Source organism: Neopelma chrysocephalum, unplaced genomic scaffold (genome assembly GCF_003984885.1).
Source record: "Neopelma chrysocephalum unplaced genomic scaffold, ASM398488v2 Primary Assembly neopelma1_22, whole genome shotgun sequence".
NCBI lineage: Eukaryota > Metazoa > Chordata > Aves > Passeriformes > Pipridae > Neopelma > Neopelma chrysocephalum.
Genome location: NW_020897689.1, coordinates 585,277 through 729,455, shown reverse-complemented (window position 1 = coordinate 729,455; position 144,179 = coordinate 585,277). Strand labels below are relative to the sequence as shown.

Sequence of the window (144,179 nt, the reverse complement as noted above, 5' to 3'; positions counted from 1 at the left end):
CTATGGTACACTTCCCTAAGATGCTGGGGCAGTTCTCCACCTTCACACTGATTCATATGTAAGGTCACTATATACTTTTACCCAGGGATCACTGCATGTTTTAATCTTATTTCTTCTTTCTGCTGAAAGCCACATTTTCAACCCCTATGCAATGTGACCTTTTGTTTACATGTAGTTTCCGATGTTTCAGATGGTTTGGGTTTTTTAAATCTTCACATCAGTGTACCAGTTTCTGAAACTTATTATTGTATTCTATGGTGCATTGAGACACCTTGAAGTCTCCAACTATTTATCTACATGCACTCTTCTCCACTGCACCTGCCTTTCAGCACAGGTGACTCCCACTGAAATCTTGAACTGTCCATGAGATCAAATTGGTATTTCATGCTTAGTAACCATGAAATGCATTGCATTCTTGTTTTTCTTAAAATCTCAGTTTTAATTTCTCATTGCAGCTGTGCAAATTTCAGATGAAGTAATCAAGGATTTTTTGGCACTAACCTTGAGATGAAAGAAGTGTATTTCCAAACACTAAAAATTACAAGTTACTGATAGGTTTCAATAGACTATGGATCTACTCCTATATCACTTCAGTTAATGAGATTTTTACTTCTGGCTATGACTGGGAGTCCATATGGCTTTCATTAATTGCAAGGCTAGAAGCATTAAAAATTCAGAACAATAACTTCCATTAAATAATACACCTGAAGTGGACAAAGGTTTACCAACACTAATTGCGCAGCAATTATATATATATATATATATATATATGTATAATATCACTGGGACCCCTGGTGGCCTAGTGGTTAGGATGCGGCACTCTCACTGCTGTGACCCAGGTTCGATTCCCAGTCCCCCAGGCAGATGGAGCTCGTTAGCCCTGTGAGGCCATCCATCTATGAGAAGGTCACTCTAAACAAACCTACGTCCTGAGGACCTCACTGCCATTGTCCAAGCTTGCTTGGCCCCGGCAGATGAACCTTAGGATTACAGGGTGGGCTCAGTTCAGCGCATGCTGTGTCTCACCTAAAAAAATCCATTGCGCAGGCTGGAAAGGTAAAAGACCTTTCCCAAAATCTTAGTTCGCAAAGACTGGGCATTATATATTTATATATAATATCACTTGAAGATAGAGGTCTGACATACTTAATCTGCTCATAATTAAGGAAATAGATTTACTCGTGCTGCCAGAAATTGAAAAGAGCTATAGTCTTATGGAATTTATGGACTTATATCTTCCTGACTTTTATTCTGAATTCTGTAAAGAACAACAAAAAGTAATTTCAAATGCACCATATAAAAATACAGCATTAAAGTATTCTGCTATGCATCTTAAAATGACAGAACGAAACAAAATTACCACAAAATTAGTTAAGCAAAACTAAAATAGCAGCCCAGACATCTCTGTGGTCTTAATTCTGGAAACTACTTCAGCATGTCCTTTAGCCCATCCACACTAAGCACAGCACTTTAGCACACAACCAGCTACAGGTCATTGCCAAGTATTTCAGTAACAAAAATGGATATCAGGGCTGAGATTGGACATAATTGAACAACAAAAAAGATCAGCAGCTACTCACTCTGCTCAAGACTTTGGGACTACCAACCCAAACCATTCTCTCCTTTTCATTTAGTCAGTGCTAAAAAAACCCTCTGCAAGTCTTTAAGGCATCTTACTGACTTGTCAGGTCTCTTACCAACTTCTAAGACTGAGAACCACACTGTATAAACTGATTTTTAAATCTCTAAACAAATTAAAATAATTAAACAACTTTTTAAAAGTAAAACTTCTTAAAATTTTTGTTTTATTCCTATATTTACATGAGGACTCGTGTCATGAAAATTCAAGACTTTATTCTGCAATTATCTGGCAACTTTTCATTGCCAGTTCTACTTTCATGTATGGCCTGATCTGCTCATAAGTATTGCCTTTGTCCAGTTTTGTTATATTCCCAAACAGACCTTTCCCTTGTTTTTTCATTCCCCATCTGGACTGTAACATGTTCCTTCCCAGTTCTTTTACCCTATGAGGCAAACACACCTATGTCTTCAAATTTCTTCTCATAAAAGCAATCCTTCCTTTCCCCCAACAACCATTATTCCAGTTGGAATTCATCTGTCTTAATATAGGGGATCAGAACTGCAAATCCCTCTCTGTATGCTCATATTATATCTTTGGGCTGAGACATGAGGCTCAGGTGACATATCTTCCACCTTCTCTGATGCATCCCTTGGATGTCTCAGACATATCCTGAAACTGATGAGAATACCTTTGTCCCTCTACTCCTCTCTCATTTCCTGCCATTGAGCTTATCAGAGAAGTTCTTTCCAGTTGCCCCTCTAAGTGATTGCACTTGCACATTTTGCTAATAAATTACAGTTCTTTTCTACTATTTCAGTCCTCTAGGTAGCACATCTTCCTGCATTATGCTTCGATCCTCTCCATATTGACAAAACCTCCAATTTTGTCTCATTACCACACTGCCACTTTTTATGCCCTTGTCATTACTAAAGCTATTAAGGAAAGGCATGAGCAGATGAACTAGTTACCAAAGGGAAAACCAGAACACATCATTTACCGTGCAGCAACTGTCCATGTGCATCCTCCTGCCTTCAGTGAAAGAGAGGAGCTGTCTCCTATTTAACAGGGGCTACTGAGGAGCAAGTCTGTTGAGAGAAATAGCTACTGTGCTTTGGCTGTAAACTCACACTCTTGCCCATGATAGTCATGAAAATTGATTTGGCATCCTTATTCAGTCCCTAATGATCCCCTCAAGACTTCAGAGTACCTCCTTCCAGGCTGATGATTCCCTTTAAGCACAAGCCAATGCATGGTTATCTTGCCCTCATTCAGCTCTTTACCTGTTTTGCAAGTTCCCTGCTAATCCCCATTCTCTCTAGAGCAATTAGCAAATTCCAGTGGAGTACTACATTAGGTGCCCTACTGAAGTCCAAGCAGATTTGACCTACCTTACTTCCTAGTTAAGTCAACCAGCTATTTTACTGAATAATATCAAGTTAGTTCTGGAAACAAAAGGTGCATTTTGGATCAATTAGCTTCATATACTTTCTTCCCAAATTTATTCCAAATTATATGCACTGTTCAGGTAAAACTAATGAACACGTAATTGCCCAGATCACTTTTTCTCCTTTCTTAATATAGGTTTACACTTCCTATTCTTCATGCATGCTCTCCACCTTTTAAAACAATTTATAAAAGTAAGAGCTATCAAATTATTTTTGTTTCATGGGACATTGATGATTAAGTGCATGTTTCCTCCTGATACTTAATGAAACTAAACTTCTCAGACTTTGATTCTATCTCAGATGTGGAGATTTCAGATTATCTTCTTTTCCCTTGGATACCTTGATTAATTCTTATTGAATCTTGAAACTTGAAATATTAGTTATTATTGAATAATGATTCAATAATTACTTATTACTGAATCTTTATTCAATATCTTTGCCCTTGGCAAAAACTTTAAAAAAAAAAAATCATTTTGCTTTTGATTCACAGCTAAATCTTAACCTCTACCCCTGCACAGAAGTATGGCTTCTTCTATTGCTCTTTTGTTAGCTTTACTGCCAATAACTTCCTGCTATTTCATAGAATAGAATTCTATATCATAGAATCATAGAATATTTGGTTTGAAAGGACCTCAAGAATCGGCTGGTCCAAACTTTCTTGGCAAACGCATAGCCTAGACCACATAGCCCAGCACCATGTCCATCTGAATATCAAAGTGTCCAGTTTTGGGGAACCCACCACTTCCCTGGGGAGATTATTCCAATGGTTGATTGTTCTCGTTCTGAAATATTTTCCTCTTGTGTCTATCCAGAATCTCTGCAGGAGTAGAATCATGGAAACATAGAATGGTCTGGGTTGGAAGGAGCCTCAAATCTTGTTCCAACTCCCCTGCCATGGGCAGGGACATCTTTCACTAGACCAGGTTGCTCAGAGCCCCATCTAACCTGATCTTGAACACTTCCAGTGATGGGGTATTCACAGCTTCTCTGGGCAACCTGTGCCAGTGCCTCACCACCTTCACATTAAAGAATTTTTTCCTAATATCTGATCTAAACCTACTCTTTTTCAGTTTCAAGCCATTCTCCCTTATCCTCTCACTACATGCCTTTGAAAAAAGTCCCTCCACAGATTTCTTGTAGCCCCCTTCAGGTACTGGAAGGCTGCTGTAAGGTCTCCACAGAGACTTCTCTTCTCCAGGCTGAACAACCCCAACTCTCTCAGTCTGTCTTGTTTTGAGCCTCTTTTGCTGTCAATGTATGTGGACCTGATATACTTTCTACACTCCTCTCCCTCAAATTTTTAGAAAGGTTTTGTAGTTTTGATTTTAAAATATCCCAGAGCTCATTCATATTCAAGACACCTATTCAAAAACCTTTAAATCCAGGTGAATCCACTAATTGGGTTCTTAAATGTCTTGAACAGTAAATAAACCTTACTTAAGAACCTATTTTTATTTAGATTTCATTCAATTTAAAAAGAAATCACTGCTGATCAGGATAGAATATTATTGTCTGAGAGCATAATTTTTGTAATGTTCTCATTACTCACACCAATTCATAACTTCTTGTTGGTCCAGTGATTATGTGGCATTAGGGCAGCTACCATGTCCAGAAAGAGCTGCCCCAGGCAAACCACCCATGTTAGTCCAGCTCCTTCAGCTGTGGCTGAAGTCTCCTTTAATAGCACAGCCCTAAGGTTACTGGCAACACTCCCTCTACTCAATAAGATCCATTCTGAATCTAAGTGTGCTGATTACCACCTTTACTATTGTTCCACATGAAAAATTCAGTGTTTTTTAACATTCCCAAAGACATATTTATTCCAAATGTGCTATTTTGTGTGCTCTATTCTTTCTGAACAGATTATCACATTGTTAGCATCTAGAGCCTTGCCCTACCATTATTTTTTATTTTATTTTTTAATTTTCCTTGAGCAATTTTCCATCCACTCTTATGGATTGCCACACTCCAAGCCCAGGTTTACTCTAACCATGTTTCAGGTCAAAAGTTTCAGGGTCAGGTTTCACATTTTCAGGTGAATCAACAGCGTGCCCTGGCAGCCAGGAGGGCCAACCCTGTCCTGGGGTACATCATGCACAGCATTTCCAGCTGGTCGAAGGAGGTGAATGTCTTATCTTGAGTATCATGTGCAGTTTTGGGCACCATGATATAAAAAGGACACTAAGGTATCAGAGAGCATCCAAAGGAAAGCCACGAGGATGGTGAGGGGTCTGGAAGGGAAGCTGTATGAGGAGCGACTGAGGTCACTTGTTCTGTGCAGCCTGGAGAAGAGGAGACTGAGGGGAAATCTCATTTTAGTCTTCAATGTCCTCATGAAGGGAAGTGGAGGGGCAGGTACTAATTTCTTCACTCTCGTGACCAGTGACAGGATTCAAGGAAACAGCAGGAAGCTGAGTCAGGGGAGGTTTAGGTTGGGTATCAGGGACAGGATATTCACCCAGAGGGTGATTGAGCACCGGAACAGGCTCCCCAGGGGAGTGGTCACAGCACCAAGCCTGATAGAGTTCCAGAAGCATTTGGACAATGCTCTGAGGCACACGGTGTGACTCTTGGGGTTTCCTGCACAGGGGCAGGAGTTGGACTTCATAATCCTGATGGGTCCCTTCCAAATTAGGATGTTCTGTGATTCTATGATTCTAGCTGCCATCTATCTCGGTATTGTCAGCTTTCACAATCTGTATCAGGAAAATGTATTTCTCAAGGTCTCTACCTAGCTACCTACATTTACCATCAAACACTTATTTATCATAAAAGGCACATTTTCTAGTAAAACAGAAAATACCTTATAGCCCCCCAGCTACTTAATCTGCATAAATACTCTTCTTCTTCTTCTTAGTGTCCATTCTTCTAAAATCTGCTATTTCTTTATCTATGCATTCAAGAGACCTATATGCATAAGAAGAGTTTTTATTTTTGAATTGTAGAAATGGCAGGAAGCTGTTGGGATTGATCCATCAGCAAAACAGTTTTCTTGTGTAACCATTCATCAAAATATTTGCTGAATGACTTTTGTTTTTCAATAAATGACTGCAACACAATTTATTGTAAAACGTCTCCACATTTGTTATCAATTTCCATAGTCTGAAAAACAAATTCCTATGATCATAAGCTCTTGCTCCAAAGATGGAATTTGTTTTCCTCAGATGATTTTTTTGTCATTATTATTGCCAGCAAAATAAATACACTAAAGAACAGCTGAATATAAGAAATGAATTTTTAGTTACAAAATTAAAAATACTGAAAATATTTTCAAAAGCATTTTCTCAGATCTGATATTTTTATATTTATCTCTTTTGATTCACCCAACATCAAGAATGCACTGACATTCGGAAACAGTAATGAGAAAAACATACAGCAGTAGCTAAAAGAACCCAATATCTACTCTGTTCAAGAGGAACAGTATTTTGAAGAAAGAGGCTGGAGTTAAAAACTATACTATGTTTATTTCCTCTAAATGAATTAGACACATTTATAATAAAATCATTTAATTTTTTATCTGTTAAATTAATTTAGTTAAATTAATTATAAAACAATTATCTGAGGTTTTTATGTCATGCAGGAAGTGTCATTTATATGCCGGTTGTATTCAAAGAGAGAAAAGGTTGCCCTCTTAATTTATTTTAATGCATGCAACAATGAAACACCATTTAATTGAAACAAAAGACAAGGGGATGAAAAGAATTTTTTTTCTTTTTTTTTCCCACAGAAAAATCCAAAGCATTTGCATGCAAGGCCTTGAAACATTTCCACATTATAAATTATATATTTATATGTAAATGGACTTCTGGCTTCTGTTCAGAATATTTGGCAAATTGAATGCTAGATTCTGCTGTCTTTATCTCCATTCAGTTGTGAACTATTCCCTGAATATTCCTATAGATTTCTAAAGCTTTGCATACCTTAAGTTACCATATGCAAGCTACATGCGAAGGGTTTTATAACAAAATGGGTTCATCTGTGAGCTTTCTATTCCCCATTTGAAAAATAGTGTCTCATACCTGCAAGCCTAATGCAGTTGATTGAATCTTTAGATCAAAAAGTTTTGGACTCCTCTTCCCATCTTAGAAAAATTTTCTCCATTGGCATCTCCTTCCTTCCATGTTGACATGAATTCATGATAGCGCAAAATCAGTGGCTTTGAGGAAGGAATGGTAAAGAGGACTAAAAGAAAAATCCTAATGTACTTACAACAGTCCAGGGATTAACAAGGGATACCCTAACCACTGAGGAAAATCATGGTCCCTCACACAAAAGGGGACACAACTCCAGGAGGGAAGCAAACCACTTACGAGTAGCCAACAAGATCTTTGTTTTGCTCAGGAATCCCAGAACTGAACCCAAGAAATCTTTTCTGAAAAAACTAGTTCATACCTTCATAACTTCAAGGTCAATGAATCTTTTCCTGGTAAAATTATTTTGTCAGTGAATTCCTAAGCAGTTCCTAATTATGAGACTTATTTCATAACCATCAGTAATGATTATACTGCTGGAACGACAACAGGTTTAAATGACTCAATTCTGACTCCACAAAATGACTCATCAAGTTAAAGGTGATTCACTAATAGAAGCTATAACTTCAATACCAAGGAAGTGTAGGAAGACATATACCAGAAAACACTTTACCATGCTCCTTAAAAAAGGCAAAGGAATGTACTACTGAATCTTTTATTGTTAGTGGAAAAGAAGTCTTTGAGGAAATGACAACAATGTGGGAATACGAACAATAATGAATCTGGCCACCATTTTGGAGAACTTAACTTTCCTAAATATTTCCTACTACAAATAATTAATAAAATGCTTATTTTGTTAATCACTGATGTATATTTTCCTTTCATTACTTCTCATAAAATAATTCCTTTAGGTCAATCTCTTTTGTGGTTGTTTGAACAAAAACAAGAGAAAATGAAGGATTTACCTTTGTTTAGAAAACCTCAAATCTGCACCCGAAGATCTCAAGTGTCAAAGAAAAAGCATTTCAAATAAATGTTTGAACACAAATACTCTACCCAGAGGCATTTTTAAGGAAAATGATTCAGTGGTTTTCTCTTTGGAAATACCACTGCAACACATTTTACGTACTGTAGTCAGACACCTCACTCTGCCGCTCTTATCTGGGCTGGATTCTCTATCACCACATTTGCCTCCACCACGCTACAGATAAAAAAGCAAGAATACATTGTGGGATAGCATAGAAATACCCAAGCAAGATTAATGTAGGACTAAATGAAGCTTTTCAGCATATTATAATGTACGGAATAGTCACACAGTTTTTCTGGAGCCTGGGCCACTTTGGATAATTCTGGCTACCTCTACGGTGCATTGTGAGAGTCCATGTGAGCACCAAGTCCATAAGAGCAAGAACAGCATTGTAGATACCAAGATATCATTTCCAGCTGACAGTTTCTGATATATGTCAAAAGTTGAAAGTCTCCATTCCAAAGAAAAGGAATCTCCAGTAAAATTCTTGTTTCACAATTTATTGGTATAGATACAAAAATCTGACACTAAATGACAGAGCTGATAGTGCAGCAATGACATAAAAACCAGGAAAATGTCAGTTTGGTGTCACATAAAACTATTAAAACAATATTTCACAAATACAAGTCTGGTAAAAAGTCTGTTGTTTTCCATATATAGATTTCAGAGCACTACTTTATAAAAAGCTTTTTTCCAAAAGGCTACAATACTAGCATTCTTGGTTGGAGTCCCATAATATAATTTTACGGCAGAACTTAAGACAGAAGTAGCTCTGCTTGTCAAATATTCCAAGGGAAAGGTAGAAAGTCCTGCTGATGACTTAAGATAAAAAATAAATTCTGATTTTAAACTAACACTTTCTATTTTTGATCAGGTATTTACATAAAAACTGAGTCTTGTGTCATTTGAAAAAAAAAGCCTTTGTCTTGTTGTACAGAACAGGAGGTGGGCTGTATCATGAAGCTCAGACACAGTAAATCTGGAGGCATATTTTAGTAGTGGGCTACCCATGAGCTCAGAGACACAGGTGATCTTCAATCTGGAGTCCCTCCTGGAGTGTTAGTAAATAACTAACTGCTCCACCTAGGCAGGTGCTGTTACAAGGCAGATTATAATTACATCTGCGCTGTGGTTGCAACAAGAAAAACACAGTGCCTTGAAACCTTAAAATTAGAATGACTTCAGGTTCAAGCAACTTTCTTTAAAATATGTACTACAGCAAAACTAGAAAGCCCAATAAAATAAAGTATCACTGTCACCTAGTATAATTAAAACGAGTGACCCAAAAGATTTACTGGTTAACTGTTCCTGGATGGGAATGCATCTGATCTGTAGCCAGCACTGCTACAAATACTGTTACTTTCTCTGGAGTCCAAAATAAATATCTCTGTTGCATTTTGGGGGGTTGCAACCTCCTGCAGGGCAGTAGGTCGCTGCCCTCTTCAGTGTGACACTAAACAGAAAAGGTGAAATACTGTCAGTGAGAGTTTTGCTATTGACTTCAGCTAAGCCAGGACTTTAATTCAAGTGTTTCACCTGCTCTTAAATTTTAGTAACACTTATCTATCCTAAGAAATTTAAATGGCAAAACAACAACTGACATGCATGTAAATCTAGAAGCTTGTAATCTGGGGTGAAGGAAGATGAGGTCTCAAAAACTGGTTCCACATTTGCTGAGATATTCTCAGCCTGCTATGGGAATCTCCAACACGTTAGTGCTTGATCCTACCTCTCCCCAGTGTGCAACATCTCTTCACATTTCAGCAGGAGAATTTGGTAACAGGCAAAAAGAAATGAGTGAACTTGGCCTTTTTCTGCTATCCCTCATAAATCACTTTTGTTTGCATAAGGCCCAAGGCAAAGTCTATTGAAATCAGTATAACCCTTTTTCCTTTGGATCAAGTCCATTATCTGTGTTTCTCCTGCTTCTTTTTCTTTTGGCTAAAATGTCACATCTCACTTAAGTTTGACAAGGGTGGCCAACGGAAAAGATGGAGCCAGCAACAGGAGTGTCATGAGAATACATGAATGAGATATTCATAGAAAGATTCATTTTTAAAGCAGAATAGCAGAGCAAAGACACATCAGTTGCTCTTGCACATTGGTAATTTACACATTTTACACATTATTACTTTCCTGTTCTACAGAAAAAATGTAGTTACTATAGCAACTGGTTTGTCATATGATCAGAATTCTATTTTTAATATCACTCAAAGATATATACTAAATTGCATAATATACAGATTGCTTATGGGGGCTGAAAATATATATATTAACATTTTACAGCTTTTAAGGGACAATTCTTTCTAATATCTTTTACTATCTGCATTTTTTTATTAGGCTATATATCTAAAGACTCACAAAGAGTGATGGAGTAAAACTGTCATAATAGCTCCTGTTGAAACCATGTAGTTTTCTCCTTTGTGATTCAAGAGACCAAAGGTTCAGACCTATGAGGTTCAGAGCTCTTGAGAGAATTCCAGGCCACCATGAAGGTCCAGCCAGATGTTTCCAAAAGCTTTGGCTGCGGAGTATCTTTATCACCAGCTATTACCTTCTTTTTCTCCCTTTTTGTACCATGCTTCCGAGTAAGCTTATTTTTTTGGATGACTTATGTTGAATGAATCAAGAAGACATCTTAAAGCATCAGTTTCTTTTCTCAGTCTAACATAGAAATTGTTTCTGTAAAGATATAGTCCATCTGCAACAGAGACAAACAAGCCATTTCCCAGTATTATAGCACCCCTGAAGTCCCATGCATAAGACAGCTGATATGACAACTTTCTCCTCGCTGTAAAACAGAATTTTATCAAATCATCAAATCATATTAGCAAATAATGAATTTTCAGTTCAGTGATCAAAATGAGCAAAGGAAAAGGGGATGTTCAGGGGAAAAATAATTTTAGAATGGAGGTGGGAGTGGGTTGCGCAGTTTTTCTCCTTGTCTCATTGACTTTATCACTCACAGATTTTTGGTGGTCTGGGTATGGAAAGGACTCTTACTGAATTTGAAACTCCCATTCTGGGACCAGAGGACTCATATAATCATTTGCTGCAGCAACCAGGGAATATACTCACAGCAGAGCTTCTCAAGTTTTACCAGCTTACACTTTGTTTTGGAGGCCAATGCAAAGCATATCTATTGCTCTATTGAGCCTTGAATTGCTTAAGATTGTAACTGGTTAGGGAGCGGGAGAGCTCCCAATTCAAATTATTTCAACCTTTTTACTCCCTGTGGAGACCTAACATGCTGTCAAGCCCCTCAAACTTCAGCTGTCGGAAAACTTAGATGGTTTCTATTCCAATATATAGTTTTAACCTTACAGCTCCCTTAACAGCGAACTCCATCTATACCATGCCCTATAGTCTTCAGCAAAGTTGTCCGCATTGCAATGCTGAACTCTCAAAGGTAACCTTGAAGTATAACTGAGGTTCTTTCATGTCATGAGAAGCTTATAGGAATCAATCTGCATGTCACTGACTTATGGATAGCAGAGAGAGGCAACAGATGCAGAGCTGCCAGAAGTCAGGAAGGAGGACTTGTGGTACTGCTCTGGCATGTCTGAGGTCAGAGAATCAGGTCAGTTCTCAACATCCTGCAGGAAAAAACTGCATCTGTCTCTCAGCATGTTCGTGTCATCCATGGAGCCTTCAGTACGACATAGATGTTGCAACAGACATTCGCTCACTGGTTTGTTGCTGGTTTGGATGGTGTGGCTAAAATTATTCTCATGTTGGTCCAAACTTGAGTACCAAAGGAAAATATCTCTTTCCTGCTGCAGCAAGTCCACCACAAGATATGCAACTTCCAGGATGCCCACCAGTAGTTTTCACATGAAAAAACAGTACTTCCCATGCAAAAAACCTGAATGAAATTATCCCCTTGCCTGACTAAAAAGGGTCCAAAAGCCAGCAAGCCAAAAAGTTTGGGATCACAAGGAGTTTTTCAGTTAAAAAAGCTTTATCCTATTCAGTGGCTAAATGGCTTGGACAAGTGCAAAAGGCCTTACAATAGATAGCGGCTCTGATATATTAGCATGAGGAATTTGTACGTAATTATTTGTGCAGGAGGAGAGAATCATGAAGAATGCCTTATATAAATCCCAGTAAATAAATCAAAACTGCTATTGCATAAAGATCTCTTTTCATTGCTATGCTATTATCATTGTACACAACAGAAAGCTTCATTATCTGTTTACATCAACACTCTCACAGGCCAGAATGCTTCTTGCTTTCTGTTGCCATTATGTTGTATTATGTGTGGCAATGTCATACCAATCCAGGATAATACGAGTACTGAAGGGCAACAGTGTAATATTTTCTGGTTTTTGTTTTTGAATGAGACAGAACACAGCTACCCACTCTATGCAAGCTACCCACAAATACTAAAAATTTAGCACAATGAGTAGCAATTGGCAAATCAACAGTACTTACTGCAAGCGTTTTTCTCCCTTGCATTTTAAAGGTTTAAAATCACTAAAGGGTACCACTGCAGCATCATAAAGGAATGAGCAACACACATAGCAGTGCAGTTCACAAGTTTGGTGCATGTCACCGTCCACTGATACACATTTGATCTAACTGAATATATGCATGAGACGTCGGGGCAACCATGTTGTATCTGAACTGGGTAAGGTCTTGGATTAATAGTCTAAAGGTTGAGGATACCCTAGGATATGTGTATCTGGCAACCACCACAGCAGTACTATTTGTAATTGATGTTGGTGAGAATAACTAATCAATATGTGTAGGTAGAGTGAAATGACAATTTTAGTCACCTGAGACAATGAGTTCAGAGTTCCTTCTCTGAAACATGCACTGATTACCACACCATGACCTTAGGTGAATAATGTGATTAGACAATCAAGCATAGGAAAACATAGACAGTATCATCAGCCAAAGTACCAAACTTTCCTCCTTCTGGATTTAGCTTGTGCCCTAAAATCTCTTTGATACTCTGGAGATCATGGAATCTGCCAGAGCTCAGCCTGTCGATATATTGGGGTGTTCACCACAGATTGTCCATTGCTAGTGGTTTGTTTTTGTGCCTTCTATCTAAAAATGTTATACAAGTCAGTTCACACTGGCAGGATACACTCTGTGGTAGAACAGTCTGCATTTTTACTGCTTTCTTTTTTCCTTCTTTACAAGAGACTTTTTTTTCCTTTGCTGAGCTACTTTGCATTGGATGGGGACTAGATGACAACCATTTTGCAACCTAGGACCTACAGATGCTATGCACAGAAACTAGACATCTAAAAAGATTTATATATGCTTTTATAAGCACCAATAAATGTGGTCTTACCTGCCAATGAACAGAGAAAACAATAATATATCATTAGAGTTTGGATTAAACATTGTTACGGCTTATGTAGCTACTGACCTGATGGTCAGATGTTTGGGAAAAGGCAAGAAACATACTTGGGCAAACACATATTGACTGACACAGCTTTCTAATGCAAAATACAGAAATATGCAAATCCCCTCAGGAATCTAACTTACATGGATGCCAAAGCTTTACTGACCTCTGTGTGTAGGAACGGATGAGGATGAGCTAAAAAGAAACACCCTTAGAGGCAGGGGAGGCAAATTCTGTTAGTGACAGAATTAGGATTGCAGTGAGGCTCAGTGAAAAAGCCCATATGGAGCAAAGGGTGTTATCTGGGACAGGCTTAAAGATACAAATAAAAGAAGACAAACTAAACCCCCTAAAAAATCTGGAGTCATTTGATCTTCCTGTGTCCATGAAACAAAATTTTGATATTTTCTTGTAAACAGAATTACATATAACATACTTGACTAATACAATTTTTTTTTTCTTAACTGTCATGATCTGTAAAATGTTCAAATTGTTGGATAGTTTCTTGGATTAAAAATGGAAATACATTTTATAAATATAGTTGAGTCACAAGATTATTTCACAACCATTTAAAAAGTGCTCATTTTTATAGTGCAGATGAAGCCAGAGTTAATTAACACTAGTCACTGGAGACAGCAGTAACTCACCTAATTTTTTTTTTTTTTTTGCTTGTGCTAAATGGATTGCAATTACTCCCCCAGTAATATTGTGATAACAAAGTTTAATACGGAGAAAAACTATTAACAGCATCAACAATGCATCATGGAGGAGTAGTGATTAAAGGAAAAATCGAGTAATGTTTTTTTCAGATCTGGAAAGAAAAGACTTTTCCTAATAAAGAAATGTACTTCCAATGTGCTTTTCTAAACCCAGAAAGACTGCAAAGATTCAAAACAAGGAAACTTAAATAAACTTTAAATACTCTTATAACTACATACATCTGTACTATTTTGTACACATTTTGTCGAACCAAAAAGAGACGTTGTTATGAACGCTTGGCTGCCACAAGCCAGTTATCCCTGTGGTAACTTTTCTGACACCTCCTGCTTAAAACCCAAAAAACCAGAAGGATCATGAGGCCCTGCTTTCATGGTCTGTATTCGTACTGAAAATCAAGATCAAGTGAGCTTTTGCCCTTCTTCTCCGCAGGAGGATTCCGTCCTCCCCGAGCTCGCTTTAGGACGCCTGCATTATGCTTCAACAGGTGTACCCCCCCAGTCAAACTCCCCACCTGCCCCTGTTCCTGGAGCGGGTCGCGCCCGGCGCACGCTGGGCGCTTGGTGCCAGAAGCGAGAGCCCCCCTCAGGGCTCACCCCTCCACCTCACCAGGTAAGTGAAAAAACGATCAGAGTAGTGGTATTTCACCGATGGCCGGGACATCAGTAGGTTGATTGCCCCACACCACCAAGCATGCGCCCGGCCTCCCACTTATTCTACACAGCGCCAGACGAGAGTCAAGCTCAGCAGGGTCTTCTTTCCCAGCTGATTCCGCCAAGCCCGTTCCCTTGGCTGCGGTTTTGCGGGAGAGTAGGTAGGGACAGTGGGAATCTCATTCATCCGTTCATGCACATCACTATCTAGATGACGAGACATTTGGCTACCTACATATTTTATATGTATATTTACGATAGGAAATGCAATATTAGAACAACTAAAGGTCTTTTCTAGCTATAAGGAGGCCATAGCTTCAGGGAGCTGACTAAAACCTAATTATTGTCCCTGCAGGTATGAGGGTTTTTTTCGTTGCTTTGTTTTTTAATTCTTGTATTTCATCTTAATACAGTTTGCTAGCAGTGCTCAAAAATAACCTAGTTCCATCCCATCAAGTCATAATAATACTGTAAAAGAATCAGATATCTGACACTGCTGATGGGATCCCAATACTCATGGGAATGGCTAAATCTATTTAGCAACAACAGCATGGTATAGACACTGCAAGTACAAGGCTGTATTAATCCCTTGGTTTCATTATTGTCCTTAGAAAACTGGAAATAATGCCACCACTGCCCTCTGTATCAAGTTGGAAAATGAAACTAGACTTGCAGTTCACTCATCATTAAATTTTAATATGTCATGAAAAGATAGATTGCTCTATTTAGCTCAACATGCAGTACAAGTGTCTTAAAAACCCCACTGTAGGTAAAAGCTGAAGTCTACAGGATACAAAATGCTTTAGATTTGTAACTATTTGCATTATATGACATTTTGTTTTAAAAAGGACTATGTTAGAGAGGAATGCTGTAAAAACCAAGAGATGCTGCCAGCAATTAGGCAGTTGGGTGGCCTAGAAACCTTCTCCATTAGACTTTTGTTTCCTTGCCAGTTCTGCATGTTCTCTCCTGAAAGATTGTTTTGTTTTTGTTTACATAGCTCTGGTAGCAGAATGAATAAATCTTTTTTTCCCTACATTTGCCAGCTTTTACTGATACAATATTGGCTTCTCCATTTAGGGGCTTTGGATGGGCATTTCTGAACATTTGGTTTGACCAGAAATCAATTTTCATGTCACTAAAGGAAAATATCTTTATAGTGTTGAAAGTATTTTGAACTATGAGTCAGGTAAAATTGATGATGAAGTTTACATGAAGTGGTTTAGAAAAAGAAATCTAGATGGAAACCTTAGTTAAGATGAATTGGGACCAGTAAGGCACCTGCTAACAGGAAACTCCCTATGGAAACAAAAAAAAAAAGGTTCCCCAAAAAATCCCCAACTTTCCATCTCCCTCCTTCCTTCTGCCACTACCTTTTCACTGTAGGTTTTATGCCTGTTCTGCAGAGATATTTTTAATCTCCCCATTCAAACCATTCCTTTGGGGCTCTCAGGTTGAGCAAGGCAACAAGGAAATAGGAGGTCTCAGAGGAGAAGCAATTTCATTTGCTGCCTGAAATATTGCAAATTTCATTTGCAAGCCTGCATGAAGAGCTTAGGCAACTGCCTGAGATATTTGTGATAACTTCTGATCAAACTATCCAAGTATGTGGTCCTCACGAAGGCAACAGTTCAAAATGCAACAGTTTATCTTGCTTCTTGGAATAACAGAGATTAAAATTGTAGATTTTTGACCTATGGAGCATTTTTTCACTTCCCATTGTCTGAAATGAAAGGAAAACAAAAAGGAAATAAGATTGGGATTTATTTCTAATTTTCAGAATAATTATTTTTGTTTGGGTGGTATCTAATCAGAGTGTGTTTCAGAGCAAGGGGAAAAAGTTTCAAAAACTTATGAATTCTAAACAAATATTTTATAAATACATTTATTTGTCTCTCAGTCAATAGCTACTAAAGCAAACTGTCAAAAGAAATAGTTATTAAAGAGATATGAACATAGCAGAGAAAATATAAATTTAAACAATCATAAGTAAAAGTCATATAGCCAATTTCACTTCAAGATCCTCAAAAGATATTAAAGATTAAAAAACTTAAGACTTCAGTTACAGTATGTTCTTACACTGAATATTCAGAAAATTTAAAATAAAGGTTTTACTGTCTAGAATAATATGCACAATGTAAGAGCAATGCCATGTTGCTACAGAAATCTTAACTCTTTCATCACCAGAGCTTGTAATTTAACCTATTCTGCTAAAGAATGTTTTCATACTCACCTGAAGAAATTACCAGAATTAACAGAAGAATCAGAATAGTTTTGTGACATTAGATTTTGCATTTCATATAATTTCTCATAGATACTGTCCCCTATTTAACATTTTGAGACATTTTCAGCTCCTGTACTGAAATGCTCTGAGTTTCATTCTCTGCCTAGCTGTGAAAATTTCTGCAAGTTTGAGAACAGATGAAAATAAACTATTCCACAGTTTTAAAGTTGAATCAATGATATTTTGTAGCAGATTAAAATTAAATACTCTAAAGATATTCCTTACTTTGCCACAAACAACCTACATGACTATATTCAAGCCACTGAGTCTATTTTTCTGTGTTCCTATAGATAGCAAAAGATACTTCTATACTTGCCAACTGCCATGCTTTGTGCATATACTTAACTATCATCTCACAGTTCTTCCGAAATCTATGAAAACCCGGAAAGACACTGAATGTGAAAATGTTAACTATCCATCTCCTTTTGCATCCATTCTCAAAATGCACACAACCTATCTCCAAAAAACTTTAGGTTTGAAACAGGATAAGCTCTGGGCACTAGTTTTAGAGGAGCCTGTAAGTGGACCATAAACTTTATGGCATATAAGAAGCAGAAGTCTTCAGATACCAGGCAGGCACTTGCTTAGTTTAAGGTCAAGATTATTTTTTAATTTTCGAATGTAATTCTTCACACTGCTGTCTTTACTTCAAAGACACATAAGTACAACTCCTGCACTCAGCAGAACCAATGCTTCCCTCCCACTGCAGCCAGTCATCCATCCATCCATCCATCCATCCATCCATCTATCCATCCATTCCCTACCAGCAGGGCCCAACTTGTGCCACAAACGATGTGCTCTGTTTCTAAGCAGTTCATCACCTGGACAAACAATGCTGCTGTTTGTTTTGACAGCTAAAAAAAAAAAATCACCATATCACTGACATGCCACTGAGGATGTCAGAAGCCAGGCCATTTTACTGTGCTGAAGTGCTTTTCCTTTTATTGCCAGGTCTATAATGAGATTATTGAAATGATTTAAAAATAGTCAAGCTGCAGCTATAGATACTTGTTGAAAGTAAATAATAAAAGCATTTTATCAGAATTGCTGTCATTTTCCTGTTGAGGGATACATCTGTTTCATAAGTACATTTTTATGTGTGCCTGCCTTATGTGAACCTGCTCTAATTTAGTTACACTGATAGGTACAGTTGTAGCTTTCTTTCTAACAATATCAACAGATGAATAGGGCAGTCATTTTCAGACAGCAATTTGCCACAGCTACAGTCAAAGTGGATTGGATTGAGATTGCAACCTAGTAAGAAAAAGGTTTTTTTATTATTATTGTTGCAGTTACTTTGTTGTTAGGATGGCGCTTTTCTGTTTTTCTTTTTTCTTTTTTATTTTTTTAAGCAGGCTACTGGTTCACTATGCATTAATTTGAGATAAAAATTCATTGCAAAGAAATCCAAATGTGGGTCAAAAGCATTCTTATGAGAAACCCAATGGTAAAGTATGGCCTATAAGTAGGAAAAGGTACAAAGAACATCACCTTTCTGTGTCTAGAAATTCAAATCCTGATCACAGAACGCAGCTGTCTGGCATACATACAAACAGTAAGGGACATTCATAGAAGATGACAGCTAAGGAGAACTGCAAAGCAAGTGAATGAAACATTGCATTTCTGAGGAGAGGGATCTGTGCCGGCACTTGGAGATGCAGGGAAAGCGCATGCAATTTTGAAAAGTGCTTTTGTAGTCAAATTCAAACCTCAAAGCTATCAACTAGATAAATCTAGATGCTGTTGTTCAAATTAGCAATCCCACAAACCCTGCCCAAGCACCTAAAGGCACCACCCCAGAACATCTGTCCACCTTTGCTGCCAAGAATTAACCTGACCACTTCCAGCCAGTTTTAACTGACAAGCAATGGTCTCAAACATATCAATTTCCACCTATAAGTCAGTAATCTGACAGGTGAAGGAGACTTGAACCAACATCTCCTACCTAAAGAAAAGTTGGGGTTCAAGATCATAGGTTCCCCTTTCTGCTTGACTTCCTGGCTAGCTAACCAAAACACTGCCACTGTCCTGGGCATTGATGGCCTGGAGCTGTCAGGATCTTCTACCTCCACTTTCTAGATCCTTTAGGCACTGAACTTGTGGCGCTGCAAACACATAAATACTCTCCTGTGCATGTGCTATAGGTTCTCAGACCTCTCCCTTCCAGGGTATAAGTAGGGAAATGCCTTATGGCTTGAACACTCACAAGGAAAGCCCTGTCGAGCTTTTTACCCAGTGCTTTCCGCATGGTAAGCTTTCCTGGGAGGAAGACATTTCTCACAAATCTTCAACACACATTATTCCATCATGCAACATTGCATCAGACACCTACATCCACCTTGCATCTATTTGTAATGGCTAATAAGTCAAGGCAATGAGTAATAATGAATAGATCCAGGAGACCATATGCATTTCCTCTTCAGAGAAGTCATGGTTACAGTGATACCCCTGTCCCACCACCCCTCCTGTGTGATAAGAAGCAGAAAGAGAAAGATGGCCATAAACAAAATGATTTTATTGTTAAATAAATAATGACCTCTTCCTGGGTCCAGAGGCTCTAAAGGCTAAATATACTGAAAATTAAAATGAACCAATAGACAGTAAGATGAGACAAACACTGAATTAACAGTTTTTCAGCATACAAATTTCCACTGCTATGAGTTTACCGATGTCAAAGTGTTTAACTTATGTTACTTCTTTTTAATTTTCTAGATGCCTGTTCTCAGCTGGCAAAATTCATGCAATGGGGAAGTCCGTCAAAGCCCTCTTTCCTTTAATTTGCAAGGAATGTGGAACAAGAGCCCAGTCAGCCTCCAGAGACAGTGGGTTCTGAACAATATTGCAACTTGGCAATAATGAAATCCTTTCATCCTTTTTTAATGTTTGCACCTGACAGCTAAATTCAGAAACTCTCAATTACTGGAACCTGGAAATATGAAAGTGTGCTTCAATATCGATTGCCACCACCTCTCCAAGAATATCTATTGGAAGAAACACAGGCAAAGTCTGCCTGTCTCCTCCTCTGCTCCTAAGAGATAGAAGGCACTGAAACTTTACAGGATGAGGGAAATTGCAGCATTGCAAAGCCAGGTTGGACTGTTTCAGAAGTGCTTTTTTAACAACTTTTTTTTCTTCAATTCCCTTGGTTTTCCTTAGAAAAATACTACTTTCCCTCACATATATCTCCATCCTCTTCTCCTTTTAAACAATTGCACAAGGAGAAGATTAAGCAATCAACCCTGAGGGAACACCTAAATCAAAGGTTACTTTCAGGGGTATTTTCCTTAAATTTATTTCCAAAAAAAATATACAATGGAAACAAGTTATCTCTTCCACAACAGAGAGGAAGGGAGAGCTGTGGCTGTATGAGCTCAGCCACCTGGCATGATGCAGGCTCCAGAGGGAACGCCCCCCACAAACCTTACTGCAGAGATCAAGGAAGAAATCAGATCCTCCCTGCTCCCGGGAGTCCTGCCTCTGCTTGGATTTGTAGGAGCTGGCAGGAGCATCGATGTGAGCTTCCACAGAGCCAGAACTTCTCCCCAGGATATGAGATCCAGCACAGCACTGTTAAGCACATCCTGATAATCTGCCACTTCTCATGAAAAAGAAAGAATTGGAGGTGGTTTTCCCCTTCTCCTCTGCAGAGAGGGAAGCTCCTCACACTGTTTGTAATACATCCAAACATATTCTTCAAACAAAATGTTTCCCTCGTGAAGCAGCTCAGCCAAAAACCTGGAGGAAACCTTGGTACAACTTTCCCTCTGAGATGACAGCCCTTACTGGTAAAAATAGGAGAGCATAATTCTGTGACTGGGTAAGACATTGACATCAGCGATGTGGGATGTCTGAGTAAGAAAGGAAAAAACTGTTGAAAGGCTATTGTTTCTAAAATAAAATCTGATCTCTTCACTTGTTGGCCTTTCTAAAGGACTGAAGATGCACTCAGAATTGTTCTGTATTCACAAGTGTAGATAGATAGATAGTTGATTTATGCAAATATACTATGTATGTTAGACATTAAAAACCTAACTAATTGTGGAAGTTTGTTTATTTTACCCAGAAAAAGTAGATCAAGATCCTTGAGGGCAGGGACTTTTTCTTCTCAGTCATCCAAAGATCAGCACAAGGAATCCTGGATGATACCAGAGATTCCTGAGCAGCACAGTTGCATAAAAGGTAGCTTACCCTTCTTGTCCCACTGCACTATTTCCTATCACTTGTGTTGGTAAAAATACATTTATCTTTTTCTTCCTAGTTACTTCTCAAAGCCTTGCTGCTCTTGCATTAAAAAAATAAAATTCACTAAACCAACAAAGATAATTTGCAGAGCTTTAGAAACCCAACTTCATTGGGCTCTCTGCTTACGGTTGTCATACAGACAGCTGCTTGTGGTCTTTTTTAACTGAAGTGGTCACACTGAAATGAAGACAAACCTAGAAGCTTTCTATCCCTCTTCTCAGTCAGCTGGCCTGTGAGCAGCAGAACTAGCAAAGCTGCTTGTCCTAAACATGACTTCCCAGCAACCCACACTTACACTCACATCCATCATAGATCTTCCCACAATACCTTCAGTTCCTCCTTCGAGTTATTCCCTCACTTATTACTGGGTCTCATACCCATCAGATTGACAAATCAGTAGTAGCTTTTGTGGAGGCTTTTTGTGAAACAGGAATAGAGCAGTTTGTTGAGGAATGTACATCTGTTCCTTTGTTGGTCCAGCTACACACCGCACAGCTGCTGGGCTCATGCTCCAGACACACTCTCAGCTGAGGTATTAATTTTGGCTATCCTCTTCTATCTCCTTAGTAAATTTTCATTGATTTGGTAGACTTCTATCTTTGAAGTCAGTTTTGATAGAAAGTAGTAAATGCGCTCAAAAAAGGGAGATAAGTGGACTAAGATTTCATGATTGCTTAAATCTTTTCACATAAAGCTAAAAATCCCTACTCTCAAAGAATATCTTTTAAAAGACATTTTATCCACCAAATTTTCCATGCAAGTGGTTAATGTGCCACAAGGAGCAAAAAATCTGGAAAAAGATGTTTTCAGACTACTTTTCTTGGGTCCAGCATCTATTTTTTTCATTTCCCCATTAAACAAAAGAGCCAGTCATATGTAGGTTAATAAAGTGAACACAAGGGAGATGTACCTCCAAATTGGAGCCAGACGGTGAATAACATAGCAGGAATGTACTTAAACCTCAGTACCAGCTCGTGACAAGGTCTGCTCTCTGTCTCAGTCCTTGGATTTTGGAAAAAACCTTCAGGAGCTATGAGAAAAACTTTCAACCTGACAAATACTCCTTGGCTGCAAAAGGCTTGTGTTTTAATTCAGCACAGATGTGACTTTTAATGAAAGCATTATGGCTTTGCAGCTGCATGGATGATACAAACCTTTTTAAAGGAATAAATGACTCAAAATGCTTTATTTTCACTGCACCATTATGCTTGACCTTTGCTGGCATACAATCCTAAAACCAGCTACAATACTGTTTATGGTTACCTGTCTCTTATCCAGTCTAGTCTTAGGAGAAATGGGGCAGCCTGACTCCTGCTAGATGAGAAAAGAGAACAGCCCATGCCTCCCGAGTGGGACTTAGCACTTTGCAGGATTAGATGCCTGGTGAGTATAGACACCAATGATAAACAAAAAGGAAAAAAAATAAATGCACCAGCCAGTGAGCAGCAAAGAAGCACTGGGTCACATTAACACAGAGTCACTAGATAACGCTGAAAACTAGGTCAATGTGAGGTACACCGGGAACTTTTTCTACAGCAGTCATTCTCCAGAAATTAAGCTGGATCTAAGGGCTGGCTATTTGGCTCACGTTCAGACACCTGCTTCACACAGGCACAGAGGTAAATTGTAAACATAATTTCTTCCCTTTGTTTCATGTCTTAATTCTGCTGGGCAAGAGACAAGACAGACACCTGTGTAATAAGCTTTTTTTTTTTCTATTTAGTCAGGTAGCATCTTCTTCATCTCACCTAGCTTCTGTCTGATTAGAGTCCACTAGTTTCCCTCCACACAGCATCATCTCTGGGGGTAATTAACCACAAGTACCTTAGGATGGGATAAATCAGCTCCTAGAGAGAGCCTGTCTCTTTCCACACAGAGAAGCTCAGACTAGACAGTTTTCAGATAGCCATTAAGGTGCAGCAAATCCCACTCTTATTATATACAACCCCTGTGAGTAATTAAAAAAATAATATCGAAGATCAAGCATATCTTTTCCATCTCACAGAACAACTACTGCTGTTCTAAACACACAACTTTAGGTTATTTTAGTTAAGGCTTTTCAGTCCATCTTCTTTCTCGCTATTGTTTCTACATACACACAATTCTCCTGATTTATTTCAGATTTGTTTCCCTATAGGAAAGAAGAAATCAGCCCCCTGTGGTCAACATTTTCTTTCACCCAAAATGCCCTACACTGACACTGCACTTGTCTGGCCCCAATTCAGCAGAGCACTTATCCATTTATTTAAAGATTGCTGAATCAAGGCCAGAGGTACCATCCTGTGCTCAGCAGTGAACTAATAAGCCAAATATTGTGCAGTCAAGTTCAACATGCTGATAAATTCATATTTATCAACGTGGATTCCTGGAAGTCTCCACATTTCTACAAAAATTTAGACTTTTACTGATTATACCCTTTGTACCAGAGGTGTAATATGTTGCATCTTCTTATTTACTCAGGAAAGTTTTAAAAAATATTTACCAATGTTCATGTAAATCATTGGTACAACAGCCTCCAATAATTGACCCATAAAATGTATATAATATGCAGAGCATGTAGAAATAAAGGAAGTATTGTAAGAGACAAGAAAAGGAAATAAGAGAACCCTGGACAACTGATGAGAAAGCCCTAAACAATTCTGTTTAAAGGGAGAAAGTTTAAAGTTTTTATTCTTTAGTAAATCATCCTGAATGAATTTCATCATTCTAGATTCAAATGTAGGTTGTTGACACTTTAATTACGAAGAAACCATTCCTGAACTATACAATACGAACAGAGATGCCATAAGTTTAAGTAAAATGCTATTACCACCTCATTTTGCAACATTCAGAGTCTCAGTCAAATTAAACAGCATTTCTTGACAAGAGATGAAATGAATATTACAAAAGTGAAATTGTATGCATGTATTCAGGAACGTTTTAATCATTTTATGCTTTATATACATATATATGCATGTGTGTGTGTGTGTATATGTATATATCAAGAATGGCATGTTGGCAACTTGCACTTTAATGAGTATATCTTTTTCCCCACAGTAACATACCCTCTTATGTTCTTGGAAATGAGAAACATTCACTACAGCAGTATAACGAAGCAATGTTCATTAAAACAGGGTATGCAGGTAACAGACTTCTATTACCACAGTACAGCACCACTTAACTAAAATACAGAGAACTCTATGCATTCATGTAATTTTATTGCTTGTACCCTCCTGCTCCCCATTTATTATTGAGTTACAACATCTATAATGCATTTGAACAACTTTGCTCCACAATAAAGCACAATCAATCCTCACAGTACAACATTTACCTCACCCCTCGTCTTTTTTTTTTCAGCTTCCCTTCCCTTTTCTAGACACAAATCATGTTTACAAGCTCTGACTGATTAGTTGTCAGGTTGCTCCCCTTTTTAAATTTAACACAAAAAAAGTTGAGCTCAATTTGTTTTTCTTTAATAAATACATGCCTCTGAATAATGCAGGGTGAGCAGTTACTTCAGGTATTGCATAGTACAAAATACTCTAGCTCAACTGATAACACTTTCAGCCTGTAAATCAGGTTCTAAATTTGCATGACAAGCATAGTGCATATGACATTTAAGCTAATGACTTGCTTTACAAATTTATGGACCCTCCTCGTTCCTATAATGCTGCAAAACCAGGAAACTTTCGTGCCAAAGTATTCTGATTCCAAAACATTGCAAACTCTGTGTTTTGCATTTACTGGGATCTGTGTTCCTCTGATATACGGTAAATTTTCCAGTGGTAAAAGGGCACTGCAGAAGGTATGAAACATAAAAAGAAACAGACTGTAAGAAGCCCTTTTCAACACTAGACAGAAGTGAATTGGAGCACTTTGCTCTTTTATATAAATATATACATATATTTAAAAAAAAACCCAACTTAAAACCAAATCTTTCCTTAGGGAAGAGGGCAGGCTTTTGTAGAACTTCTTTTCTTATAAGCTGTCCTAAACTCAATTTTGCTGAGGGAGAGAAGCAAGATGATAGTTGCTAAACAGAAGCAAAAGCACATCAACAAACCAAGTGTCCCACATTACCTCACTCCTCCATTTTCACCCTCAGGGTAGAAAAACATGCAAATTCAAAAAAAAAAAAGTCTGGTTACACTGTAGGTAAATATGCCGATATTTTTGTCCCACTGGCATTAAGGCAATTTAGGTTTTCACTAAGTTGCTTAGTTCCTTACTGTACCTCCTTTTTCCAGCTCTATTAAAATAGAGAATATGCATAAGTGTATTAATTCAAATTGCACAGTAGTATACACAGACTGACCTGATTTATAAGAACAGTCTTCAGTAAGTACTTAACACCTTGAATCTCCAGCTCAGCTGCACACAAATGACTTATATTGGACTCAATTCTCACCTCAGCTTGCTCAAATACAAAATTCCCTGTTGTTCAGGAGGCTGGTGGCTAATCAAATGCCAACCAATTAATGAAAAATAAGAGGCAAGATACCAGCTACCCTGAAAACCACCAGCCAGCACAACAGGAGACAAAGCTGAGTGAAACTATGATTTCAGAATGCTATTATTAATTTGCAATTGAAAAAGGAAAATCAGTCTTGTGGTTAAGAACGTGCAATAGGACTTGGGAACAGATACATGACCTGCTTTTTGGTTATATTGAAGTTTCCCTAAATAACTTTGTGCTGACCAATTTATCTTCCCTGTCATTTTCCCATATATGACATAATGATGCTTACACCTGTTTCTCTATCTCTCTGTAGTTTCCTCACCTTCATCCACAGAAACACTGGAACAGGAGTTTCTTTCTCCTAAATAACTGTTACATTTTTTTTCCTTTTCATAAAAGATGCTGCAAAAGGTTTAGAGTAAAGAAATCTGAAATGCAAAATTTTAAAATAATATTTTATTTTTTTTTTTAATCTGTTAGTATTGCTAAAGAAAAACACTATCTAAGGACTTGGTGAAACTGCATCTATCTGATATTCATAAAGCACAAATGTTATGCAGATTAAGATATTACCTATATATTTCAACACTATTCAACCTTACCATATCACAACCCTAAGCTTTAGTCTGTAGAAATGCTATTTTTCAACAATATTGAACTGCATAAAACCTTCTGCAAAATAAATAGAATCAGCTATGAATTAAACATGATTCAGTCTTACATAGGTTCTGCATATATAATTTTACTATAAAATTAATAGTATTTTTTATTTTCCTGTTAAACAATATAGTCAGCATTTTTCTTTAAGCAGGACTGTCTTTTGGTGATTTTCTAGGGCTTATATTATGCAAAACATCAAAATACAGGGCCCACTTCATGAATATATACACTTTTTTTTTCCAGCAACTTCAGCAATTATAAAATTTGCCCAGTTTTTTTTACTCTACACTGAAATACATTAATTGAATGGACAATATGCATGCGTGTTAGACCACAAGGGATTCACTAGATAAAAGCAGTTTTATCATATCAGTAGGCCATACCAACTGGCCTACTAAAAGACTGTTATTTCACATAAACATATTCGATCAAGGCTACATTTAATATTATTATTTAAGAAAAAAATGCAGAAATGCCTGAGTGCACACAGAAAAAAATACAAATTAAAAAATTTTTAAATATAGTTTTCCTTTATTTTACCAATATGTACAGCATGGTATATCTCAACACACTGAACACATTAATATATATGTGTGTTAATAGATAAATAACAAGAACACACTTGCTCATAATGCATTACAGATGGTTCTCTGCTAATTATTTACATATTGCTATATGGAGGCTATGATGCTTACTGCTTTGATGATACTTTGAGTTACTGTTTTGATGACTCTGAATAACTTTGAAGCACTTCAAGGTGATGCTGTGTTTCACTTACAAGTCCTCTCTTGTTCTTATATATGTGCTTAGTATACAAATTGGAAGATTTCTATTTACAGGCCAGACACCAAGTGAACAATAATCAGTATCAGATAATCTAAAGAATATAGTAGCCTATGCTTCTTATTCATTGCTCATATACTTGACCAGTCAGCAATTCAAAATTTAAGAATGATTTCTCTGCTTGTAATGTTTGTGTTGCTTTCTTAAGTCTAATAACTATGTGAATAACTATGTTCAACAACTATTCAAAGTGTTTCAGGAATAAATCTCACACCAACCCTTTAATCTACACTATTGTACTGGAATGACTTAAAAAAAAAATTAGTTGAAGTATCATCCTCTGTAGATCAGTTTTCTTCAGCCAAAGTTTTATTTTTCATAACAAAAGATACTTCAGAAGAGAAAACTATACTATTTAATGTAATTAAAAAGAGCAATGCTATATTAATCAGTAATAATATAAATAACTGATTTCATCATTCAAAGTAATTTTCCAAGCATGTATATTTTTAATGTACTGTTTCTATTGTTTAGATATAACTGTACACTCAATTTATATTTACATACTCTTTTCTGATCTTCCTGAAAGAAGAATTATATAAATCAGAAGGGCAAAGCACTTCAGAAATGGTCTAGGAGGAGTGGAAGAGAAGACTTTTTGTACTTTAAAGGTGGAAGAAGCCTTCTGCAAAACTTTAAATTACTTTGTTCCTCCGAGTCAGTTTAATCCCTTGGAAAGAATATCTTCTGGAGTGACCTCCTTGAACTTTTCTGACCAATGCAATAAAACACTGAAAGACCTAGAGACTGGAAAAGAGAGTTTTGAAACTAAAAGAGTGTTCCTCAGGGCTATAAGTTACACCAACAGAGTGAGAATGAATCTCAGCGGGAAGGGAAGATCCTGTATCCCTACCATTAATTATCTACTTCGTAATCTACTCCCATTAGAATTGTAATACTTTTCAAATGCAACTCTCTCATGCCTCCAGCAATGCACATTGTTCCCTGTCTGACAAAACCCTTCTTGTTTGGGAATCACAAGCTATGTAAACTGCATAAAGAAAAGAATTGGATCTTTGTTGTGTTTATGCTACACATTTCCCTTCTGTGTTTTATACAAATGATTTGCCCATTGAACTCCACAATGTTCCAATAGCTTAACTTAAGAAATACTGATCTACATGTCTAAATGCTGCTTTATTCTGTGCACAGCTTTACCCACTCCTGTTCTTCCCTGTTATTTAAAAATAAAGAGAAACAATTTTATTCTTGGGTACAACTGAGGACACCAAAACCTTGCTCAGAATAATACACAAGAATAATTTAGACTACAGACAAATACAGTGCATAAGTTTAAAAGGAGAAAACTGTGTTTAATCCTACAGATCATACAATCTGCCTCCACCTCATACTAGGAGCGTTGTCCACTGGTACAACATGAGCTGCAGACCACACTCCTGCACAAGACTATTGAAGGCACCACAGTCATACTTCCTGCTTTACTGCCTGACCATCCCATGCCACAGTCTGCCTGAAGCCAGACACAGGTTCTTGGCACAGGAACTAAATGCTGGGGCCCCTAGTTGTAGAAGACCTCCCTGGTCTTGCCAGCGTTGCTCTGGCCCTGTTACTGCACTTGTAACAGAGCATTTCTTCCAGCCATGGTCCTGGACCTCGAAAAATACGGAAAGAAAGTTTTCAGAGAAAGCAATAAGACGTGAAATGCATACCTGCAATTTCACAACAATGTCAAATTTAGTTTTACGCCTCTATTCTACATGGCCATATATAATGTGCACAAATTTTAGAGGCTTTCATAATTTTTTGCTCATGTTTTTTGCCTTTTCCCCAGGGTGCAAAATTACTAGAGCACTCAGAATCCCTCAGTTGGCTTTGCTGAATACCACTTTTGCTAAAGCTTCACTCCTGAGTATATCAAGTATAATTCAGCAATGGCTCAGCTGCTAATGAAATGTAAGCAAGAACACTAAAAAAGAACAAGGCCTATGGTCCTAGACTTTATGAAAGGATTTGTGGGAATTGGGGAACAATTACCATTCACTAAGACACTTGCTTTGCCAGCTGCAAACATATATTCTATCTCCATGAAGACCCTAATCCACAAAGGTGAAATAGTCTTTCAGGGAAGGCCAATGTTTTGAGGGATTCATTGTCACAAAGGCAAGCAAGATAATAAAGAATTATTAAATCTTTTAGTAACAGACACACTGGTTTGAATCAGGAATGTTTCTAAATTATTTTGTAGCTACTCAATATCCTTTTTCTTCTTTGACTTGAATTTTTTTTCAAAAAAATACTTGGGTCAGATTTTATCTCTAGGGTTCACTGTTTAATTTGCTAATACTTTTAAAACACAGAAGAAAAGTGGCAATAATTATTTTATATTAAGCAAGAGCAGAAGACTAATGAAGTGGAATCACGGTGTTAAAGTTCTTCATTTACAGAACACTCTTTTATCCCAAACATCTGCATCTTTCCCCAGGCTGAGGGAGCATTTTAACTTAGAATGTTAGAGGCTCTAGTGCATTCAGATCACCTACAGCCAACTGATTCTGGGTGCCAATTAATGTTATTACCACCTAATCAAATGCTACTTAATGCAAACTGTGGGCTATACCCTTCGCTTTGTATACACCCTGAGATTCACAGTTGAAGAAAAGAAACCATTTGCAAAGGGCAGTTTACAGAAACCAAATATTACACTAGTTTCCAAGCCAGGCAGAGATTTCAAAAGAATTGTGTGCATTTCAAGAGAGAGATTTTATTATCATTACTTTCAGTGTATTATATGCCAAGGTCATATTGAGAAGACTATCACAGGTTTAGAGACTTCAAAAGCATAAATTTGAGTGGGACTCACTCCCTGTTGTGCTGGAATATTCCCAAAATTGGAGTTGGGGGAAAGGTGGACTACATGATCTCCAGAGACACCTTCTAACCTCAGCTGTTCTGTGATTCTCTAATAATTAGCATTGCAGGTGGTGGGCATGCAACAATGATATGCAACCAGTTCTGGTACACGGCCTTGTGCCTTCTCACAGCCACATGAGTGGTAGCTCATATACCAAATCCAATGTATCTTCCTTTTCATCTTTCTGAGAAAACACCTTAATCAGCAGCTTGTAATCTAAGGTTATGTTATCTGAGTTTCTTCCATCTTCTCTGTAAGTGTTACTACAATATTAGTGGTGAGTGAACCGACACAGCGAGCTTGGGCTTCCCATATTCAGGACTGTGTTCTCAGACCAAATTAATGCAAATGTTATGACAAAACTTACCAACAGCCGTAATGCCATTTTCTTTGTCCTGCCAGAGGAAGGACATAACCAGCATAAAAACATGAAGTCTAAACCATGTAGTGCATTTTTTTGCTAATTTAACAGAAATGTTCACATACTCATTCTTCATCCAGATCACATCTGGACTTAACAGACCAGACACTATACTGTGCAGCCACCACCTTCCTGCAAAGGGGAGCAAGTGCTTTTCACATTCCCAGCAGAGATTATCCTATCAATATCCTTTGATCGGGATTTTACAGTTCAGAGCAAACAGTATGCTTCTCTACCTCTGATGCAATATCAGAAAATCTTGCACACAAAAGTACCTGAATGCAGATTGAATTTTTCCAATACCTTCCTGGGATACCATTAAATTTGGATGGGAGCTGAGCTGTGGTAGCTGGGCCTGTATAATACGTTGGGTTAGTTGTAATCTTGTCACAGAATATGTGATCACTATCTGATACATTATTTGAAATCCTGCCAAAACATAATTGAGAAGTAAGTTATCTCACAAATTATTTCTGAAGAATTTCTTTTCTATTATAATTAAAAGCCCACTTTATATACACTAGGCATCTTATTTCCTTAATTATTTCCAAACAGATCCTGAATGGTTTATGCATTCATCCCTAAGCACATCATCCTGTTATTCCCCACTGGAATATAACATATGCTGAATATTAATTATCTGACTATCTAAATGACAAATATTCTTTTCCAATATCTGTTTGCTGACCAAACTTTTAATTATCAATTGAGTATGGCTAGGGAAGTTGCCTATTACAGGAAGAAAAGAGCAATGTCATACTGGCAGGTATGCTCTACATGTTGTATGCTATGTGAAGGCAGAGACACTTTGGACAGTACATCTATCAGTAGCTGATTTACACTTAACATCATTGCCAAGTATTCTCTAGCTGGAAGGGCAATGTCCACCAGTAGACAACGCTGGGTCTCCAGGCCTTGCAGAATCCTATCTCCAAGCTCTGTTGGATTAAATTTCATCATGTCCAGACGTTAACTGCTGACACCATCTTGATTTTTGTAGTCCTCTTTGCTTGCCTTTGAGAGCCACTTTGAGAAATTTATCTTAGAGTTGGTCACAACTGAGTTTTAATGCCTACTGCTTCTATTCTTCTCTTTAGCATTATTTTCTAGTGAAATAAAACACAACCATATGCATTTAAACAAAATCATCATAATTCTCTTCTGACCAAGTGCCAAAAAGCTTTAAAATTAATGGCATCGAATCCCTTAACAACACCTTTGTACAAACTTGAATATGGCAAAGAGACACTTTGAGTTTTCTGTTTGAACTATTTGGACTTTATTACCTCATCACACATGATAACAATCCTAATAAAACATGAAAAAATTTTACTATATAGTGTCTTTCATTTTCAACAAATCAAATTATTTTTGGTAAAGCTTCATGCATCTATCAGGAATCCTACGATATACTTCAAATTGCACACAGGAATTAGAGTTTTAACCAAGAGAAAGGCACTAAAATCAGGGATTCTTGTGTGCTCATATCTAATTCTCAATCTAACTGCATGAGGTCAGTGCCTTCATTCTAATCTTCAAAGAAGATAACAGGTAAAGTCATCGCCATATAAATAATTGCTTTCAACTCAGAAACCACCGAGGTAGCTGCAATTCCATGTGCTCAAGCTCACTGTAAATGATCAGAACTATAATGAAGGCTTTTGAAATTTGGAGGGAAAATATTTGAAGAGGAGGAAGCTGTGAAACTAACTCCTAGAAAAACGCAAAGTGTAATTATTTCGGAATTTTGAATTCAAGGCCCTTTTGATTTGAACATGCTTTTGCTGCAATGTTGCCCAATAATTTAAGAGGTTTAAGTGTAAAAAATTTGTACCAGAAAAACACAACCAGACAGCCAGACAGAAAAATGTGAAAAAGAGAGGTTTTATCTGGCAAGTTTTTTAACAATTAATAACTTAGTAATGCAAACTGCAGAGCAAAGTTTCAAGCTTTCTGAAGTTTTGGGTTTTGGTTATGGGGTCTTTTTTTGTTTTGTTTTGTTTGTTATTGAGTTTCTTTTAAGGCTCTAGTTGTAGCCTATTAAGGAAATATGGTCTTGCAATTACAGATGAAATTCTAACTCTCACTTCTTAAAAAGAGCACAACCAGTTCTTTTTGAAGTGAAGACAAGTGCATTTAAAAGAAAAAAGTCATATTTTGATGTAAGAAAATGTTGGCTACAGAGTTTCTTAAGAGAATGCTCAAAAGCAATCAAAAGTTGCTTGGGAGTTGGATTTATTTGAATGAGCTTCCAGGAACATTTATGACATAAATGACCAGTGGCCACAGGTGGATATCCCTGCTGGGTAACACTTGGCTGCTCCTAAATAAAACAGAAGAGAGCAAACAAACAGAAGAGACGAAAGAAAGGAAGATATTTATGTCAGGGTACACTTAATGGACACCTGCACTTCACAGGCCTGGGTAACTATTTACCACCTTCTTCCCTCCAGATAAATATCTACTAAGAAATTAGTCCTCTTTCTGTATCACTGGCAAATTAAATTAAATCCTTGAAGAGTGCTTGGAGGCAAACTATGCATAGGTTAATTTTCCTTTTTCGTATGCCAGGAAAATAATCATCATGGGAACACCTAATTAAAAAGGACTCAACCCTTTTTGCACGGTCATGCTTGTTGCTTCATAACAAAACGACTATTGATCTGGACACAAAGAATGCAGTTAAACAGAGCTTCCAGCTTTAGCGGTCCAATCACCTGGGATCAGAGTACCCTATAAGGTATCCATCAGAAAATCTCCTGTGTAACCTTCAAACAAGCCACAGTGAGAGAAATCACGAGGTATTATTACATATGGCAGAAAGGTCCCAACATCCTTTTCATCACTGCCAGTTTAAGAACTCGACCCACTTGTCCAGATCTGCCTTCCTTCCTCATTTGTGATGATGATTTATGCATGGGGGTACTGGGCCTGTGCAAGACATTTATAAGCCCAAACAAGTTACCCAAGATGGCTAGTAGCCTGAATGCAAGCTATATTTTAGCCCACGTGTCACAGCTAACAGGAAAAACAGCTAACAAACACCTCACACCAAAGAGCGCTCACAAGCTCATTTCTCAAACAGCGTAGAAGGGGAGCAAAATAAACAGTACATTCTAGATAATGCTTAAAAAAATCTTGATCAGAACATGGGAAACAACAACTCTTCATTGCATACTGTAAGCAAACTAGTGACAGATCAGCAACATGAGGCCATAAGTTCCTCCAGAGTTGTCCAGAGCAGAAGCTGAAATTCTTGCATGTCCAGCATGCTATTGTTCAGGCTGGAATCTGTCCCCGGGAGAGTGCGGCATCCTGCCCATCAAATGCATCTGTAAATCACCAGTGTCTTGTGGTATGACACCCATGAATGCTAATACAGGACAACCTGTTTTTCAAAGATCTCAAGGACTGTCAGGAATTTGGAACAGCTGAAAAATTAATTTTAAAGGCAGGTAGAAATCATCTTAATGAAATTTACTTAGTGTCTAATCCAAATTAGCCATTTGAGCATATCGAGGAGTTTTGTCCCACTCACTTTGAAGTCCTGGGAATCCATTTCCTCTGGAGAGGACTATTCATGTTCAGGGAGCATTAATGGAAATTGTCTGTAATAGCCATGGAGGGTCAGATGGTTTAGACTTGGTTTAGATTAAGACATCTAGGTACCCAAGTATGCACGTCTTAATCTCAGACTGAATACAGCCCTGAACTTCTAGCCTAGCTTAGGAAAATTTGTCTTCATGGATTCAGGAAAAGCTACACCTGGAATAATCTTCCCCAAGATCTGCAACCAAGCAGAAGTCTGAGCAGGAATTTTTTAGCTCCTGACTAATCTAAATGGGTCATTTTCAGACTTTCAGCCTTTATGAGCAAAGAGCAACTCACAGTACTACCACAGAACAGCTCTTCCTCAGGTGTTAATCCCCTATTACTTTTTGATTTTCCTTTAAAATATCCCAGATGAAATAATTTCATTTTGGAAATATTAGTGCTCTTTCCTTCATTCCTTCTATTCGTTTCAGTCTCCTCTTTACTTTCTGCTACACCATAAATGATAGTGGTTTTCCTTCATCTTCTCTCTCTTCTTTTTTCATCCCCTCAAATGACTCTTTTTCTAAGTGGTTATACAATCTTCTGCTGCACTGACCTGGATCTGAAGAAAACATACCTTTATTTTAAATGCTAAACAAGGAGAAAAAGGATGAAAATTCAATTGGCAAAAGATTCTTCACCCAGATTCTATATTCTATCTACTGAACATGCAGGTTTTGCATTCACAAATTTTGGATATGCAGTCAGAGAAAAATACTTAGAGAAAATAGCAGTACTGGTATTATTGCATTAGTGTCAAAACAAACGTTCCATGCTCTGATGGCAAGAAAGTCAGTCCATCGCCAAGGGTCAATTGCTTTTGCTAAAGGTGGCTTAGTTGTCATTAAAACAAATACACTGTTGTGACAAAAGCATCATAGGAATTATGGTCTGTGCCCGTTACAAAAGGAGCCTTGACATCCTACAACAAAACTGGACCTTTGGTACAAAAGGCCAAAAGCTTCAAATACTCTGTGTATGACAGAAGAGAACAGGAGAGGTCAAAGTGCACCTCCTGGTGTCTTATGTCCTCATAATAGCTGCTAGTGAAAAAATGGATTATCCTAGGAAATTGACCATATACCACAAAGGCAGAAAAAGGGCTCTCAATGTTCTTTGCCAACCTGTCAAGGGAAATCCTGACCTCAAGTCCTCAGTGTTTGAGCGGCCACGTACCCAAACTGCTTCACAGTCAACTTAGGACACCCCCTGTGCCCTGCCCAACATCCTGACTCTGAGTGCGGCCAAACTCCAGTGCTACAAGGAAGTACATTACAGAATGTGGGATTCTGTCTCATTTGGGAAGTGTGGATTTTCAGATTCCTTCAAGCATATTGCAAGATGTTTATCTAACAGTGTGCTGATACCAAAAAGATACCTGCTACACTGTAGTCTTCATAAACAAAATTATATATTACCTCATACTGAAAATAAGACAGTAATTCAATACAGAAATTTACAGACAACACACAACACTTGAATTAATTTTAAAGGTTGCACTTACAGTCCCCCTTGGGTGAAACCTTTTCTAACACATCAGGGAGATTTAAGCAAACAAAGTCTATGTTTTTGCATAGAGTGTTTTATGTTCAATACTTCAATATTTATGTGTGGCATTATTTACCCTACACAAAAATATAGGCTTTGTGTGTTTCATTTATTCAAAACTTCAGAATTGCTAATACCCATGGGTATATTACACCCACAGGTTTATTCCTCTGACAATGCTTACCTCAGGAAAATGAAATTTTTACATTTTAAATTAAAGCTAGCTCTAATTTGCAATTGTAATGTACTGTAAGAGATTATTATACAGTATGTGTGCCAAAGGAGCTGCCTTATGCTGGTAAGGTACACTACAGTACAGGCTGCTGTGAATGAATGTGACACATGAGAATGGCAGAAAAGATACATCAAGTAACTGAGGTTTCTAACTATAACAACTCCACACTGCTAAAGTAATTTCAGAATTAGTTTGATAATCTGCTAGAACACACCAATCTCTCTAGCCTGGCAAGGAAACATCACTCACACACTACTCACCTGCAAAACAAACAATGTCTTTTTAACTATGCAGAAAAAGTGATGTCCCCAGGGTATCTCCCTTTTTGAATTGCCTTGGCATTAACTCTTCTACTGTAGAACATTTTATCAAGGAATCTTTCTGGATATATTGCATAAACAGAAAATCCGCAGTGCTCCAGTTACAAATACTCCTCTTCCTACTGAGCCTAGACCTATGCTAGGTACTGATGTCAATGATCCCTATTCCAAGAAGCCACTCTGAAACATGGCTTCCTCCCTCATCTCTCTGTGGTGCTAGCTTGCTAAACTACCATTGTTTAATTCCACTCTCACTCCATCCTGGTCCATCACTATCCTCCTATTTCTTCAGAGCTAGAAGCAAGAAACTAGGTATAGCTTGGCTATACCACCTCCTGTACCCACTTTTATACTTCAAGTGGTAATACCTTCACTCAGGATGATGCTGTACTATCTTAGTTGATATGTCTTCAGAGTGTTACTATTTCTCAAGGTGTCGTTTGTTGTCCTAATAAAACAGGAACAACAGAGTTCAAGCTCCTTGACAGCTTTGGGTGTCCTGCAGAAAGAGACTGCCCATCCCTCATAAATAAGCACAAGGATTCATAGGATTTGTGGTCCGAAGCAGACCAGATGCTCCCATAGAGCACTTCCAGAGGTCAGAGGCAGAGGTGCCAAGGGTGCTCTTACACTGATTATGTGCATCAGTTGGTCATATACTAGAAGAGCGTCTTAAAAAGGCATGTATGAAAACAGACTCCTTTGCCATCGGGTATTGTTTGCTGCCAGTGACTACAGCATGCTAGTTACTCTCCCTGATGTAGTCTATTGAGTATTTCCTGCTTAAAACCAATAAGCTGTGAGGGTGTTATTTGTTTCCCCACCTTCCACTTTTTCTAATTTTCACTGCAAACACAGCTTATTTACACTCTGTCTCTTTTAAAAATCAAGTGTCAACCAAGTGCTAAACTGCTGCTATTTGCCAATGTTTCATTAACACCTTATTAACTTCCAACAGCTGAAGGTGACTGGACCCTCACCTCTGTTTATTTCCTCAAAGTAACAGTTAACTGAAGCATCAGGATAGAGGCACCCCTCTAAATATGACTGAAAACAAATATGCATGCAGAATATAATCAGGCACAACTTCAGATCTGCTAACAGACACGTCTAGTTAATTTTATGCACAGTCACATACTATCAAGTTTGGAGCTCAGATTCTTATTAGAGATGATAATAAAGATCTCTGTGTGCTTTTCCACCTTGTCCATATCAGAAACTGGCTAAAACAGAAATACAAACCTTGTAAAAATTATGCCACCTATAGTTTGCTATTTCAGTTTAAATACCAGGTATAAAGGTGTGATCCTCTTGTCATTTAAATCAGCACAGCTTCATTGATTCCTATGAAAACTGTAGTGGTTTACACAGCTGAGCCTCCAGCTTGTGTATATGCATTCTATATTGAATCTCAGTACATGTAGATAGATCTGTAAAAGAAGAAAGAACAAAACAAACAAACAACAACAACAAAAAAGGCAAAACTTAAGAAATGGGACTCCCAGAGCAGGGAGACAGGAAACATCCTCCTTCAGAGGCATCCCTGAGGAATTAAAACCTTCCTTTAGTCTTCCCCTATTCCCCTGCTCTAATCTCCCTCTCCCCCAACCCCCTTCTGTGTTCTCATCTAATTTGAAAGGAAAGGGACAGGACAGCCCAGAAATATGTTTGCTAAATCTCTCTCTTTCACTGTTTTTCATTTTATGAAAAAATATTTTCTGCTGTTTTTTGTCCCACCCTTTCAGACAATCACCAGGAAAAAGGAACCAATGTGGTGGAAAGCAATATACAGGTATTTTTGTTCCTCTGCCCAAATAAGTCGAGTCTTTTGAGCTTTACTGATGCTGGAGGAGCTGGAGATGTTCTGGTTGTTCTCAGGTTTATACTTCTATTTTTGAATGGTATTTTGGTTTCTACAACTCCATCACACATGTATTAACACTGGGAGCTTGGCTATCAGAGTGCTAGTTATCACTTTTCAGTGTCCAAACAGGAAGAAAACAGACATTTCCAACAAGTTAAAAAGGGGGAGGTCTCTTCTATCATAATAAGCATTCAAGAACTTGAACTAATCTTTTCTGACTTTGGTAATCATTCTGATATCAACAATAAAATTTTCATGCATATAATGGAAAAAAAAATAAAACACCACGAAACCAAAACACTTTCTAAAATACCTGCTTAAAAAGCCAGCAAATCACAAAGATGCTAAAGTGGAAAGAGTAAATGGAAAGGAATTGAGAGGTATTTGGCCAGAAGTCTAAAGTGTAGAAGTACAAAGAATCATATGTGTGATTAATAACATATGAATAAAGTAAATGGGATGCTGGTATCAGTAACAAAAGTAATGTACTCTGTCTTTGCAAGGCTGGAACCTTGAATTATACTTCTCATCTCAAAATATTGTGTTAAATGAGGACATTTTAAAAATATTTCCAAACTCACAACTTGGGAATTCATGTAGTTTATCTGATTTTTTTTGCATCTACGCAGAAACACTCCCAGGTTTTACTAGTTTTGGTATAGGTTAGTGGATAAATTTTAATCTTTTATTCTCTACTGTTTTATTCTTTTATTCTACAGCGTTCACCCTGTTTATGCTTATTGTTACACACAGACTTGTGCTCAAGGATTTAAAAAAGTCTGCAGGGCAGTATATTTTACTTGAGGACTGAAATGAATGCTTTGCTCTCAGATCTCTGCAAGTACATTGGACCAAATTTTGGTCTCATTATTACCAATATAAATCTGGAATAGTTCCACTACTCTCTGTAATGTTACTCCCAATACATGCTGATTTAACTGAGTTCACAAGCTGGTCCATTGACCTAAGTGGTGTCAGTGGGAATGTACTGTGAAGAAAATTTGATCTACTAAATTCAAATCCTCGAGGTGTTGTTCTAGCAGCCAAGTTGTTTAGAAAGAAAACACTGAACTTGAATGTTGACCCTCCATCCCAGCTGGATCTCCATATAAACTGTGCTCCTGCTGTAGCCTTTTAAATAGATCAGCAATTTACATTTTAAATAGATCAGCAATTCAAACTAGTGAAATTTCAGAATGTAGGTACTGTGGCATGGGGAGAATTTAGCACTACCTGAAATTTCATCAGTGTTCAACAGTGTAATTCTCTCTATATTTTCTGAGAGCTGGGCTGTAAGGATTCAGCTACTGCATGTCTGCACCCAGGGACGGCAGAGGTGGCTGTTACATAAAGGATGAGCAAAGACGGACGTAGTGTCCCAGATTGTCACCAGACCTTGATTGGCCATAGCAGGTGGGCTCAGGCACAAATTTTGCTAGGGAGAAACCTGACGAAGAAACACCTCAGACAACTGTGGGAGACACAATCAAGTTCTGGTCCTGTGTGATTTGTTCATGCAGATATGTCCCACAAGTATTCAGAGTGTGAGGAACAGAGTATATGGAACAGGCATGCAACAAGACAATGGCTCTGTGCTCCAATTTGTGCTCCTTTAAATGCCAGAATGTTTCTAAGAACAGAAGGTGTTTGTTTCTGGGAGCTCTGGGGTCTAAAATGGATGTGGGTGCCTCAGGGTTAAGCTACAGCCACCTGTAGGTTTTTAAATCATATTCTTGAATTTTAGCACCAAAGTAGGTGGTCCAAATCTCACCAAAGATAAATTACTGGCAGTGAGAGCAAGGCATGAACACAGGAAAATGTGAATGGAAAGGCCAGTGTAAAACTGTATGACTATGTGGTGTTTTCTCCTGAAGGCCCCAGCCCACATCAGTCTGTGTCATACAGTGGCTCATCAGGTGCTGCCAGACAGGGCTCTGCCCTTCTGCTTTCCCACTGAGCCACACACATGGCAACAGTCACTTGTCCATGAGGGCCCAACCTATGCTATGTACAACAAGCCTCTGGGATTATCTATGAGGTAGAAGGAGACAGTTCTTCAGAATCAGTGGTGGGAAAACACACAACTGACACAGAGTGAGATTTCAATAAGATGTTTTGTTTGTCTGCTGCTTTTTGCAGTGCTTCCTCATTTATTTGTCTCTCCCTTCACATATTTAACCATTGCTGCTGGGCACTGAAAGGACTTCAAGCTACATTATTTCCACCTTTGACCTTCAGCACTGATCTTAATCTGAATGCACCAGATGATTTTTGGGTGATAAGATGCTGCTGCAGTTCTTAAGCCCAGATCATTTTCCCCTTAAAGACATGGTGAAGCCTCTGTACTTATGCTCATCTACATCCCTTGCTTCACGTGCACAAAGAGCCTTTAATTGCTGCCACCAGTTAAAGGCATGTAATGCAGGCATGCAACCCTCATCCCTGCCATGCTAGGTTTGTCTGTCCTTGGCTGAAGGAATACCACTGCATTTTATCTGCCTGCCTCATGCCCCGACACACAGTAGAGCAGTCACACACCTCAGCATCTGCCCTAAAAAGCATCTGCACCAATCACAACACAATCGTTCTTAATCTGTCCAGCTCTGTTATTTGTTCATCTCACACCAGGAGGAAGAATAGGGGGCAGTTGCTCAGGAAAAACAGGAACAACTGTGGGAGATCCTCTCAGGAGCAGCTCTCTCAACGAGGACATTTGCCTCATTGACAGCCCCACGCAGCCTGTCGGCTTGGCTGCTGCTCTCCGCAAGAGAAACGGCAGCATTTCAGGCTGTTAAGGGTGTGATTGATGGGTGTTGTCAGTCCCTACCTGTCAGCTCATTGCACTGACAGGAGTGAGATCACCCCAGGGGAGACAGCCTTTCACAATGCAGCCCACCCATCCTGTTCAGTGAGACTCTGATGTCCTGCCACAGCACTCCTGGCAGGTGGTAATCTACTTGGTGGGACTGGGGAAGGACAAGCAAAGAGCTGGGAGCTCAGTTTTTGCTAGTAATGGCAGCAACATCTCTCTCAGAAGTACCTGGAGATGGTGGAGCAGGGCTGTGAGAGCAGCTGAGGCAGGCTGGCTGCTGCAGAGTGCTGGTTCAGCCTGGGGTTAGGATAGATCCTGCTGCTGCAGCTGCAGCTGCGGGGATGTCAGTGAGAGAAACTTGTGGGATGCTGGCACGACTCCATGGCTTTGCATGTGCAACATTAAACACGTGCAGAGGGTTTGCAGTATGTGCTCCCAAGCCCAAGGGATGACAGAAGTGATATAGCCATTTACCCCTGCCTGGATGAATCCCCCACAGATGTGCATGGCAGTGCTGGCACACGTAGGTGTGAATTCCTCACCCCGCAGGGGCAAGGCTCAATGTCATCTGACTGTTCTCTGGTTTTGCATCAACCTACATAGGTCTGGTCAGAATAACAATTCACCCTAGGAACTAGGGATGTTTTTATGTTTTGTGTTTGCTAGCAGGAGGTTTAAGGCTGTTCTTCCACACTGCAGTTTAAAGAGGATCTTTTCATCCACAAGAACACATAAAACCTCAGATCACTCACATCATGTCAACAGCAACAACGTAATAGCAAGAAAATCCAGCTGCCTTTCAGCAGTCCATTCCCTTTCTGGCTGTCCCCTTCTCTTCTCCACCTTCTGCCCCCCAAAACCAGCAGTGGTTAATCTTCGTGCAGCTTGACCTGCCTCTCCCTGCACCTGGCTCAAGTCAGCACTGGGGCTCTTGGGCCAGGAAACCCCAGCAGTGCCATGCAAAGCCCAATGAAGTCAGTGAAAAAACTCCCACTGGCTTCAGGGGAGGCTGCATCAAGCCCAGGCTGAAGTATAGCCATCTTTTCTTCAAAACTTTTATTTAACAGTTCAGAGGCCAGCACTGTCCACGGATTAATACTTTTGGGGACTTGCTACGGTGCCTGCAAGGCGAGTGCTGATGTCATGGGTGGATCATTCCTTTCAGATGATGCCTCAGATTAGAGTGCATCTCACAGCTTCCCTTTCCCCTCCAAATCAAAGGCAGTGGCTGTAGCTGCACAGATCAGCAAGTCTATTTAGTTTCTGTGGGCCAACAGTCACCAGCTGTAGAGGCTGCTGTGCTTTTTGCTAGATGGAAGCTTTTGATTCCAATAGACAACGTGTACAAATATTTCCCATATCAAAAATGTTCCATATTTTCCTAAGTTAATTAAATGCTGATTTTCTAATGAGGTGGCAACAATGGCAACAACCTGTTATCAGCATGCTAGCTAGTGCCTGTAACCAACTGGTGAACACAGAACCCTTGTGCTGTTATTAAACTGCATTTCTATATTAATTAATTACTTTTGCAGCTGTATTATTCTGAAGCTGGACACAAATGTGGATAGTAATTAAATGAAAAAAAACATTTACATCATTTGGATATTGCAGAGTTGCTTTGTGGTATTTATTATTTCACGGGGTTGTTATAGAAACCTGTCATGCTTTTTCATGTCCACTGCATGCTAGTTTAGCAAGAAATGGTGGAAGGAAAATTCAAGATAAAAATGCTGTTTGTTGTGGTTTAACCCCAGCCAGCAACCAAGCTCTATGCAGCCACTTGCTGACTCCCCTCCACCAGTGTGGGAGGAGAGAATTGGAAGGGTAAAAGCCAGAAAACTCATGGGTTGAGATAAAGACAGTTTAAGAGGGAAAGCAAAAGCCACATATGTAAGCAAAGCAAAGCAAAGCAAAGAATTTATTCACTTCTTCCCATGGTGTTTCATGGGAAGAAAAAAGCCATCCCAGGAGAGCAGGGCCCCATCACATGTAACAGTTACTTGGGAAGACAAACAGCATCACTCCAAATGTCCCCTGCTTCCTCCTTCTTCTTCCCACTTTATATACTGAGCATGATGTTATATGGTCTGGAATATCCCTTTGGTCAGTTGGGATCACCTGTCCTGGCTGTGTCTCCTCCCAACCTCCCATGCACCCCTAACTTCCTTGTCAGCGTGGCAGTGTGAAAAGCAGAAAGGGCCCTACCTCTGTATCAGCTCTGCTCAGCAATAATAAAAACATTTCTATTATCAACCCTGTGTTCAGCACAAATCCAAAACATGGCCCCATACTAGCCACTGTGAAGAAAATTACCCCAGCCAAAACCAGCATGCTGTTCAACATACATCAAGGACAAGGTAAGGTTTAAAAGTTTCCTGAGTTGCGCAATAAGAATGAAAAAGCCACTTGGAGTTCAGATGGAAGGGTGGCTGTACATCTGTCATGGCTTTGTACTCAGAAAAGAACTTACGTGCTTAACCCCTGGCAGAGGTGGAATTTATGTGCTTACATCCAGAACAGAGATTCTGCTGTCTGCTTCAGGAGGCTTCCAAACTCTGAGTTCAGCTGCCAGTACAAAAGGTTCCCAGATAACTTGAATTCTGGTTATCCCCAAGAGCTCTTCAGTCTTAAAAAAGGTCAAGTTGCCCAACATCCAGTTCAGGCACCAGATTAGCTGGGACACAAAAATATGTTCCTCTGTTTATCTTCCCCTAGGGCTGCTTTGAGTGCTTTGAAAATTCCTACCAAACAGCTCTGAAATTGGATTTTTCATAAAACACAATAGCAGCTATTGATTTCTTTTGAAATATGGCTACTGCAGTCCTCCCCTTGTCTAAGTTACTGCAGTATTTGAATGGGATATGAGAGATACAGCTCAATGCCTCACTCTGCCCAGTCAGAGCTCATTCCTCCTTTGATATACGCTAGTCAGGAGAGTTCGTCTCCTTGGAAGTCACTGTGAGATTTCCTCATCTCTTCTCACAGAAAAGGAATAGTAATTTCCATGAGGACTGTGATTTAGAGATGTGACAACTACTCCACCTTTGACAGAGATGGCACCTACTACCACCAAGAGAGCATTCAGATGGTGGGGAAAGGAACAAGTCTTCTTGATGGCACTGAAATTGAAAAGCCTGTTAAAAAGCCATTCCAAAGTGGGGAAGGGCATGGGATTTCAGACAGGCTCCTGACTTCTACATCTCCAAATCCTGTGATCAAGCATGCTCTACCCTCTGGCACTTCCATGTGCTGTTCATGGATCCTGGGCACCCAATTAAGGATCAGGGACTGAGAAACTGCATACACCAGCAGTACAGTGTTGTGATAGGTAAAATCTTCATTGGTCTTGAGTCCTCTTAAATCCTGGGATTTGTATTTGGGAACCTCCAAATATTTTTCTGCCAATGGCCAGTACGTTTCAAAGGTACAAAGGACAGATTTTTCTCCTCTGTTGGAGAACAGACTATGTTTATAATGACAGATTTTATTAGGAATTAATTGTATGCACTATGTTTAGATAATCAGGTAATACGTTTCCATGTAGAACATTTTACACAAGTTATGATATGAATCTCATCCCAATGAGCAACAGGTGAGATGCACCTGTAAACCATTTCTCTGAGTGCTTCACACAGTCAGTGTAATGATGTCCTACAAAGGAATAATAAAGTCTGACAGGAAAATGAAGACATAAATGTGAAATTCATATTCAAATCTGTGTAAAACAACTTGTTTACTGTATTCAGACAAATACCTCTGAACTGTTTTCATTCCATTTATTACCACTGCAGTTAGGCAAAAAATACAAAGCTGATAGTAAACTATGAATTCATTCACATTAAGCAATAGGTAGACAAACACCTCTGCTGTTTTCCTGTGTGCTTCTTTCTACTCCTAATGTGGATAAATAAATTCTTAGTATTCACTCCTAGTAGTTGATGACAATGTTCATAATAATAATGATGATAATAGTAAAATAATTTACATTTAAATAGAGTGTTTCCCTGAAATAATTCTACAGACTTTGCCAAAATGATGCAGTGGAACCACTTTATCCAGCTACTGAAATGCAGCCACCTCTATAATGAATCACAACATCTGCTTAAACATGGGTAATGTCAATCCTGTATAATAGATTAGATCAGGAGAAGAAATAAGTACTATAACTAAGTAATAATAAAAAGAAAATTATTTGAGGTCAGGTTTGTAGGAAAACCACGGCTCAAATCCCTTTACTTTGAAGAAAAGTCCTACAGGGTGTTTTTAGTTATTAGGTTTTGGAGTTTTGCTTAATTCTAATGGCAAAATCTTAAGCTGTTCAGCAATCTCAACACCAAACTGGAGGATGGAAAAACCTGAGTGTGACAAACCAGCACTGCAGCTGTGAAACATTGCCTGAGTAGGTTTCAGGACAAAGACTGTTGGCACCATGCAGTGAGTGAAGTGATCCACTTTTTAAGACGCTATTTTCATCCCAATGTATTGCTTTCATCTTAATGAATTTGGTATTATTCAGCATAGTAGATTCAATTAAAATTACTTAAAAGTATTTAAATTATTAATGATTCAATAATTAGAAATAAGTATTTTAATCCATGACTGAATAATGTATACTATTCAATTTATTTTTTTGAAAAAATGGCCTAGGTTTATTTTTTTCCCTATATTTGCAATTCAGCACTATTCAGAAGTTGCAATTTTGTCATACTAGTTTGCTGCAGAATATAGTGAGTGCAAAACATCTTATTTAATGCAGCCCAAGAAAACACACACATGTGGGAGACAAGAAGTGATACAGTCCCCTAAAGCTCTGCTAAAATCTCAGTGGTGTTTAGAGATACAGTGGTGTGAAAAACACTGGCAAAAAACCAAATCACAAGTTATAAACAAAAAGGATATAATTATGCCAAACTTACAACATTTACACCACTAGTGATAGGACAAGAGGCAATGGCTTTAAATTGAAAAAGGGTAGGTTTTGATATTAGGAAGAAACTCTTTAGTGAGAGGGTGCTGAGGCAACTGGAACAGGTTGCCCAGAGAAGTTGTGGATGCCCCATCCCTGGAAGTGTCCAAGGCCAGGTTGGATGGGGCTTGGAGCAACCTGGGCTAGTGGAAGGTGTCCCTGCCCATGGCAGAGGGTGTTGGAACTAGATGATCTTTAAGGTCCCTTCCAACCCAAACCATTCTATGATTAGGTGAATGTGACCACAAAGTCCTGCTCAATGCATTCATGCATAATCATGTATATTCACCCTCCATACACCCTCCATGGGCTGGCCTGGGAGCAGCTGGAGACAGCTGGAGACAGCCCTTCAGAGATCATAGGCCCACATACCTGAGCACACCCACAAGTAAATTTAATATTGCCATGACACGAAGTGGGTCAGTGTGTTACCAGACAGGTTGTTGCAAGTCACCTGTGGTCCCATTGTGGACAGGGAGCAGACATCCCAGAGGGCAGCAGTCCTGCGGTGGCATATTCACACATCTGCAACTCCAGACTGCCTTCTGCTCTCCAGAGACTTCTGGAGTGGACAGTTGTTCACTGTACATTCAGGATCAGCTGAACCTAAACCAAACTAACCTCTAAATTCCTTTCATTTCTGACTGGAGTTGGATTTAGACACCAGTCTCCTGACAACTTAATGTATATAGGCTCTGTGTCCCCTGTGGCTTCTGCTCATGTGCACTTCTGGCTTGATTTTGCCTCTAGGGTATTGCTGGCTCAGGTCTACTGCAGAGAGAAGCCCTGTCAGTACTAGAACTGCTCGGAAGGCTGATGCAGCAGCTGGGAGCACATCAGCTGCACTGGCCTGTGGGGACTCCAGACTCCCAGAGCAGACAATACCACAGGGAGAAGTGCGTCATGAGGGCATAACCATGAACAGACTCCAAAACAAGCTGCCCTGCCAGAGACACTGAACCCACCTCTATCAGCAAGGGTGATCTGTGCCAGCCACACTGAATCAAGCCACTATTTGCGTGGGCTTTTTTTCCTTTAATGCAGCTGCCATATATCCAAAAAACAAGTCATTAGGAACATAACAGTATTAGTCAAATCAACTTTGTTCTTCAGAGGGATGAAATCCAGTGATACAATTCACAAATAGTGGGTGTTGGTGGTTGGGAGTATTACGCAGTTTTTCAAACTCTTTTCTCCTGTGTGGGCCTCTTGCAGAGGCCTCCTGCATAATTACTGTGAAGGGTCACAAAAGGTTTGTTTTTCCCAAGCTCCCAAGCTGAGTGAGCTGGCCAAAGGCTTGGGATTTGGGTAGAGAGGCAGTGCTGCTCCTCTGGGCCATGGCGCTGCTGTTAATTCGAGGTCTGGAAGGAGGGACTGCTCTGTTTGCTGGTTGCTGTCCTCATTTCAATGCCATCTATTCAGCCTTCCACATCACAGATTATTCGTCCACTGGGCATAGATGGCCCAAAGCTTTTTTCACTGTGCTTTCCAAAGAGGAACAACAGTGTCTTTCCCAGAGTACTTTATCCCAGTTCCACCTCCAAGGACGGCTGTGATGTCTGCCTCTAAATAATTAAGACTACCATAAAGTAAGGGTTTTATAGAATATCCTCTTTTTCCTCCTCATTAGCCTGCCAACTTCATCTCTCAGCCCATGCTAAGGTCAAGGAACACCTTGTGAGAGGAGCAACCTAATACAAAATCTCTCACATATGTGACAGTGTCTGTATTCCTCGAGACTTCTGAGACAAAGGAGAACTTGACAGAGCGTGAATATGTTGCTGGTGGATCTGGTTTTGATATTTGGCTGTGAGGCATGTAATAGTGGGGTATCTATATAAGCCATAAATTAATGAACTGAGAGCTTTATTTCTGCAGCTCTCTAAACTGGGGCAGTTAGGTAGCCTGGTGTTTTGTAATCCTGTTTTACTTAAAGTATTCCTGTTGGCTGGGTGGAAACATGTGTTACCCTATTACTAGCACAGGATGAAAGGAGACATCATTAGTGTACATGACTCCTTCCTCAGACCCCACCAGAGCTAGGGCCTCTGTACGTCCTCTGGAACAGAATTAACATATTTCTTATTGAAATGAGGGTTTTTGTTTTGTATTTTTTTCTCTCATATCCAGCTGCATCAATTTCCTCATTACAAGAATTAAACTGCTTATTTATCTATAATGTGCCTGGGCTTTTGTGAAGCTTTACAAATGAACCTTTGCTGTTAGGCTAAGGAAGGTTTATTTTAGCACTGGTAGTTCCTATAATCCTGAGTTATTAATAAATTGAACAACTTTTCAGGGGTAAGAATCAAGATCATGAGAAGTCTGTCTCATGCTAAGGATGATGAAAAGACTGCATTGGGGTCCTCTCATAAGTTTTCTTGGGTTTGTGCCATTGGAGGAGGGAGCCCATAAGAAGCAGCACCTGGCAGAACATCTGCATCAAGTCCCTGCTGACATCCTGAGATCCATCTGCCCAGACTCACTCCTCCCTTCGTACAGAGCTTGACATATCTGGTACCCCACTGCCAGACAACCTCAGCAAATACTTCTGTCTCCAAGGGAGGCTGTGTCAGCTTTTCAGTGTCTTCAACTTGTGTTATCTCATTGCTAACCTGATGGAAGAGTACACAGACTCTTTTCAAACTGCTTACGGCTCTCTGGAAGGAATTTGCCAAAGAGCCTTGATCTGAGCCAGCTGGAAGGCCTGATCTAGGTGCAAAGATCAAATCCAGCCTTCTCCAGACCAATGACCCTGAAGTTTTAATTCTTTGCAAAGGACAGGAAAACTAAGACAGTAACTGAGATAAATGTTGATGAGTGGATGGGACAGATCTGTTCCTTAAGGCTTTGCAAGGAAGCAGCAAGGCAGTGCTGAAGGCCCCCAGGCCAGCTCCATAGTTAGCTGCTAGGCTGAAAGTCAGTTATAATTTCTTTCTGTTATTCTACATCACTTTGAGTTATACATTATTGTACATACCCTCTGGTAGACCCTTTCAAAGGAACTGAATAACAAAGATACTTTAATTTTCTTGTTTAAGTTCTGGGAAATACAAGATCATTTTGAGTTGGCAATGATGATCCCCAAACTAGTGATGGAATAGCGGGAATAATAGATTTGTGGAAATTGTTCTAGAGATCTGTACTGTAAGAAATGGTGGATCAATGAAAACTTCCTTTCTATATCTGTATTATCTTTTATACTGAGCATGTTTTATGTCTGTGCCCAGCCTCTCTGCTGCAGGAATGATTTTTGTTTCCAAATGCCCTGGCTCATGGGGAACATTTTTTCTTTCTTCTATCTGTGAAGACATATAAAATAGAACTTATCTTCTTCTGTAGATAAGAATTAATTTAGTAAGAGACATCTCTTCTGTGTATAGGAGCATACTACAGTGTAGAAGAAACACTTGCTAATGTGGGTTTGAGGGTGCTACAGTCACAAGCAAAGTAGATTGTCTCAGATGTGTTGCCTCTCCATCACTCCACAACACTGACACAGCCCAGTCACAAAGGCGTGTACATGACAGGTTGAATAATGCATGTGAACAGTCTCCTGAGCATTTATTTCACTCCTTGCATTTGTCCTTCAGGCATTTCCCACTCTATCATGATATCAACTTGAAAATTTCCTAATACAGAAGGTAGAACTCGTAGACAAGGAAAAATTTCAAAATTATTGCTCTTTTTGAAGTCATACATCTCATATTTCTGTGGAGAATTTACCAAATTTTAGCATCACAGTCTTTGGAAAAAGTCATATGTATTATGAGAATTCCTATTTTGAGGCACCCCTTAACCAAGGGGATGTAATTATCATTCTGTAACATTTCAGATGAGAAGCTGCATTTGACCAAACTGTACCACCCACAAACAAAGGCCACTTTCTATTAATTAAAAGCAGCTGATGACCAGTTTATGAGAAAATAAAAAATTCAGACATATTCTCATGTCACACAATCATGATTATACCTTGTCTTATTTTAATGTGAACTCACAAACGTTCATGTGAACAGGCTTGCTCTTCAACATAAAAATCTATATACTGCACTGGGAAAATGCCCCCCACATACATTGCCTAATTTAAATTACTTTGTGGCTTTGGTAATGATCTGAAGAAGCTGCTCTACTCTCTTCTCCGTTTAGCGGTAGAGATGGAGTGGAACAAAGATAAAGTACTGCCTGAGAAAAGTAGCTCAAGAAAGGCTATGATTAATGAACAGAAAAACACAAATATGGTCACCTGCTTTTTAAGAATGAACAGTCACAAGCTCTTTAGGGCAGCAAACCCCCATGAAACTATTGTTAAAACAGTTCTGCTTTAAGCAGACAAGCATAGCACCTTAGCTCATCTTTTAAATGAGAAGGAAGTAAGTCATGAAAAGAGAAGTAGGCAAAAACCTGACTTTCACCATGCTTAATGCTCTGAAGGTTCCTCAGGCAGGAAACACTAAATAAAGCTGCCCTGAATTCAGAATTTGCTGCTCTTGCCAAACCAGAGCAAGTCTTACTATATTATACAGTAATAGCTACTTGAGGCCTCTTCAGTTTCAGCCATGCAAAAGCAGGGGAGACAGCAGGTCATTCCACAGTGCCTCCTTTGCAAAAGGATAATGCAGTAGGTATGATACTACCACAAGAAGTAGGTATGAGTGTGGCATTCTTTGACTGGAAAGGAGTCCCACAGACAATAAGGGAAACAACTATCCAGAAACGAGTTTCAAAAGGATAACAAAAGACAATTTTTCTGGCACCTCCCTGAGAACCTAATAAATAAAAGTAAAAAGGCTGAACACCTCAGCTTCTATTTATTTGTTGTAACAAATCAGGCACCAGTGATGGTAGGAGGCTCACCCTGTAGGTTAAGCTCTGCTCTGTTCTTTTTGTAGCCTCTCCAAAGCAATCCAGGGTTGCAGTCCTACTCTAAACACCAGCAGCTCCCCACGGAGCAGGAGTGATGCTTTAGGAGTGCAGAATCAGCAAAAGGGCACCCCTGCCATTTCCCTCCATGTCCCTTTTCTTTGCTGATAGTATGACAGGAGAAGGAGGTGCCCCTAGAGAAATGCACACATTCTCAGTATTAGTACATTTATATTTAACTCTGTAACAGACACACAAAGCTACTCTAACTTGGCATAATGTGACTTTTTTATAATGAAGGCAGCAGCAATTAACCTGACATGCGTAAATCCCCCAAATCCTGTTTATTTCTTACTTAAGTAAATGAACCATTGATCCAAGGAGAAGCTGCTTTGCTCTAGACACCTTTATCTCCTCCTTGCCCTTTTAACGTCCCATGAAAAATAAGTAGTTGTGGTAGGTCTGATTTGATATAAGAATTAGCTCTTGAGTAACATGGTGAGTTGTGAGGTGGTTGTCTCCTGCAAGAATTGGCCGTTTTATTTTCTCCCACTCTTGTTTCTGGAGGAACTGCGATAGGAGAATGACACCAGTTTGTCACCAAACTCCGAACTCCATACTCACCTCCTGCGGCTGCGCTCTTTTAAATTCCTACAATCTCTTTGTGAAATGGCAAAGTCCTGAAGATCTGTATGTTGCTCAGTTTTTCCATGATTCAGCAAAATGAAGCTCTTAGTAGTTCACATTTATAATCTACCTGAACACACACTTGCTAGGGAGAATTTGGGCAAAGTATGAACTATGGTCCAGGGTAGTCAGCATTTATCTGCTGTTTTTAGTTATCAAGCATAAGACAACATAATCAAGCCTATTGATTGATAGTCAGGTATTTATTTGTTGTTTTAACATGCAAAACCAATATAACAGTTATGAAAGTTAGAAAAAATACAGCACTGAAAAAAATTGTTCATTCAGAATGAGAATTGTACTTGAACTATCCTCCACAATCATCAGTTAGTTAATTTGTCCCAATATTTATAGTTCATCATTACAACTGCCAAAACTGGCAACCGCCAGGATTGTTTTCTCAATTAAGGACAGTAAACAGATTGTCCCATTTTTTTTAATGAAAAAATCTAAAATGTAATACTTCACAGTTTAACATGTTTATTCATTTAAACGAGCTAAAAAATAGTGGTGTGACATCTGCTTGAGAGACACTGGTACCTAACATTTTGGCTGTCTCCCCACCAATTTGATTGTGATTAAGGGGGAATAAAAGGATGAGTAGAGGATTCTGTCAATTAAATGAATTGATGAACTACAAGGAAAATATTTTTTTCACTCTTGGGAAAGTGTAGAAATACACCTACAAAAATGCATTACAGAAAACTAAGAGGATGATGGGGAAAAGTACTGCAAAATATCTCCATCGGCTCTTTCAGGGAAAAACAGTGTAAGACAATCTTTGCCAGTTTATTCATCTCATGGCTTTATTTCCCAAAGTACAGGCATAATCCACTGTAAAATCTTTTAAGGAGCAGTTCCAACATCACATTTCTGGTGTCTTACTGCTGTGCCATATTGTTACTTTCTTAGTCATAAGCACTACTAATTATTATGCTACTGTAAGTAAAACTTGAAATGCAATCAAGATCCGTAGTATCCTGTTTGTTGGCACCCTAACTTGCCTATTATGCATTTCAAGTACAGTCTTTTACAGAGAACTGTCCTAAATGCATTTGGCCTTCACCAACTGGGTCAGTTGTGCCTTACAGGCACAATCCCACATCACTTATCACTCTACTGGGAGCTGCTAGCAACATTTTCCTTCTTGAAAGGGCAGCATTCAAAACCTGGCTCTAACTCAGCAGATAAGGCTCTTCCTTGGTAGTAATTTTCATGGAAATCGTATGAGCAGTTTTGTAGAGCTTTCACTTTGTTTTTCTTTAGGACAGTTTAGTAGCACTGTCTAAAAACTGTTTTCAAAAACAGCCTTTAGGTCATCTACTCCAGAGGACACCTAAGCAAACAGATGAGTCTGCTCATGTTGTGGCTATCTGCAGTTACGTGTTCTGGCATAATCTCACAGTCTACAGTGTTGTCCCTGCTACAGCTGGTTGATGCATGGATGGAGCTATGACTGATCCTGAATAACATGATGTCTATATGATACGCAACAGTGAACTTTAACTTAAGCGTTTTTCAAGAAAAGTTCAAATGTATCTCTAGAGTCTACTAGGGAAATGCTTAACATGCCTCCTAAGCTTCCAGTAAAATATATTTATAGACTCTAGGTAGTAGAGCAAGAGCCTTTCCTTGGCAATGTTCACTATACTGAGGGTTCTTCACTGAGATGGTCTACATGCTGCTTCTGCTTTTGTAGGATCAAAGAGAAAAGGAAAACCACCAAGGAAAGATTTACTGAGCAAAATCACAGCTGGAAGACTGTTGTGCCTTCCTAGCCAGAGATTCTTCCAGACAGGACATCTGCTCCCACCCACAGCACAAGGACTCAGTATAGGCATCTCCTCCACAACCTCTGCTGGAAAGAAATTCAGTTTATTCCACAAGCAGAGGACAACAACACTACTGATGTCTACCCTTCCCCTAGAGGTGAATATTCTTGAGAAAACCTGCCCCATTAAGCCAAGTTTGCCATGTAAAGAATTTGATCAGCAATCTTTCTCTGAAACAAGCGTATAAAAGTATTACTTTTATAATAAAGTCAATTTGTCTTAAGGGATAGAACTACATGGATAAACCATGCCTGGAGAAAGAGCCTTGCTCTATTGGTATTGGATAGTATGCCAAAGGAAGCTCTCTTCACTGTCTTTTAAGTATTCATAGGCCACATTCAGTTTTAATACGAGCTTATTGGCTAGAACTGCCTAAAATAATCCAGATATTCTAAAACTGATATCACTGCTCACTTTTGAACATTGTGCTGTTTCGATCATTTTAATGTCCTTTCAAATGTATATATATAATTCAGTGTGTTCAACATTAATAAGAGAACCAAAATAGTAAAAAAATCCTTTATTAATAAAATAGACACTGAGCAACTCATACAAAGATAGATGATCCAAACCCCAAGAGGCATGTTTCAATCTCAGATATAATTAAGAGCAAATTAAACCACATGTCCCAGTAGAAATTATTGTACTGATAAGGAAAAAAGTGTATTTGCTGCAATATTTACCATGTATTTCTACACACACTGAACAGAAGTCTATCCAGTTTACCTAAGCAAAAAGAAATGTTCCTGTTACATGAGAACAAACTTCCAGTACATGAAGGGAGCCTACAAGAAAGATGGAGAGGGACTTTTTACAAGAGCATGTAGTGACAGTATAAGAGCGAATCAATTCAAACTAAAAGAGAGGAGGTTTAGATTAGACATTAGGAAAAAGTTCTTTATTCTGAGGGTGGTGAGACACTGGAACAGGTTGGCCAGAGAAGCTGTGGATACCCCATCCCTGGAAATGTTCAAGGACAGGCTGGATGGGGCATTGAGCAACCTGGTCTAGTGAAAGGTGTCCCTGCCCATGGCAGTGGGGTTGGAACTAGATAAACTTCAAGGTCCCTTCCAAGCCAAACCATTCTATGATTCTATGATCCATTCTACAGGTCTATAATCTTTCACATAAATGAAAATGCCTAATCTAAACAAAACAAACACACTGCAAACTATGGCACTTATGGGCAATACGGACTCATAAGCCGCACATCAGGGAACTCGCTAGAATTACAATATATATATGCTTTAGTTTTTGTCTGATTCATAATTATGGGAAAGGTAATCTTCCTGTTCTAGGAACTTCATGTTCATAAATTTGACAGTAAGAATTGCTCGCTTGTTATCATAACCGATTCAGAGAGCAGGTTACAAGACAACCTGTGTGAAGGAAGTAACTACACATCTTTCTCAGGCCATGCATCACCCAGAGAGCTCTATGCAGACATTAAGAAAGCAATCCTTCCAGCATCTTATAGAACAAGAAAATTGCTAATGCAAAGTAACAGGAAAGGTGTGCAGCTTCTGTGACATATGGTGGGGCACTGGTGAAGTGAAAGGCATGTCACATCCGAGCAAACAGCTTGTGATATGCTTTTCCCTCCACTGAAAGTTAAGCCATGTGTCAGATAATGTTTCACCATAAATTCAACATGTTGCTATGCGTGTGGTCATGTGTGTAAGTAGTAGTAGACTATAAGTCATACGCATGCATACATGTTAGAATTTTGTGTCTGTAAGAGTCATAATTAGAAAAAGAGAAATATTTGCACATACATGGTTCTCTTTTGTATTCTTCTCGGAAGACTGTTGTACTCAATTTTTAGAGGAGTTGTTTTGCATTGCATAAAGTGAATAAGGAGTATGACAGATAAGAAGTGAATCCTTAGAGACTCATAATGTATATGCTCACAGTTACTGTATGGTTTAAAAATTAACTGTACTGATCTAAGTTTCTTAAGTGGTGATAATGGGACTGTGTCAATTTAAAAGAAATATATTTTCCATTATAATATTTGCTGTGATTTGTATCCCTTTGTCTTCAAAATCACTACAAGAAATCTTAGTCAGGCATCTCAGGAACAAGACAGTAAATACCTCAGTTGCAATTAAACCTAACATTTAGCCCTGAAATTTGTATCAAAGGTAAAGTGAAGCTAGTTCGCTAATAAAACTTAAAAATTATGAAAACTTTTCAGGAAGTCAGTCTGCCTAACTTCCTTGCCACATTCAGCACCAACGGCTCTACACTTTTCTTGATATCAAACTGAATCTGAACCAGACAAAGACTGACCACACGTTTAAAGGATTCAAAGCTGAACCTTTACATCCACAAGCTTAGTTATATACCAAACTCGAAGCTGAACAGGATAAAGCCAAAATTCTAAAGCTCCCTGCAGCTGCTCTGACATACCAACTCCTTCAAGCGACCTGTGGCTATCAAAAGGATCAGAAATGTTATCTACAGTGCATAATTTGAAAGGTACTTTGCAAGAACTGAAGCATGTCATGGAGCCAAGATTTACCCAATTATTAGTACACCTGGAAAAAAAAGTGCTTTCTTTTTACTTACAACTTCTCACATTAGTTTGATGATTAAAATGATTGTATAGCTGGAAAGGAACGTTTTTTTACAACATTTCCCTAACAGGTAGAGCAAGTTGATACCACAACCATCAGGAAGAGTATAATTAAAATACAATTTTGACTTTATATTAATAATAGACCAATATACTAATTAAAACCAACATCAACTGAACTTTCTATTTACACTAATTCAGACAGCACAGGAGATAAAGAACTGTGTTTCAGAAGCATATGTGAATGTTAGAGCTTCTGTCATCCAGGTGCCATTTCTAACAGAACACATGTGTGCTGAACAGTTGGCAAAAAAATGAAAAAGATTACTGCAGATATATGGGCACACAGAATCTGGGATGACATAAAATTAAGTCCATATAGAAGGTGACAGACTGCTTCTAAAAGGATTTTTTTCCCTTACAATTTCTTCCATCTTCATGTGCGCGCGTGTGCACACATGCCCAAGAAAGATTAAAAGGGAGGATGAGGGTGTTTTGATATATTTTAAATAAAAGACTTTTTATTTGGTATTTCTGCTTTCTTTTGAAAAAGGAAACTAATTTGGTTATTAGGAAGCTTTGATTCCTAAGTTTGGTCAAGGCAGACACTCCTGTGAAGTAGCATCAATATCCATGATAATAATAGCACCTGTCTTTTGACATCAAAGTTCTCTGCCTGAGACAAAAATAATGTAAACAATAAATTTCATGTATTGTACTGTTGCTCCTGGCCTTGGTGTTAATCAAATACACTTGGTCAGGCATAAGTGTTCTTACTTTGGAGATCTGGAATGTAGAAGTGACTGACGGATTGCAAAACTTTCTTACGAATTTGGACTGCAAGAAATGGCATCATTTACGGTCTCACAGTGAAGGGACTGTGTGTTCCTATGCAGTCTTGTTGAAGCTGAAGAAATCTTGATGATAGATTCATTGCATCTGCTAGTTTTCATCTGGATCCAGATCAAGGTCAACTTCGTTGGAAATGTTAAGATAAAAGAAAGCGTAGAAAGCCAACAAAAATACCAGTATAGCTGCAAGGACAAGGGCAACTTCCTGTAGAAATAAAAGAAAAACAAAAACAAAATCTGTTAGAAATAATATCTGATTTTCAGAGTAATCAGGAATAAATATTATTTCCCTTCTATAATGCACATTAAAATAATATCAGACATATATAACTGCATAAAGCATTGATGCTTTAATGATTTCTTTTTTGTGATTATCATTTCAAATATTATAAAATCCACTCACTTAATAAAGATTTTGGTGAGTCTGATATACTGCCAGAAAGGATATTTGGCTTAAAAATCTTTAGTCTGACCTAGAAATAGGAGCTTTATATCCTTTTATTATGCTATTCCTTCTTTTTTAAAAGACAGAATTCACAAACCACAGTTTTGAACACAAATTTAAGTTATGAATTTACACTGTGAATTTTGATGTTTTCTAGCAATATGTTACTGCTTTTTGCCAACAAATTTGTAATTTTTTAATGAAGCAAACACAGTATGGTGGAAGTCAATGAAAATTGCTACCTCTACCTCCCAACCTCCTGGCATGCATTACAATATGGAGCTACAAAATCCTTCAGAATTGGAACTTTTCTTCCTTCCTCTCTGCAATAAGGCAAAAAGCACAACAATTTGCACTTGCACTTGCCTCTCTTCCCATAAAATATTGCAACTTGCTGCATCTTCCTTAATTAACATAAAAGAGTCTTCCAAAGTATACATGATTTATAGCAGCTTTCAGAAGCAGAAAAATGTTTTTGTACTACACGTCATACTCATTATGTGACTGCCTATCATCTTTAAGGCTGGACTCTGTTAAGCTCCAACTTTAAGTCTCATAATAAATCATAGTATGATCATCTCCTTTATACAATACTTCTTTCAAAGTCACACTATTTCACATTTTTAAGATATATTTTTCTGTAAGGCACAGCACACTTTACACTAGTTCAGATTTTCCTTATCATCATGATGTATTTTTAAAATCATGCACTGAGATTCTCCAAAGGAACATGTTAGTTTGTACCTCCAAACCCCATTTTCCCTTTACAGAAAGAAGTAACAACCTCCGCTCCAAATCTCTGCTTCATGTTAAGGTATAAAACAACTACATCAGAACAATTCTGCTCTACACTCCAAAGGAGAGCAGAAAGACAGTTCAGGGACTTCATAACAACAAATGTAAATTGGTACTGAAGACGCCACATGAAACCTACTCTGCACCAGTGGGACTGAAAGGAGATGCCTATACCTCACCCAGACAATAAGACACTGTTTACCATGCAAGGACAGAATCTGACCCTCTGGTGTAAGATTCACTGTGTCCTCTAGGAGAGGCCAGGTGAATTCTTCCCAAAAATGCCCATTTCTCCCCTTAGACTAGAAAGAGAGTGTAGATAGTACCTCTAGTGTGCACTGTAGGATGAATCCTGTCCACTATCTCTATGTTGGTGGTGGCTTTGTGACCAGCTTTGTTTGTCCACTGCCATGAAGGAGTTAAAACTGTGCATTTCATTTTTTAAAGTCTAGTCATAATCTGGCATTCTTCTATAGAACAGCATTTCATTTGCATTTACATGAATGCATTTATATAGTTTATCAGAATGTTGGATCAATAATTCAACACATGCCACCTAATAAATTTTGAAATACTACTGCCTAGTTGGCGTATGTTCTATAGGAGCATATTTCTTGTTCTATAGAAACCTTTGCCTTACATTTTATATGGATGATTAATTGAGATGTACTTTAAATTTATTTTACCTCATTAAAATTGCTTCTGGAAATTTGCTGAGACTGTTGGCTACAGATTTCAACTACATTTTCCTATTAGAATTGTATCATCCTCTGAACTTCATTCTCCTGATTTCATACGATTTGATTAAAAAAAAAAAAGAGAAAGTACATCTAATTCACTAATATATTAAAGGAAAGTGATTTTTGCTTTGTTGCAATTGCAACACGTCAGTATCTCACAAAAGGGCATGGCAGCATCAGACAGGTTTCATTTATTTCCTTGTACCCACAGCTGTGCTCCCAGACCCATCTGGCCACACAGCTACTAATCTTAAGAGGATGTAATAAACAAGTGACATACAACTGCAAGCTCCATCTGCTCGGGAGAGTGGACAACAAAACCGCACAATGCAGGCACCGTTCGCACTTGACACAGAGAGCAAATTCGTTCCAGTATTAAAAAGTTTTTTCCCTTGTTTGGATGCTACGCTTGCCATGCTTTCTGCTTTACAATAGGTTCACCGTTCCCCTCCCTTCTCCCCAGTCTCCCTAATGAAATGCTGTGGTAGCAGCAGCAAGATTTTGAGGAATCTCGGCATTAAAGATTTGTTTCAAAGGAAGTGGAATTGGGAAAATCATGAGTTTTATGCTCAGGCTGCCCAGTAACTGCTTGATGGGAGCAGTTCTTTAATTCCTCTGCCTAAGTTTTACAATGAATAACACTGCAATAACAATACTACTTTCCTTACACAGCCATTAGGAACTGGGTGGCTGGATAAGTATTTATTATCCCTGGAAATAAAAAGCCTTATTGAAACTGCAGGTTTCAGAATTATGCAAGAATGTTAATTTTGAGTCACTGAAAAAGGTAGAGTAACAAAAATCTCAAATAAATGGCCTAACAAAGTATACCTGGCTCTCAGCTAGGGACACGTAGTCTCTTAGGAATTGCATCCAGTTTATGAACTTTTATAAACATAAATTTTGCAAGGTAAATAGCAAATGCGAGGCTACACTACTATACTGTACTTGCAACAACAGTATATCTTGTCATTTTAATTTGTTTTATACTTATCAGACTTTCCTATTTGTATTTTAAGTCATGCATAGAAATGAAATGTTAAAATACTTCCCACTTGGCATATATAGCTCCCTTTCTCTTGTACTTTATGGATCATCCCCATCATCCCTCTGCAAAATCCATTTACTCAGAGGATTTCACCATGAATAATTAAAGAATATAGAAAAAGTCGTATAGAAATAAACTTAAAATGATCACACGTCTTTTTCTCCTTTTTTTTCTTTTATATCATGGTACAAACGACTAGGAAACAACATCCCTACTCTCAAATCTCAAAATACAGTCAAAGAAGCCTTTAAAAAGGAACAGAATTTTCTATTATATTCTCTTATATTTAGAATAATGTCTGAAGAACCATACTGATTTCAGCTTGGTTAAGTTTTTCAGAAACTTTTCATACAGGAAACACATGCCATTACAGCATAATGCAGATTTAATTCTCCTTTCATTTTTTGTCAGTTTTATGTCTCTTATGCCAAAATACTTGGATAACATCCTCAAATTCACCCTGATGGAACAAGTGGCAGAGCTGGGATCTAAACAAGATTAATCAGGAGATGGGGTGAGGAAAAAATGTTGGCTACAATAATATACATGGTTACGTATATATGGTTACAGCATATAACTATATACGAATCTGGACACCATGGCAGCATCATACCCTACACATACAGAGAAATATCATACTTTCAGGAAATTTTAGGGTGTTTTTACATATTTTTTATTGTCCTCCAGAGAGAATCATACCTTTTTTTACCTGAAAGCAGCTTAAAACTAGGTGAAAGAGTACCACAAATTGCTTTATTTGAAATGCTAAACTATCCCTGTCTCTTTCTGAAAAGGGATGAAAAAAAAAACCATGCTGACCAAGGATACCTGTAGAAATAAAATAAACATTTATGGACTTGACAATCAATCTTTTTATCTCATATAATTTTTAACTGAAGACTTTATCTGGACACTCACTGTGACCATTTTTTAGAGTTTCGACACAATCATATTTAAATATGGATGCTTATTTCCTTAATGCAGCACATTCTACAGCTAACAGAAGGTAAGAAAAATAATTTATTAACTTTTATCTGCACTTCTTATAATTTTTTACTGTAAAAATTTGAGATAGAAGAAAGATTGTTATTGTCTCAAATAATGAGAACGAAGTACTCTTACAGTGTCATCTAAAAGGCTTGGCCATTCACCCACAAAGCAACAGGATTTGTTTTAATATAGCTAAATGCAAAATAATATATACAGGTATCAAAGATGTAGATAGTGCTTACAAAGTGGAGTACTCTGCCTTAAAAAACTATGACTCTTAAAAAGGTCTTTGGATCTCAGATGTAACTACTCCCTCAGTGTGATCTCTGGATGTACAAAGGCAGAGGGATTTCCAGTAGGGAGATGATTGGTATTTATTTTATCAGAGAAGAATGAGAGGCAGTTTGGTTACAGCATATAACTATATACACCTGTATTTAAGTAAGGCCCTTCAATAGAGTGAGGTCCTTTTATCCTGTTTACAAGAACCTCTCAAGGTCCATCTGCAGTTAGATAAGCTCAGTTTTGAAATAATATGCCATTTCCTAGGGGCAAGAATGATTGAACATTCCAGTTACCTCTTGGGAAAATATGGACTTCCATAGCTATTAGTCTTTTATCATCAGATCTCTCTCAAAAAAGTACATTTTTATTTAGCAATTGGAAAGAATACTTCAACTTGGGCTTGTGTGAAAAGTAGGTCCTGACCACCAACCTTGGAGTTGGTGAACACAGCCCTCCTGGCTGCTCCTCTCTTTCAGGGCCCTGGGAAGACTGGGATTACTTACATGGTCAGTGCTATATTCTGAACCCCTGAAGTATCAGATTTTTAAAAGTAATGACACCTCCTGCTTAGCTACTCAGACTTTTCCATTTGAAGTGTTATGTAGACTAGACATAAGTAGAGACATAAGTAGGCTTGAGAAAGATGGACTACTGCTTCTGGAGGGTACAGAAAATCCTCCTGAGCTCTTGCCTGGGTGTATCTTGTTCTCATGCTCAAACCACTGTGATTACTGCATTTATAGCTCAGGCCAGGGTCTGATTTTGTTCTCTTTTTACATGTTGCTTCCCTTCCTTTTCATTTCAAGGCCAGGAATCAAAGCCTGACTACCGGGGTCGCTGGGAATACCACACTATATTCATGGGTGGCACATTAAGATTCTCTGCACTTTGTGAGGCACACAAGCTGGTTTGAAAACCCAGTATTTTGGCCATTATAAAGTGCTTGGACTTGTAGAAAGTATTTGGATGAAATTTTATGATATGTAACATACGGAAGTTCAGATCAAATGATCTAATAGTCTCTTGTGGCCTTAATTTTTGCAAATTTAAGAAACTGTATCTTGAGAAATGTAGTTCACTAATTTAGCAGATTATGAACAGCATGAAATCAGAGAACATCCTTTGCCAAAATACACTAGGAATGTCTTGTTATCTGTTCATACGTAACTTGTTCCAGATGAGAGAAACTCTTCATAGTGAGGTAGCTAAACAATAGATTAAGTAGATATGCAAAAAGATGACAGACAGTAAGCTCTCACTTTGTTTAGGAAACAGTTTTTCCTTAGCTCAATCAATGTACTGTGTTGCTACATTGTACCGCGTTGCTACTCCATTCTCTATGGAGTGGTATTCTTCAGCCAATCATGTCTTTGCAAGTACTTTGCAAATACTACTATTCAGATTTGTGTCTACCTTTCAACAAGACAGAAAACTTCATCATCTGTCCCATGGACCACTGACCTGTTCTTGCAGCCTGTGAAAAAAATCTCTTCCCAAGAAGTCCCGTTACTTTTGGCCTCTGCATACCAAACTTGAGCTATGTGGGGGCCAAGCTTCCATATTCCTCAAACTATTTTCTGCTTGTCACCCTCCTGCCGGCAGCTCTTTCTCGTCCACTGAGAGCAGAGTTAGCACCCATGGTATGAAGCCCTTCCTGCTCTATCTGGTAAGGATGAGCAGCTGGGTTCCCACCAGCACAAGCCCCTCATGGGGGAACACAGACAAAGTTCAGAGGCTCCCTTTTTGGTACTGCTACAAAGAATTTTGTCTTATCCAAACACATACAGTATACTGCTTTCTCTTGGAGTTGTTTCTCAAGACAAGGGTCCTACTTTTCCAAGAGACACAATATATTTTGGCACTGTCTACGTTAGTGTCACATATACAAACAGAGCCAGTACAACAGCTCTGCTACAATATTTAATCTGTAAACATGTTTAAAGAGCAAATATTACACACCAAGTACTAGCATGGTCACCCTGCTCGAACTAACTTTTGATAAGTTATTACTGCTCAGCTGCTTCTCTGACATTATCAACACAGATAAAATCTCTCATTGGGGAAATTAAAAAGTACTAAATGCCAGTGACTGAAAGAAACTTTGTTACTTCAAACCTTACATTAAAATGACAAGGCAATCAAAGTTTGACAAGAAAAGCTAATTAGTATGCCAGCGATGAAATGTAAAGGATCTCCAGGGGATTGGTTCTGAAAAGTTTTATGTCATTTATGGGGCCTTTTTTTAGCTAATGTTGTCAGCTCTCATGGTGAAAAACACAACAGTTGAATTTCATTATTTTCATAGAAATTAAGGACTAAAATACCTTCACTATTTTCTAGGAGTCTTTTTTCTCCCCTAAGTATTACAGCATGTTTTAGTTTACAGCCAGGCATATAAGTTCTTCAGGACACTACAACAAAAATACTCTAGAGTTATCAATGACACTAAAAATCCTACGGTTTTATGCGGCTGTATGGTGCTTATTGTGTTAGGTATTTATTCGTACATTTCTAATTAAAGTGTCTACTTATTATACTACACTGTAGTTACATCTCTCTTTTTTCCCCTCAACACAGACTGAAGTTAATCAACTGTCACAGCACAGAATTGGGGCTTACATAATAAAAAAGGACTAAAATCCCAGCCTGTGGAAGGTGAAATCATGTTGCTTATCACCATCACTCATCACTAGGCACAAGGAGGAGACCTTAGAGACAGAGGAGTGGAAATGGGTTTCTTCTCAGGGTGGCGGGGAAATCCCCTCCTGACCTATCTCACCTCTCCAGGTGCCCTTCAGCAACAGGTATAAGGCTTTGGAATCTGAAGACCAGGGAAATGAGAATGTCAATGAAAGTCCATTCAAGTTGGAGGGATCACCTAGGGCAGGGCAACCTACCCCCAACATCACAAGCTCCCCAGTTAAGAAAAAAAGAAGGGTGGTAATCATTGGTGATTTCCTTCTGATAGGAATGGAGGGCACAACATGCCAACTGGACCCAAACTTACGGAGGTGTGTTGCTTCCATGGGGCGTGGGTAAGGGATATCACCAAGAAACTTCCCAGCTTGGTATGGCCCACTGACTATTGCTTGTGCTTTTCCAGGTGGGTACTGATGAAGTCCCAACAAGACTACAGAAAATCAAGAGGGACCTCAGGGCCTTGGGCAACTGGTCAAGGGATCTGGAACACAAGTTGTGTTCTCTTCTGTCCTGCCAGTTGCAGGGAATGATGGGGCAAAATCCAAGAAAATCATGCAGGTAAATACCTGGCTTTGAGACTGGTGTTATCAGCAGAATTTTGGGGGTTTTGCTTGTGGGTTTGTTTATATGACACTGAGCCTACCGGCAGCAAACATGGTCCACCTGTCTCAAAGGGGAGAAAAGGATCTTAGCTCAGGAGTTAGCAGGGCTTGTTCCAGAAGGATTTATACAAAATTTGAAGGAGGATGGGGACATCAGCAGGCTCAACAGAGATAAGGTATGGGAAAGGGAGATCTATAGTGACCACCCAAGTAGCAGAAGGAGGCTTAAGAGGGGAGACCTTCAGCAAGTACAAGCAGTCAAAGACATAACCACAAGACAGGACTATTTGACACAATCAAATACTTCCATAAAGTGTCTGTACGCTAATGCACGCAGTAGGGGGAACAAACAGGAGCAACTAGAGATCTGTGTGCAGGCACAGGGCTTTGACCTCATTGCGATTATGCAGACATGGTGGGACAGCTCCCATGACTGGAATGTTGTCATGATGGGCTACATGCTCTTCAGGGAAGACAGACCTGGAAAGTGCCCTGGTGGAGTGGCCCTCTGTGTGAGACAACATTTGGAATATATTGAGTTCTGCCTTGGAGTGGATGATGAGCAAGTAGAGAGTTTATGGGTTACGATTAAAGGGCAGACTAAGTAAGGGTGACACAGTTGTGCATATTTGCTACAGGCTGCCTGATCAGGAGGAGGAAATGGATGAGACCTTCTATAGGGAGCTTGAAACAGCCTCAAAATCACAAGAACTGGTTCTTGTGGGAGACTTTCACTACCCTGACATTTGCTGGAGAAGCAACACAGTGAAGCACGAACGGTCCAAGAGATTCCTGGAAAGCACTGATGTCAACTTCCTGTCACAGGTGGTGGAGGTTCCCGCAAGGAATGGTGTGTTCCTCAACCTCACACTAAGAAACGGAGAAGACCTTGTTGGATGCAACCTTGGCTGCAGTGATGATGGGATTGTGGAGTTCAGTATCAGGCAAGGAAGAAGCAGGGCAGCAAGTAAGATTGTAACCATGGATTTCAGGAGAGCTAACTTCAGCCCTTTTAGGGATCTTCCTGGAAGAATCCTATGTGAACAGGCCCTGCAGGGAAGAGGGTTCCAAGAGAGAGGCTGATATTTAAGGAGCACTTCCTCCAGGCTTAAGAATGATGCATCCCAATGAGCGAAGAATGAGGCAAAGGGGGTAAGAGACCTGTGAGAGAATGAATAAACAACTCCTGTCATTACTCAAGCATAAGCAGCAAACACACAGGAAGCAGGGTCAGGCCACTTGGAATGGCTATAGAGAGGTTGTCAAAGTAAGTAGAAATGAGACAAGGAAGGGCAAGGCCCACCTGGAATTAAATCTGGACAAGGATGTCAAGGGCAACAAGAAGGGTTTCTTCAAATAGGAAAAGAAAGGATAATGAGGGCCCGTTACTAAGTGGAGGGGGGACCCTGGTAAAAGAGGATGCAGAGAAGGCAGAGTACTGAGTATCATCTTTGCATTGGTCTTCACTGACAAGACCTGCCCTCAGGAATCTCTGACCCAGGAAACCAGGTTAAAGGAATATTGGAAGCAAGACTTTCCCTTGGTCAAGGAGGTTTGGGTTAGAGAACACCTAGGAAAAACTGACATCCACAAGTCCATGGGACCTGAGGGGATGCATCCATGAGTGCTCAGAGAGCTGGTGGACACCACAGTGAGGCAGCTCATGATCATCTTTGAAAGGTCGTGGAGATCAGGAGAGGGGCCTGAGGACTGGAAGAAAGAAAATGTCATCCCAGTTTTCAAAATGGGCAAGAAGGAGGTCCCAGGGAACTACTAGCCTGCCAGCCTTCCATGAACCCCTAAAAAGGTGATGAAGCACCTCATTCTGGAGGCCATCTTTATCCACAGAACTGAGAAGAAGATGATCAGAAGCAGTCAGCATGGATTCCCCACAGGGAAATCGTGCTTGAACAACATGATTGCCTTCTATAAGGAAACAACTACCCGGATGGATGAAGGGAGAGCAGTGGATATTGTCTACCTCTTCGGCAAGGCTTTTGACACTGTCTCTCACAACACCCTCACAGGCAAACTCAGGAAGTGTGAACTGGGTGAGTGGACAATGAAGTGGATTGAGAACTGGATGAATAGCAGATCCGAGAGGGTTGTAAACAGGGTCCAATTGGAGGCCTGTCACTAGTGGTGTCCTAATGACTTAGATGAAGGGGCAGATCCTTCCTCAACAACTTCACTGGTGACACAAAGCTGGAAGGAGTGTCCAATACCCCAGAGTGCTGTGCAGCCCTTCAGAAGGACCTTGAGAGGTTGGAGAGATGGGTAGAGAAGAACCATCTGAAATTCAACAAAAGCAAATGAGGAGTCCTGTACCCCATAATCACAACATCCTATGACCTGGACGGCATGTGTGCGCCTTGATGGCAAAACTCATTCTTACCTAAAAGTTATCTGGTATTCTGCAAAAACACTCTTCTATAAAATAAACTGCTCTTAATATCTTTACTCACTAATACTTGATTCTTGATTACATATATTACTACATATATGCTTTCCTATTCTCTCTCATTTTTAAGGAAGAATTACTTCAGGAAAGAAGGAAACGAAACATGTTTTGAAAGATCAAGGTTCATATTCTTCTCACTTGTGAAAGACACACAAAATACTTGTACATTTTACAAGAACTAGGCTGTACACTAAGTCTCCAAGTAGAACATCACTTTTAAAAGGTCACATCACTGAAAATAAAATGAAAAGTAAAATTTAATAAGAAAGCAAGGAAAAGGAACTCAAAAGGTTAATAATCTATCTTTTAAACAAAAAAGGCAATCTACTTTTTCTCATTAAAACCTGACACACAGCACTAACTGAGGAGATTATGTTGTGAAAACATACTGCATCGCATGGTAATGCTTGATCGAGATCAGCAATCAGGAGCAAAAAGAAAGCACTGTTTCGTGATTATAATAGCAAATTCTGGAAGACAACCAAATACATCATCTGGTAGCTCAGCAGCTGTTACAGCTTGGTAGTAATACCTTGGCATTTGCTATAAGCTATAACTTGAAAAAATTGATTTCTCATCTGCCAGAAACAAGAAAATGTTCTCCTTTTAACATTTCTGAAGTTTCTTTCACTAGAATGCCGAGTTAATTGATCCACTTTTTTTTATTTTACTCAGGTTTTACCCTTGCTGCCAAGCTAATTGTGTATCAATTAGATTAAAAAAAATAAGTTTGAAGGAAAAATACTGAGGGTAACATAAATAAACAATGTGTGTTCAGATAAATCCCGTTTTCATGACACACTGGGTAGTAGACAGCAGAAAATATTTCTAATTGTCCTCCTTGGTCATACTCACAGCCATGATCAGTCACTCATTATTATACTTCCTATCTCCCTGAAAATAGGGCATTTTCAAAATAAGGTTTAGTACCTTTCCATATGTTTTGCAGTTAGTTAAGCCTTCTTTGTCCAAGTCAGAGGCAGTACACAAGGATGCAGGACTGAGACAATAATGCTGAGAATTGATAATACCTAACAAACCCAGTTTTAAATTACTACTAGGTATAGGATAGGAAAAGAAAGAAGGAAGATGCTTATTGCAATTTGTCTAGCTATACGAAATTGTTAAATAACTTGTCCTGTGTTTAGACAGGCTCCTCAGAAAGATCAATTTTCTAAGCACACAATACCTTATTTACCTTAAAGTAAGTATGCATCATAACAAGGACATGGACGCCTTAAAATCTTTCAGCATTTCAACTATTCAAGTTATTTTAGGGTTAAGTAAAAGCAATTCATCATAAATATTTTAGATTCTAGCATTTTACTTAGTTTTTGAAGTGTCATAAACAATATCTCTCAGAAATCAATATTCGCACAGTACATCTATGGGGAAAAGAAACAACATATACACAAAGGTGGTTTAAGCTATCAAAGAGATCTCTACCTTTACGCCTAGTGCAGTTTTCTTGGCCTCTGCTTTTAATCTTGTGGCTCTTAACATAGGCCTGGTTTTCTTATAATCTTGTTTTCCTAGAGTAGAGAAGCATATTTAATGAAAACAATGCAAAAAGAATATAAAGAATGTGAGCATTTATTTCAGTTAAAAAGTCAGATGCAACATTTTGAAAACATCCTACAGTCCATCATTTTAAACAGAAGCTCCTCTGTAACACAGGGACTTGATCCATAGAACAATGATCCTTAAAACAGACAATGACAGCAACAAGCAAGAGCCGACAAATCAGCATAGAACCTATTACTCCAGTGACATCAAAATACATATATGGATAGATACCCACTACTACAATGTTTATTAAGTTGTTCAGTAAGAATCAGACAGCAAAGAAGTAGATTAAAGGTGGATGATGTTTTTCCCTCTGATTTAAATAAAACCAAAAATTTTTATTAGAATTTTTGTTGGTTAGTCATCTCTAATGCATACATAAATGTGCAATACAGGCCATTCTCGTGAATGTAAACGTTTCATTATTCTGAACTGGAACACTATTTGCAGGTATCAGAACTCACAGATATGCAGGTCAGTCCAAGTAAGTGCAGACCATTGCTCAACATCATCTGCTTGTAGAAACATGTTATACAGAAACTTCTAGATGTACTTTTTAGAAGTTAGAGGGACTATCTCTTGCAGCCAGAGTGCAGCCAAGTGCTTGATTACCGTGAGTCCATATGAACTGAGTTCAGAGGAGGTCATGCAAGTATTTAGAAATGGTATAAATCATTTATCTCAACTTAATAATGAAGCATAAAACACTTGATAACTCTCAGGGATATTTCTGCTGTTTGAAAGGACTGTTACGATGTATTATTAACTGTAGCTTCTTTAAGTTAACAGAAGCCAAGGTACAGATACAGTCAGAAAAGGAGGAGAAGGAAAAGAGGAATCCGTGAAGAAACTGCTCAGAGGGGTAGAGCTTCAGTACAATCACTTTGGCTTTTCAAAAGAGTCCTTTCCGTTTTTTGCCTCCTAATGTATACATGCCTTTTTGTCCTTTTTGTCCTTTTTGCCTATTTCCAAAGCTGAGCTACAACGCTTAAAGCAGAATGTCTTGCCATTTTTAAATCACTAATTTTACCTATCTGTACATTAGCTTTCATTACTGTTACAGTCAAATAACCTTTCCTCTAAAACTGTGTCTTATTTGCCCAACGAGATGTGATCTTACATTCATAACCAATAATGCAATCTTCTTATTTTATGGTTATCTTCAAAGCTGGGGTTTTATAGAGCAGTGATGAAATTCTGAAACATGAATTGGAAAGGAAAGGTCTTCTCCAGTGATATACTGGATTCATGGAAACAGACTTCTGCCTTTGTCTACTCTTCCTATCACTCTGCTCATACTCAACACAGGGATCCTCTCTGTAGGATATTGCGGATGCTGAACTTGCATTACAAATTTGCTTGCATTGTATAATCTCTCCTCAACCCTAGGGATTATATATGGTAAAGGTCTCCATATTATCCTTTGTCCAGGTATTATTCATAAAAGACTTGAAATAACTTAAAAATACTCAATGACAAAAGGAAAAATAACTGAAACCATGTGTATCAGGAAAAAAAAAAGCAGAATATCTCCAGGAACTTTCTTAGAGGACATAGTGAAGAAAAGATGACAGAATGATGATTTATGTCTGATGCTCCAACATATTCATCCAGTCAATGCATCTCATTAGCAGGACAGGACAGCATTATTCTTCAGAATATATATGATATCTGATAATAGGATGCATTAGAAGTACAGTACTTTTTTTGAACAGTTAGGGAAAGAATTGCAGAAACCACAATAATGCCTAAGTCATGAGATGAAGCGAGCTAGAGACAGCACTTTCTTCTCCTTGAAGTCCTGCAGTCATGCTTCTGCTATGAAATAGTTAAAGACCTGTCAGAATTTCCATTGTAAATGGCAGGAGTTTATAACTCATAAAAATACACTCCACGCTGAAATTTGGCATAGATATACCCAAGCCTTGAATTTTTTTGTTTGTTTGTTAGGAGACAACTTTTGTAAGTGGTGCAGCTGTTCTTACTTACTTGTGAACAAACCATAGAAATTTATCAATCTGAGATGTTTGAAGCATGAAAAATATATTCATTTAGAAGTATATAACTGACAAGCGCTAAGTTCAATCTCGGCTCTCATCATTCAGGTTTGCTCCCAGCTTGGGTAAATGAACTAGGACAGTCAGAGGTTTCCCTTCCAGTGACGCGATGGTATCAGATAATGAAAATTAGAAAGCTTTGTAAGGTCCATTAGCCATGGGAAACAAGTCAGCTAGTGAAACCCATTTCCTCTTCCTACCATTGCCTATTCTACCTCCTCTTCTCCAAGGCTCAAGTCTGAAGGTGACAAAAGCAGGAGTAAATATTTGCACAGGAGACCCAGTCTGTGAGCTACACCTATTGGCAGCACTACATCTATTCATTGAAAAGGGAAAGCTTATTGGTGCTCTTTCCCTTGGTTTCAGGCACCCTGCTACTGTTTATTCCAGTATCATGGCTACAACTAAAACTGAATTCTACTTATCTAGAGAATACTTCCAGACTTATATTAAGTCTGATATGACCAACTAACCCCCCTATACAACAAATAGGCTATTTTAATGCTGGTAGTTCTCCAAATCCAAGCACCTGCCATTAATTTACCACTCTCACTGCTAAATGTGATAGCCAAAAGGAAAAAAAAAACAACCAAAAACTATGGTAAGGAAAATGGTTTGAGTCCACCAAGTGCAAAAGTTTAAAAAGGGCATCTGTGGACTTCTTTGTAATGAAAACCAGATTCATCAACTGTACAAAAAGACTCCTAAACATGTGAACTTTCTGAAGCCTTGGGAAAGACATCTGCACTACAGGACTATAAAGAACTATGAAATGCAAAGCCCCTGCCATGTGAATACTGATCATTACCACCTGGAAAATAAGCAGAAATAAATAATAGAGGCTCCCTACAGCCTCCCCTCTTTTGGATTTGCAAATTCAACCAGTTGGAATACTTATATTCACACTCTCAATGTTTTCTACTTTTATCTCATTTATCCTGCAAGCTTTCTTGTACATTTATCTGTCAGAGTCATCAAGCTTAAGCTATTTCTTCTTCCCAGGAAGTGATTGTCAAGGCCAGTTAAGACGGACTCATCAGACAAAGCCCCATTTGTCTGCTTTACCCAATGCCTATCTGAGACACTGAGTTTTCCTGAGGGAACATATGAAGACAAGAAGAAGCCAAAAGATAGAATTGGAAAATTTCCAGACAAAATCTTACTTTTTTATTACTTAAGCACAGTTCTTTCCTCTTCTACTTTTCATTGTTATTGTCATCTTTCAAACTCAAAAGCCAGCTTTCCTTTTTTTTTTACTATCTCAATTTCTTTCCTTTTTTTTTTTTTTTCAAATGTGCCACTTTCTTCTTTTTCCAAGTCCATCACTTCCTTTCCATTTTTAAGGTCAAAGAAATAGTCCATGATAGGGCAATTTTTCTTACTGACTACAGATATTATCACTCTGCTCATCTTGCCTCCTGCCAGGTACTCTCAAGACTAGATGCAAAGATCATCCACCTTTCCATTCAGTGTTTGAAGTACCCTTTGCGCTTTGGAGGTTCTCCAGAGCTTGCCTTGCACCTCGCCCCTCCCTTCCATTTTTCCTGCACAGTTTTTTCTGCTCCTTTGGTGGTAAAGTGACCTCAATAGCACTTGAGCTGAGTTGTGCCCTGTTTAGAGATCCCGCTTGGAAAACTTCCCACAGGTAGAAATGAAGACTATTCTACTAGCTGTAGGATTAGAAAAGGGTGAAGATAAGGCTGAAAACAGAGTTTTTTAGCTACTAAACACAGCTATATTGTGAAACATGCTAAAGGATGTCTCCTTCACAGTGAATATTAGGGATTCATACAATATGCACCATGAGTTTGTTTGCTTCTCTTCACGTAACTAGGAATAATAATCTATGGATTTCACAAGAATTTTTTTATTTAACTCTGCTTACAAGGGAAATTGAGATCCCATATATACCTTCTATTCAATAATTTTAATACATATTAGAGATGACCTGATCTTGTATATTGAGTATTCTTTTTTCAGTAAACTTCCAGTGATGCAATGATAAATGCAAAACTTAAAGTAAATACTATGTATGAGCTAGACAAGTTCATTAAGTTCTGGGTTAATTTTTTTTCAGTCTACAGAAATACTGTGACACTGCCAGGTAGTATGCATTACACTGTACTTTGCATATATACTGAGCTCCGTTATACATGTAACTGAGAATACAGCATGTTGAGAACAACATTTGAGAAAACTGACTACATTTAAGATTGTATTTAACGATGCTGCTGTTTAAGATACAACTTGAACAAATTTATAGAATAACTTCACAAGAAAAAACATTATATTTCCAACCCTTCTAGATATTTCTAGAAGGGTTTCTTTCATTCTAACAATAGCTCATTACTGGAATTGAATAACAGACTGAAGACTGCCTCTCTGCTTTTCAATTCATCGGGCTTAAGCAGGAACAGGACTGCTTCTTTGGCCTTTGTTGATGCTGCTGTCCAAGCTTATTATCATATGAATATCTAGTTATTGTTTTATAAATGTTCACATTTTGGGAGCTCCCTGCTTTCTTTTCTCTCAGCAGACTTCACAATATCCACCTTCATTATCATCATGTGGCAGCATTGCTCTTTGCCTGCATTTGCTACTTTAAAAATTAATGCAGTGCTATTTTCTGAATACTGTACTGCATAAGCTGCTTATGAGTACATTATGCTATCAAGCAAGCACATGCAGAAAAGCTTCCTAAACTGTTATTCTTTCAGTGAAAATACAGCTGGTTCTGCTTCAAAGACACTTCTTTTCACCTGCAAATGGACTTGCTCCTACACTTATTCCTCAATTCATTGTCTTTTATTTGTGTCTGCAAATCTGTAATTGCCTTTAATTAGAAAAAAGTAAATTCAGTGCTTTAATCTTGCAAATACATTCAATCATAATTCTGTCTGGGATGAATACCAAGTTCTATTCACTGACTGATCTTTATAACAAAGGTATATAAATTTATTGTCCATTTATATAGACCACACCAATTAAGCCACAATGGAAAACCAAATAGATAAGAGTCAAAATATTTGAAATGAGAAATGTGCAATCTAAATTTAATTACTCAGACAAATAATTTGAAAATGAGTTATTTACAGCATGCCAAAAAACCTGACAGATAGTAAAATTTGCTAATCAACATTACAGATTTAAAATTCCTTTCAACACTTTCACTATAATTTATAAGAACCAACAAACTGCTGTCCTCAGTCTTTCTGTGCTGGTATTACAGTCATAATCAAAACATTAGTAAGACATTTTCCATAGAGCAGTAATCCATTTAATATGTTAAAGTATTGTTTAAGGTGTAATAAAACTACAACTACTGGGTAAATTTTAGTTACCAATAGTAGTTTAACTAAAGTACATTAATGAAACGGATGCTGAAACCCATACTAAAATGTATACACAGTTAATCAGAAATTAGAGGCAGACTGTGGCAAGCTTTACTGTCAAACTGGAAGTGTGAAATCACATACCTGGTTGAACTGAAATCAATGTGTTTATCATGATTATTGATATGAATTAGTGAAGGTTCCAAGAACCCTAAGCAAAACCCCACAGAACATAGCTCAGCTATGACGTGGTTGTTCCCAAGCCAGTTACCTATGTCCGTACTACAGAGCCACTGTGGTGAAGACATACCAGAATTAGCACACTGCTTCTTCAGAACCGTTCCTGTGTACCAGCTGTGCTCCCGCTTTAAGCTACAGTCTTTGGGGGTCATATGGTACATCCCTCTGCTCAGAACAGAGCCAACTTCTAAACTGGATTCAACCTGAAAGTCAGCTCAAGTTACTATGGGGGCTAGTCTAGCTGAGCTTATCTAGTTGAGTTTTGAGTATTTCCAAATGTGGACATTCCACAACCTCTCTGAGCAACTTTTTCCAACACTTGACCATTCTTCCGGTAAAAATATTTTCCATCTACCTAGTGGGATTTCCATGTTCTAACTTGCCTCTTGTCCTACCACTGTACCTCTCTGAGAAAAGTCAAGGCTTCACCCTGTCAGTAGCCCCCTATTAAGTATTTGCAACAGCAGTAACATCTCAGCTGAGCCTCCTCTAAAAGCTGAAAAGACAGCTCTCTCAGTCTCTCCTTGTACATCCTGTGCTCCAGATAGACATCTCAGCCATTCACTGGACTCACTCTAGTATGATCATATCCTCCATCTAGTTTTCTTGAAGATGAGCATGGCATTTGCCTTTTTCAAATCATTGAGGAACCACTTCCCTGGAACCAGCTAAATGACTGACAACTGAGGGAGAATTTAGCCATAAAATCCCCTTGCCTGAAATACCTTAATGTAACTATTGTGCATCAATGGAACTCAGTAGGGTCTGTAAACAGCAAGTCAATGGACTAAAAATTCACATTTGTTCTATCAACAATTTCGTAACTTTACAGTAGTTTGTTTTTTAGTAGGAGGGAATACAAGCATTTTTTTTCCTATGTGCCCTGGGACTCTTCAAAACTGAGCTCATACATAGTAGTAGAACTTTTAAGTGCCTTTCTAAATGCCAGCAAGTTAGGTGTCTGGCATGGGAAAAGAAGTGTTTTTGAAGTGCCTTGTAATGTCATCCAGATCCATAAAAGTACCTAGGCACCTAGCTCCTAAGGTGCATGTGTAAGTATATGATTCTATGATCTTTGAGACTTTAAACCAGTCACTATATATTCACTGAGTAACAGAACTTCAATCCAGTGAAGCTCTGTGAAACTCTACTCACACACAACACATCTTAAACATGCCTGCCTCTTTCATAACACTCTAAAACTGGAAATAACTATTTATTTAGATGTTGAGCAACCTCAGAAAAACAAAACTCCAGAGGAATTTCAGGCCTAACTTCATTAAAAATCAGTCAGAAAATCATACATCGGTAACAGTTTTATAACCTACGTCTGAGAATCAGCAGTACTGCCCTAGCTTACATCTATAGAAACAAGACCAAGCTCTCAAGAATTTATTATTGTTTTTTTGTGCTATTAGTGTCACACAGATGCATTCAATGAACTTTCTTTTCCTGAGAAGCAGAAGTGAGATTTTCTTATTTTTAATTGCTGTGATTCCAAAGGGAGTTTTTGGGTCTTAGGTTAACAGAAAGATTTTGATCTGTCTTATATCTACAGAAGAGTATGTCTGTACTCAGAAAAGGCATGAAAACCCCCCACAGCCTCTCTATTTTATTCAGGTTTAATGGCAGCTCAAATCACTGACCATTTTTCAATCTTGAGAGACAGAACAGCTTGACACTAATAATACATTTGCAAAGGACACATCATCATTTAACACAACATTAAGTGCTCAGGGACAACTTTTTACCGTAGACACAATGTGCTCTGAGCTCAGGGTTGACATTTAATGCTACAAAGATAATCCAACCAGTCATTCATGAGGGGTAAATTAATTTTCAAGCAACTATATTTCAGCTTTAAGCCAACAAGAAGGATGCATTAAAATAAGTTCATTTTATGCTGCATGCAAGATTTAAAAAACCACAGAATATAATGCATTCTTAATACACCAAAATATACCCATTTAATTATTGCTATATTTCCCTCATTTCAAACCAGTAGTCTGGTAATGTTTGTTAAATATAACATTCTAACTGTAAACAGAAAATCCCTCAGAATTTGCTATGAGTTGCCATGAAAAGCAGCATTTCATTAAAAAATATGTTTTATATTTAAAATTTGTATAAAGACATACACTGTAACCAGTAATTCAGAACATATTTAAAAGTAGTACCTTTTCTGATACTTCTTTTAAGGAGTATTTTAAAAATCGATATAAGCATTTAAGTAAAGTAATTCAGGAAACTGGTTATCAATTATGTACAGAACAAAAAATAACATCAGTACTTTAAATAAACTAATTATTCAGGTAATTTAATTGTTTTCAATACCTGTATAATATACTCAACTGCAAGACTATAATAAAAGATCTGAAGAAGAGTACTAAAATATTGATGCTTACTAGGTACAATTTGATAGGCAGTCCTTTCTCATGCCCTTCAGTGCTAAAGTATCTGTTGCAATCTTATGCTCAAGCCCAACAGGTGCATGCCTACAGCCATTAAAAAGTACTGGCTCCATGCCAAAGGAGTAGATTCCACACACATGATGGCAGTTCAAGTAACCTTTCCAACAATCTCCATAACATTTCCCACTCAAACAAACAACTACAAAAACAATAAATATCTTTCTTAAAAATAAATTAATACAAATAATTTGAAACAGATCACTGGGTGGGTGTTTCACTTCTTTCTTCTCCACCTACATAATATAGACATACATTGAAGTGCACACATAGTTTTGAGCACATTTTTATTACTTTGCTATGGAACAACTACTAGCAGTTACATTTTCATCTAAGCAAGCATATTTTAGTAATAATTCTGAAAATGAGAAAAGAAAACAAAAAAATACTACTGCTTAGGAAAGACTATTTACAAGAGCATGTAGTGACAGGACAAGGGGGAATGGCTTCAAAATGAAAGTGAGTATGTTTAGATTACATATTATAAAAAAATTCTTTAGTGTGAGGGTGGTGAGGCAGTGGAACAGGTGGTCCAGAGAAGCTGTGGATGCCCCATCCCTGGAAGTGTTTAAGGCCGAGTTGGATGGAGCTCTGAGTAACCTGGCCTGGTGAGAGGTGTCCCTGCCTATGGCAGGGGTTTGGAACTAGGTGATCTTGAGGGTCCCTTCCAACCCAAACCATCCTATGATTCCAAGAAGTACCCACCATCATTGCAATTAAAAGCCATATTTTGATCAAACATTTGATTAGATAATTTTTGGACAATAGAAACTATCATACTATTTCATTCATGATAAGAGGTGTGAAAAAGGCAGCATAAGGTGTGGTAAGAGGGACATATAGCACACAAAGAATCTTTCTGCCTCTCTGAGACAGGCTGCACCCAGCTGCAATTTGCCTTACAGTGATTTTATTAACCGTTGGCTGCAAAAAAGTGCAAATAGACCTTATTGGTATCTTTTATGTACATACTTTTCTTATGCATTCAATCACAGTCTGCCTGTGACTCTACTCACTGTTACAAACCCTTTCTACAAGATTATTGCCTAAGCATTTCTTACCCATATTCAGTTTCTAAGTCGAGTATTTATACCAAAGTTAAGAATTTTGTCCTTTTTCTGTTGGACTATATTTTATTTTTCCAAGCCATTTCACTGATTTCTCAAATTTAGTTAGAATTTTAATTTTAAACTCATCTCTTTACTGTCTCTCATATTGGTATAATTTTTCATTATCCCAGTGGCAATAATAATATTGGGCCCAGGATAGGCCACTGTGGATGCACTAGTAACTATTGAGAACAGCTTTCATACCACTTTGGTACCAATCTTGCAGTAGCTTCATATTCATGCATCTCTAGTTTGTTTACCAGAATATATCATCAGAAAGCCTTGACAAGGTCAAGTTGTATGGCACCTCTTCCTCTTCCTCATTAATGGAAAGTTTGCTACTCTGTCAGAGAAGAAATAGAACTGATTTAACAAACCACATTGGCTGTTTTTGACCTCCTTTTTGTACTGTAGGTGCTTACAAGACACTGCCCCTGTCCTGAAGAGCTTACTGTGAAGGATGAGGAAGGTGTGTTCAATAATTTATGAATATTATATGTCCCATCTGTTTGCTTGTTATTGTGATGTTGGCTTTATAAATACCAGAGGTTAGCTCCAGTGCTTAGGCAGGAGGGTAGGAAAATACTAGTAATAGTTCTCCACCAAGCGCACTTAAAGACAATAAAGGAAAATACAGAGACTGATGACCAGGTCATCCCATTGAATTTCCCATAATGAAGCATATCCATGTAACAGATGTTCCACAAACCATCTTTGTTCTTCTTATCTCTGCAACTACATAAACAGAAATTTCTGTCATTGTCTTACATTAATTACTTTATTTTCACTTTAAACAGAACAGGAGCAACTGAAATCACAGGAGAAGTCAAGGATACCCTACTGGGGCATGTTTTTAGGAAAAAGTCAGCACACATGTAAATGATTCCAAGACCACGATCAAAAGGAAAGCAATGCCACCTTCCTTCTTTCCTCACTGAAGAAAACTTGTTCAGCAGCCTCAGCCTACACGAACCAGGAAGAAACTCTTCCAGACCACATCTCTGCTATTAAGCAGGACCAAACCATCCCTTGCATGACAAATGTTTTCAATACCAGTAATTTGATTTCTAATTTACTCCGGTGTATCATGCTACTGCCAGAAAACACCACTAACCCATTCACAACAGTGGTTGCTGAATAAGCACCACAGTATCATCAAGTACTGTAACAACGGCATTAAACCTTTTGGATAAAGAGTCATGGTGTTTCAGGAGAGGATGTCTCTCCCTCTGCTGTAGTTAACATCAGACTACCTGATGTGTCCAACCTTATTAGATGACTGGGGCCTGTCCCTGGGGGAATGTCATAGTGGGACTGTGGCACCACACGAATCTGGAGTCATCCCTTCTCCCATGCCCCTGCTTCTCCACAAGCACCCTCCCAGGAGCCACAGATCTCACCAACTGTTCTGCTATGGGGCTTTGCTTAAAGGAGGGATGGTGACAACCAGTCCAGGAAGGCAGGGACACAACCTGTCACCCACAGCTTTCTTTTCCCCAGTTGGAACAGAGAGATGTTGGAGGTGGCACAGAAAACCTTAGCAACTTGGGGAATAGATGAGGCCCTATGAAACAGAGTACAGGACTTCCACTGCAAATACCACATCACAACTATTTCTATCAGTTTCAGTTTTTTGTTCTCACACTCCATAGTATGGCACCATTTGAACAGTATTAAAACATCACTTAGAATTAAATAATGTATCTGATTTTATAAAAAACAAATGAAGCATTGCAGTAAACAAAGTTGCATGATGAACCAGGGACAGAGCCTCAGAGACAGTGGAGCTCAGGAGAAGCCAGAGTCACTTCTCTCTAATGCTTGCTTTGTTGAGCTGAAATCCCTTTTAACATTAGCCTAAGTTTTTGCTGCCAAGATTACATTAATTCACTACGGGTCACAATGTGCTAAAGAAAAGCTTCCCAGGTCTGAACCAAGCAAAGCCTGGACTGAAGCTAGAACTTGTGGGGAATGAACTAAATTTACGGATTTAGTCCAAGTATGGGATTCGTATCGTTTACCTAGGAGTGGAAAAGCTGCAAGAGCTGAAGGGGACATCCTATGAATGATCACAGCCGTGTTTAAAGACAGAAAGGAAGAAGTATGGGAAGGAAGAGAAAATATCTGTGTGAGAAGACCTGCATGAAGTCAGGCACCAGAAGAATGGCATAACTGCAATCCTGAATACCTTAGCTCCTGATCCAGTATCTTATCCAGGGGATATTACTTTTCTGAGAATTGAAAATAAATTGAATGCCGCCAAGGTGCAGCAATTTCCTACTAGTCATATCATTCTGGACCAGCTGTATATAACAAGACCCAGCTGTATATAACAAGACCCAAAATACAAGTTGTAATTTATTAATTCTGCCTAAGTAAAAGGCTTCCAGTAATACTGACAGCATTTGCAGTTCTCACTTCAATGAAGAACATTGAGAGGGATGCTTTGTCAGACCTATATATCACTGCCACTCCAGAAGTCAGTGTACTGACAGTCGTAGCAGAGGTGGATGTTACAGGATACTGTGAAAGTGATTATGTAAGATGGAAAAGCAGATTTTTGGAGTCTCACTCCAGCAATGCAGAAATCAGAGGCTTTTAATGGAATTAGCCAAGAAGGGAACATCTCTTGTATACATCACCATTATCCCTTGGGATCCTAAAATTACTTGTGAGGAATAATCTCTCCAACTCACTCATAATTTTAGCACGCCTAAGAACTACATATCTTCAGTTCACTCATAATTTAAACTTCTTTCCTTACACAGAAACACCACCTGACAGGTCTTAACTAGCAGTGAATGACAGCAATAACAGCTTATTTAAAAGTGTAAAGGAAATGCATATTTATGAGCACCCAGAGTAATGGCTTATGGACCTCAGAACTAAAGGTGTAGTAATGTCTTGAAGGCATATTAGAAGACACAATTTTACTTTCAAGAGCCAAACTGGGCTACAGTCAGTGATGAGATCGCTGTTAAGATAATAGGATAGAGGAGCCTGGCTAACTTTTAAATTTATTTTTAATTTTCCAGACATACTACTTCATCTTTTTCTTTTCCCTTTCTGAAAGCTCACAGAAAAGGAACGACATGTGTGTGCATAGTAAAATAATGTCATCTTACTGCTGATTTCAGGACTGTACTTACTGCCCGACAGGTGAATGTCTGGTATCCTTTACAAATACTGCAATTTTAAACATATAGTGAAGAATAGTTAGGCTTCACTTCACACCTTCTCTTTAGGCATATAAATCTGTCAAGTAACTTAAATGCTGTATTTTTCCAGTAACTGCCATCAGTGATGGTAATGAGTTTATCTGAGACCCTTTGATTTTATTTCACCATTTGCATCAGCGCACTGTTGATGTTTTTTAATGAATAAAATCAGTCGGTTTCAGTAAGCCTTACTTTGACCATACCATATTATAAACTATTTAAATAGTGAAAGGGATGTACTAGGGAAGTTTATTCAAAGAAACAAGGGTTGCTCCCAGCATTGGTTTTTCCAAATCTTTATGCCACAGGATGATCTTTCAAGTATGCTGCCTCTTGTAGGAAACATAGAAAAGATGGAGAGACTGCTGAGGAAAATAGTCGACTATCTGGAAAACTATTCGATTAGATCAGATAAAGCATGGAGCTGTTTTCTATTCCTGAATCTTCCACAAAATTACTGCATGACCTTGGGAAATCTCTTTTCCTTGTAAGATTTTGGTACTCATCAAAAACTCTTGAGATCCTGGTCTAATGGTACAATAGAAATGAAAAACACTAATAAATGTTATCTATTAGAGATGATTCTCTGATGGCCTATATTAATTTCTTCTTAAAGATTTTAAAATTACATTTACAAATATAATGAGAAACAATTAAAAAAAGTACCTGAAAAAGTAACTGAATTTTCTCCTGACCCTTACAGTCAATTTCTTATTCATTAAAAATGTGTGTTAAATATTTATAAACCCATGGACAATGCAATTTCAGTTGCTGGAATTAAAAGCATACAAAATTAAAAATAATTAAAATTTTAGCTGCACTTTTTTCCTCACAAACTGTATGTGGCCATTGCTCTGATCACAAAGGTCCTATGTACGATCCCCCACCTTCCCTTGAAGAAGTCCCTCTGTCTAGGGTCACATAGTGTGGTCTGGCATGTGACACGGAACATCAGTGATGTGGTCTTAGTTCAACTCCATCTCCTGCGAGACAGTCCCGCTGAGAAGCATCAGCAGAGAGAACCCCCCACCTCCTGTGGTGGTGGACTCCGAGCACTCAGGACAGGCATTGCTCAGCACAGACGACAGAGTTTATTTGTAAACTCTCTGAATGGTCCTCTCTTGACATTTCTCAATCTGATTGATTCTGTTCTTTAACCATACCAGAAAGGACACATTTATTAAACGTAACATGCAGAGTGAAGAACACAGGGTTTTTTCAGTCATTTTTCAGTTCCTCACAACAAGAAGTTTGTCTCACGTTTGGAGTGAAAATTTTTTCTGAATGTCTCATTTCATAGATAGACAAATAGATATAGAAACACAGAACATCACCACCAAAAAGCCACACACCCTCCCTATGGCCTGTTTTTCCACAGCTCCATTCCTCAGAAGAAAAGAGACACAACTTCACTTTCAGTAACAACACAGTCCTTGTGACAGACACGCTTTTCCTAGATCCAAGAAAAAGCCAGTGAATCTCATTATGCCAGGTTCTAAAAATTTAGCAAAGGGATTTTGCATATGTAGAATAGAAGAGACTAAGTTATTAAAACAGTATTACTGCAACTAACATTTGAGTGAAACACGCACGCAATGGAAATTTACATCAAGTTCTTTTGCTGCAAAATCCAAAGGTGTGGCTGAATTACAATGCTAATTTAATGTTCATGTTTTAATCATGGAAGCACGGAATGGTTTGAGTTGGAAGGGACCTTACAGATCATCTAGTTCCAATGTCCCCTGCCTTGAGCAGGGGCATTCAACCAGGTTGCTCAAAGCTTCGTCCAACCTAGCCTTGAACACTTCCAGGGATGGGACACTCACAGCTTCTCTGAGAACTTGTTTCAGTGTCTCAACCCCTCTCATAGTGAAGAATTTCTTCCTAATATCTAATCTATACCTGCCTCTTTCAGTTTAAAGCCATCAGTAATTTTTTTTCTTATGATAAAAAGGCTATAGTGTGGCAAATGGACTCACTCGGTGATGTGCTGGTGCTTTAGTTTTTATTTTCTTCATAGAAATACCATAAGAAGAGTCTTTAGGCACCCACCTGTGTTTTTAGTACAGATACTGGCAAGTTCAAAGGTAGGCACTGAAAAGTCAAGGAATAAAGTTGTCTGCTCTAACATATACACCAGAATACAGAGTTTTATGTATTTTTATCATTTTATGATAAGGTATGCTGCTCAGAAGCCCCTTCCTCTTTCAGGAGCTGTGTAAATATGGACAGTAAGACAGATCGATCAAGCTGTATGTGTCATAAATGAGGCAAGGGACCCGTGGAAGATGAGAAAGGCATTTTTGGTTGGGGTAATAGATGAAGACGAGTATATTTTCCTCTCTCAGCCACATGTTTTGGGTATGAACTTGGACAAGACATTCACGTTTTGATTCATCAATATGCAGTCCTAGCTAACAGTCTTCCATCTTTTGGGTTAGGAAAAGTGCAGAGATTTGATGAGGCAACGCATGGCAATAGTGTTACCCCATTCTTCTCTGAGGCCAGTATCCCATGCCATGATCAAATAGCAGCCTTAGTTGATACATGAATGTGATATGTTAGCAACCAATGATCCACAGAAATACATGTGCCTTCCTCACTTTCCACTCCAGGTGTTTACTCAGCTATAACCCACTGTATTGGGTCTGGCTAAGCTGGAGTTCATTTCCCCACAGTAGCCCTCACAGTGCTGTGCTTTGCATTGGTAGCTAGAAGGGTGTTGATAACACACCAGTGTTTTGGCTACTGCTGAACACAGCATCAGGACTGTAACATTCCTTCTGGGACGGGACACAAGCTGACCCAAACTAACCAAAGGGATATTCCATACCATATGATGTCAGCTCAGATATAAAAGCTAAGGAAAGGAGCAGGAAAGCAGGCATTCATTGTCTCCAATGAATGGTAAGGAACCATTACACGTCACTGAAGCCCTTCTTCCTGGGAAGTTGCCAGATATTGCTACTGATGGGAAGTAGAGAATAAACCTTGTCATCTTTCGCTTTTCTTTTGCATGCGCCAAGCTTTTGTTTGCTTTTGCTTTAATAAACTGCCTTATCCCAACCCACAAGTTGTTTTTGATCTTACTGTCTCCCCTGTCCAGCTGGGAAGGGGAGTGATATAGTGGCTGGGTGGGCACCTGGCATCCAGCCAAGGTCAACCCACCACACCCACTCTAAGTTAATACATCAACTTATTCCAAGATTTACTGAGAACAAAGCCCTTTCAATGTCTCCCATACTGGTGTGCACTTCCAAGATCCAAGCAATTCCATGGTGAAGATTTCAGTAATGCTTATTGCTACACATCTGCATGAATTTCTTTCAAAATGTGATAAGCTAGGTTCAAATAATTCTTGGGAAATTACTGATTTTGCATATATAAATAGATAGGTGGAGATAGACCATATTACCATGCTCTTATTCTACCACCTTTGGTATCTGCTGTAAACTGTTTCCAAACTCTTCCTATTTACTTACTGAATGAAATATGTTCCCAGGTTCCTTGTCAACCTACAGACACCATGTATTTTTCTTTCCCATCCCTCCCTGGAGATGTGCTAATTGCTAGAAGTATTAATTTAGTTTTACAGAACCATTTTTTAGTTTCCTATTGAGATTCTTTGATCACAAAATGCCTGAGTCACAACCTATTCCTACCAGTGGGACATGCTGCAACAGCTAGGCCCAAGGGGTAACACAGGAAAGTCCTGTCAAAGATGTACAACCGGGCATCCTCTGAGAAACTGCACACTATACTTACTAATAGACTGTTAAGTACTGGACTTCTATAATACAAAGAACAAAAAAAGCAGTAACAGCAAACGTACACTCAACAATTTATTAAAAAATCCCCAAAACAAACTAAAAAAGATGATGCTGCGGAAATGTTTTGATAATTTTGTCACACTATGTTGAGAGCACAGGCACTGAAAAGCAAACTGTAATCAAAATGTGCCCCTTTTCCCGCATCTCTGCTTTTCAGCATGGATATTCAGCACAAACTTCATATTCTCTCCAACAAAAAGGAAAAAGCCTGTGAAATTCAAGATTATGTTTTCAGTTCTCTTGAAATCTTGATTTTGGTAAAAATACTCAGTATTAATTTTTCCACAAGTAAAACTTCAGTAAGAAAGTTATGGTAATCCTTCCAAATGCATTTTCTAGCTATAAATATCTCAGAAAGCTGTTCCACTTCAAAGTGAAACTTTGTCCATATGGAGCATACGACTAGGAAGGACTTGGTGAACTACTGAAATCCAGTGCTCTCCTAGGGAAGGCACATATATCATCTGTTTTCTTTAAAACTGATTGTTTTCTATGATCAGTTGGAAAACAAGTTAGAGCTTTGGGTTTGGGGTTTATTGGGTTGTTTTTTTGTCTTTAGTTCTATCAGTAGGACATTACTCAAGAAGCTCAATCTCCTATTTTCTTAAGAAACTGCCTTCTATTTCCTGTTATGTTGCTCTGTGGACAATTTATAGCAGTTACAGACTGGATATACATGGACTGTTGTCTTTCCCAAGTGTTAACTTGGGAAATTCAAAAAGGAACCATATTTGCCTTAATTCATGTTCAGCTGTGCTAAACAAGGCTCTTCTTGGCCACCCTAGTAGTTCTTTCAGCATTTCTTTCAATTCATTTTTCTTAAACATGGATGAGCAAAGCAGTACTGAGTACTTCAAACTCACTGTCCCCAGTGCCCTATTTAATGGCTCTATTATTTCTTATCACTACTTTAAATATATGCAAGGATAAAGCACACTTTTTTCATGACCACAAGTGATCATCGGAAACAAGGGGACTTTTCCTCTAAGATTTCCAGCTGATGAATTGACATCATTGGTTGTGAACTAGCTGGTCATCAACATGTGTAGTTCTTTGATACTACTTTGATCACAGACAACCAACAAATTGTGAAGAAACATAATTAGCTTTTCCAGCATCTAAATGCTATTCATTCCAACTTCACACTTATGGATTGGATTTTGCTCCCAGTTACAAGGATAAGCCTCTGAAATAACTGCTAAATTCAGTAGTGTGATACCTGTCCCAAATTTTCACCACCAGAAAATCCAACCTGCCTACTCATGGTCTCTTGACTGTAGGAAGTGTTTCTTTTCAGACTAAAAATTACCTGAAAGGTAGCTGAGTAAAGCAAAAAACATAACATTGAACTCTGCTTTTAATTTCTCTTTTTGCATCAGTGACAGAAATAAGATGGGGAAGACAACTCTCCACGGGGTACATTTTTTCTGCTTTTGTCATAGTCAAAATGTTTTATTCTCCCTCTCTGAAGAATACATGAAAGCACTTCCCTCTTTGTCCTTTTCATTATGATTACTCATTAGAAATTGGTAATTTTTCTCTACACAAGCACAATGGCTTATATTTCCTTCTTCCATTAAGCCATTTGGACAGAAGTTCTTCCATGGAATATATATGCTATGACGTCTGTGGTTTTCCAAATTGCCTATGAAGATACACAGAGCCTCCTGTGTTACAGACATGAGTCTGATTTTCTTGTAACTCTACCAATCGTTTCCATCTGGTATTGTACTTAACAGGATGATTTTCTGAGACACTTCACACTATGAAGTATGTTAAGGATTGTACCTTCAGTTCTATTTGGTTTGCAATTTATTCAATGTTTCTCCCTGTGCAGTTCATTCTAGTTTGCGCAGTCCTCTTCTATTCCAGAAAAGACAGAGCGGACTGCAGTCTATCTTTTCTTCAGGGATAACCCCACTAGTAATTTCACTCTATTTCTTTTCACTGTTCAGTAGGCAAAATACCAGTGTACTATACCTGAACATAAAGGAGAAGGTTGTGCCAAAAAAAGAACTGCATTCAGGTTTTGTTGTGCCTTCCACACGTATGAAAGGCAACATCATCGCTCACTGCAGACAGTGTAAAATACCTCTAAAAATACATGGATTTAAACTATTGTAGTTATTATTCACGAAGTAACTCAGTCTGCAGGCCTCATCTGACCTACAGAGGCCACTGGATTGAAATCAAAACTGATTCTGAGAAGCTGAGGGAAACCTACACAGGAAGCGAATCCTTCTTGCACTTCCTAATCTGTTCAACCTGCATGTTTTATGGAATAAAGATTCTTCCTAGGCTCAGCTGAGGTGTAGCTTGACTTTGCAATGTGTTCAACAGCAATACTGGCTTATGGCACTTGTTGGCCTGAGTTTAGCCACACACTTCAGTCCCTGCAGTGTGCTGTCCTGTCTTCGATGTGTATTAGCTCAGTTTGTGCATGCAGCTGGACGAAGCAAATCAGGGCATTCATTCAATTCACAAAGCGCCCAGTACATCTTTTACTTCAAGCTGGATCAAAACGGCACACAAACAGCTGCACCACTCAAGAGGATGGTATACTATACACTGTGACATGGTGACAGGAACAAGTAGAGAGAGGTAGGTGTTGCTAAAGGTCACTTTGCACCAATATATTAGACAATGTGAACAGAAATTTAAATTCAGTGGTATGCGCATTCCAATCGTAACAGAAGTCCCCGACATAGTTTTTGCCCAGAGTAGCCTATTCCCAAACAATTTCTACACATGGGTCAAGAGTGAACTGAAAATTGTCTGGAGCAATTTTCCATAGGCAGTTTGAAAGCAGCTGCTTGGTTTTAGGGATAAAAGAGTTTAATAGTAGGTCTAGGTTATTCGATGCCAGCTGACCTCTCTGTCAGAAAGCAGTGCTACACTTGCTTTAACCTACAAGTGCAGACACAAATCACCGGCCCAAACTCAGACCCTTCACCTATTAGAACAGAAGCCTGTAGAGATGATTCTTACACATACCCACTCAAATGCCTGCAAAACTCCTAGGAGGCCTCACTTACATTCTACTTTAACTTAAAACTTCTTCCAGCTCTCCAGTTCACAATGATCGAAGGTCTCTCAGGCCAGGTCTAAACTGACAGTTGCAGACTCATTCTGCCTGCGATGGGAACTGGCAAGGTGCAAGCAGGAGATTCATTGCCAAGTTAATTAGCGCTGCTACGAGACAGGTCAACATGAGCTCTACGCTCAAGAAGCTCAAAGCTGAGGGGTTTAATGCAGCCTGTGAGCTCAGACTTACTCAAAACAGCTTCAGCGAATCTGGGCACACTCTCATCAGTATGCTATAACCTTGAGCTGAAGGGACCATGTCTAATGCTGAGACACTGTTTCACTCCATATGCTAGTTCATTATCCAGCTCCTCTCTGTTTTGACTGCCAACAAATAATGATGTTTTTCAACACTTCTCCACTAGGAACTGAATGCACAAACAACGCATCATAAATGCCACCCAACATCTGCCAGGCAGTTACCATCTTCCCATGACTATCACCCAGGCTGAACCTGAGCAAGTGATTTACTGACAAGCTGTGTCATACCCTAGATTATGCAAACCCCAAGTCTTATGAATTGCCCACAGGTATTTGGTTAAAATATCACAGGAAAATTATTTCTAACAATAAAAACACCATGCATTCTAAAATTACTGTTACCTTGTTAATGAAAAATCAAATATCGCAATCAGTATTGCTACAAATCTTACAGCAGATATGCTGATAATGATAAGATATTCACAGAAAATAAATGAAGGAAAAGGTAGGCTTTTCCACCTTTCTTATTTAACAGGCAGTCAAAATTCTTGAAAATAGTATTATTAAATATATGAGTTATTGTAGAACAGCATCAATAGCTTAGCAGAGCAAAATTCACGCAGTCTCATGGTAAATAGGGTATCTGTGTAGCTGAGATAATGACAAGGACCAGATTTCAAGTAAATTATTTCAAAGATTAAGCAACATATTAGTGACTTGCCTTATATTATCTGTAAATTTATTAACTGAAACCAGGGCAAATTATTTGTTTTCCCACATTCCACTTATTGTAGAGCTCTTTGTTCACTTCATGGTGCTTTTCTGTACTGACTCAACTGCTACACGAATGAAAAATCTCAAAATAACTTTGAATTTGTGAATACTTTCAATAGTACTTATTCTAATCAGCCTTTACCATCAAGTAAAAGCAAAAGCTATTTGCACGATATTTGAGACTTCTGTACCTGTAATTCAAATCAAGCAACTGCTTTTTCATATTTTCATTCTAGCAGTTTGAGCTTCCTAATATCATTTTGCTTATGCCCTGTAACTTTTTTTCTCATCCAACACTTAAAAGCCTACAAGTAATATGTAGAGCCTAGCAGACAATCCCATAAATAGTTCAAGACCCTGAAAACCACAATGTACCCAATTCCTAGCTTTCTTCCAAAATAAGGCATAATATAAGCAAAAGCTTCCAGGGAAAAAAAATATTTTTAAAACAATTCAGTTACAGAGATCCATGACAACATTCAATTAATGGACTGCATGACAGCAATCACACATGTGAACAAATTCATTACAAAGATCAGATGACTTCTTCTATGGTCATACTTACCCTGAACACGGAGATCTAACAAATTCTTTTAAGGCCCTAAACAGGTGCAATGCCTGATGAACTACATAACGCACATGGCCACATCCTGAAGCAGGAAACACAACAATCCCTTCAGTTAAACCTCTTGAATTGATCCAAGGTGATTCTATGTCTTTCTTCTGAGACCACTACCCCTGCAATGCTTGCCAGACTCCCTGCTGCCTTTATTCCTGCTGGCCCAGACAGTAGCAGAAGACCACCACCCTCCATGGCAGGACAATGGCTGGACAAAACTTAACTGCAATCAACAAAAAACTAGTGCTACATCTCATAGCATTGTAACTAAAGAAATGCAACTACAACTATTAATTATGTCCAACTTGAACATCTATCAAGCACATCCTGAGAGATGCATCTGCACTGGGCATTTTATTCTTATGCCTTCTCCGTTGTTTGTTATGATGAAATGAGAGGAAATCATATTTGTAGTTCAGTGCCCAACTCTCCTTGCATTTATATTGATGTAATATTGCCTACAAATATAAGCACCTGCACCACACGAAGAGAATGCATACATATGAACACTGTGTATCTAGAAAAATTATGTCTCGGATTTTTTATAAATGGGTGTCTGAAGTTAGATTTACATATTCACATTGAGATGTAAGTACTGTGAAGTCCAGCTTTCACATATGAGCTAAGATTTTCAAAGCCTGGTGAAAGAATTTCTAAAAATGTTAAACTGCTCTGCCTCTGAATGTAATATACACATGCTTATGTGTGCCTATACTGAAAATTTTATGTATTTTGTAAAGGATTGTAAGAGCTTCTCCTAGGTTGATTTTTTTTGACCGCAGAAATGAGAGTAAGTACACACACAAATACGTATCATTGCAAGAGCCGGTGTGGACACCAGACACCTTACAGGAATTGCAAGTTCTTGAAATAACATCAGGCTGATATGCAATTCACCAACTGGAAACATGTCAAATTTCACTCCCATTTACACCTATTACAAATTTGTAGCAACTCCACTGAGTGAAATGGTGATATTGTTGATGAGATTAAAATAAGAGCAGACTATGAGCCTCCATTGGTATAAAAGTACTAAACAAGTGTAGTATGAACATACAGTAAAAGCAATATAATCAAACAAGCTCCAAGAAACTCAGCTTTTGCTGTGGAAGAGGGGATGGAAGGCGAGGGTTTAGATACACCACCTTTCTCCTTAGCTTCTCTTTATGGTGTATGTACATATTCCCACAACGCCCTGGCTCTGCAGCTGCCCCTCCCTCCCATCCTTGCTCAGGCTGGGGTTATGTCTGCCCAGCAAACGAAAACTAAATAATATCCACACAAACATAAGTACATACACAGATCTACCATCACCTTTTATGCTCTAAGCCAAGGCAATAAAATATAGCTTTACTGTTTTGGACTTAAAAAATACATGATCACAAACCGTATGTGCTTAAAATCCATCATCAGTCTCCACAGAACATATTTAAAAACATCCCAATCGTCACAAAATGTGGATTAAATTAGTATAGCCAGACTAGGCTTCACTTCACAGCAGTGTTTTCCTCAGCTGCTCCTGCTTTAGTTTCCAAGAAGTGATTCCACTGGCATAAAATTAAAATCAAAAAGCAATCACTGACCAAAGGACCTAGTTCCCTTTTTGTAACACCAAAATTCATTCTTCATAAAACCTCCTCCTAAAAAAAAAGAGACTACACATGGTATCAGTGGCATATCACTGTGAAATATGAAACTCAGATTCCAAAACTTGCCAACAATCACACATAATAGCAAAAGGAAGGCTTTTTTTTTTTTTACTTCTCTTTATTATGTGCTTAATAGTAGATTTTTATTAGAAAAATTCAAGAGAGCAAATGTAATGTTCCATATGCAAAAAAACCTCTGTACATTGGAACTGCTTATTTCTTGGGGTTTTTTTTACACTATAAATAAATAGTAGGACAGATCTCTCCCCTTTTTGTCTCAACTTAGAAGAGTCAGTATTTGTTTATGTACTTTTCCTCTCCCTTTCTTTCCCACAGTAAATAGGTGACTGACATCAAATATGGGGGAAAAAAAGATGACTAATTAAAAAAATAGACTGGATCATTTTTATTCCATTGATATCAGTCCTGCTACACCTTTGCTTGTGACAGTGGAGAGCAATCTCGATGTAAATGTTGCCTTCTGGTCCTGTTGCCTTTTCTTCACAGGGAAGAATTTCACCTGTTTTTTGACAAATGGTGAAATTTTGAAATTTTCAGCACAAATTCAGTCTAAACACTTTTTACTCTTGCTGCTCTTGCTGTTGTTTCAGAAATTAAATCTGAAATTTTCATGCTGATAACAAGCATTTCCTGATCCAAAACAAAAAAAAAATCACATTTCACTTTAAAGTATGCAATGTATTTCAGAAGAAACTATCAAAATATAACGCTTCCCTTTTTTTAAGCTGAAAATGAAGGCTGTTAGTGGCCAGTTTATTCTGAGTATGTAATGGCACTACTCAAGATAAGAAACTTGGAGGCACACTAACTCTGTAGAAACACAGAGAAGGCAAACAATAACAGAAAACAGAGAAAAGGTGAGGCAGTAGAGAGTAAAGACAATTTTTTTAGCGGTAGAGTGAGTGGAGATGGCAATCTGCCACAAGAAAGGGTTCCCTCCAGAGACAGGGAGACAACAGGTCCAGGCTCCAGCTGGTAGTTGGGGGTGGGAACTCCAGGGATGCTTTTGCTGCCACTAGCCTCCAAGTTCTTCTCTATCTCATCAGGGCTACAGTGAGACCATAACCCTTGGCAATAGGATGAGGTGCCTTTCTTCTGGAAAAGTCACCAGTCTCCACACCAAGGAGTTTTAAGAAAGGGCTGACTTTACCCACAGAGTTTTAACTGTTAGTTCAGGTGGGCAGTTCTCTCTCCCCTCCTTGTGCTGATACAGCCAGCGTCTCAGTACTCCCACCCAGTCCCTTTTACTACCCCACTGTTCTGCATATGTGATGCCAATGAGTACCACTTCCATCATCGAGTCATCATGCTCAGCCTACCACCTTGTGCTTTCAAAACAAAAAGAGAATGTATTATCATTCATAATTTTTAATCCTTTCCAGGGGATGTGAGGAGCTTAGTTTACTCCAGAGAACCCCTGGGTTATGCCTATATAAGCACCAGCTCCTAAAGGATCAAGCTGGCAAGTCAGGAGATACAGAGCACACAATAGGCAGACCTTTGAGTCTACAAATTGAAGGTTGAACAATTGGCAAACAACCTTTCCTCATGAAAAATTATGCTACAGCTACACAATAGTAATGGGAGCCAAAAGTATGTCTATTCCTGGTTTGTAGACCAGGTTTTAGTTATGCTATGATCCTCTCAGTATGCTTGCTTAGGATCCCACAATCACACGAATCATGAACACTACCCACAAATCCTGCGGCTTCCATGCCGAGCAAGCGACACACCAGATGAAGAAGGATGGAAAATATACATGTGGAATTGTTCTGGGAACTTAAAGCACACATAACAGTAAACAAAGCAAATATGGTACAAAACCTGTTGCTATTTTCACAGCATTTGTGGAGCAAAGCTGTATAAATGCAGAAGGATGTATACTGCCTCACACCTTTCCACAGATTCCAGCAAATTAAGCACAGCAGCACAAACAGCAGCAGGGAGAAGGAAACGCTCTGCAGAGGAGTTGCCCCGCTTGCTGCTGCACTGCAGGTGTATGTTTGGGTATGTGAATGAGAGAGAAATAAATAGTGTTAAAATTACTTTTGCTCATGCTTCTTTCACAGCCTTGGCTGTTGTGGAGATCTGAATGGGGAGAGACTCCCACAGTGCCATCCTCCCTCCTCCATGCACAGCCTAAGCCAGTTTGAGAAGGTTGCTGCTGTTGTTTCCTGTCCCATTTGGGGATAGCGTCACAAAACCAGTGCCAGTTAGGTCTGGTAACTCGAAGACTGTCTCTGCTCCCCACTGAATGGGCAATGCCACTGTCAGATACCAGAGCACTTGCTTAAGTGGCACTACAGACAAATTTTGGCTTGTGGCAGGAGAGATGGCTGAAAGCCAGCTGATAGAGAAGAGCAGTATCAATCTCTGTGCTGAGGGAATCCTCTGAAAATGCTGCTGAAGCAAACAGCAACTGCTAGCGGCACAGTGGCAAACAAGACACCTTTCCTGCTCTCATGGAGGAGAGGAAAAGGCAAACGGCTGAACTGAAGTGATCAACATGAACTTGAACTGTGGCACAGAGCAAACATGTGGCATGCCGTATGGAAACTCAGAACAAAACAGAAAGCTTGGAACAAAATGAAATTAAAAATCTGCTTTTATTTCAAATTACTCCACTAAACATCTAACTGAAAATTGTGTTGAAGTTGATACGACTTTGTGACATGTTGTTCCTTGAAGGCTGCCATTTTCCATCAAAAAAAAAAAAAGGTATGAAAAACGTTTCAATCTGGTTACCTTCTATCCAGCAAGGCTAGAAAACATTAAATTGTGAGCTAAAAAATAACATCACACCATTAGTCAGCAAGAGATAGCTGTTCAGCTAGCATCTATCATAATATTTTCAATAATCCATAGATACCAAATGCTGGAAAGGAAGGATAGCAGTCACTCCAAGCATACATTTTGAACTTTAAATGCATTTGATAAGTTAATTTTTTTAAAGACAGGCCCTGTGCAGCCTCACTTTGTTCACTGTTTCTAGATATAACCTATCTCAAAAAGGGTGATCAAATGTCCATCTCCAAAACAAATGAGCTTGGAGCATTAGGGCATTCTTTATTCTGAGGAGTCATCTGTTGAACAGCCTCACACTGAAGCATCTTTATAAAAGTACCTGAAAGTATCTAAGCTGCCAAATCTAGAGTTTATTGGATGAACATATTTTAAGAAAGAAATTAAATTCTTTCTGTATAATCTTTTATAAGTGTTGGAATAAAATCAGATCGAGAAGAATCAAGAGGAGTTAAAATGAACAATCTAGAGTATCTTTCCTATGAGGAAAGGCTGTGAGACCTGGGGCTGTTTACCCAGGAGATGACTAGGCTCAAGGGGGACTTCATCAATGTATACAAATACCTGAAGGGAGGGTGCAAAGAGGACAGAGCCAGACTCTTCTCAGTGGTGCCCTATCACAGGACTAGAGGCAATGGGCACAAACAGAAACACATAAGAAAAAAACCTTTTACTCTGAGGATGGTTAAACACAGGAAGAGAGGTTGTGGAGTTTCCATCTTTGGAGATACTCAAGAGCCATCTGAACTCTGTTCTGGACAATCAGCTCTTTGTGTCCCTGCTTGAGCAGGGTGGTTGGACGAAATGATCTCCATTGGTCCTCGCCAACCTTAACCACCCTGTGATAAAGGGATGAATTATTTCCAGTTACGCAAAACTACAGAAGAACAAAAAAAGCAAGAAGTAATGGCAAAAAACCTGAAATATTTCCATATTTGTCAGGGCAATATTGGACCATATTTGTCAATAGTACACCTATTTGTCCTATAATACACCGAAAGGCATAATGAGACTAGAGGGATCACTCTACCAAGCTCAGCTACCAAGCCTAAAGCGAGCCCAAAATGCTTATACATAAAACTCACACACCTGCAACATTAAAGTATAAAACAGTATCCATAAATTTTCAAACTCTCCCTCTCACATTCATTAAGTTCAGAGAAATAATTTCCACTGGCAAACTCTATAGGTATATCAGTGAATGACCAGAGTGGGAGTTGAAACAACCATCAGCAGAGCACAGGCAGAGCACAGTCTATTTTAGTTCTTGCTCTCTGTCCTCTACAGTATACCACAATCACAGAAACACCTACTAGGTTATGTAGTTTATTTGCCTGCCAGCATGAGATTCTTCCCCTTGATAATTTTTAACACTTGCTTTTGCCAAGTTAAGAGCAATGTGTCGCATCTAAACAAAATTAGCTTATTATGAGCCCCCACTGTATTTTGCAGTACCCAATGGATCATGATGCTGCATTGTATAACAGGGAAGGTGCCAAATTGTTCAGACAACATGCCAGGCCAAAACTGTTGAGTCAGCAACATAACAGGGTCCCTACGAGTGCTTGGCCCCAATACAAATACTCTTAGCCCCTTGCTAAAGCACAGTGTCCTCTTCCCTGCTCAAGGCACATCTGATCAGTCCTGGCATCTCACAGGTGTGACATGTCCAACCACTGTGCCACATGGTAGTAATTTGCAAGAAACAGACTACATTGTGGAAGAGCAGGAGGTAATTATTTGAGCCTCAGATGCAGCTTTACATCCCCCCAGTCGCTCCAGTGATCCCACTGATCACCAGACTCTGACACCCTACAGAGGACTTCAATAAACAACTCTAACCATGGTCACCTGAAAGCATTCACAAGAAAAAAAAAAAAAAGGCAACCCTAAAGGAGATGGCTGAAAAAGAAGTGACTGCGATGAAACAGACACAGAGAAAATGCCAGAGAGCTGATACAATCATCCTCTCTCAAATGACTCAGTTACACAGGAGGAGTTGTCCCAAAGACGAGCTGCAGGGCTCCCATTTCTCACCAAACCCATTTGGGTGAAATACTTGTGGTGTCATCTACTGGGTAATAGTTTCCTTGCAGGGTTTTCTACAAAAATCTAAATATCGCACAAAAGCAGAGAGCTCATCTATTTAAACATTTTTCCATTTTATCTGCACTCAGAAGCTTTCAGCCATGTTTCTAACTATCTCAGAGAATGAGCCAACGAAGTCAGCCACACAAACTGCCCAAGACTACGAAACATAGACCATTCCACAGCTATCTAAAACAAATAAAATACAAAATAATCCCTTACTTTCAACTTCACAGGAAGTTGAAAAGACCACTAAAACAGTTATACTAAAATAATGAGGCAGCACTAAAAAAATTGAGACATGATAAAAATAAAACTATTCACATAACCCTAGCTCATTCACCATAAGAATGTACATTGTAAACAACCTTTTCTTCCCAGACACTTGCTATTTTCTGCATATTTAAACACAGATGTGGGTGCTTAGCAACTGTAAAACAAAGTCATTTACTTAAATAACTGAGTCTAGACATAGGCACTTCATTTTATATATGTACTTTTAAAATACAGTGACTGCTTTATAATATTATTTAACACAGAGACAGAATCCTCATGTATGGATTTCAAAAATAAGTCATCTTCGCATTTAAGCACAGAAATAGGGATTTGAGCCTGCTAGGTAAGTACCTATATGTGTACATGTGCGCATGTGCATACTCTGTATACATGTTACCTACATATGCAACAGGTAAGGACAGAAAAAGACCTAAGGAAAGAAATTATTAACATGTTTAAAGTATTCCATTAATGTGAGAATAAATGCAGTTATATAATGTAAAGGTCTGTGTCATTCAGTGTTTCAAAAATTGTTATGAATGAGGAAGAGCATTTTGTTACAAATGCCCATATTTGAAATTAGAGACAATCAGGGAAATAAGGAAAGTTCCTACAGTTCAGAAACATTGTGAAGCCACTTCACTGCACTATTTCACTACTATTTCCAAACACAGAGCATGAACTTTATCAAGTTACTCAAAACATTGTCTTCATAAAAGGTTTTACTGAATGAATTAGTCAACAGCATCTGCAAAATTAAGTTTCTGAAGAGGAATAATACATTTTGTTAAAGTAGCTGGTCTGGCTGGAAAAAAAAAGAGTTTTTTTGTTAAAGCAGACAAACTTTTCTTTTGAACTCTTACCTATCTGTTTCCTGTACTGGTCAACGGGAGTCCTTGATGTAGAGGCATCTTTTCTACCCATTGTTTTCAATCCAAAAATCACTGTATCAGAAAAAACAACAACAAAAAACCACAAAAGCACAACATTATTCCTAAATAAATTACTAAGAAAATCAATTACTTATAATATCAGAAAAAATGGTAGCAAGCAACATTTACATGATTATACACAAAGACATAAGCCTTCCCAGAGTACAATGAGACATTGGAGTTAATCATCACTATTCTGAAAACTATTAGATACATTCTAAACATACCTTTTTCTCCATTGCATGGGTTATTAACATTACATAATGCCTGTTAGTTTGAATAAAAATAAAGAAAAAAGAAAGGATTTAAACTGATTGCACTGTAATTCCGCATTTGGTACCACTGAATTACATTCCTATATAATTTGTTTCTTTAGTAAACCAGGGAGTGAATGCAGTATTGTGAGCTGTTTCCATTATTGGCAAACATATTGACACTACACACAGGAGTCAGAGGCAGGACTAGACATGTGTCTACACCCACAGATGTAATTGCTCGGGAAACCCACCTGCAGACACATCCCTCCAGCCACCTTGAGCAAAAGGGAGGAACAAATACCTAAAACACAGCAACTCCACACTCTCCTACCTTTCTGCCATGGGGTCTAGATATCTGTGAATCAAAAGAAAGTGGAGAACAAAAACTGAGAGCTGGGTCTATGTCCATTTTACACCTCTCGGTCATGGTATTGATAGTTTAAATCATCTTCAGTGAATTTACATAACAATCATCCCAGCTCCTGAATGGGCTTCTCATGTATTGCACAGTGGAAGCAGGTGACACTAGGATTGCCCAGAGAAGTGCACTCTGATCCATCCAGAGATGCTCTTTTTGGTACACTGGTGCTCCCACACCACCCATGTATCTGAAAAAGCATCATCTGAATAGTGTTCTAGCAAATTTCCAATGTAACATGCAAAACCTTATAGTCTTGTATTCATCCCCTCACAAGGCTGCCACTCAAACGATACAGAAAGATCCTACAAACATGCTCATTTCAACTCTTTTCCCCTAATTAAGAAATAACTGGCTTTTGCAGTCGTACTTATTGCTCAAAACACTGAGACTGAACCATTTCGACTGGGCTAAAGACATTACGCACCACAGTGATGATAAGCCCCACCATCTGACTGCCTCTATGACACAAAAGTCTCAACATCAACGCCTGCACTCACGAGAGGACTGACATCTTCCAAAAGTGTCAGATTTGTGGTTCAAGCACTAAAGACGCACAGAAGCCAACCCCTGCCTTTTCCCAACCAGCCTTGGCGAACACAATGCGAAGGGCAAACATTGGCTGAATCACTCTGGATAGCCACAAACCATCTGCGGATTGTGCACATATGGCCTTGGAGTATCTGCAAGAGTTGTACTTTTCTGTTAGGCATAACCAGCCATGTTACTGCAAGACAACCCTCCCTAGTCTCTGCCAAGGCACGCTGCCTGGGAAGTGCAGCCCTTGAAGGCACTGAGATGCCAAATCATGAACCAAAAAGCATGCCACAGCACTGCTGAATAGGCTACTGTCAGCATCCCAAGCTTAAACATTCATCATTATTTCCTTCATAGCTTCAAAAAAGGTTTAAAATATAGCTGCAGGAATGATCCCCCCAGTTATTTGTGCATTTTAAACCCACAAAGTTTATTATTTTGTATTTATCTATTCTATAGGAACTGTTAGAATTTAATGAAAAGCAACAAATCCAGGCTCCTTAATTTCACATGTGGGACACAGGACATAGAAAAAACTTAGATGCTCCAAAGTCAGCAATCTTTTTTAAATGTATTCAGGAATAATAGCAAGGTACAGAAGACTGCTACTATTTTTTATTCTGAACTGAAAATTCAATTATAGTGTTCTCATGTTTCCATACATTACTTTGGTCGAATCCAGAGAATACTCCCTGTTTTATGTAAAACACATAAGTAGTGAACTGTAATCCACTGGGTTGGGGTTTTTTCCTTCTATTACACTTCCCAGAAATTCTCTAGACTGAGCTGCATTTCGCACATAACATTCACATCATAATAATTAATAAAAGAACTATTTGAACTTTCAGCTAATTGAGGAGACAACAGATACATTTTTACACTGCAAAACTAGTTCTTGGCCTTTTTACACCACTGTTAGAGACTGTTTTGACTTGCTTTTTGCAATTTCAATAGTTACTAATGTTTTGTAACAAAACATCAGCTGTGAAAGATGTTTACAGTTTTAGCAATGCCAATAAAACACAAGAAGAAAACACAGGCAAAAATTATTTCTTAATGACTTATTTCTTTATGACTTAACATGAGCCACAGAGATACTCGTGTTTGTCCACATGGATCAGTGTCACCAACTCCCACATTTAAAACCTCGACTCTTCTTTGTTCTTCAAAGGGATGCAGTAATCATCATTCATTTCCACTGCTTTGATGGTTAGATAGCAAACGCCCGAGAAACCCATGGAGACATTGGCACACGCAGCCCGATGTCTAATAAGACAGTTATTTGCATAAAAGATCAGCCACAATTTAGAATGTGTTGTGATAGATGTGGAAAGGGAATAACGGATCTATATTAGCATGTATAAAACTGAGATTGTTTTCACAATTTAATTCCTAGGGGACTATGGCTCATCACCTTCTCGTATTCCCTGAGGAAGCAACTTGCCATGAGCCAGACTTAAGCTAAAATATGGATTAATAAGAGGTAATATTTATTATTTATGAACCTTGCTGTAGGAGTGGTTTTCAATGTAACATTCTGACCATTTTTACATAAAGGAAAAGCCTGAAACCTTTATGAGTCACAAAACTAATTCTCCCCATTTAAAATAGCAGTGGTCACCCTAGAATAATAAGTCATCTTCACTGTAAATGAGATTTGCACTCAAGTCTCTGGCCATTTTGCTGTCTCTGACATCAGCAAGGGGAGGATCTGACTTCTGAATTTCTTCACCAAACCAAACGGATAGGCAGTCTGCCATGCTGCATGCATCCCAAGCAGCCTTCAACTCCCTGAAATTTTAATGACTACATAACAATTTTAAAAAACACATAAGGAGCTTGCCACTGCTCCTTTTACTGGCAACTATAAATACTTCAAGAGTAATTTCAGACAATACGAAGGCAACGTGAGCTGTCCTCAGCTTTCAAGCTTTTATATAAGATGGTTTTAAGAAAACAAAGTGAGGCCCAAACGAATGATTTTTTTGTTTATTTCTACTTCAGAGATACTGCAAGATTAAAAGACATCTTTGTTTTTGTGGTACCCTTCACTGTTTTTTCACCCCCTTTCACTTCCCCTCTAGGAATTCACCTTTGAAGGTTTATACTCTCAGAGAAACACACGTGTTTCAGCAGTGGCTGAAAATAATTAAAACACATAATAGCTTGCCTACTATCATCTTCAACTACCAACAGTATTTTGTGAGATAAAAACTAGTTTGAATGTCCATTCAAGGTCTGGCTACGGGAATGTTTGAATCCCAGTTCACTAATCTTGATGTATACATAGCATTTTGTACATCAACAAAAAAAAAGAAAATGAAGCAGCATTTCTTTAATGAAATAGAAAACATATAATGAATGATTGTAAAAATACCAATAAAAAATAAGAATAGGAACTATATAGCACAATGATTGCATTTTGAACATTATTGGTGCAATACAAATGATTAATAACAGTGATAAAGCTTAAAATGTGAACCAGTGAACACTCAAAAGACATACATATGTTCATGCACACAAACTTTCTTAGCAGTGATATTTGATAGTATGTCTGTATTCTTCAACAGTAAGTTACCTAACAGAGAGCATTTAAAAGAAATAATCACTGAAATGACTGGTTCTGTAGCTGAAGTATTACTAGTCAGTTGAGAGAAAAGCAAGTAAAACTTCAGGATAGAAAAGAACCACTACAAATGTAACACTATTGTACCAAGTCTTCAGCATCTCTATATGTGCTCATCCTTAATTGCAAATAGCTATCTACCTTAAAAATAATTCCTTTTTCATTTGTTTTGTTGGATGCAATGAAGTTCATAATCTGAACATTTTGGGTATTTTGGAAATAACTGCTGTTGGTTATTTTAATTGGCTTTTTTTGGTATACTGCTGAAGTACAGTAGTTAAGGTCTATCTGTATAGCAGCAGAAGAAGCCTGCAACCAGAACTGCAAGAATAATGCAGTTGAATTCTTCAACCATACTTCAGCCAACAGAAAGAATTTAGAAATCTTTACCACCGCTACTAAAAAAACCTTGCACAAACAAAAAAATTGGAAAACAAATTCATGTTTTATTGATAAGTCTTACAGCAGTCTTCACCATTCCTCTGGAAAGTCTCTCTCAAAGGATGAGACTGTTATTTCAAAGGAAAGAGTACCCTACCCATGTTGCTTCTTGCAGAATCTACTTTTGCTTTATTTCAGGATTTATTTATTTTTCTTTTAATAAAAGGAATTTAACATTTCTTAATTTAACCTTGAAAGCAGCAGAGGTGATTTAAATTCAATTAAATTTGGGAAAATTAATCAAAAAATCAGGATCCATAACTCCAGCTGGAACAGATACTAAAATAATCTTAACTTTCTACATAAGGACAACAAACGCTGTACCACATTCCAAGATTCAAATCATAAAGGAACTACAACTTTTATTCTGACATAAATCAGACTGTTTCACAGCTTCACGTAAGCATTAGGAACAAAACACATATTGTTACTTCCACTAAGTGCCCTTTGCACTCTAGGGAAAGGAGTTCGCTCTGTTGTTTGATAGCTATACAGTACCTACAAATTCCATGAAATTAGCTCTGCACTTTTTTAACAAAAGCAATACACAGGTAATAGTTCATATGAATTTTGAGTGTATTCCCCTCAATGTTTCAAAATCTTAAGGCAATATATTATGAAAAAAAAATTTCATCAACAGCCCTGATTAGTTCCACTAAATTTCAAGAACATGAGACACACAAGTTATACAGGAGGCCACCTCTGCTCCCTTTGTAATGGCTGAAGAAAGATATGTAATGGTAAGGAATGCAGATCACCTCCGGCAATATTGCTTTCTTGTTATGCTCCTAAACCTCTTCAGGGTGCCTAAAATTTGGTGGGAATATTTAGGCCTAAATATTTGCATTTGCTCCTTTACCAAAAATCTACATACTTTTGCTAAATGTTTTTAAACATCTGAAGAGTTGAAAAGATTATCATTAACTTTACTCACAGCCAGGAACAAAGTGAAAATTTCAAGAGTTGCAAAACCTGAACAAGATTTTTAAAAAAGACTTTGTATTTATGTAAAATTGCTTTCTGTAGTGGGTTTCTGTGGCTGGGTTTTGGTAGCGGGGGGGGCCTACAGGGGTGGCTTCTGTTGGAAGCTGCTAGAAGCTTCCCCTGTCCTGTGGAGCCAATGTCAGCCAGCTCCAGGATGGACTTACTGCCACTGGCCAAGGCTGAGCCAATTAGGAGTAATAGTAACACCTCTGTGATAACATATTTAATAACAAAAGATTGTTGCACAGAAGAAATTCCAGCCAGGGAAGAGCGGAGTGAGAACATGGGAATAACAACATAGACACCAAGGTCAGTGCAGAAGGATGCGGCGGGCACAGGAGAAGACTGGGAGAAGTTCCAAAGATGGCGAGAAGTGTACGAAAGATGACAGAGGCACGTGGACACTTGCTGATGCCTTAAAACCTCGTCATTACAGACAAGAGAAACTAACTTTACTAAAGGACAGTTATAAAATTGTTAATGAATGGTTTGAAAAGCTTTGTACCCCAGTTTTATCGAATTCTAATATGTTTATTCCCTTATGTTCTATTCCTTGTTTCTGATTGGCTAGAATGTACTGCATTGCAGTATTTCCTTATTTGGTATTGTTCCTCCCCTAAATGCCTTTATTTGGACATTTCTCCTCTCCTATACCCTAATAAGGCCTGAGCTCCTCCTACCCCTTCCATATATGGTGTCTCCACTCCCAGTTCTGGAACCTTCCCCATCCTACCCTATATAAGTGAATTCCTGACAAGAATAAAATGTGATAGCTCGGAGCAGCCTTCTACTTCGCTCGAACCCCTTTGTGCTGTCACGTGATCCTTTTCCCATTTCGGACCGCGGTAGAAAGAGGGGAAGGAGGTGCTCCAGGTGTCGGAGCCGTGGCCCCTGCAGCCCGTGGTGCAGACCATGGTGGAGCAGCTGTGCCCCTGCAGCCCATGGAGGACCATCGGGGTGCAGAGACCCACCTGCAGCCCATGGAGAAGCCCATCCTGGAGCAGGTGGATGCATGAAGGAGGCTGTGACCCCATGGGAGGCCCAAGATGGAGCAGGGTCTGGCCGGAGACCTGTGGCCCGTGGAGAGGGAAGCCCATGCTGGAGCAGGTTTTTCCCGGGTAGGACTTGTGGCCCCTGTGGGGAACCCACACCAGTACAGCTCATTCATGAAGGACTGCACCCCATGGAGGAGTGAGCCACGGGACAGCAGTTTGGGAAGAACTGCTGCCTGAGGGATGGACTCACGCTGGAGAGGTCCATCAAGGACTGTTTCCCATGGGAGGGACCCCTCGTGATCAGGGGAAGGACTCCTCTCCCTGAGCAGTGGCAGAAATAACTACTGACTGCAACCCCCATTCTGTGTCCCCCTGCACCGCTGGGGGGGAAGAGGGAGAACATGGAAGGAAGGAAGGGTGGGGGGAAGGTGTTTTTAAGACTGTTTTATTTCTCACTCTTTGGCTCTTATCCTGTTAGTAATAAATATAAGTACTATCCCCACTTTGAGTCTGTTTTGCCTGTGAAGGTAATCAGTAACTGACCTCTCCCAGATCTTATCTCTACTCATGAATTCTTAGCTGTTTTTTTTCTCTCCCCTCTGTCCAGTTTCAGAGGGGAGAGTGAAAGAGTGGCTTTAGTGGGTACCTGGTATCTGGCCAGGGTCAACCCACTACACTTTCTTAAGCAAAAACAGGTTATTAAAAATGGCAAAATATTCCTTCCATTCCTGGTAGAATATAGTTCGTCACAGCTTCTACAGGAAGAAGAATCAAAATGTACTAGGCCAAAGCTCACTTAATAAAAACATTAGTTATACGGAAGATACCTATTTAGCAATTGGTGTTATACTTGTAATAAAAAAGTATGACATTTTGCAGAAGAATATTCTTATTTGTAATGATTCTATGTACCTTATGTTTACTTTTCATTATTAGGATGATATTTGTCTTCAGAAAAAAATTCCCTACTCACTTCAGATATGAGTAGAGCTATACCATCTGTGAAACATATTTAATATGAAGATAGATTTTCATCTAACAAATTTAAAATTCCAAACATTCAAGGATGAACTTTTTTTTCATTTTTATGAATCTATGATGGCACTGATGTCTCAAGAAGATATCCTTAAAGAAGTTCATCAAGGAAAAAAGTATACATGTGGTTCAATTCTGCCTTGACAGATAGTTCAAAATGCAGTACTTCCCAGAGCAATATCTGCTAAAGTGAAAATTACACAATAAATGACACTATATGCAATATTTCAGAATAACATTCTTCAAAATAACAGAATCTGTCTAAACTTCCTTTTTTTGAGGGGGAGGGAGGCGGGGTGCAGAAGGTGCAGGGGACAGACACAGGACTATGGTAGAAATCAGAGCTAAAAAGGGTAGAAAGAGAATAGACATCCAGACTATCCCAATGCCCAGAGGCACATCTGCCAAGGATGGATACAGCTTCCATGGGAGCAACCACAGATGCTGTACAGCCACCTCTTGTGGTATGAGGGGAAATGCCGAGAACATCACCACCACCTCAACTGCACAAGACAGAAATGAAGCACACACCCTCTGCCACCAGAGTTAAAAGTTCATCGAATCAAGAGCAACAATGAGAAACAATTATTTGCTCCACCTCAGTAATTGAAGCGTCAAAAGTGAACATTCTGAAGTTCAGTTAAATCCAGGCAGTTTTACTCCCTCTCTGATGCCCACCATACACCCCTTCAGCACTCATTTCCTCTGATGAAGTAGGGAATAATTTAAATAAGAGGTATAAAGCTAGAGGTCATAGACCTTAAATTTCAAAATCAGCTAAGTCTGCCTAAGCACTTCACTTCTAATATGTTATGAAGTTGAATTTAATAGAATCCTACATGGTTTTACTGAAGTCTTATTCCAAACCAAGAAAAAAAAAAAAGGTGTTATAGCAAGGAAAGAGTGATTTCCCTTCTTTAAATGAGAAAATAACTTCTCTATTCTCCTCTCCCTTTAATTTTGGGAACTGACAAAAATTCCATTTTTCCTAGATACTTCTTTCCTGGGACTGCCACGAGATATAGTTTGCTATAAGCCTGAGTGCTTTAATTATATACACTTGTTAATTTCTCATTTGTACGTTTTTAAGCTTAGGCTCATTTTGATGGAAATGAAATTCTGGTTCTTCCTTAAGTGAGAAGAAATACTTAGGGAATAATTATTCTTCCCTTTAGTATATTCATCTTAAACTACAGTTCACGACCATCCAGAGGACAGTCGGTTTCACAAAGTTTTCAGTATTGTAAAATGGGATAATGACCTTCAGTGAGAATAAATCCTGTAACTTCTTAAGTTATTCACACACACAAAAATTGATCATGCATTTTGTTTATATTGTGCCTTTCTTTTCCCTTGCATTATCTTGGACTATTTAAACCACAAGATTTCTGAGTGAATTATATAAAAACTGAAGTAGTTTTTCTGAAGTAATACATCAAAACAAGACAGTTTGAAACTGCGGAATTTTTCCTTTCTTCTCACGCCGTTTTAAAAAAATGCTTTTTGAAGTATGTTAGGCTAAGTTTCAGCTTAATTTTTCCCCATTAATTCTAATATTGATATTCCATCTATTTTGACTCCATTTTCATTGAATTTGTCTATCATTCAAGCAGAAACCCAACTCTCAGCAAATAAAATCAACCTAATAACTGAAAACCAAAAGAGAAAACAGCCACAAATAAGCCACACAGGCACAAAGGCGGGAAACAGACAAATATGCCCTTCTGTGACATATTCCACTGTAATATAACACAATGTTCCATCACGTGATTTCAAGTCATATTAATTGCTAAACTGGTCACCATGTTTATAGCCTAATGACTGCTACGCTTCTTACCCCGAGCAAGCTTACAAAAGTTGAAAGCACACTACAAATGACAGCAGCAAATAATACTTCAGTCCACGTAGACCTAATCGTAACACTTCAGCAAAATTGAATTATTAGTTCCATTACTAAACTTGGTATTCAAAAGGACTTAAAAGGTAATCTTTCTATCCAGTGTTCAGAATGAATGCACATTTTTTTTCCTTTCTCTGAAACTACTACAGCTCAATAAGTATTAAATAGACTGATCTATGAAGGAAGGAAAATAGTTTTATGCATTATGTTTTGTTTCACATGCTGTATTAGGCGTTCAGGCAAGCAACTCAGCTTAAAAAAAATAAATCTATTCTAGTCACAAGGCAAAAGAAACATGAAGTGTAAAGAGTTTTAATTTGGTGGGTTTGGCATTTATGTTTTCCTCCATTTTTCAGTAACTGATTAAACATAGTGTAACCTGTTAATCACAGAATGGGTCAGGTTGGAAGGGACCACAGCAGGTCATCTGGTCCAACCTCCCTGCTCAAAAAGTATCTTTCTAGACCACATGGCACAGGACTGAGTCCAGATGCAGATCTTCCCCATAAAGATCAGAAGATAAAGTTGACATGCATTTCATTGGTATTAACACAATACATCTTTTTTTTTTGTACTTTTTTCTTCTTTAAAATTGAGGCAAAACCCAGTAGATAAACCAGTAGCTAACTTAGTGTTAACATATAAAATGTTAAGTTCAGCCCTGGAGCACTTAATAATGAGCTTAACAGCCAGGCTTAGTGAACAGACCCATAGATGTTAGCAACAGCATTTTCAAAACCAAGTCCTACTCTATTGGTTTTGAAGGATTACACCATAATTGGGTGAAGAGTTTAATACAGCTTAAATAATATTGGCTCAGTAGTTTCGAAGTAGTTCAAAACAATAGGCCAAGCACACTCGCTGCAGATTATATCTAAATTGCTCAAGACTTGGCTCTCCTGAAGCCTACCTAGAGATCCCATTAAAGGCAATGATTTTTAAAATAAAGAATAAAGTAAGTTCTTTGGGAGCTTTATATTCTATTTGGGCAAAGAGGAGAATGTAAGATCATTCATATCCATCAAAAATCTGAATCTTGAACACAAATTGAACTAAAGGCATGGATCAAAATCAGGCTAAAACCTCTATGCACCAAATGAAAAAATAAGCTTTGATAGCCATCAGAAAATCTGGTAAACTGCTTACTTGCCTCACTTTAAGGCAGAGAAAAGCATGGAGTGCAGTTGAGAAGAAAGGCAGCGAAAAGGAAAATTATCAACCAGCAGAAAAGTATCAGTTGAAGTAGCAGAACGTCATATGAATGCTCGAAGGTGCTGGATGCAACTATTTGTGCAAATGTCTGCTTGGGCTCTTTTCACGGCTTTTCCCACTAATGGGAATGGGGTGGGAGGAGACTGCTACCCCATCTATTCCCTCTGCTCCTGAACAGTGTGCATGTGTCACAAGGAAGACATTTTGCTGCAGGGTTCATTGTCCAGAAAAACACCAAAGGAAAGGATGACACCGAGACAAACACATTGAAAAAAAAACATTACTGTGGATGTTTCAAGTCATACAGTACACATGAAATTCTACTTACTATAAAAGTATTAGTGAAATACAAAATTGAACACTTTTTGATGGGTTGATGCTTTAGGAGATGGCACATCTTTTAAGATCCTGGATTCTGACGTGTGAAAGGTTGGCCTTCTCTGGTCTAAAAAAATACCTCTGATTAGAGATTCCTATACCTCAAACCAGTTATGAATGGAATAGTTATGGGACTCCTAAAAGAGATTATTGGATGAGTAGCTTGCAAGCATTTCTTCAGGAACGGTAGCCTGAGATAAAAAGGCAGATGACAATCCACTCCACTCTAGGCATCTCTTTAAGCACTAGGGGTTTGCACATGCCTTTAGCTAGAGTCAAAGGAGTATGTGTGCTTCAGCACTGCCATAAAGAAAACAAACAAACAAAAAAACCATCACAAAAGCCCACTTGCAGCATTCCTGCACATTGGGAGAAGAGGGATGCAGTGCCTGAAATCTAGCCTTGTAGATGGCATAAAAAAACAACAAATAAAAACCTTCTAGAGCATACAGTAAAATGAATTCAGCTTGGTTTTGGTTAGAACAAACCAACATCACAAGAAACTGCAGGTCTGCTCTCTTCCTGCTACAGTTGCCCCATCTGGTCACTACTGTCCCAATAGCTGTACAGCTCCGTAACCAAGCTTAAAAGTTTAAGGAGAGCCGGGTCAACTCTGAAAAGGACTTTAGCTAAGTTGCTTCCACTTTTACTTTTTGAAATACTTTATCCAATGCATTCAGCTTTGCAGCTGTCCCAGTGTTTCCACACTGATCTATTTATTTTAATACAGTGAGTAAATGAAAATGTATAACACTTTAGTACATCTTTCCAGCTCTTCACTATTTTCAGCAATGACTGTGCTTAAGTCTGAAGGCTCAAAACCACACAAGAAACAAGTTTGGTCAGAGAGCCACTGTCCTGAGCGTTTTTCTACACACCACTCCATCCCCCTGAAGGTCTTCTCAAGATACAGTACATATTCTATAGAGTCCTTCTATGGTCAGAATACAGAATTGAACCAAGCCTATACAATATACATTACTTGTGTGCAATAAATGACAGAATGCAAGTGCTTTGAATTCTTTACTCTGCATATATGGCTATGTTTTAGTATGGTACCCACATTTAGATCATAATTTCCACGAGTCTCTATAAACATGCATGAAGATAAACAGGCACTCTTCCCATGCAGAGCTGGAAGAATTCATCCAGAAGTTTTGCTTTGCAAATTATTTCAGATGTGTTTTACTGAAGCCATAAAGGATATTAGCAAGTGCGCTGGGAACTTTTGTTTTAAATTATTATGATGTGTAACTCTAATAGAAGTTACTAATATTATTTAACCCCACTGATGTACTTAAAACGAAAATAGTCTCAAGCTCTTTTCAATAGATTTTGTCTCTATAATAATTTTCCCTCAATACCCTCTTCCTATTTAGCCTATTGGTTTCTAGCTTCATATACCCAGAAAGATAGTGAAATAACACAGGCTTTCAAATTATCCTGTCTTTCAGATAAAAAAAGTAAGCAGCTAAGAACGCTTTATTAACCTTTCCACTCCAATTTACAGAAAGATTCATTCATAAATTAAATAACGTCAAAAAATTCCAAAGAAAGCAACATCCACCCTTGCTCTGACCATCCTGTGATTTCAGAATTAAAAAACTCACTAAATTATCAGCTGCTGCAATTCTTAGCAGTTCCATTATAAGCATACTTAAGTTAGTTGAAACACATATTCTAAAAAGCTTTCCATGCTGCATATATATATAATGCATATATATATACATACACAACAAAATAGAAACAATGCTTTTCATGTCCTCTGTAAAGGGAAGAAACGATAAATTCACACAGATGTAGCATAGCCTCACCCAGGACACTCAACACTATGTATGTAGGAGGGCCTCTGAAGCAGCCACGTGGGTGGGAGAGGTAACAGAGCTTGCTGAGGTCCACAGTGGGTGAGGTAGGGCAGACGTGGGGTCAGAACGAACACAGCAAACCTGAACCCACTCTCAAGCCCACCTACCAAGGGCAGTGCTATTAACAGAACTAAGTCTGTGTCTTTCAGGACCTTCATCATGCTTTCAAATTTTTCAGGACATGGCTTTCATAGAAATAAAACTAGATGCAACATTCCAGCCCTGGTCTTATTAAAGGGATTTAAACCATGCTCCTACCTCTCTCCTCGCTTCTACTAGGCAGCATCAGCTCTTCTTGACACTGCCCTGCATTTGAATCCCCTTTGGCTACAGGAGCTTCCTCACTAACCCCCAAGTCTTCCCTCAGTCACAGCTTTACAAGATAAAAATCTTCCATTCTGCACACACCTCCAGCATTCCTTGCTCCTCCACATGCCTAGATAAACTGCACTTTAACAGACTCCTGTTACCATGATCTCAGCCTTGCTTTAAACTTCTTTTTTTTTTTATCAGTCCAGCAATCACTGAACCATCCACTGTTTGTCACTATTGTTTTTATGTTTATACACAGACAATTGACCAAAACTGCAAAGCACATCACACAAACACTGGGGAAAAGTCCTCAACACTCTCAACCTTTGACAGTGGCCTCCAGCCATTATTTCTGTGTGCTGGCAGCTCACCAGCTCTTTATCCATTTTATTTTACTGTACAGTCCTAATTTTTAAATTAATTTTAGTTGAGTAACAGTAAATCAAGGACCTAATCAAATTTAAATGTTAGTTATATAAATAATGTACTTTCAGTTTGACAGTCAAGACACAAAAACAAAACACTGCTTCAGGTTAACTATTTCCTTTTGGCAAGAGTATAAGTAATACAAAACTGGTCCAGCAGTAACTGATGCAATCTTAATTGGAGGCAACATAATCAGCTCCACACACAATGAGAGCAACACTAAAACCTGAACAAATCTATGGCATACATATTATATGAAAGAAAGATCTGTGGTTTTTTATATAAGATTTTAGGTATGATCACTTTTAAGAGCAGACAAAACCATGGGGTAAAGGTTTAAGTAGAGATTGGTACAGTAAAACCAAGTATGGAGATGTCCTCCACACTGACTTGGTACAGTAACAAATTGAAAATACAGGTAATTTAAAATAGAAATTTTTAAACATGTTCAACTTAAAAATACAGGGGGGTCTCATAAACAAGTTTTGAGTGTCTGAGAGGCTGTAAGATGTTGCTGATCCAGGTGCTTAATCATCTTTCTGCTGGAGTGAGCAACTTGTAAGAAAGGACAAGAAGGTGTAAGATCTGCCCCCAGGACCTAGGATCCCATTCCCAGCCTCTGCATCAGCACAAGTCACCCAAAAGAAATGTGATTTCAGGCAAGGGAAGCGAACTGAGGCGCAGGTATTGCTGGCTCTTCCTTACAGACTGCAGTCTGAGGGGTGGGGATAAGAGACCAGCTGGCAGCATCTTAAACCACAGCATCTAAGGCTTCCACGGCACATCTGTCAGAGCCATTTGTGAATAAATTTCAGTGTAAGAGTTTGTAGAATTGAGAACTTCATATGTAAAGATTACAATGAAAACACAATGGATAAAAGCACAAAAAGATACAAAGGCTGATTGATAATATAAATGTGAGAAGGAATTATCATGGGTAGACTTAACCTTTTCTTCATTTACACCACACAAGACAGCCGGAGAGAAAACAATTGAAACTTTGAAATCTGCTACGTTTTCAACCCAATCTGTTTTCCCAGTATAAAAACCAGTTCATGACATAAAAGGTTATTATTTTGTTCCATTATTTATTTGATTTCAATAGAAATACATGAGGATAAATTTGGTTTCTGGCTAGAGGCAACCAACTACAGATGACACAAATGCCACCTTTTATTTTGTTGTCTTACCTAAGACTAGAAAAAACAGCATTAATAGCTGACAATAAACTTGTGTACAAAATGGTGTGCCTCAGCTTGCCCTCTGGATTTTAACTTCCCAATACCATTCTCAATATTAAATTATTATTCTCAATATTAGTGCTAACCTCTGCTCTTTTCCTCTCTCACACTTGTCCTTTCTGCTGTAAATGACTTCTCACACCATAAGCTTCTGCTGTCAGAACAGTCTTTCCCCATTTATTTACTTCTCCAGCTCAACATCTATTCCTGGATTTCTATTGCACTCTTCCCTTCCTTTCCCATTTACCATCCTTCTTTACAACTGCTATTGGGTTTACATTGGCTAATTCATCACAGTGTTTCTTCCCAATTCTGCATTGTTTTCGATGGTAAAACATACTGAGTGAAGGATGATGACAAGAACAATCACAACACATGAATAAACAATATTTTGTTGACGTATGAATTATCATATTTAAAACTGCAAAAAGTCCTGGGACACAATAAACTGTATTGTGTAAAGCTCCATTGTATCACTGCAGTGTGTGGTTAGAGAGGCAGAATAAAACTTAAAAATCACTAATGCTGATTTTTAGCCCTGTGGCTAAAAAAAAATGCACAAGAAATGAGAAACAAAGGAATTAGCATTGTCCATGTCAAGAATGCCTGAAGTGTTTACTCAACCTACTCAACTACAGGAGTATCTTTGCGCAGCTAGTGATACAAAAGCACCTGGGATGCCTTGACATTTTCCCATGACCTTCAAACATAATTCTAACAAATAAAAATGTATCAGGAATCATAGGCTGTTGTAGATAATTTTGGGATATTAAAGCTGCATTAATTCAACTCCTATTTGGAAACATAAGCAAGAACTTTTTCTTCTTCTGTTGCTGTACCAGTGACCATCTATGTTTGTCATTATGTGAAACAGAGTTCCCTCCTCAACGGCAAACACCACAGTTTTTACGGAAATACCCTTTCTTTTTATCTTCTTCTCAAAAGGGAAAAAAATTGTTACTGCTTATTTTGTGTGTCAAAAAATACTTCAAGAATAAAACTGGTTATTAAAGAGCTGTAAGATACATAAGATATGTTGTACATAATACTGCAATAATATATGGCATCATCAGCTTCATAACTAAAAACAGTTTCACTGTGTCTGTGATTGATAAACTATGTAAGTATTAAAACATTAAAAATGTTAATCTTTGTAATAATGTCCTGAAAAGTTTTTATATTAATTTGAACCATGGATCATTTTAATATTTAATCATTACAGACTTCATCTGAAATGAGAATAGCTATTCACTGAAATGCGCTTCATTTTTTATTTCAAAAAAATGACAGTTAGTATTTATTCCTTAAATCTCTTCACATTTTTTCCTCAATCAAAAGTAAACCTGCAAGCAAATGAAAAAATCCACAAGAGCAGAAAAATTTAAAGCAGCATTTGTGTCAGAAAACATTGACGTTCGTAGTCTTGTTTCTCAGGAGTAACTGCATTACAACAGTAGTATTGTATGAGAGTCAGAGGATTGAGGGAGACTTCTACTGCAAATGGAAATCATTGGCTTCTTTGTTTATACCTTACAACCATCTATGTTGCATTTTCTCTATGTATCTCATAATGTGTAAACACAACAATTCACTTATTCTTCCTAAGCACTTAACACGGTGGCTCAGTTCTTCAAGATGATATTAAACTGGTTTAGGGTTTTTTAACAAGTAACCTAATTTTGTAACATTAGAACACTTTAGCAACATATAAAGACTTTCCAAAGTATCCTATCCTCATCTATAATTCACAGCTTGTCTTGCCTAATGAAAAATTTAGATTAATATGGAAATATTGCAAAGGAAAAAACCCACAAAGCAACTTCCTAGTTATGAGAAGAATCTCACAGAAACTCTAAAAATCTAACTGCAATAACTAATCCTGATGGTATTGATCCATTTTTAAAGACATTTAAAATTATCTAGCCAAAATTAATTCATGGTCTCAAGAAACTAATTTCACAGAAAAATCCAAGGAAAATATCTTCACTGCACTGCAAAAAATAAAAAAGCCTTGTCTTGTTTTCTATGTAGCATCTACTAAAACTAGAGGTTTCCTGGCTGCTGCAACAAAGTACACTGAGCTTAAGTTGCCCTTTAGACTGGGCTGTGGGATTTGGCCGAAATATTTGAATTAGGTAAATCCTAAAGATACCCTGGGGAGTACCGCAGGTTGACAGATTATCTTACATGACTAGTCTCCGTTCTGTACTTGTGACCAACAGGGAGGATTTTCTCGTACCTGCTACAAAACTGGCACACAAACTGGCTTCCATCTCTGAAAAGGCTGCAGAGTGTAACAGCGAGAGCTATGAAGTCACAGAATGGGAAGAAGTCAGTGTGGAACCTTCAAATGCATATAAGCTTATTCTGTATCATTCAAGTTTATGAAAAAAAAGACCAAACAACCAAAAAAGCCCCAGTAATAAAATCACTGCCTTTACTTCTGATTTTATGAAGAAAGTATGTATCTCCTTGCATATTACCTTTTGCTAAGGAAAGATGTATGGAAAAATCATGGTCATTCAATGTAATGCAGTAATTAAACTCTGGAACTCAGCTGCTCATCTGAAATAGTCCTGTTTTTATGTGATTTAACAGAAAGACATATACGTCTTTGTATGTAATTTGATACAAGATTTAAAGCTAATTATATGGGGAGTTTTACCAATGTTAACAGGAATCTCTGCTTTAGTCATTTGATTTGAAGCAATCTTTCAAAACCTAGATATCTGAAGAGCTCCCACATCTGTGTTGAAACAGTAACTGAGTATTTTCTGTATTGTTTTTGCAGATACAAAATACTACTTAAAGCAGACTAAGAAGTCAATTGTAGAACCTCGTTGTAATCTCTACTTGGCTACATTAATAAATCAAATTCACAGAATTACAGGATTGTTGATGTTGAAAAGAACCTCTTGAGGCCATCTATTTGTGCTGATCTATCCCTGCTCAAACAGGTTTAGCTAGAAGACTATACATAAATTATAGAATTACAAATTAGAAAATAAATTACGAAAGGGATTTACATATTGAGGGAAAAATAACAAAAAAGTGAGCAACTCACCTTTTTTTAAAAAAACTGTCAACTGTTTGCATTAATTTATTTCAAAGTCAACACTTTGTTTCCTCTGTGCTCACACTTATAGAACTGACCTGAAGTAGGCTTAGAACTTCACTGCTTCCATGAAGACAGAAAAGAAGTCCCACAAGGTAAATAGTACTAATTCATGATCAAAGATGATCATTCCAACAAAAAAACCTGCCAAATTTTTCCTTACGTGAACAGACAAACTATTTTCTGAACAATGAAGTTTGTCCCTAGCCTGTTTTGTGATTCAATGGGAAGTGATTCAGCCAAGGATGACATGCCAAACAGCAATACTTTAAAAATGGTTCAATTTTCCCCATATTTGTAGAATTTTGTGTATCCCCTAAAAATCACTTTATACAGTTTTCCACTATAGAAGTCACATATCAGCAGCAAAGGCTGGATGAAAGTCAATATATCTTTAGTAACAGGTACTCTTTCATTCTGATTAGCTATTTAGGAATGAGCCTGGTCCCCAACAGGGTAGAACTCAAAACCTGCAAGACATGTAATTGAATTACTGAGTGTGAACATGTGTGCTGTATATACAGCCCAGTTACACCATAAGGTCTTTCAAAGGGGCTTTCTGGTACTGCTGTGCTCTGTCCTCGTAACTGTGTAGGCTGATGGAAGGTGGAGCAGCTTGCGAGTCACACCAACACGGTGGCAGAATCCCCTGCCAACACCTCACATTCAGAAGTTTTGCAGCTCACATATTCTCACATAATTCCGTCCAGGATTTTCTGAGCGCAACCACGACCAGCGCACTCTGCAGAAAATACAAAGGAGCCCAATGTACCCGGAACGCTTCACGCCTGGAAGGTAAACACAGCTAGCTCAACAACTCCGGGTTGTATCAGATTTACTGCACACCCACAGCCGGCCAAACACACCCAGCACCGCCACACACCACACGTGCAGCGGCTCCGGCACGTCCCGGTCTCACTGAGCGCGTGGGATCAGCACACACAGAGCGGCGGATTGTCGAGCTCCAGACACCGCGACACCCCGGGCAGGCGGGGTTTCACACCAACCACATCCCACTGGCCGTCAGCACGGGCGGAGTCGCGCTCTCGAGGGAAAACCGCGAGCTACTCTCACATGGAAGCATCGCGGGCTTCCGCCAGCTCGGCCACAGCGGCGGGCCCGGGCCAGGCCTGCAACACGGCCCCGCCGACGAGACCCTAGCGGGGGGTTTGTTTCCCTCCAGTTTCGTAGCCTGGTGAGGGACCCAGCGCGGCACCACTCGCTGGTACGGGGAAAGCAGCCCAGGCAGCCAAAGGGGCTCCCTGCGGGTGAGGCAACACCCCCGACCCCAGCACAGGACAGCGCGGCAGCATTTCCTGCCCCCGGCCCCGGCTCCGGCCCCTCAGCCCGCGCTCTGGGGGCGAGGCCGCCCGATTGGCAGCGCACTCCGACCAATCGCGGCGCGGAGCGCTTCCCGCGGGCCAATGGCCGCGCAGCCCCGCGGCGGTCAGCGTGCTGGCCGCGCTGGCGGGCGCTCCGTGCGCGGGGCCAATGGCGGCGCCCCCGCGGCGCGGGAGGGGCGGGCGACGTGACAGCCCCGCGTGCCCGGCGGCCGCGGCCTGTCGCCCTGCCCTGGACGCGACGCGGTACCTTGGGCCGAGCGGCACAACTCCGCCTCCTGCCTCCTCCCTCCTCTCTCGGCGGGGCGACTTCCTGTGCTAGCGGGGCTCCCGCCACCTCCTTCCCCAGCGTCCCCGCCTCCCGGTCCCGCCCGCTCTGCCCGATCCTGGACCCGGCCCCGGCTCCGCGGCACCTGCGGAGGCGGGAGGGTTCCGGCCTGCCTGCGGCCCCCGGTTGTCTCTTTGGGTTTTGTGGGGAGAGTGTTTTGGGGGAGGCTGAAAGCTCAGCCGTGGAGTGTTTCAGCATATCCCGTTCACGCACTCTGCTCGCTTTTTACCGCTATTTCCTACTTGTGTCCGAATTGTTGCTCCAGACATGTAGAGTGAAAAGCAATTAGGCACCTTAACATCACAGAATGGTTCGGATTGGAAGGGACCGTAAAGATAATCTAGTTTCAGACCGCGATCATCACCATCACAAGCCCACTTAAGTGGGAATTTAAGGTCATAAAAACATAATACATGGCAAATTATGAACCCTGTCAGATAATTTTTTTGCCACCTTGAGATGATGCTAGGTCCTCTGCAATAGATAATTGCTTTACTTTGGTGCAAGAAGCAAGCCGCTGACTCTTGGAACAGCTTACTGATTAGTATTGCTGGTGCATGCCTTGGTTCCTGCAAAATGGCACTTGATAACCAAGTGTAACACTCCCCTGTAAGGAAAGATACACGAAAAAGAAATATTTGCATTTGTTTACCTCTGCAAGTTCGGAAGTGAAAGCCGTACCCAGCTGAACTTTCCCATGTTCCTAGGTGACATGCATACAGAGTGGAGAGCGAGCCTACAGAAGAGTTGATGACTCAGTTTGTATCTGGCACACATACCAAACCACAGAGTTTTCTCCAGTCATTTCTGTAGCAAGCTGAACAAATAATACAGCTTTCCTAGAAAGACAGAATGTCCTGATTTTGAGTGATGAGACACAAAATTGTTCTTGTACATTTTTTTTTGCCAAGAAATTTCACACTAAGGGTGTTTAGCTGCTTTGAACATGGCGGCTCACTGAACACAACCTTACATTTTCTTCCCAAGCAATCTTGCCCCCCTCTGGGACTGGTGGTGTCACATCCGCTGTGAGCGCCTCCTCTGATTTTTCTAACTTCTGTGTTCAGAATTCTGAACAATAATTTATTTCATTCATACTCCTAATAGTAAGCCAGGAATCATATACATGTAAAATATTTTAATAGTTTATTTTGATTTCTTGATTGTTTTATTATGATTCAATTAAACCCAAGTTGTGATTATGCAGTCAAAATTCACGTATACCAGCTATTTGAATGTGATTGCCGTTTTACACATAATGCTATATTCAAATATCCATGAGCATAATCACGACCAAAGTAAATAAATATAAAGAAATATCAGAATCCATGTTTTCAGTTACCTGATTTTGCATTATATAAACCACTGCTGAGGAGTTTGTCTGTGTGAGTTCTAGTAGCAAAGTACATCTGGTTCTAGTTGAGTTTCACCTAGTTTTACAGAATCACAGAATATGCCGAGTTGGAAGGGACCCACAAGGATCATCGAGTCCAACTCCTGGCCCTTCACAGGACCATCCCCAAGAGTCACACCGTGTTCCTGAGAGTATTGTCCAAACGCTTCTTGAACTCTGTCAGGCTTGGCACTGTGACCACTTCCCTGGGGAGCCTGTTCCAGTGCCCAAACACTCTCTGTGGAAAGAACCTTTTTCTAACATCCAACTTAAACTTCCCCTGACACAACTTCAGGCCATTCCCTTGCATCCTGTCACTGGTCACCACAGAAAAGAGATCAGTGCCTGCCCCTCCTCTTCCCCTTCTGAGGAAGTTGTAGACTGAAATAAGGTCTCCTCTCAGTTTCCTCTTCTCCAGGCTGAACAAACCAACTGACCTCAGCCACTCCTCATATGGTTTCCCCTCAAAGCCCTTCACCATCTTCATTGCCCTCCTTTGAACACTCTCTAGTAGCTTAATATCTTTCCTATATTATGGTAACCAAAACTGGACACAATTTCACCTAATCACAATATTCATTTCACCTAATCACACTATTAATTTCACTATCAAGTTATTCTTCTAAGTAATAAACTTATGTATACCCAGCAGCCTCGACACTGAATCCGTAAAGAAGTCATAAGGAATTACAGTTTCATGAAAAAGATTCCTGAGAAGTTTTCTCATTTTTAGTTTCACTGTTTCATTTCTTCATTCCTAATCTTCATTTTATGGGAAAAATGTTTCCCATTGCAAGGTTTCTTCTGCAGAGAAGGCATTCCCACTGTTCAGAATATTTTAAATCTCTCTTACAGGTATAAATACAGGACGGATACTATTACTATTATGTAACTATAATTGAAGTGTATGTCAATGAGAGAGTAATTTTTATTGATCTTGCTACACCCATCAATTTGTGTCATATCCCTTGAGCAGATGAATTTAAAACTCCGAAAGTATTTTTAACTTAAATGGTTTTATCTCACAAAATTTTGAAGAAAATGTATCAGGTATTGTTTTCAGTGACTCTTTCCCTGGTTTTTCTCCCATTTTTCATTCCTTCACAAGATCTTCAGCTTACTCTGACAATTTGACAAGAATCTGTCCCTTTTTGTTCTTGTATGCAGTGGTTTCCAAGTTTATGATTTGTGAATTTTTTTAATAGAAATTCAGTTAAGCCCACTGAAAGTAGGCTTCTTTATTTATCTTTTGCAAAGCTCTGAGAAGCAGTTCTTGAGCTTTTAGAGTTTAGTTAGTTTTAGACAAAAGGTTGGAAAATGATGCTCAACATCTTTGTTCCAAGTTGACAACACAGATACAGAAAACTATCTCCCCAAAATGCAACAACTTGTCTACTGTCTAACCTGATGTCTCCTTATGTATGTCTAACTACCAGATTAAGCCCAAAGATGTGAAAGAATGTTATTAATTATTTTTGTTCTGTTAATTTTGCCATCATTGAGTAAGAGTTTTGCCCCTTCTCTCATCCAGAACTGTAGCTTGGATGTTGCCAATAAAACAGCTATTTAATTAGGACTACTGTTCAGTCTGTCATTAAATCTTTCAAGGAATACCTTACTCCAGAACTTCTAAAAGGTACAATATTCCCCATCTAACAACAAAGCTAAAACTCTTTATGCTCCTGTCATTTCCTAACAACGTCATTTCTGGTGGCTTTGACAGATACAATCTTGCTCTTTTCATATCCAACCAGAATTGTTGCTGAAAGAAATAATCGCCTTAGCTCATCTCTTTATCCATGTAATTCCTCACTTTGCGTCCATCCAGTGTTTCCCATCTCTCCGCCCGCTCTGTGTACTCTTCGCCTTCATTTTGAAATCCTTTAGTCCTATCCCGTCTTGTTTTCACTTAGTTTTTATATATGAGCTTTTCATTTTTGACTAACGTAGAATTTTGGCTTTCGTTGCACATTTCTTTTTTTTTTAAATCCTGTTTTGCTTTCCCCATGTGACACTGTTACTCTCAAATCCATCCAAAAGAGACCTACAGCAGGATAGCTACTGTAACTTCATGCTGCTAGTGTGCTGAGCCGGCTCCTGTCATGCTTCTCCCACATTTACTATTTCTGCCTGTTAGTTCATGTCTTGTCTTACATTTCAGTTGCAATTTCTTCAGCACAAGTACCTTCCTCTCACTCTATGTCAGGTTAGAGGTTGGCTAACCTGTCCCTCAAATCAAACATTTCTAAAACCTCAAAATTTCTTAACCCCCAGATAACTGTCCTTACCCATGCTTCCCACAGAGATAGAAGGAATGTGGAGCCCATCCTCTTTCCTTCCAGCCTTCCAGCTGAAAGTTTCAACGTGGTGTCAGTCATGATAGATGGTGTATTTTGTGACACAGACAGCCTGCCATTAGGACAAACTCATTTCACTGAACCATCTGATGGTAATGACTTTCAGTGACAGACTGACCTAGGCTGGCTCAAGTCGGTGTGCTGGAGGTGAAAGGCTCCATATTCCATTACCAGGACACTGAGCCATCAAGTCTGCTCCATTCCACCCCTGCTTAATCTGTATTGATAGACTTGCTGGCATTTTCCTAACTGCTCTCATTCATACAGATGTCTGCCATCATTTTGTTGGTATGATCAATCAATACTATATTAAATATTACCTTCAGTTTACCCTTAACTGTCTAAAGTAGATGTGATATTTTCATTATTTATATAACTATGCCCTAAAATTATGCATTCCAGATTAAAAGAATAAAATACTTGTATACATTATTATTATTATTATTGCTCTGACATCAACTTTTGGATTTCTGTGTAAAGAAACTAATCTCCTATCAGAGGGTAAATGGGGACTGACAAGCACTAGCTCCTGTTGCCTCTGGGACATAATTATGCTTGCAAATACAAAACCAGAAAAATCATAAGCTTAACACAGTAGACACTCTTGAAAGTTTCATCTCAGCATGAAGCTATGTTTTAATTATTATTTTTGTCTGCATTGTTCAGATTGACAGTGCACCAACTAGAATAAGTGCTTATCCTAGTTAATTCTTCATGAGACTTATGGCACTGGAAGATGCATTTAATTTATTTCCTTTTGCTTTCCTTAAGCCAGCACTGACTAAGTGGTTATCTGTAAAAATTCCTCAAAGGTTTTACTACTTTAGGGCCAGATCCAAAGCCTGTTGAGTCAATTGGAGACTTCAGAGGTCTTTGGGACAGGCCCTATTACAAGGCAGAGGTGAGCTGTATTTTGTTTGGGGACATTGCAGAATTAATAAAGGAAAAAACCCTTATTTATATTCTACAATACTAACAGATTTCCTATATGATAGAGATTTTCTGTTCTTATGAACTGAATTTGGACACTTTGACATCCTCATTCACCTAAATGATAATTTTTGAGAGATACATAGATATAGAGATAGATAGATTAGCATGTCCCAATACCAACTGATGATAACATCATAATTTATGATATTTTTTCTGATACAGTACTTGAAAATATTATTCTGAGCAATACATACAGTTCTTACACCTGAACAACTGTCATCTGTGTTGTGAAATAAGTTTTTCATATTTACTGATTTAATTGGGTAATTACAATGATATATTTCATTATGGAAAAAATAACATATTTTTAAAATTACTGTGACGCTATTTTGGTTCATTTTTTAAAAAGGTCACCCATAAAGTATCAATATAATAGTTATCTACTATACGATCAAACAAAAAACTCAGCTTCAAACAATGAATATGGGATTTGTGATGACAAAATTAACCAAACAAATGCTCTGCCTCCAAATATTAGTGTGGTCATCCAGGAAACAAAAATGTATTTACAATTTTATAAATTATTTGTAATATAATTTGGGATCCATATTCTCCATATTGCATGATAGTGCCCCGAATTACTAGATTGATGCAGTTCTCCTCAGTTTCCCACAGAATTCTCCCCTATTCTGTACAAATAATAAAGTATTCTGTTAAGTCTGGAGTTGAACTTAATTCTCCCTCATCCCACTTATGTGCCTTAAGTGAAGTATGCACTGTCCCCCTTTATACACTACTGTTCCATTAGCTCATACAGAGTTGAACACATCAGCAGGATTAGCAGAGAGCTGTTTGTCATACACCCAGTTATCCAACAGCAGAATCCTTAGGGCCCTATCTTAGCAAGGGTGGGACCTGAAATCTAGTCTTTGTTTCTGATGAAGTAGAAAGAGGGGAAGAAATGCTCCAGACTTTCCTTTCTCCAGTCTTTTCCCCTGGTCTCTGGAACCTGCAGGCTCATTTTGCTAGTGAAGAGTGAGACAAAGGCATCCCTCAGTGCCTCAGCCTTTACCATGTCCCGTGTAACCAGAGCGTCTGTCTCTTTGAGCGATGGGCCCACATTTTCCCTAGTCTTCCTTTTGTCACCTAAACATACTTGCACGTTAGTTTTGCTCAGGACTTTTCTTTAGCACTGAGGTCATGGCACATGCCCATAATACTATTCTCTCTAACCCTCTAGAACAGTGTGTCAACTACCAGCTACCAATGCCAGTTACCTGTAAGTAATTGTTAGACGATGACTTGTGCTTCAGGAAACTTGAACCATGCTTGAGAATAGCTTGGAAGAGAACTGGCTCGCATAGGCCAACGCTGTGCTTGGGACTTTGTAGCTATTTAGCAGCACAGATGATCAAATGCAAGTGCCCAGAATCAGCCTTTGGCAGAGTTCATTGCATTTCTATGTCTGTATTAGCAGTCAAGAAAAAAAACCCTGAGGTAACTGTGGGTAGTTATCTAAAAGTATTGGAACAGTGCTTAGCACAGGTCAAAAAATCAAAATAAAATAATCAGAGTTGCTTAGAAAGGAACAGAGAACAGAACAAAACAGAAGTCCTTACTATACAACGGTATGCCTCTTGAATACTACATCTAGTAACCCTGTCTCAGGAAAGACACATAAAACCTAAAACCATTACAGAGGTAGGTAACAAGAATGATCAGATTTGGCTATTGTAAAAGAGAGGATTAAACTGATAAACACTCTTCATCCTGGAAAAGAGATAACATGAGAGAGGTAAACAAAGTCATTGTTTGCAGAGTGTAAATAAGGAGAAATTGTTTGCTGCTTCCTAAAACTAAGAAAGAAGAGGACACCAAGTAAAAAAAAAAATCAGGCAGCAGGTTAAAAACAGAAAGTCTTTTCTGGACTGTGGATCTGCTTCCTTGCTTTGCCTTATCTGGGATGGTCAGTAGACCCAGTTTTCTCCCCGGGTCCACCCATCATGACAGATGCTGTGGTTTTGGGTCCTGCTGGTGAAGCCAATTCCTGCTCTGCTGCCTCCTCCAGCTGCTGGACTATGTGTCCTATGGATGAGCCCTGCTTTTGTATGTAAATTATAATTTAGCCAGAAATTCTGTGTCTTAGTGTATGGTAAAACTCTGTATATGTATAGGTTTGCACCTTGAGGGGATAAATGACATTCATCTCTTTTACAAAAGATTTTCTGTTACTTTAAGGTTACTGCCATCAGAGTAGCATTTAGATTATAGTTAATGGTTAAGGCTACTTGTAAATATTTCTTCTCACTCAGTGTTTGTTTTATGTGGACAATGTTAGACTTTTATATAATCAGTAAATTTTATGAACAGTTGACAAGATCATTCAATGAATTGATTAAATGATTCAGACCAAAGTAAGTATGTCTCCTGCAGAGGTTTGTCTCACTCATCATGACAAATTACATGTACTTCAGAGAAAGTTTAGTTTGTCACAGATAGGTATACAATGGTGTCTACATTCCCCAAATTTACAGTTTATAGTGAAAAGAGAAGGTTAGGTCATTTGATCTCACAGTCAGTATATCCTGTGCTACTAAAACTTGCCAACTCACTGTTGTGCTGAGGGTTGCTGAGCACAGGGACGCAAGTCTGAACAAAATGTGTTGTACGCTCTGCGAAGGAGCAATGAAAATCCAGAGATGGAGAATCAGACATTTTTCTGCTGTGGTTTGTTCCCATGATTAATCTCATTCATAATTAAGATCAAAAAAACAATAAATAACAGCCAAAGAAAGCTGTTTCTAATATCTCATTTGAATCTGTTTGATTCCCTCTTTCAGCCATTGGCCCTTCTGCATCTTTTCTCTGTGAAGGTGCTTATACACTGTAATCAGACCACAATCTAACCCTCCTTTTAATAAACTATACTTACTGAGATTTGGGAAGTTTTACTGAGATTTTTTACTGCTAGGCATTCCCTTCAGCTCTCACATAATTTTTACAGCTGTCTGCTGTGGTTTGTCTAATTTATCAAAATTCTTTCCAAAATACAAATGATAGAAGACATAATTTATTCAAAAAATGATCCAGTCAGACAAATTCAACATTAAAGCATATCATTAACCCTGGCCATTACTTTATTACATTGTTTTATACCCAACAACTAAGTATGTGCTTTGTCAAAGCTTTGCTTTGGCAAACTGCCTTGAATCATTTGGAAGCAGTGACCTTAATAGTTTCAAATCATTATTTTTCAGAATAAAGCTTCCCACCTTTCTAAGTATCAGTCATAATTCTTTGTTTGGCTTCATTAAAAAATGGTTTGATGGTTCCGGATTAACAACAGATTCTTACCACTGTATTAATTCCATCCCCAGTGTTATTTGCTGTCTGCCAACCTTTTGGTTCTAATTCAAAAATGAACTTATATTCCTAGCTGGGGCTTTGGCAAAAATCTTAAAGGACATGTGGCCTGCTGTCATTCCCTGCAAAAACCTCATTAAAAGTGTATCTTCAATAATGGCTACTTTAAATAGATGGTTCACCATCTATTTATTAATATCTTTAATGTATGCTCTATTGTTTTGTTATTAAGAAAGTTATGCTTTACCATTTCTTCCCACAAACACAAGTGGACTGCCAAAATTCCCTGATAATTTTAATAACAAATTCACAATTAGAGAGCAGGTCTTTTAGTTTGACAGCCTTTGCCTAATTGATTTGATGCATTGTGGCTACAGGCCACTGAAGTGCGAGAGCAACCTCAACACTGTCCTCTGGATTGTGTTTGCTGCTGGTCCTTTTTTGCTGTTGGGAGGGAAAATGGCAATTGCACTGCAGCCACGTGGGCACCAGCTCCCTTGCTGTGTGGCTGGAATGCTGTGCCTGGCAAGGCTGCCCGTCCCAGCACCTTTTCCCTTTGGTGATGATTGACACAAGACAGAAGGATCCTTCCTAGAAAGATCCTGGCATCACCTGTGAGGAAAAGCAGATGGCATTTTTGCAAAGCCTGAATTCCAGAATAATGTGGATGCTTTCTCTGTCAGCACTTCAAACCACTAAAGTAAGTACAGGCATAACCCGTGTTTCCTGGCTGGCCAAGAGTCCAAAGACGTATGGTAATGAGTTCCTTCATTCCCCTTCACTGCAGTAGGGTTTTGTGAGTTTCACTCTCCCCTGTGGAAACTATCTAAACGTTACTAGACCCAGAGTTCGGACAATGAATCTTAGGCTCATAATGATGGACAGCATTCATGGAGAGCACCCCTGTTCTCCTCTTTGTTTTGCAGGGGTTGAGTAAGACTAGAGTAGTAAGAAGCTGGAACTTCTCAAACCTTACAAATAATTGCCAAACACAGTTCCAGTTAACTGAGGCAATACTGAACTGAGATGATACAGCTTCATGCTGTAGTATTTTATCCCAGCAGCTCTGTATCGGGGCTTTTCTTGATGCTGCCTTGCTTTAATGGCTGCTTGGATTTAATTTTTTTTTAAAATGAGATTTGTATCAGAATTATCAGAATGATCTAAATATAAACTAAATTATCTAAAAAGGGTATTCGTGATTAGTACAGCCAAAGTGAGTCATCTTTTCAGTATCTTTATTGCAATGGAGCATGTACCGAAATGAAGGGCAGCCAGATCTGACTAGACTTGCTTCAACGCATTTTGTAGGTGTGTTACTAATACTGATAATACTATGTCAAACTAGGCACCATGTAAACATACAACAAGAAAGATATTCTTTGCCTGAAAATGTCTGAAAAAGAGCTTCGTGTAACACTATTGAGCTACCTTGCAACAACAAAATAGTGGACACAGTTTGAAAGAGGGTTTATCAGCTTCCAAGGAGCTGCTAAAAGATGTCAACATCAGTTTAGGGTAAAGTATAAAAAAAATCACCCAGTTACATAATAAGAAGCTATTTCTTCAACATTAGGTGTAAAAAAAAGTCTTGAGTAGCTTGATATAACTGGAATGTTCTTGGTTCAAGCCCAATCTGTATTTATAAATAAAAAGCTGGCTTCTCAAAAGATCAGGAATTAGGATTAACTTTCTACTGGGAAATCTTTTCCAGGATAATTGAATTCTGTAGTGACAAAAAGAAAGTACATGCAAATAATTAATTAGCAATACTTCAGCATAGAGAATTAATACTTACCCTCCATAATAAGGCAAGAGGTAGAATAGCTGTAAACAGTATTATTCTTAGTTACTAATATTTTTGTACATATTTTTCTTTCATCCAGTATCTAATCTCTTCATTCTTGCTGAAAATATTATTCATTGCAGAGTTATATGCAAAACCCCTCATCCTGCAAACATTTATGTATGTCCTTTATATTATACAATCCAGTGCTAAGTTGAGAAAAGTTCTAGCTTCTAGGGACTTCAGTTCTCAAATATTTCTTTTAAAAATCAGCTTAAAATAAAAACACTTTTTCCTCCTTGACAGACTGAACATTTTCATGTTAGCAGAATAAATAATAAATTAATGTGACAGGAAGTAGGATAAGTGTGAAGACTGAAATGCTGCATTTACAGCTCTAACACATTTTGAGAAAAATCTGATCAAAGGCTTTTTATGAACAGAAATTTTCTATTTCCCTTTTGGGATAAATTGTCTTTACTGTGCAAAGAGGAATACTACTGGGAGCAGAGAATCTTGTTTTGAAATCTGTTTTCCTAGAATGACTGCTTTACTTTTACATTTTCATAGCCGTTAGTCTTTTTCCAGCACTAATCATGCAAGTGATGTCATAAAAAGTAACTTTTATAAGTTTTACTTACATATATTTCAAATCTCAAATAGACTGTTCAGACAAAACACTGTTTAGAAGACCCTATTATACCATGCAGTAGTGTGTGATGAGGAGATGCTACATTTATTTTAGGAGAGAAAGAAATCTGTATTTCATTTGTTACACTGCTAACTTCACTTTAGGTAATTGCATTCAGCTTTATTATTGCCCAGAGCAATAACTGATTGTTAGTTATTGAAGTCTGAAATGATTTTTCTCATTTCCCAGGGGAATCTGGAGGTTTACATGGTGCACAGCAGTAACTAATAGATATAATCTGGTCATAATGTAGCCCTATAATGTGGTATTTACTTGTTGAGAACATGGGTGTTGAACATTTTAACATTTCCTCAAGAAGTGTTGCAGATTTTACTTATGATATGTAAGCTTTAAATGTGTACTACTCTTATTTTTACAATGGTTGAAATGCCAGCAATCATTAGAAGGTATATAAAACACTGGGGATCACACACCTGTACTTACCCAGCTGCACAGGAACTTGAACAGAATTTATCCTTGATTTCTAAAATGTACACACATGCGCTAAAATTAACCTATGCTAAGTATGTTTCATTAACAATAGATACCCATGAGTTTGACTTGGAATATTGTATGAAGATAATTGCATTGGGAGAGAGGAAAGTTTTTATGGAGCAGAGCTTACTTTTCTTGCTGTCCTCTGAATTGTTTGTATCTATTTCCTTACCAGCATATATGCAACCCTGAGTATTTTCAGAAGCTATGTGCCTTGTTTTATGGATGTCTTGTCCCATTCTGTAGTCAAAGGACATTGAGGGTGTGCAGTCACAAGCAAAATGTCGTTGGATGTATTCTGGAAGCAGCAGACGTTTTAAAGATGGGGGATTAAGTTGCCTGAACATAGGCATCTAATGCATGCTGTGGTGTATTAGGAGCCTCCCCCCAGGACTGGCACATAAGGAGCAGAACCTGTAGGATATTTTGCCTTCTGAAGCAGCCAAGTGAAATACCTTAGGGCACATCAGGTGTCTTGGGACACGCCTTTGTAGTCAGAAAACTAGCCCTCTGAAAGTCTGCTACATTTATGCAGTGCCCAGAACAAGAGACCCAAACCTAATTCTGACCTTCTTTAAGGCAGTAAAATAAACCTTAAACAATAACTTTGAACTCAGCAATTCTGTGGTACAGATGTCTGTCTTTGAAGCCACATTCCGAAATAGGGTCTTAGAGGAATAAAAAAAAACCTGTTGTGTAAACTTGAGTTCATTCTGGCTTATTTAGTTAAAATGCTCCATTTTGGGGTTACAGTAAAATGAACTGTTAATGTTAGATAAACAAACCAATAATACGAAGTAAAGCAATCTTAACCTAATAATACATAATGGTAGTGCAAGTAGTTATACATTATACTCAAGATAATACTAGATAAAATACCAACTGCTGATTGTATAATAATGATAAACATGTTTTATTAAAGTAGGTTTTCCTTTCCATCAAATATGAATGTTTTATGAAGGTTTCAAAGTATTCCTCATAGAAACATTAAGGAATCTGTTCTTCTCTCAGTCCCCAGGGGATTTGTGACTGTTATTCACATTAAACCTGATGAGAATTACTGACTTAAATACCTGGTGCATCATGAGGCATCCATGCTCTTAATCTTTAGCATCTTCATCATCCTTTCTGCACAGGCTCCACCCCTTCCCAAGCTGCTGCTGCTTCCATTCCTAGTGCTCATTTCCTTGTACAAAAACATTCCTGCTAACATGGGAGCACCTTCTTTAGTGTGGAAGATTGCTCAAGGAAAATCTCCCTCCTTGGCTAATCATGATGTGTTTCTTTCTTCTTTGCTAAAGGCAGACCCTAAGCTAAGATCTGGATGCCATTTTAAAGTTTTATTGGGATCCATATTGATGGAAAGGGAATCACAACCATGTCTGTGTTCTGGATTCAGCTTCAGACTGTTTCTTGTCAGAGTGGAAGATGAAAGGCAAGAGAGAAGGAAGAAAGCAGTAAAGTGAGGACTGCAGGAGAAAGGAAAGGGGAATGAGAAAGGACAGGACGGGTCTGTGCTCTGATAAAAACAAAATATACAATTAAGAGTTCAAAGCCATTCCTTCCCAAACAGCAATCAGAAAGAGCAAAATAAATTAAATACAAGCAATGCCATCCTCCCTTGAAACACCAACCCTAACTATTCTCCCTCCTATTCAAAACCCAGAGGAAACAGCCAGACCTGTGTCCTGGAGTCGTGTCCCTTCAAAGCCTGCCGTAGCTTTTCTATGTGAGATACTCGACTAACAATACCATCTCTGTCTCAAAGCTTGATCCAGAAGGAAGGTGCTTCATTTGTTCAACTCTTCCAATGCTAGCCTAGATTCACTGCTGCATCTGTGTCTGCACAAACTATAAATAAAAGCACCTGAAGAAAAAATACTGGGTTCCAGTGAGTAATCTTACATGTTATGCTGTGATGGATCACTGCTGATAGCATGTACTAAAAATGTCACATTTCACACTAAAGCCATACATCAGGTAACTCCTCCACTGGACCATCAGCTAAGGCCACATATATAATCACTAACAGATTATGGCTTGAAATTTTTTATAAGGATTTTAATAAAAATTAAAATGACTCAGTCTCTCCAAATCTTGTAGTGCTGTTCACTTTCCTGTATCTTCATTCTGATCTCCCGTGGCTCCAGTTGTGCTATGTTCTCTGCTAGTTCTTTTTCCCCTCCCCAGTCTCCTCCATGAAGCTCTTTCCCTCCATTTTGTTCCTGCATTTGCACATTATAGAGAGGTCCTGTATTACAGAAGCTTTCAAGCTTTTTTAGTTAGCTTCTAATGGTGGCTGTCACTGCCCTACTTCTGCCCTCACTAATCCTGACTCTTTCATGTTGTCCCTTTTAAATTATGTCAGGGTGTTTTTTGTAGGATTTTTCCTAAGTAAAAAATCCTACAGAACTAGAAGATAAGCTTTTGAGAACTTGTCATACAACAGCTTACCTCATGAGTTTACTTTCCTTAATAGTCTTCCTTGTACAATTTCTGCTATAGCCACATGTATGTGCATCTGGCTAGTTCAGAATAACAGTTCTCAGTCTTTAATATCAGAGTCCTCTTTTCTATACTGATTTTAAATCCACCACTCCATTATGTATTTGTCATAGCTCTCTGCACACCGGTATTGGGTTCCCTTCTGATGAGACCACTTCTGCAGGACCCGTCAGCCGTGTTCCAGAAGTATTAGGTGAATCCAGAATAGACAAGGGAAAGCATAGGATGCTCAGGTAAATGAAGTATATTTTTATGGCAGTGGAACAGAAGACTTGGAGTTTGGTGGGATATATGCAAAGGGAATGGAAATGCCTGGTAGGAAAACATTTAAGCTAGATGACAATGCTTGTCAAATAGCAAAAAGTATGGTAATGCTTTTATGAAAGAGTAATACAATGACAAAACTCACCACAGATAACTTTTATTTGATTATTAAGAAGATTTCTAATCATTTGAGAGCAGGAGGACCAGAGTAGCTTTCAATGGAAGCATTTGTAGCAAGAAATCTGACCCTATTTAAGACAGACATTAAGGAAAGGACCTGATGTGATGCTTGTGACAGCCAGGTTGTAGACTTAGTGATCATGGGATTTTTACTGTTCCTTGCTTTTTTTCACCGACCTTGAAAAAACATTTCTGGGAAAGCTACATCTCTTTCTTGGGTGCTAAATAAACAATCACGTCTGCTGTATGGCTTTGTGTTGCTGCCTTCCAGTTTATTTAAAATGCTGGTAACATTTCCTGCTCTGAACACATCTAGCTGATAAGATCAAAGTCATATTTTTGTATTTCAAATGCATTAGAAAAATAGACCTAATTTAGTGGTCTTTGTTAACTTCATTACTAAACATAGTAGGAATCAAAATACATGATCCTTGCTAATGTCCTAAAGAACCGACACTCTAACTTGGTAAAACTAATTTTATTGAAGCCCCAAAAAACTATTAGATAAATACATCAATACCGTACATATCCTCTTGGCTTGCAACCATTTTCCTTTTTTGGACAGATTAACTCAGCAAATAAACCAGTACACATTAACTGTATTGACTGTCAGGTGAATAACTTATCAATTATATATACCTAAGTTAGAATTAGATTGCATTATCGATAAATAAACCAAGACCTATTAAAATCAGCTTTTAAAATTAACTGTTTCAGTGCTTACTGCTTACTGTTTGACATTCTCAGACTGTGTGTTAGAGTTATGAGCAATTATTGGCTCCTGCATTTCCAGAAGATACTTTATTAGGAAAAATATTTTCTTTCAGAGGCAATGGAAGTTTCCACTATTCTGCTGTCCATCAAAGGCTGACAAGCAGGTCATCAGCTGCTAAACCTGCTTGTGCAACTAGAAGGGAAAAGGGCCTTCTACTGAATTGAGTTTACAGTATTTTATTATACTAGTAATTTTTGCTCTGTTTTAATTTCTCAGAAATTGTTTTAATATCCCCTCACATCCCTTGCCCACCCCTTTCTTCTTACCAACATTTTGAATGAGAGAAAATAAATATTCAAGTGTTTGGTTGTTTATCTGTTCATGCAAAGAACTCAACTTTGCTTATGACCATGCCTATATCTCTTCAGGGTTTGCACTGAAATGACATTCTGTGTTTCCTAACATATTCCATAAGGACAACCTGCAGTCAAGGCCTTTATAAGGACGGTCATAAATATTTCGTTAGACCTTGAGGCACAAATTCTAACACCCTACCTGATACTAAGCTTTTGGTATTATATTCCATCAAGCTCCTCGGGACAACAAGATATTTTGATGGGGGTGGCAGGGAAGCCACTGCAGTATTCTGTTAATGCCTTACATTGGTAAACTTTATTAGTAATTAGTGGTGTATTCGCCAAGGTGGGAGCTATCACTGTGGAATACAACTGTTTCAGGGAGGAAACATCACTGTCCCTGGGTACATGGGGTAGATATTCTGCACCATAACACCCAATTGTACACGGGCTATTACATAGTCTTCCTCCCGTATTTTACGTCTTAGGTTGCACTGTTTGTTTGTGGCATGAGATTGCAGTTCTTATGACTGTATAATTTTTAATTCACCAATTTACAAATAAAGCTGAACTAGACAAAAATGTTGGTTTTGGAAGCTTTCAGGGTTATTAAATGACCTTGTCAACTCCTGGAGGATAACAAAAACCAATGTTTTGCAGTTAAAGTGAGATTTTTTCCCTGTTGATAATTGCCTGTTGTTTTTATTATTGTAAGAACTGGTCCACTGAACTTAGCACAGCCTCTGAGGTCTCAGTGAGAATCCTATGATTAATGAGGTAGCCATTAATGTCAGTAGATTGAACAACTGAAATCTGATTATATTAAAGTGCTTCCCAAACATTAGGGTCACATTAACAGTTTATTGAAACAAGCTGATAAAATTTAAAATGGTCATCTAATTCCCTAGGGTTCCTAATTGTTGCATGATAAATCACTCTGTGGAGAAATCTATTACGATGTTCCAAATGTGAAAATGTAATTTACTGTACCATTAGTGGGGTGTTTGAAACACATCAGTTCTTTCATGGGGGAGTTTTGCCAGAATTAGACAAAACTCTGTATATGGAGTTTTTTTCTTTTAGATCGAGATTATGCTCATGCCTTGAGCTGCCTAAATTATGTAAGAAAAATGAACCATCTTATGGAAACAAATCATCTGACAGTGACTTGCAAGTCTATTACTAAAAGTCCAACATGAATGAGCATTCATCGATGTTTATGGTATTACTATGCTTACAAGCACATTTTTTACTTAATTATGGTGGCTTCTTAAAGGGAAGGAATCAGCTGAAAATTCATGTTTTTGGTTTCAGAGCCTCAGGTGCTGAAACAAATCTTTTCACAGAGGACCTGAGTTATTCAAACCAATGTCTGCAGGCTTCATAGTGTTTTCTTTTTACAGTGTCAAAAATTCCCACACACTCACCTGTATTTACATCTTTCTTTTCCCCAATTTATACATTATATAATTTTATTACTCTTGTTCTGTGCTTACATAGAATTTGAACTTCAGAGATTAATACATGTATTTCATTGTGTGTGTGTAAATAATGTGGTTCCAATACCTAATAGTTTATAAAATTTATTTCTATGTTTGGGGGCAAAGCTGATAATTGTGGTTGTCTTTGAATCTTTTCCAGATTCACAGAAAAATAAAAAATGCATTACAAGTAGAAAGGTCTGTGACAATCACAACTGACATAGATAGATAAGCAGATATCCCTTTGTCTCAAAATTAGGCATCAGGCAGAATGAAACTTAGACATTCTAGAGACTAAGTAGAGCCCACAGAACAGTGGCAGAGAGTTGCTGAAGGACTGGAGGCCCACTGTTGTCTTAAGCATCCTGATTTTCTTCTGTCATACTAGAGTACAATTGGTACATGGTAAGGGACAACTGTTCTTTGATAGAGGCAAACTAGCTGAGTTATGAGCATCTCAATATGCCCTAATTCAGCCTCTAGTTTGGTGGTAACCCCAGTCAAGCAGTCACAATGACCATGCCCTTAACTTGCAGCAAGAATGAAAAGTGGATTTATTTCTCACCAAAATTATTAGAGGAGGAAAAGTATCTCGGCTTCATCCTTTTCATGAACAGAGGGCTAAAATATTGTAAAAATGAGTGATTGAATGGAATAAAATCATAGAACAGATTTGGTTGGAACAGATCTTAATGATCATGCAGTTCCAACCCTCCTGCCATAGATAGGAACACCTTTCACTAGACCAGGTTGTTCATAGCCCCATCCAACCTGACCTTAAACACTTCAAGGGATGGAGCATTCACAACTTCCTGGGCAACCTGTTCCAGTGCCTCACCATGCTCATAGTAAGGAATTTTTTCCTAATACCTAACCTAAACCTCTTTCATTTTGAAGCCATTGCCCCTTGTGCTGTCACTACATCCTCTTGTAACTCTTTCTCCATCTTTCTTGTAGGCTCTGTTCAAGTACTGGAAGGCCACAGTTAGGTCACTCCAAAGCCTTCTCTTTTCCAGGCTGAACAATCCCAATTCTCTTAGCCTTTCCTTGTAGGAAAGGTGTTGCGTCCCTCTGGTAGCCCTCCTTTGGACTTGCTCCAACAGATCGATGTCATTCCTGTGCTGAGGGCACAAGACATGGATGCAGCACTGCAGGTGGGGTCTCATGAGACAGAGTAGAGAGACAGAATCATCTCCTTCAGCCTGCTGGCCACACTGCTTTTGATGCAGCCCAGGACACGTTTGGCTTTCTGGGTTGTGAGCGCACATTGCTGGCTCATGTCCAGCCTCTCATCCACCAGCATCTCCAAGTCCTTCTTAGGAAGGCTGCTCTCAATCAACTCATTCCCCAGCCTGTATATACTGGGGATTGCCCTAATCCAGGTGCAGCACCTTGCATTTGGCTTTCTTAAAAATACTGGCATTTATACTAAACTTCCTACCAATGGGTACGTGGGGGTTTTTTAAGTGTGTCATTCTACCTGTGACAAAACTTTAATCACATTGCGTATGAAGAGGAAATCTGTACATGTTCCGCATTCAAAAAAAATGATTTCAGGATGTGAAGTTATTAGTGCTGCTTGCAGCTTGGCAGCATCTGGGAGTCTCATCTGCACAGCAGAGATCTGTGTATGAGGAGAGGCACAAGTGCAGGACAAAAAGACGTGTTTCAGAGTAAGTTTCAGAGGATGAAAGAATATATGGCAGATGGATGTAAGGAAGCTAAATGGAACATTAAAACAAGCTGCAGTCTTAGCATTGTTTGCTGTAGGTTTCAAAAAAAAAAAAAGAGAATTCTAGGCTGACTGTGCAGAGAATAACAAGGTGCAGCCTTGTGAAAATTTGCTGTTCCCACAGAAAGCACATCTGGAAGAGGAATTCATGCCACTGCTTCTGTTTTATGCAGTGCCTCAGTGGTCAGAATAGCCTTGTGGGAGATTCAAGGGCAATTTTCCAGCCTTAGTGGTGTGGAAGTCAGATTGCAGGATGCAGAAAAATTTTTGAACAGAAAAAACTCTAGATCTCTGAAATGGAAGAGACAAGAAAGAAATAGGGTGACAGTTGAAGAGCAGGGTTTTTTAAAAATGGGAAAAATGTTTGGGTTTATAGTGAGATCAAGGAAGAAGGCAAGATTAACCAAAAGCAGAGAGTAAGAGTGACTCCCAAGTCAAGCAGCAGAATTAAAACAAAAGACATATTTAAACTGTGGAACTCATTGCTCCAAGACTATGAATATTAAAAAGTGGTGCATTTTTGTTTGTGGGGGGTTTTTTTCCAGAAGAGATTAGACTTTTATGTAAGATGGGTTCATTGGTACCTATTGAACATGACTGACCCAACAGAACTTTCAGTCACAAAGCAATGGTGGTTTTAATTTTTTTCCTTATCACCTGCTTATTACTTTGCGTTCAGATAGAAGTGCTGTGCAAAAAGAGTCACTACAGATGATGAAAATACCAGTCTTTCTTACGATGAAAATAACAGGCTTTCAAGGGCCATTCTGAAACCACTGAAATGTGTCTGCCTGATCTTTCTGAGAGACTGAAGCCTGCCCAGACTTTGAGCTGAGTCTGACAAGACAAAGCACGGTTCCCTTTTAACATCTCAGATCTTCCCATGGCCTGATGGAGCTCAGACACCCAGCTGCTTTTCCCTAGTCACTAAGCTCAGGACTGAAACTGTGTAAGATTCAGATCACTGGATTAGAACTGCTTTCTCTTCTCTGGGCTGTGCAGTTCCATGTTGTCATCTCCATTCACTTTTGGCCCTCCTGTTAATTTTGTGCTTTTCAGTTGATCAGTCATCTTTCCCCACTGCAAAAAGGGGAAGGGGAAGGGGAAGAAAGAAGAGTCCCAGGCACCGGTATATTTTGCTGTGGAATACACAATCACAGAATCAGTTAGGTTGGAAAAGACCTCTGAGATCGCCAGACTTATTAGAATAATGTACTATTTTGGGGTTTTGGTTTGTTGTGGTGTTTTTGAGATTAAGAAATGGGATGGAAAACTGAAAGCAAATATGTAGAGATGTGATGCAATACTTCACCTGAGGAAGGAGAAAACAAAGGCAAGTCAAAAAAAGGAGACAGAGGGATATGGATCAGCATACTTCTGGTTCAAGTTCAGCTGTGACTGAAGTCATTCCACTGCAGTTCTCACTTAGATCAGAATTTATTATTCACTTTGGAAAGTCAAGCATAGTTTGAATGAGCTTCGAAAATTAGTACCTGTGAAATGTAGAGAGGTATGTGAAGGGGGTTGATCTACATGGCACAGCTCCTGTTAGGGAGAAGCTTCTGCTTTTTTATTCTCACCCTTGTGCATTGCTTCTCTCTGTCTTCTCGTCTCACACATGGGATGAAGGATTTAAGGAAGAAATAGAGCAGCACAACATATGAAAATTGTCTGGTGCTACCACCATACCAGCACCAGCACCAGGAGTAGGGAAGAAAGAAGGGAGAAGGTTAAATTCTCCATTGAGTTGTCAATATAGTAAATGGGAGGGCTTCTTTTGGGTGTAAATTTACCTTATGACTATACATGGAGCAATGCAGCATGCATTCAAGCACACTATTACACTTGAAGTTTCCCTTTTTACTGGAAGAAGTTGAAGACAGAGTGACAAAATCTGTGTGGTCCACCTACAGCGTGGCTGCAGGATCCTCCACCAGTTTGTCCTCTGTGCACAGATGGTGTGGGCCTGGGACTGGAACCTCATCCACACCTCCTCGCCATTAAAGCCATTATGTGGACTTACAGTACTGGAGCCACTCAAGGCCCCAGCAAATCAAACCTCAGTCCTTCCTACTCTGTGCCATACTGATGTATGGTATTCACAGACTCACAGAATGAGTAAGGTTGGAAGGGACAACAGTGGGTCATCTGGTCCAACCTCGCTCAAGCAGGGTCACCCCAGAGCACATTGCACAGGATTGCATCCAGATGTTTCTTGAATATCTCCAGTGAGGGGGACTCCATACCCTCCCTGGACAACCTGTTCCAGTGCACAGTCACCTGCACAGTAAAGAAGTTCTTCCTCATGTTCAGGTGGAACTTTCTGTGCATCAGTTTCTGCCTGTTGCCTCTTGTCCTATTGCTTGGCACCACTGAGAAGAGCCTCGGTCCATCCTCTTGACACCCCCACTTCAAATACTTATATATATTGATGAGGTCCCCTCTCGGTTTTCTCTTCCTAATGCTTAACAGGCACAGCTCCCTCTCTTTCATGCCTGTAAATCCACATTGGTTGGAACACAATATAGTGACAGGAAAAACACATTGATGAAATACACTGGTAGAAGTGCTGAGCCCAAGTGGTCACTGATGGAAGTGACAGTGCTCAGCTCTGAAAAACAAGTTCCAGCCATCATCTCTGACCAATCTTCTCTCCTACGCAGAATGAATAAAAAGTGTGAAGAGAGCTGAGGAACCGCCTCATCTAGCGCAAACATAGCGTTTCATTACACTAGGTTGTCATGCTGGTTACCTAAAAAGGTCTGGTTCTCAGGCCAAAGGGATACCGCTGGGATTTGCATTATACTCACTGCATTACTGGGCATCCTGAAGAATTGGCAAGAAATAAATAAATAAGAAAATACACTAATAACAAACAAATAAATTAGCAGACTGTTTCCATGACAGTGACTGATTTCCTAGACTATGTGATTTTAATTCACTGCACAGCTATTAGTTTGGGAGGCACAAAACTGTACATCACTCACATGCTTTCTTTCCCCTTTTTTATTCTTTAGGAGTTGGCTGACTTTGAATTGAAGACCGCAGAGTCACACTGGCTGTGGATGTGCCCCCACAGAGTTTTTTTAATGCACTATTTTATTGAGGAAAGGTTCTTCATATGTAACTTGACTGTCAGTTTTTCTCTAATTATTATTATTACTGCAATCTATGAATGATATCTATGAATTTCTGTGGATCTACAGTAACTATGGATTTCTAGGTTTTGGCATTAGAAATGTGAATATTGCCTAATGTGCAATTCAACTCCTCTGAAGCTGCTGAAGGGTTGCATGCTGATTTGGAAGAACTGCTTGCACACAACACATTGCAAATTGGTCCTTTGAATCATTGGCAGGAGAGTTTTTTTGTGATACTCTTTGTGTGAAATTGCCTTCCTGGTTTTGGTAAAACTCAGTTGAAGCCAATAGAACTACTGCAGAGATGAATTTGGACCTTTGTATTTTGTTTATTCTAAAAAAGAAAAAAGAAAATATATTGCCCTAATGGAATGGGAAAACATACATACTATTTACCTAAAAGCTCTCAAAAGCTTTTTCCTAAATAGGTGTAGTATTTTCATTCATGTAAATGTGTATTTGTATTTTTACAAAAACCCTACTTATTAGTAGCACAGTTAAATAAATGTTTTGGATATGTAGTAGGAGTTTCTTAGCTCAAACGTGATTTACCTTATGAGCTATAATGGCTACCAGGATAAACACATATTTTGCTGTAACTAAAAATGCATATTATTAATATTTTTATAACAGTTTACATTTATATAGCGCCTTTCATCCCAAATACCATAGTGTGTGAATAATGCCATTGAACTGGTGTGAATAGTCCATTGAAACCAATGAGACTATTCACGCAAGCAAGGCTATTCACATGAATTTGAGCTGTAGAGTCTGGCCCTCATTATATAATGTATTTTTTCTGCACAAAATTGTCACTCTCCATACGTTAGTTTTAAATAAATTAATTGGAGAGGAGATTAAGTTGCAAATGCTACTTATTTCAATATATTTTCAGAAATTCACATTTATGAATAAGGGCAGGAAGCGAGATAATTTAATCTCTCTCTATATATGGTATATTACCATAATAATTTAGTGCTGATTTAAAATGAAGATGTCTCTTGCTAATGGCTCATCCCAAAACAATTTACTACAAATAAGGGGCTTAATCCTAGTAATATTTACTTCAGGAAGGTTTTAATCATGGTAAAGATCTTTTTTCATTCAGTGGGATTTTTCATATGAGGATCAATATTAAGGCCAGATAAACCAGTGGCTAATATAATTGATTGCTCTTTGGTCCATATTAAGCAAACATTTTGTACTGAAACAGCAATTCGAGGAATCATATTTGGGTGACAAACACTTTTCAGTTCTACTTTTCATTTCTGTATGTTAGAGATGCTCTGGAAGCAAACTTTTCATAAGATTTGGGATATGCTATTTGTTGCTTAACCAGCTCTAACTATACAACATACCAGCATTAAAATTCCGTGAGGGAATAATACAATTGGCACTATTCCTGGTGAAAGGATTCTTGCTCTGTTCTGCTCCATGTTGTTTGTTCCTCCCTTCTCAGCCCATCCTGACCTGTGTCTACCCAAGAAATTGTGGAGCCATACAATGAACATGTCAAGGACCAATCTGGCTGAAAACTAAACAACTATTTTTTTGGCTGGTTTAGCTTCAACCCCTACTATTTGTCCAGCTGAAGTCCGTGACTGTATAAATAGCTGTGCCATTACCAGGGAGAGGGTGATGCTCTTAAACTGTAAAATGGGGGAACCACTTCCTTCAAAATTGACCATGAAACTACAGCATTAGTGTGGAAGGGCAGAGGTCACCAGGGACCTAAGCACTGGAAAGGCTTCACACTCAGTGAGACTTGGTTTTCCTTCAAGCACAAGCAGAATGAAGTGGCTTGGAAAGATACTCCAGGACACAGAGGTAACAGTGGTGGTATTCAGGAGAAAATAGCAACTTAAGGGTTGTATAGGCTCTTGAGAGGCTCTTATCCACTCCTCTGTACATAGGACAGTTAGCAGTAAAATTTAAGAAACTCTCTGCTAAAGTGGAAAGATGAAAAAAGAAATGCAGCATTGTTCTTGAACCTTGGCAATGTTCTGGTAGCAGGGGGCTACAGAGGCAGATTCTGTGACAAGCTTCCAGAAGCTCCCCCCCTGTCTGACAGAGACAATGCAAGATAGACCCACCAAGGCCGAGCCCACCAGCGATAGTGGCAGGGGACACTAGAGGAGAGCTACTCTGGAGGAGAGCACACCCTGGCAGATAACAGACTCCCTTGCACGTGTGAGATAATTGTGCTTATATTTTTGCTCTACAGAGAGTGATGATGGGAAAAAAGAGGAGAGCCTCATTCACTCAACCAATTTGGTAAAACCAAGCATATAGAATCACAGACTTATAGGATGGCTTGATTTGAAAGGGAGCTTAAAGGTTATCTTCTTTGTGGTGACCAGTGACAGGACCCAGAGTTTTGTCAGAGAAAGTCTAGGTTACATATTAGAAAAAGGTTTTTCACACAGAGGGTTCCCAGGCTCCCCAGGGAAGTGTTACATCACCAAACCCAACAAAGTTCAAGAACTCTTGAACACTCAGGCACATGGTGTGACTCTTGAGGATGGTCCTGTGCAGGGGGATAATCCTTGTAAATCCCTTCCAACTCAGCATATTCTGTGATCTTGTTCCAGCCCCACTCCCCACCATGCACAGGGACACCTTCCACTGGACCAGGTTGCTTAGGGCCCCATCTAACCTGGTCTTGAACATTTCCAGGGATGGAACTGGAAATGTTCCACAACTTCTCTGGGACACCTGTTCCAATGCCTCACCACCCTCACAAAAATTTCTTTCTAATATCTAATCTAAACCTACCCTCTTTCAGTTTAAAGCCATTACCCCTTGTTCTGTCACTACATGCCCATGTCAAAAGCCCCTCTCCAGCCTTCTTTTAAGCCCCCTTTAGGATCTGGAAGGTGCTATAGGCTCTCTCTGAAGCCTTCTCTTCTCCAGGACGAACAGCCCCAGCTCTCTCAGCCTGTCTTCATAGGAGAGGTGCTCCAGACATCTGAGTATCTTTATGACCCTCCTCTGGACTTGCTCCAGCAAGACCAAGTACTTCTTATGTTGGGGGCTCCAGAGCTGAATGCAGTACATATCACTCAGCTAGACCCTGGACATCCTGACTCCAGTGAGGAGACAGTTCTGGGAATGAGCTCTAGATTAGAGTTTGCGGGAGTGATCAGTGTGGACTTGCTGATCTTTAGATTACACAGGTGTTGGGCAGGTCTGTTACAGCAGGTCTGTAAGTTAAATTGGACTGTCACACTGGCAGGTATATTGGCAATTCCTCGGTATTTAAGGGAATATGGGCACTTGGGGATTTAGTTGCTTTTGAGGACCTCAGTTTTTCCTGCTATTGAAGTTAAACACTTCAAGTGTCTGAGCAATGCTGAAGTCCCTTTGCAGATTTGTCCTAAATTGTTAGAGAAAGTGTAATTTATTTAATATATATATTATAATCTATGTAAAGCTTCCTTGTGCCTTGGTCTAGAGGTTGTATTAACCCACACTGAGGAAAGGTCACAGCCGCAAGAGGCATATGAGGACAAAAATTCACTTTTAAATTTTGTATCCATTATATGGTGTTGTTCATTAGTTCTGAATGTCACATGGCCAAAAGAGTCTTATTCACTCTCAAAAAACAAAGATCCCCTCAAGGTCATTTAAGAATCTATGAAGGTCTCATATGAAAGCATGACAAAGGATTTTTCAGCAAAATTTTTAAGAAAGCATATTTAATACTTCGTTTTCTTAAGATTATGTTCCAAATACTTCAGATTTTCTATACCTTTAATACTAATGTCATACTTAAAATAAATCACAATGTGTACTTCCTGTGATCTTTTCAGAACGCAATAAAACAGATTGTTTTTAATGGCTGTTCCAGCAATGAAAAATATCTGTGTTAGGTGGAAACAACAAATTGATGCTTTTTCAATTCCTTTTAATGGCATGAGGATCTTTGCAACATGCTGTGAAAAATATTCTCTTAATGATAGGCCTGTGGCACAACTTAAGGAGTCATCAAGAAATAAATGCTCTGCTGTCTGGCTGGCAGCTTGGTGTCCCTTAATTGAAGTATTATAAGATTCTGTGCAGAGTAAAGCCTCCAGGGTTTTGTAGCTAAATGGCACGGACACCTCTGATGAGACATGCAGATGAAGATGTGTCAATACAATCTTCACCAATTTGCTGTAATAGCACAGACTGATTAATTTTATAACCACGGGTGCTTCTATTAGCTAACCTAAGGAATGATTTAGACTTTATTAAGCGACTTATTTCTATCTTTTTCGAGAGACTTCTGCAGCATAGTTTATCTCCTGCTAGACAGCAACACTTTCTCTAATAAGGATTCTAAATTTATTATTTAAGGAGGGATCATGAGCATAACTCAGTTATGTGCAGCTTAGTGGGGACAAATCTTTGTGACTTGGCAAATCAACTGTACTTAGGTTGGTGTTTCTCAAAAAATAAAGTGGCTTGATATCCTATGCAACTGAAATGGCAGTTCTTATATGCATTTTTAATGTACAAAAAAGAAAATTGAAGCAGCTAAATCAAAAGTATGTTGCTCTATATTTTTATTTTTTTTTTTGCTAGACTATATAACTATTTTAATATTTTATTATAATTGCTTATGGACATCTAGCATGATTTGGTTACCCATAATCAACCAACACTTTAAATTTTAGGGCTTTCTTCAATAAAATATGAATTATCACATGGACAATACATGTCATGATGGCTTTGCACAGTGCTGGCTGTGCAATCATGCTGCACTTTTTCCCAGGAATAAGGAAACCAAAATGACTCTTGTACATTCTGGACACAGTAGACGGTTAGGAAAATGATCTTTCTTGACTGGATTGCTGTCATCGGTTTCCTTACCCATGGAGCAGGAAAACTGATGGCCATGTTTTTTCCATTGCAGATGCCATCATGCCTCCCACTGAGGAAACTGTATGTCCTGCACTGTCTATTTCTGCCTCCTGACACAGGACTATGTCCTTATTGCTGAAGGAGAATGTTCTTCCGGTGGGTGGAGTCAAGCCTCCTCCTTAGGAATGTGAAAGTCTTACGAAGAATACTGAAGACATACTGATGTTGTCTTTTTTATTTTTCTGTTGGCTTTGAGTTGTTTTCTAACTAGCCAGCTTCATATAAACTAATAAAGAATATGCTGTTCACAGAAGTCAAGTTCACACGTCACAAATTATAGCCATCAGCATGGGTATAGAGTAAACCACTTCCAGAACATGGATCAAAGTTTCACTCATACACTAATGGGAGAGAAAGCAGTTACTCTTTGCTCATCATGATCCCAGGATATGGACACAATTTAGTTCAATCTCGTACTTATTTATTTACAGTCTGATTCTGGGTTGGACACTTACTGCATGAACTCATCTGTTACAAGGTAGGAGAGCTGCACATACAATCTGAGGTTCATGTTTTTCCCCCACCAGCAGAAATGTAAATGTGGGAGAGTGTTTCTTTGGACACGGGCTTTTTTTTCCTTCTTCTGTCCTCTACTGGTCTTGTGTTTTGATTTTGCTTTTTCTTCATGAATGTGTGACTCGTCATTTTTATATATTTATTACTCAATTGTGGCTAAATTCATAATCATATTTCAACATTTATTTGTTTGACATTTGTTCTTATTACTTGTTTCATAATTTCTTTTCTTTGAATAACTTGAAATTGTGAAACAGTAATAAAAAATTCCTCAGTAGTGAACAACAAATTTTATGTGTTCTTATGCATATGTGCAACTCACTTTAACAGCAAGATTCTCCACAATCACAATACTTCAATACTTCGTTCTTACAGACACCTGATGTGGTAGTTTTCACCCTAGGCCTTCCTGGAGACCAGTTTGTAACCAGGAAGGAACTAGGGAAGTGACTAAGGAAGTATTCCATGCTATTCCTTTACGTAACCTGAGGTATAAATAAAGCCGACTGGAGAGACCTCACTCTATTCTCTTCCCTGTCTCCGTCTTGCCTTTCTGGAGTTGAGGCCTGCAGTGACTGCTGTTGTCTACCACGCGTAAGGGGGGAGTGCTGGGCCGCGTCCAGCCGTCCTGCTTTTCTCAAGGGAAGTGGTGAGATTTTAATTGTTCCTTATTTTGTTAGTTACCGGGTTTTCTCGATTGTGCATACCTGTTCTGTTTTTGTCCCTTTTTGCCCCTTTCTCCCATTTTCCCTTCCCCCTCCCCTTTTTTGGGAGTTGTACATAATATCCTTACAGTATATAACTGTATATATGTAAAAATACACATATGTTTTGGTATAATTCAGTTGGTTTCAGTTTTTCTCAGTTTCTATAATTTTTTTCCTTTCCTCTCTTTGCCCAAAGAAGGAGGTAGGGGAGGGGCTTTCACTGAGCATTTGGAGACTTGGTGGGAAGCCAGCTC

The 144,179-nt window shown here is 38.8% G+C and overlaps 1 protein-coding gene and 1 long non-coding RNA gene across 5 annotated transcripts in view; both read right to left on the bottom strand.

Annotated features, from left to right (window-relative positions):
• LOC113968825 overlaps nt 1-581 on the bottom strand; it is a 7,596-nt gene extending 7,015 nt beyond the window's left edge. Inside the window, exon 1 of the long non-coding RNA XR_003535295.1 lies at nt 502-581. This is a non-coding gene — a long non-coding RNA (uncharacterized LOC113968825). The remainder of the gene's footprint in view (nt 1-501) is intronic.
• Nucleotides 582-54,297: 53,716 nt separating this feature from the next.
• TRIQK (triple QxxK/R motif containing) lies at nt 54,298-116,428 on the bottom strand. 4 transcript variants are annotated; one of them, XM_027678856.1, is made up of 4 exons: nt 116,329-116,428; nt 96,928-97,008; nt 68,177-68,262; nt 54,298-56,869 (listed from the first exon to the last, which is right to left on the bottom strand). In XM_027678856.1, exons 2-4 carry the CDS (start codon nt 96,986-96,988, stop codon nt 56,756-56,758), a joined length of 261 nt encoding a protein of 86 aa, XP_027534657.1. In that variant the 5' UTR covers nt 96,989-97,008; nt 116,329-116,428; the 3' UTR covers nt 54,298-56,755. The 4 variants fall into 4 exon arrangements, with proteins under 4 accessions (XP_027534657.1, XP_027534477.1, XP_027534744.1 ...); XM_027678676.1 differs by lacking the exon at nt 116,329-116,428 and adding an exon at nt 113,863-115,892; XM_027678943.1 differs by lacking the exon at nt 116,329-116,428 and adding an exon at nt 114,688-115,891.
• Nucleotides 116,429-144,179: the final 27,751 nt, after the last annotated feature.

Bases quoted from the DNA above. Each gene is read 5' to 3' on its own strand.
- TRIQK (XM_027678676.1), bottom strand. From the start codon at position 113,896: ATGGAAGCCAGTTTGTGTGCCAGTTTTGTAGCAG. The intron at 97,009-113,862 runs GTACGAGAAAAT...TTTCTGATACAG, and splicing joins GTGTGCCAGTTTTGTAGCAG to TGATTTTTGGATTGAAAACA. The intron at 56,870-68,176 runs GTAGAGATCTCT...TTATTTCTACAG, and splicing joins AAACTGCACTAGGCGTAAAG to GAAGTTGCCCTTGTCCTTGC.